The sequence below is a fragment of the Eptesicus fuscus genome, chromosome 4, assembly GCF_027574615.1.
Source record: "Eptesicus fuscus isolate TK198812 chromosome 4, DD_ASM_mEF_20220401, whole genome shotgun sequence".
NCBI classification, from domain to species: domain Eukaryota; kingdom Metazoa; phylum Chordata; class Mammalia; order Chiroptera; family Vespertilionidae; genus Eptesicus; species Eptesicus fuscus.
In genome coordinates, this window is record NC_072476.1 from 58,688,528 (window position 1) to 58,822,080 (window position 133,553).

Consider the following 133,553-nt stretch of genomic DNA (forward strand, 5'->3'; position numbering starts at 1 on the left):
CTTAGGCCCTAAGCCAGCCGGCGGGCATCCCCCGAGGGGTCCTGAACTGCAAGAGGGTACAGGCCGGGCTGAGGGACCCACTCCCCAACCCCCCACCGCCTTCCAGTGCATGAATTTCATGCACCAGGCCTCTAGTAACTCCATAAGACTGTGTTTTCTTATCATAACAGAGGCCATTGCCTTGTATTGAGACATTAGTACAAACTTTTTTATAAGTGGCTTTAAGAACTAACTCACAAAACTGTTAAGACCAGTATAAGACAGAATGACCTTTTGTACTGGAAATCACTAAAGTAAAGGTTGGAAACTAGAAAGTTGTGGGCTAACTAGGCCCAAAGACTTTTCATGCCCACAAAATGTTTATTGAAACTTTTAGTTATCCAACAAATAAGAATCAAATAAATCTGTAATTCCAAGCTTTTCTTGAAAAATGAGAAGATTGGACACACTGGACCCCTACATCTTCTTCTGGCAACAATCAGTTATACCTTAAAGCCACTCAGCCCTTCAAACATCTCCAGTTCACAGTCCAGCACCTTCTGTTCTTGAGACATTGTGTATGGCCTGCTTCAATCATTTTGGGTACCTACTGGCCTCTGAAGGCATCTGAATTGGTGACGTCAGCTCCAAAGGATAAGTGAGAAATGGTCAATAAGTATGTAGCAACCAGGAATGAGGGTGGCCCAGCATTTGAAGGCCAGCAAAGGCCTTGATGTTCACACATCCTCCTGCCTGCATTGTATACTAAACATCAGAGATGAAACAGGCCCTGCATCAGATTACTTGTTTTTTGCCTTTTCCTTGCATTGAATTACTTATTATGTAAGACATATTTTTCTCAGTTATTAAATCAAAACAGTAGCCACTCGGTTAATATAGTGACTAGAAGGACACTTAAACAGCTGATTTAGACTATCTCTCCTGGTTGTAATAAGTTATGTAGTATGAAAATGAATGGAGGAAACATTCAAATTGGAGTCAGGAAACTATGAAGGGAGAGCTCTGATGCACGGAAGCTTAAATAGCCAGCAAGATGAAAGATTTCTTCCCTGCATGCCTCAGCATCAGTAACTGCTCTCCACTTGCTGCTAATGAAAAACTGCCACGACCTTGAATTCTCCTTTTCCACCATTAGGCTCCTGTTCAAAACAACTCTCCCTAATTTGAAACCCAATAAAAGCTGACCTCCCTTATCTCTTTGTACTTGCCTATGGTTCGCCATAGTTTGTAGGTCCCAAATTGCAATTCCTCTGCTATTCTCAAATAAACTCACTCGATGCTTGAATAACCTTTGCTATTTAAATTTAAAGTTTGACAGCTAGTTGCTTTTAAATTAATGGTGTCTCAATTTCCTCATTCAAAAAATGAATGGGTTCACTTAGGATGATCATTAAGATCAATTTTAGTTGGCCTCTCCCCATCTACACCAACTCCACTTATCTAGAATCTACTCTGCACTTGAGAGATGTTTAAGTTTCACCACCTCCAAAAAAACCTCTCCAGACTTCTCCTTTCTTTGAATTTTTGAGCTTATCACCATTACCACCCATATTAGCATTTACTAATTCCCTACTTGCTTTGCTTTGAGTATTTTCATTCATTTGCTATATTAAACAGAAAATTCCTTTAAATAAAAGACTATATCATTTAAAAAAGACTATATCATTTAATTTTTAACCCCACAGCATTTTACAATTAATTGGCATTCAATAATTATTTGTTAATCATTTAAACTGAATAATAATACAGAAAATATCTACAACACGGCGAACTTCCCAAAGAGCAACTTTCATTAGCCCTCTCAAAAGGAATTATCCTTGTATCTCAACTTGACCATCTGATTCAGTCAGTTATAATGTGTACTACGCAACACTACTAGATTATCGTATTACTTTGTATATGGTCATTGCTTCCTTCCATAGTGGAAAAGCTCAAAAGAGGAAAACTACAAACAATAACCCACGACAATAATTTATTACCCAATGAAAGATTGTTACCCCCTAAAATAGGGAATGACATGAGAAAATTTCTTCTACTACAATTAAGAAAATAAAATCAATTACTAGAAAGTGACTGCAAGTCAGACATTTGAAAACTGCAGTGAAAACCACCCTTGCTCCTCCCCCACCCCGGATGTCATCAGAAGTTCTGAGAAAGAGAAGGCCATAGGAAGATGCCATGTGGGAGGGGACTTACCCACCCTCACAGGAAAAGCAGTGGGATACAGGTTTTACTTGTTCTGGTCAAACTCCTCCCCCTGACAAATAATTAAGGCTTTAGATTTGTCAAAGTAAATAGTTGCCTACCAAAGTAAAGCACACACAAGAAAAAAATTCGAGTATAAACTTATTTTTAAAATTTTTTTTCTGATTCCCTTAATTTCCCTATTCAATGAATTTAAGATCATTAACACTCTAGTAAACTAAATTAGCAAGTGCTAATCATGTCTTAACAGCTAGTGGTTTGAAATTAAGTCAACTTTTAAAATGCTCTCCTGTGATGGAACCAACACTTAATACAGGTGTTTCCACTTAACCCATACTTTATAAATGAAGAATTAGTTCTGTAATTCGTATTGTGCACATACAATGTTTGAGGTTCTGAATCAAGAGGTAGTGTACCTGTGGGCTGAGGAAGGAATTTATTCAGGTGCGGGGACGGGGAGAGGGGGGGCGGGGGACTGGGGCGGTAAATCATGAAAAATTCCCATTTGGACTTTTTTGGAACATCTAGCCCTATCCAATGTAAAAGGACGGGAAACGCTGTCTGTAATTTTTTCTGGGGAATCCCGGTAAAACGCACCAAGGTTTTACAATCTGAGAAGAAACAACAAGCGTCCCAATGTCTTTTTTTTTTTTTTCCAGAAGTAATCTTTAAAAACTGCTTTTCCACATTTCCAAGCCTTTCAATGGCTTGTTTTTTTTATCTGGTGTTTCTGATCACCCCGTTGATTCATCCTCTCTGACGCGAAGCCTGTCAGTCGATCCGCACACAGCCTCCAGAGGGCTCCTCGTTAGGTCCCCGCCCCTGGCCGCGCCCACACCCGGAGCGGCGAGAGGAATGGAAAATATGCCCGGCCTCCGCGCACCCTCACACCCCATCTTCCCTACCTCACTTCCCTAGCTCAACCCCCAGCTCGGTGTTCCCGCATCCCTGTCCGATGAGATGGACGGAACTCCAAAGCCAGATCACGGGAGGTGTCCAAGTTTCTTTTGATTTAGGTGGAGGCTAGTTCTCCTCTCCCGGGATCCTTTAAAAGGAGGGAACCACCCCAGCCAAGAACACCCCCCCATTCCCCCGGTGAAAAGGCACACACCACCCCGCCCCCACGGCGAGCTCCGGAGGAACGGAACATGTTCCTGTGGGATCCCAAGCGGGCACGGCGTGGGAAAGGCCCTGAAGTTCTCTCGGCTGTAACACCGTACCCACCACACCAAAGGCACTTAAGCCTTAGTCATGATATTGCACCTAAGCCGTTCCACACAATCCAACACAAACCCAAAGTCTAGGGTCGACTCTCGAATTTCAGGTTTAGGGTTAAAAGACCAAGAAGGCGTCCTCCCCAATGCCATCTGCTCCGCGGTGCTAAGCGGAGTTTGGAGGAGCAGCCCTCCAGTGACGCCGCCTGCTGCATCCTCCCTCAAACGTACACACACCCCCGCCCCCCCATCTCGGAAAGCTTCCCGTGGCCGTCGGGGGACTGAGAAGCCCTTACTCAGACACACTTTTGGGGTTTGAGGGTCCTCCTCTCTCAGGACTCTTGACTCCCAGTAAACAGACCAGGCTACTTGGACACCCGATTAGCAAGGGGACCCCCCTCCGCCCCCCCAATCCAGCCGGCCCCATCGTGGCCGAGGAGCCTAGACAACCAGACGTGACGTAAGATGTGATTAAGTTTGCGCGTCACCTCGACGTCAGCCTCTCACCTCTTGGAGGTCCCGTCCGGCGAGCAAAACTCCAGCGACTTTGGGCTCCGCCCCTGGGAGGGTGGCGGCCAATGAGGGCGGCTCTGCGGGGAGCCGGGCCAGTGAGACGAGCTGGGGGCGGGGCCCGGGGCAGGAGGTGGGGCGGCGGCGGCGGTGGCAGCCCGAGGTCTCGCTGCGCGCAGTCTATGACAGTACGTCAGCCGCGGGATGGCCGTAGCTGTGGCGGCGGCTGCAGAAGCCCGAGCAGCCGCGGCCGCAGTGGAGACTAGAGCCGGAGCGGCGTCGGCGGCGGCACCCCGGGGAGTTTAAGATGGCGGCGGGGGGGGCGGCGGGCCTGCGGGAAGAGCAGCGCTACGGACTGTCGTGCGGGCGGCTGGGGCAGGACAACATCACCGTACTGCATGTGAAGCTCACCGAGACGGCGATCCGGGCGCTCGAGACCTACCAGAGCCACAAGGTGAGCTGGCCGGGCTCGCGGAGGGAGAGGGCGCCCCTCACAGCCTGGCCGCGCCTTCCCCCGCCCCCGGCACCCGTCGCGGGACTGGGGGCGCCGGGACTCGCCGCCGCTGCCGTCAGCGCCCGTGGCGGCCGGGCCGGGCTGGGTCGCCGAAGACGCCGTCCTGGGCCGGCCGGGCGCTGGGGCGTGGAGAGGCGGGCGGGCGGGCGGCCCCTGGCGGCGGGGCCGAGGCCGCCGCTGCTCTACCTTGGCTGCGCCGCCGCCGCTGCGGGACTTTCCGACGGCGCCCGCGGGTTTCCTGGCTTTTTCGGTCCCAGGGAGGGAGAGAGGTACCAGGAGTCAAGTGAGGAAACCACATTGCTTACGGCCGGGGGTGGGGGTGGGGTTGGGGGTGGGGGTGGGGTGGACCCGCGGGCACAAGCCGTCTGCGTTTGGGGGTAACAGGCACCGTAGACCCGGAGAGACGGGACACAGGGGCTCCGCTTATGGAGATGGGACACACCTTGTACTCGCAGGGACTTGGGGACGGAGGCGCTTCGTGTCTGGCGGGGCACACCGCGTAGAGATGGGGGGACCGGCACTCCGCATATGCGGGCGGGGGGGGGGCGGGGGGCGGGGAGAGACACACATCCTGTACCCGCAAAGGCTGGGACACTGGCGCTCCGCGTACGAGTGGGGAGGGGGACACATTCGTGCCCTGCACTCCCAGGGACTTGGGGACAAGGCGCTTTGGGTTCCCGAGACGCACGAACACCGCGATCCAGGGAGCTTACACACCCAGCGCTCTCCCAGGAGCTAGGCATCGGTCACTGGGGCAGATTCGTGGAGGCTCCTCGTACCCGAAAGATGCCCCGCATCCCTGGGGGGGAGGAAGGGGTACAAGGACGTAGAGACCGAACGAGATTAAGGGTGGCGGGGAGGATATACCGCATCCAGTGTCTTACCCCGCACCGCGTTCCGTACACAACTCGAGTACAGCGAAGGCTCTCGTAGACACACACGCCGCAATTGGAGTACAAATCTCAAGGTAAAAAAAAAAAAAGAAGTGAGGGACAGAGAAGAGACACTGCAATCTGGGTGCATGGAGAAGCCGTTTATGGACATGTGTGGATGAGGGAGACCGGAGTGGACACATCGCATAAGGGGAGGTATCTACCATATGTGGACGGGTAACATTTACTCCCAAGAGGAGAGACAGTTGGAGGGAGATACAACTCCCAGGGCATCCTAACAAATAGCTCAGTCCATATCAAGGAACCACGCTCTAATTAACTGATGTCATAAAACAGGCACAGAAGGACACTCAGATGCAGACTCAGTTATTCAGATAAAAGTGGAAATTGAACATCTGTTGAGCTCCCACTAGTGCCAGGCACTTTAAATGCATACAAGGAAGACAGAGGTAGAGAGCCACAGGAGAGAGGTGCACCCTGGATCACGGGGAGCATGTGGACCTGAGCCAAGGGAGACTCACATTCAGAGAGGCCCCCCTCCATAAACATGCACACAGCGGGAGGTATTCAGTTGTGCACGGCCTGGGGAGTACATGAACTCACACGACAGGAGAGAGAGAGGTGAGCGTGGTCTCAGGAGGGCACGCACAGAACTGAGGGGACACATGGATGTACACATCAGGGCACATATGTTACCCTCCAGAGAGGCATAAAATGAGAAACACTCAGACTTGGGAGGGGAGGGAGGAGTGCATGCAGAGGGAGAAAGTTACCTTTACCATGAAATCCCAGGGAAAATGTCTCATGTGTGGCTGAGAGGTCAGTGTACACCCAGCAATAGGAATGCAATGAGAGACAGGAAATACAATACTGCATGTGTTAGTAGCTTCTGCCAGACAGGTGCACCTGCAGGGAAGAGACCAGCACCAGCATGGAGTGTGGAGGCCCATATGGGGGAAGCCAGATAGGCAGGCTGAGGGACAGAGGCAGACAGGAGAGAGAAACCCGGCCCTGCAAGATGGAGATAAGCTTGCCTGTTCAGAGGGGAGGACGTGGGAAGGAATGACAGTGGGAAGAAGGTAGGTCAGGGGATGTAAAGAGAAAATCACAAAGGCCGGAGACGAAGAAGCCGGCAGGAAGAGGCTAACCTCCAGTCAGAAACAGATCCAGGGAGCAAAGAAAGACCGACACACAGGGTGGAGAGGCATCTCTGGGGACAGTCGATCAACTTTGGGAGAACAACAGGTAAACTATACAGTCGATTACAGCAAGATTGACAAGACATTATACACTTGGCAAGGATGAGGCGCATGAGGAGGCCCATAGGGGAAAGGGATGGTACCCCAGGAGAGTGAGGTGACAGGCCCTCAATGCTCACTGACGTGTATGACCACTGGGGCTCAGGGAGGGGGTGAGAATGTTAATTCCTACTGGTTGAAAAGTAGGAAGAAACTGGAGAAAAAGAAATGAGGGACCCTTCAGGTGACTATCACCCTGTTGGTATTATTGCAGGGTCCTCTGGCACGTTCAGATAACAGTTGCCAGCATCAGGCTTCAGGCTGAGCTTTTATCATCCAGTAGAAGGATACTTATTTGGTATTTTACACCTTCCACCCTTATCAGAAGAAGGGCTCTTGACTTTAAATTGTAGCTGCTGTTTGGAAATATGTTGGCATGTGTTAGGTCAGTGGTCGGCAAACTCATTAGTCAACAGAGCCAAATATCAACAGTACAACGATTTAAATTTCTTTTGAGAGCCAAATTTTTTAAACTTAAACTTCTCCTAACGCCACTTCTTCAAAATAGACTTGCCCAGGCCGTGGTTTTTTTTGTGGAAGAGCCACACTCAAGGGGCCAAAGAGCCACATGTGGCTCGCGAGCCGCAGTTTGCCAACCACGGTGTTAGGTAATTGGGAAGAAGTTTCTGATGGTCAAGCCTATTCTCTCTGGGGGGAAAAATGATTTTAATTTCTTACATAAAACTGCCCTTATTATTTCTGTGTTTGGGAAGGTGCATAATGCTTGACAGGTGGCCTCCAAGTGGCTTTGGCCTGTACAAGATTATCACTATTCCTCCTCCTCTTCTAATGACTTTCTAAGAGCCAGAAATTTCAACAGGTTCATTTCCTAAATTAAGCACCAGAGAGTTATTTTTATCCAGATTATTTTTGTCCATTGGGTTTTGTATTCTAGATTAATCCACTGACCTAAGGTTTCAGGGAGGTAAATTCAGGAATTTTAAGAAGACTGTGTTTTAGACAAAATACAGTAGTTCTTTAGATATAATTGAACAAGTATATGAAATTATTAAGGTTCATGAAAACAATCTTTAATTGGAAACAAAACAAACAAACCTAATTGACCTTCATTATTTAAGTTTTCTATTTTTAGACAAGAAATGAAGAATGCTAACTTGAGAACCTTTTTAAGTAGTGATTGGGGTAGGGGAGAGAGACATTATGAGTGCAGGAATGGTAGCTACAGTTGGAGTAAATATCTCCTAAAGGTTGTTTCTCCACTCAGTTTGAATACAATAATAAGGGCAGTTTTATGTAAGAAATTAAAGTCATTTTTCCCCCCAGAGAGAATAGGCTTGACCATCAGAAACTTCTTCCCAATTACCTAACACCGTGGTTGGCAAACTGCGGCTCGCGAGCCACATGTGGCTCTTTGGCCCCTTGAGTGTGGCTCTTCCACAGAAATAGTTTCAAATTGATTTTATATAAAAAATGTTAACTGGAACATTATTTTCATAGTTTGCAGAATAAATTTAGACATACTGATACTGATGTGGATATATTGCAAAGTTACTTTCTCTTTTTATTATAGATTATTTTGGATGAGGGAACAAATTGCTATAAAAAAATAAATAAAATCACAAATTATAACTTTATAGTCATTCTAAATTGATATCTGTGATTGTGTGGTCTATATAATTTCTACATTTTTTAAAATGAGCATATATTACTGTAATTACATATTTCTCCAAAACGTATCCTAAAACTATATTTAAAATTAAAACCTAAAATTCTAAAATATATCTTAGTTAAATTTTTTCAGTAATGTAGCTGGCTTTATTTTGACATTTGAGTAACTTATTGGTAGTAATATAAATCTTATCAAGATAGTCTAAGAAGATTCTAACATCACTGAGCCTTCAATTTTTTTTAATGTTTACCTAAAGCTTCAAATGTGGTGGTTAAAATAATATTACCATGATTATCCAACTATTACATAAAAAGTCTTGCATAGATGCATTTGAGGCTAGGGGCTTGACCATTCATTCTCTATGTCTGAGTATCAGAAAGTAAATGCCTTTAAGAAGGATTCTGTTAACACATTCTCTTGTCAACTCTATTGGCTTAGTTTTCTTGCCTTGATTAGTGTCTTTTAGGAAAATAATCATGTTTTGAAAGTTTGTACAAATATACTTACATTTAATTTTGCATGAGGAACTCAATCTCTCTCAGTTGCCAGATACTATTATTTACTATCAAAGCAAAAAGTCTTATTTAAACCTCCATAGTAATGTCCTTCATAGTACCTCCCTTTAATGTGTTCCTTGATCTTTTAAAATCACTGATCTCACAGGTCATGGGGGGCAGGTGATTTCCTCTCTTTAGCCTTTCATTCTACCAGAATAACTTTCCAACATTTCATTAATTGTGGTTCAAGGCAGAGAAAAGACTCATACATTATTTTCCCCTTACCTGTTCCTTTTTTCGCTTGTCCTCAATTGTGTGTGTATGCGTGTTGTGTGTTCAATAATCTACCTTATAAATACTACAGAAGACCCTGTTCTCCCAAAGGCACCATTCTAGCATCCAGACCTGCCAGCACAGAGCTGCCACTGTCATCTGACATGTAATTAAGTAAAACAATGAGGCCTGCATTAGCACATTCCTTTTGTTGCATTTTTTAAATGTAGCCAGGTTTAATTTAAATAAGTTAATCTTACTGACTTTTAACTTAGACCTATCTTCAAGCTGAACTTGATCTTAAAATGCTTTTTATCAAGTAAAGTCAAGTTTGTGCCCCATGTTGCAGTATGATTGAAAAGTTTATTCAAATGATCAGGTGCTCAGGGCAAAGGCGGGGCCTCCTCCCAGTGAAAAGCAGTAGCCAGATTGACTAAAAAGATAGACTGGGGATTTTGGCACCAGAGTTGGGAGAAGAAAGAAAGAACATATGTGAAGGATTGGAACATGTTCAAGAAAAGAATTTAAAAGGAAAGGGGCGTAGAATTCTTGGAATGATTTACAGAAAAGCTTACTGGAGGACAGTCACCAGATCTGCCTTTCCATTTGCTTTATTTGCACTGTGGAAGTTGTGCTCAGAGCACGTATTAGGTAATTTGTGATAAAGCCAGCAGAGGGAGGAAAATGAGAATTTCAGCTAAACCAATGCTGGGTCATTTTTAATAATTGGCAGACCACATTGAGGCTCAGACCTGGCACCAGAGTTTAATCACACTTATTTGCCAGTTTGGGCCAAATATATTTGGAGTACTTGAGAAGATGTCCCTAAAATGTGCTTTTGGGGGCATTTATGCATATAAGATGAGCTAAGTTTTAGAATAAAGAAAACAACATGTATATAACCCCACATTTGACTCTCCTGCATACCTTTAACTCCATATGACATTTCCTATGACTTAAGCAAAAATCTAGAAAAATGGGTCTGGAATAGAATACAATAATTTAATGGCTGTGTCTCCATAGCCAAATTGAAGCTGAAATCAATACATGGCATAACTCAGGTTAAATTTACAAGAATTGCTCTGTTGTTTTTTTCTTTTCCTCCCTCCCTCCCTTCTAGTTTATTTACCTATCTATAAATATACTTGCTCAATTATATCTAAATTAATTAGGATATGCTCCTTAAAGATTCATGAATCAAATTACCGCCTTGAATAGTCTCTACAGTCAGAGCTTTTGGCTACTAGTTGCACAGAGCTAGATTGTTAGACAAATGCCATAGTTTGTTTCCTTTTGGGGGGCGGGGGGGAGTCCTGTATGTTATTGGTCTACAGATCATGCTGGGGTCTTAAAGGATTTTATTTTAGCAAGATTTGAGCAGGCAGAGACTAGATGGGGGACCACATTTCCAACAAAGGGAATGGCACAAGCATGGAAAAGCTGTAACAGGCTTCGAGAATTGTAAGGAAGACGCTGTTCCACTTAATCTGGAGAGAAGGAGAAAAATGTAATTGGATTTAAAGAGGAAAGGCAGATTGGAGCAGGTTAGATTTTATTTTGTCAAGACTGGGGAGACTGAGTAGAAATTTAAGGTGATTTGAGCTATGCTTTCAGATTATTCTAGCCTCAGTGTACATGATGAATATAAGGTAAATCTGGAAGGAAATAGACAAGTTACAAACACGTATGTGGTTCAGACCAGAGATAATTTTGGTCTAAAGTAGATGCTTGTGGGAGGCATTAGAGATAAATAGAATCTATAGAATTTAACAACAGGTTTTAAAGGAATAGGGTTGAATTGAGATTTCTAGCCATCGGCACTAGCAGGAGTTAGGTACCCTTAGTAGAAAAAAGAAAATCAGAAGCAGTTGGGAGAGTAGGGTGGGGTTGGAGATAAAAAGATGATGTGTACCAGGTTAATGAACATTCACTCTGTCTTTTGTTTGGTGATTAAGAGACAGGTTTGATTAGATGTTTTATATTTGAGAAGTGTATTTCGGCGTTTGAGGCTAGTCTAGAACAACACTATATTGTTTACATGTTTTATATAAACTTACATTTGGATAGAAATTTGAGGGAAAATTGGAATTATTATGTGGAAGAAATTTATGGTTTTAAGCAGGAATTTTTAAAGTTTTGTTTGTATTTTTATGGACTTCCTTTATTCAATAACCATCTCTATAAATTGCACTTAAAACCATCATAGAACACAGATAATATGAAAAGCAAATTTGATTTTAACATGAAGATGAGACCTGTGGTTTCTGTCCCTGTCGATTATTGAAATGTTAACTAACTCTCTATAATATACCTGGATGTACATTTCAAGCATCATTTTGAAATGATTTCTAAAGGTTTTGAAAGGGTCAATGTTTTCACTATTTCTACATTAACTCCATTTCTGTTTTAGTGTTTTCATTATCTTCTTTCTTTTTTGATTGACAGTTTCATTGTGAAAAACAAAATGAAAGATCATCATGAGTGCATAATGCTTTTGTCATACATACCCATTGTCATGGACTAGTTATGAGTGCTTAGTTCATGGTCCATGAGATAATCTTGGCTGGAAGACTTTTTCACTGAACAGTGAGCTTGTTCAAGGGTGAAGCCAGGCTTGTCCTTTCTAGTAAGATTCACTGAGATACATTAGAATCTAAATATGCTTACCTGGAAACTTAAGTGTTAGCATATTTTAGAATAACATTTACTTAGTATCATTGCTTTTGGTTTCAATTATTGGAAACCCTTTTGCCTCAGAGAACCAGAAAACATATCCATGTAATAAAAACTCAGGTGAATATTTCAAGATGTTTTTTCTTTAATAAAAGACTAAGAGGTGGGAGTCAGAATTATAATTACCAAATACTCATTGATTCATTTAAGCAAACATTTATTAATCTTCTGACATGTGCCAGGCATAGAACTAGGCACTGGAGATGTAAAGATTAATGTTATGGGCAGTCCCTGCCATCAAGAAAGTACAGACGTATGGAAAAAAAATTCAATAAACTCTTTCCTCAAAGGGGACATCTATAAAGAGAATAATTATGTTTGAGGATGTGCCTGAGAAGCAGTGTCTGCTTCTTCACTTCCCATCCTCTGCTCAGCCCACTCCAGTTGGGTTGTCTCCACCACACTCCTAAGACTGCAACTGACTAGGTCCCTTGTTACCAAGTCCAATGTCATCTTTCTGTGCCTGTCTTACCCAACCTCAGCAGCATTCCATCCTGTTGTCCAACCTCTCCACTTAGAAACTATCCTGATTTCCCTCTTACCTCCTAGCCCAATCTCTCTCACTCTGTTCTGCTGACTAGCCTCTGAATGCTAGAGGTTCCAGCCCCTTCTCTTTATTCCCTCTCCTTAGTAAGCTCATCTAGCCCTATGAATTTAAATGCATTTATGTTAATGATTTCCAAATATTATCTCTAACTGGGCATTTACTTCCAACACCTCATCTCCTTATTAAAGTTTAATAGGTACCCCAGTCTTAGCAGATCCAAACACAGTTCTTGATTTCACTGCTCAAACTTACATTTTCCTCAGTGTTTCGCATTTTTGTAAGTGGGATTAACTAGTAGTCCTTTATGTGTCTCTTTTTTGACTGATCTATCCGCAAGTCCTGTCAGTCTTCAGTCATCTAAAATCTAACTCCATCATCCCCATCACCAAGCAAATGAAGACCAACATCTTAGCCTAATACACCGCCCCTTATATTCAGGCTCCTGCCTTCTCAGACACAGCTCTCATTAAGTTCCTCAGAGCACATTGTACTCCAGTTCTAACCAATTATAACAATGTTGTTTTGTATTTCTGCCCTTTTTCAATGTGCTCTATACCAGAAATGTCTTTCTCCCAAACTAGCCCACACTCATATCTGACTGTTGTCTGCTTGAAAAATTCCTACTCATCTTTCAGATCTCACTCACTCCCCACAACGATTTGACTACCCCGTTCTTTTCTCATGACACTAAATCACTTCATTTTAATTGCTTGCTTGCATATCTGCCTCTTCCTTACCCAATTAAATTTTTTTTTTAATTTGTGATTGCACACCATCTGACATTTTGCCTGGCACATAGTATATATATTCAATAAATGTTTGTGGAATAAAAAAAAATAATAATAAAACCTAACTCCATCAATCACCACCACTCAAATCCCAGGCACCATCATTTCTCTTGAGGACCACTGCCATAGACTTCCAGCTAGTTTCCAAGTTTCCACTCTTCCTCCCATAATTTATTCTCCACGCAGGAACCAGAGTGATCTTTTTAAAACATTAAGTGTAATCATGTAGTTTTCTGATTTTTACCTTTCTAACAGCTCCCTTGTAAAAGTGTTTTTAATGCTTCATTTTAGAAACTTCTAGTATTTTAAAAATAATCTCCATCTTTGAATCCAAGCTTATTTTATTACTCCTCCTTACACTTCTGCTCTAGAGATTATGATCCCAGGGGATAAATCTTCATTTACATTTATAGTCAGATTTGACATGTAAGGTTATTATACCATTATTAGAGGCCCAGTGTACAAAATTTGTGCATGGCGGCGGGGGTGGGGGGGTGGGGGGAGCAGGGAACGTGCCTCAGCCTGGCCTGCATGCAATCCAGGACCCCTCAGGGGATATCGGGCCTAAACTGGCAGTCAGACATCCTTCTCTCAATCCAGGGCGATGCATGCACCAGTGACCATACTTTTCATACAGGTGAAAGGTATCTTACTGTTGTATGGGTAGCTACATATTTTTTCCCTGATTATAAAAAGTAGTGCATAACATGATCCTTCTGAGGCACCATTTTCCCCATCTTATGGGTGGAAAAACTGAAGCAGAGAGAAGTTAAGTAATTGGCTTTATCACACAGTTATAAGTGTCAGAATCAGGGCTGACCACAAAATGTGCAAGCCAGAGTCCATGCATGTCATCGCTGCATCATCCTGTTTTTTCAGTGTTAGAGTAGCCTTGCCAGGTTTTAATTTTTAAATCTAAGAGACTGTTCCCAATATATAGCGTAGGGTCCCTAGGCCTGGCTGGCGATCAGGGCCATCTGTTGGGCAACTGACGGGCGGGGTGATAGGGCGGTTCCCACTGGCACCCATGTTGGCTGGTGGCCTGGCGCTGCCCACTGTCCGGCCCCACCCCCCACCACCACTGCCTGTCATCGCCTTACTCTGCAGGGCAACTGGCAGGCGGGGCCATTCGGGGGGTGGGGGGGCCTGGCACTCGCTTTGGCTGGCGACCTGGTGGCCCCACTGTATGGCTCTGCCCCCCCCCCCCCCCCCCCCCGATTGCTGCCGCCGGTCACCTCCCTCTTGGAGGGCAGACACTCAATGCAGGAGCGTCTTGTAGTCAGTGCACGTCATAGCGACCGGTCATTCCGCCATTACGTTGCTTTGCATATTAGGGTTTTATTATATACTAGAGGCCCAATGCATGAAATTTATGTTTGGGGGGTGGTGTGTGTCCCTCAGCCCAGCCTGCACCCTCTCCAATCTAGTACCCCTCGAGGGATGTCTGACTGCCCGCTCACAATCTAGGACTGCTGGCTCCCAACCGCTTGCCTGCCTGCCTTCCTGATTGCCCCTAACCGCTTCTGCCTGCCAGCCTAGTCACCCCCTAACCACTCCCCTGCCAGCCTGATTGATGCCTAACTGCTCCCCTGCCAGCCCAATTGCCCCTAACTGCCCTCCCTGCCGGCCTGGTCACCCCTAACTGCCCTCCCCTGCCAGCCTGGTCGCCCCTAACTGTCCTCCCTGCAGGCCTGGTCCCCCGCAACTGCCCTCCCCTGCAGGCCTGGTTGCCCCCAACTGCCCTCCCCTGTAGGCCTGATCACCCCCAACTGCCCTCCCCTGCCGGTCCAGTCACCACTAACTGCCCTCCCCTGCAGGCCTGATCACCCCTAACTGCCCTCCCCTGCAGGCCTAGTCACCCCTAACTGCCCTCCCCTGCAGGCCTGGTCACCCCCAACTGCCCTCCTCTGCCGGCCCAGTCACCCCTAACTGCCCTCCCTTGCAGTCCTGGTCCCTCCCAACTGCCCTCCCCTGCTGGCCTGATCACCTACAACTGCCCTCCCCTGCTAGCCATCTTGTGTCCACATGGGGGCATCCATCTTTGACCACATTGGGGCGGCCATCTTATGTGTTTGAGTGATGGTCAATTTGCATATTACTCTTTTATTAGATAGGAGGATAAAGCCCACATTAAGCTCTGTTTTGGAAAAAAAGTGATAGGATGTTATACTTCAAGTATTATTGGTCTAAAGGCTGTTTCACAGTAACTAACTTTTTAGCTGGTTGTTCAGATTAGATTTTTGCCTTCTATGTTCCTTTAAGAGCTATTTGAAATAGAAAGATTTAAGACAACAGTAATGTTTGTAAAAATTTGGCCTGCATCAGCTACAGTTTGCCAGAAGCTATCTTTCGAAACAAGGATTGTGTTAACTATATTAAGTTTTTGACCTCTTCTCACTACTGTTTTGGTAAGCCTTTTTATATTTCACTCTTTTCAATGCTATGATGGCCAGAAAAAGTTTAGATTGACTCTCAAAGCAAAATACTAGATTTTGTGGAGCTTAATGACTCTTTTTTAGGGGGTGGGTATCTAATAAAAGATTGGGGGCACAGAAGGAGACAGCCTTTATTAAGGCAACTTTGGATTATCTCTAAATTTCACATTCATGCTATCATTCTAAACATATTACCAGTTTCTGACAAGAGCTGAGTATATTTGATTTCTTCATGAACAACAGTCTGATTTTCTGTGCTGTTTCCTGCTTTAGCTCCAATTTCCTTTCTCTTCTCTCCCTACCTAGATTATTTTTTGTTGTTGTTGTTATAGCAGTTAAAATATAATAGTTGTGTAGTTTTTGCTTTCTCTATTAGGAGATATTTTAAATAACAGAATAAAATAACTTTTTAAAGTAATAAGTCATAAGCACAAGTTATTAAAATGGTATTGTACCTCTTTTAGAAAAGAAATATAGTCTATCTTATACAAATTATATACCAGGGAAATAAATACTTTTTGCTGTTTACTTGCACAGGTGAAAACAAATTCAGGTGTCTGATATTTTCCTTAAGCTATAGTGCAAAACCAAAACAAGTGATTCCCTCAAAGGCTCTCAGTTCTCATCTATTATTAATATCCAGCTTTCAGACGTTTCACTTTTTATTTTTATTTTTTAAAATACATTTTTATTGGTTTCAGAGAGGAAGAGAGAGGGAGAGAAAGATAGAAACATCAGTGATGAGAAAGAATCATTGATTGGCTGCCACCTGTATGCCCTTTATGGAGCTGGAACCTGCAACCCAGGCATGTGCCCTGACCAGGAATCAAACTGAGACTTTCTGGTTCATAGGTTGATACTCAACCGCTGAGCTACAGTGGGTGGGTAGATCTTTCACATTTTATATAACTGCTAGTGGCCCAGTGCACGAATTCATGCACATTGAAAGGAAATTAATGAGAAGAAATATTTTAATATCGCTATTCGCCATTTCTCTATAATAGAAGTGTCAACCAAATTCACAATCGACAATGACAGATTGAAACACACGTGCGATTGGCACCAACAAGAGCTTTATGTGTATCACGCATGTGCAAGTCAACTTAGCCTTTTATATATATAGAATGAACTTGCTGAATTAGACCTGCTTTCTAATGGAGATAAACTTTTTCCAGCCCAGTGAAGCACCCCAACTTCTCTTTCAGGTAATTGTCAGCAACACAGCAGTAAATATCAACATGAAGCAAATTATTATTGTAGATCATGCAGGGAGAACAAAGGGTAAAATATTTAACTGCAGCAGTGTTTGACTATATTCTGCACAGTGAGAAAACCTGAAGTCATTTTCAAGGTACACCATTTCTTACTCTTTTCAGTTGGGTCAAGTTTCTAAGCTTTCTAAATCTCCATTTTCTGACTAATGAAAAGAAAATAGGATTCCATCGAATCTCCTATCTACCTACTCCAGGACTTCTGTGAGGATCAAATGAGATGAGGCATGGGAAAATGCTTCACAGACATTTAGTTAAAGTGTGAAATGTTTGCACCTGGCTATAAAGCAAGTCATGTTCCTGGGCTGAAGAAACTCCAAGGAGGCTAGTCACTAGGGAGAGGAAGCTGGGTGTTGCTACATGATGTCATTACCCGGCACCCACAGCTACTATTTTAGGGCTGGACTGGGCTGTGGGCCTCATTTTGCGCCATTAGGTTTTAGCAGCAGCAATTGCGATTTCATGGTGTGTCGCTCCGGGGTGGTGGTGGCGCCTGTGTCCCACTTGGTGGAAGCTGAGTGTTGCTTTGCGGGCGCCAGGTCCATGTTGCCGTTTCTCTGTAAATGGCCAGTGCACATCATGGCAGCTCCTGCATTGAGCATCTGCCTCCTGGTGGTCAGTGTGCATCATAGCGACCAGTTGGATGGACACTTAGCATATTAGCATTTTATATATATAGATATTAACTATTTTAAGGAGGGGGAAGAGAGGCTAGCTGTATAAAGTGTGGGTGGAACACAGTTCTTAAAGTGAGACAGGCCAGGGTTTAAATCTCAGATAACTTATTAGCTATGTAACCTTAGGTAATTCATAAGATTTACCCAAAAAGTGGAAATAATAGTACCTACCCCATAAGAGTGTTCTGAGAATTCCCAGAAGTGTTAATAAAAAATGATTGTAGTGCCTGACACATTTTAAGCACTCAATAAATATGACTAGGTAGCTATAATTGTTTCTTAAAACACCCCACTTAATGTACTCACCATTTATAGAGTTTTCTGGTTTTGGTAAAGTTCCAAAACTATTTTTGACTTTAGAATTTTTTTTAGCACTGTCTTTATCATAACTTATAAGGCAGCTTAAGTATTCAGGTAAATATTTGATATTTACTAGTAATAGATACTTGTTTGTTGATTTGAAATAATTTAAGAATTCTTAATTAGTTCAAGAATAATTCAAGAGTTAACTGAGTCAAGTCAAAGTTCCATGATGGGTTCAAAAGGGAAGCGGAAGGTATTTTGAGTACATCTCTAACCTTAGAGAATAAAGTTAGAAAAAGTCTCTATAATGATTTTCTTAGAGAAACATGCTTTCTTAGACCAAGAATGCCATTTCTTATGTTTGTATATTCACAAAAACAATGGTAGTTAATAGAGTAAAAGTAACCATAGGTTTAATTTGTCTACATGCATAAGTAATATATAAACAAACAAGAGATGGTTATAACAACTTTTATAGGATAACTTTCTTTTGTTCAACTCCAAAGAAACCTGAGCTTTGCTCCTACTCTTTCACCCTAAAAGAATTATGTCAGAAATTAGTATTCAGTAAAATTAAGATTACCTAGCAAATTACTTATTATTTTTATAGTCCCGATATATTTGAGGAATAGTCCCTGAAAATAAGTGGACATAGAACAATTTTTTGTTGCAGTGGAATTGGCTTGTAACAGCACATGTCAAGAGTATAATCAAACTTTTGAGCATTTTAGCATTGCCTACACCAAGCATGTCAAACTTGTGGCCTATGGACCGCATGTGGCCCACAACGAATATTTTTGCGGCCCAGCCAATATAAAGATATGTAAGAAACATTTTAATAAAGATTTCATAACTTAATTTTTACAATATCCTGTTATACATAATTATTAATAACGAACTACAACATTCGCTAATGACTGATTACTGTAATCGTGTTGCATTCTTTTCCCTTACATGCCTTACACTCAGGCGAACCATTTCTCTCTACTAATACCAGCAGCGAATATTTTAGCAACCGATTGCCACGCCATTAGTCTTGGACTGACTTGTTTGGTGTGTGCAACAGGAAATATTTCGCTTTCGGGGAACAAGAAAAATAGGTTTATTTGCATTACGCTTACTTGTGCAGTTATTCAGTGTCTGGTAAGCTAATGGTCAAGAAAAAATTAATTTTTATTAAAATGTTCTATTTCTGTTAATGATAACTCATTTATTTCAGCCCTTTGTACTCAGCATGTCTCTATCGAAATAAACCTACGTTTCTATGAAAATTGAAGCTTTTGTTTTTTTGCAGCCCACATAAACTTAAACCTTGTTTATTTGGCCCAAGTTAGCCTTTGGACTAAGAACTTAACAGATCTTTTGATTGCAAAACATCACCTTTATCAGGTTATTGAAGCATTTGTCAAAAAGAGTTTCCCTAGGTAGTTCCAGTTTTGCATTGTTTCTTGGCTGGATGAAGATACCTAATCACAATCTTACTTAGATTATAAGTTGACTACTCTAGTTAAACCATAGAGTTACTTGATTTTTAAAAGAGCTATTTGGTGTCAATATTTAATTAAAGCTGAAAAATCAAAAGTTGAAGCCCTGTTGAAATTTATTTGTAATGGTAATGTACTTAGTGAGTTAGACATTATTTTAAAACATGCCATATCATATTTGGCCACCTATATTTACATGATCATTTAAAAAATGTACAGTGAATTCAGTTGTGTTTGTGCAGTTAGGCTTAAAAACATTTAGATTAAAAATTAACTGCTTGAATCATTTGCTTTTTGACTTTTAGAACTTATTCCTGGTAGCTAGCCCATTAACACACTGGTCAGATGCATAAGTGGCTTAGAGTTCTAGCTGCCTTTTGCATTTTTTAAAATCTAAAATTGGGGTTAAAATCAATAAAGCATTTGAGATTATCTTATGTATTTTTCTTTTCTAGGTTGTCAGATATCTTAAGGGAGTTTTTTAGTAACAGTAATCTTAGTTTTTCCAGTTTGGATAAGCACACAACTATTTTTATTTTTTTTATAAATGAAAAATGCTAGCACAAATATTTATTATACATGGTCCTTATAGCAAAAAAACAAACAAACAAAGAACAAAAACCCTATTATTTTTCTTTGAATCCTCACTGGAGGATATTTTTTTCCATTAATTTTTAGATAGAGTGTGGAAGAGAGGGAGGAGGGAGGAAGAGAAAGAGGAGGAGGAGGAGAGAGAAACGTCCACGTGAGAGACTCATCGATTGGTTGCTTCCCCCATGCTCCCGTATCAGGGCCAGGAATTGAACTGAAACTGAGGTATGTGCCCTTGACTGGGAATTGAACCAGAGACCCTTCAGTCCTCTGGCTGATCCTCTAACCATTGAGCCAAACCGGCCAGGACCAAAACCCATTTTTTAATAAGAAACTGAACTTTAGAAATTGTAGTGGTTTCATGAAAATTCATTTTCTTTGGAAACAAAATGCCAGAATAACTGAATAAGCATATGGGCTTTTAAATACTCAGCACTATGCGATAACCGGCTGTAGAGGCAAGAAAAAGAAAGGGATCCAGGTGGCTGGATTTGAGGTCCAGCTCTGCTAATCCTTAGTTTGATGACCTTAAGCAACACACTTTACCTGCTGGACACTCATTTATCTCCTCCTCTGAAATGGGAATAATGATACCTTCTTACCACCCAGGTTTGGTTTTAGGGGGCTCATTTCAGACAATGGGTATAAAAATGCTCTGTCCATTACAAAACTATGTAAACAGAATTATCATTTTTGTTGAGGAATCAGCAATACAAATAGAACAATAAGCATATCAGGAGGTTAGGTTCTAAATTCAGTGATAAGGCAAAAAAAACCCACACTAGATAAAGTAAAAATTACTCTTAAAAGTTTCTAAATTGATGTAAAGCATAGTTGTATTGTTTTGTCTATACAACCTTGAATAGTAATCTGTAAGGTATACAAGTATATCATGTGTATCACATATATAAAGAGAACATGGCCAAATAATTTTATAATATTTTTTAGCTGAGCATAATGCAGAATGAATACTTGTAAGCTAAATATGTGTTGGATTCCTCTCTTTCATTATAACTAGGAGTAAGACAATCTATGAAAAAAATACACCCCAATGTAGTAGAATCGTAGACACAGGCACCTGAAAAAACAACAGCTAACAGGAGTTAATTCAAAGTGGGTATAGGTCAGAATGAGCAAAATGGTGGCAGCAGTGTTTTATTTGGCCTGAAAAAGGTTTAACTTTTAAAAATTTGAATCCTCTCTAGGTTAGGCATTTATTCTTCAGGTGCTTACTACTCCTTACTGCTTTACACCCTGTCTCACATTTACTGCCTTGTGTTATTAAACACATTAAGTCTTCCATTCCTGATGTATCCAAAGGAAGGCCTAGGTGAGGAAATTAATCTTAAACTTGAATGTTAAGTGAGTGATTAACATGGATTGGCAAAATGTGTTTGGGAAGGTATGCCAGGTTGAAGGAACAGGAATAAGGTAGGATAATAGAAAAGAAAATGTTCACAAAACAAACAAACTGACAAAAAGGTTAGCATGGCTGAATCACAGTTTAGAGGAAGTGTAGCATGAAATTGGTTGATTCTGTAGATGGCGGCGGGTCTGTTTTCTATGTGGAGAAGTTTGCTTTGCTTTGATGGAACCCATTGTAGGCTGTGAAACATACTGAGAGTGGTGTCTGAGATAGCTTCTGCTAGCTATTTGAATGATGAGCAGCATTTGGAAGGAATTGAAGGTAGGGAGGAAGGCCTTTATCTAGATCAGGGGTAGGGAACGTCCCCTTCCTCAAAATCATTTGGTCTGGTCCTACCTAGGCATTAGAGGTGAGTTAATTAAATGTTTGCCCAAATACAGCGGGCTAATTTTTAAGTTGGTAATTTTGCATGGCCTGCGAATGATGTTATAAGTATCCAAATGGCCCTTCACAGAAAAAAGGTTCAACACCCCTGATCTAGGTACTTGGTGATAGGGGCTTGAAATAGACAGAGGTTTTCAAAGGTGAGACTAAGAGCTTAATTTGAGGAAGTTTGGAGCTAACTGGCCAGAGATGATGATTGGGACCCCTGGAGCCACCTTCACTTCATTTTTCTTTGGTGCCTGGTAGTCAAGCTTTCAGCACATTTTCTCTTTCTTCCATTAGAATGCTTGCTCCAGATGAAGTAATACTAATTTAGGCCCTTATCACCAGAGTATCGCTAAAGTATCTCCTGGAGCTAATCCTTTATCCTAGCCCCAATCCATCCATCTCCATCTTTCTTACACATGACTGAAGGGACTACTTTCCCTGAAACACTTCTTTCAGCAACTCCCTCTCTTGTTCCAAAACTTAGATGAGTCTCCAATTAGTTATCAGGTCTAAGGCCCTGCCTGAGAGGGTCATGGAGAGGATTAGGGTGGGGTTATTTCACAGGGTGATAAATCTTTTGAAATCCCAGAGGTCTGAAATTTAAATTACTGTATGTCCTATTTATTCTGTAGTGGATAGAAGCAAAACTGAAGACAAATTTTGAGCCCAAGGAAAGATTAGACAGAGATTTCCAGGTCCAGTTCTTATCCTTTGTGTAGTGTTTCAAGTATGAAAGAACTCTACACAGAGACACACTTGTCCTCTGCCCACATAGTACTCATTCCTGTCTCCTCGCTTTTCTATTCAGGCAGAGCACTTCTCTCTGGAGTTAGTCTTTTCTAAATTGCTACCCAAGATCCACCCTTTCCACAAGATCTTTGGCTTTTCTAGTATATCTTATAACCCATAATCTTCCTTCCTTTTTGAGAGTCCTTATTACACCTCCTGGTAGTACTTAGCCTAGTATTTAATCTTTCTCTAATATTCCCTAACTAAAATGTGAACTGTCTGGCATGAAGGAATAGGCCCCCACACTCTTGAATCTCCCATAGCAGATGTGTGTGGAACACAACGTAGTAGAAGAAAAGCAGCATGACAAAATAGGAGGATTGAGTCCTGAGTTCTGGTCCCAGCTTCGTTAGTAATGGGACACATTGCCTAAGGGGAATGGGCATTAACTATATTATCCCTAGAATCAGAATTAGGTGATTCTAGTGGCCTGCAGTTGACTGATAGAATATGGTGGGGATGAGGAGAGAGAAGACTATAAATTTAAGGTTGTGATCCCGGACAACCAAACAGATAGAAGTACCCTTGATAAAAAAAGTAGGAAAGAGGTGCCAATTTGGGGGGTGAAGTGGGGTGGTTTAGTGTTTGCCAGTTTTGCTGTCATTGAGTAAAGGAGGAAAAGTGTAACCAGCTTCAGAGATGTTCAATGTTTGTGGTTTGAAAGGAGAGCCATGAGGTAGGACTGATGGAAATATTGTGAAAACTGGAGCCTAGATCTGTGTTACCCAAATTGTAGGGCAACTTCTATGGAAGAAAGGCTTCCTTAGGCTTCTGCAGGCTCACTGCTATTAGTTCAGGAAGAAGTTTAGCTCTGAAAGGTAGGTTTGGGTGGGGTTTTCTTTCTCTAAGGAAATTCTAGCATTAATCTATAATTTATATATTCATAAAAGACCATGACTTAGAATGAATCACTATTAAAAATTATTTTACAGTTTCAATCATTACCCCTTTATCTTCCCTTTAAAAAAAAACAAAACACCCACTTCTCACACACCAAAAAATGAATTTTTTTACAAGTAGTACTTTGAGCCTGCTGATAAGTCTGAAGTTTAGTGATCATTTTAGGGTAGTAAAACAACGATAATAGTATCTATTATAATGTTTTTTTCCACGATGTTTATCCATTTATATAAATAATAATAGAATGGTTAATGCTACCATGTGCTTTTATATTTAGATAATCTATCTTTTAAGAAATACTCATCATTTAATAAGACTACTCCCATTCCAGAGAGGCCATAAACTATGCCCCAGACAAAGCTGTCAGTGCTCGCACCAGGCCAGGCCTTGAGATATGGTCTCATGGCCCCTTCCAGCACGCAGGCCTTCTTTCTCAGAAGGCCCGGAAGTCTCATTACAAATTTGGGAGACAAAGAGCTAGAAAAAGTATAAATAGAAAAAGTTTCCTCCATGTTGGGGGGCTCAGTATTTGAAAGACACATTTTTCTCTAGGCCTGCGTATAATTATAATAAAATGTAACTCCCCTTTCTCTAAGCATTGCTTGGTTTTTCTCCGGTCTTCTATAACAGTAATACGGATTAATAAACCTTTAAATCTGCAGAGCAGTTTTCGAAAGTAACTGAAAGTTGTAGGTAATGTTCAGTGGCTGAAGGGAGGGGCACATGGGTGCCTGGCTCTATTTTTATTGGAGATCAAGAGGAGACCAGAAACTACTGTTTCTGTTTTTGTGTATTGTATTTGGATATAAGGATATAAGGAATAGTTTACAGGTTGATATGTTGTTATTAAATGTTACCCATATCTGATTTCCTTGTAAATTTCTGTTAAAAATTTAGAAAAGCATTCCCATATAAAAACATTCCGATAACTGTAGATATAGGATATCATGCCTGAGACTATGGTAGATATTTATAATTACAGCTTTTCTTAAAATATTAAAGCTATGAGAATTCATTATAAAACAAAATATTGTTGTAGAAATTATAGTATTCTCCTAGTGAGCATCTTGTGAGAAAATTGGTAACCTGTTTGACCCTTAATTAAAAACTGATCTCTGGTAAAATGTGAGAAAATAGAAACAATCATTCAATCTCAAATACTTTAATTTTATATTTTTTTAAATTTTTAAGTGTTTCTTTAATTTTATATTTCTAGTGTCCTATTAGGGTTTTGCAAAGTTCCTCCAATTATCTTTCCTATTACCACCTCTTTTAAAAACATATGAAGAGCCCTAGCCAGTTTGGCTGCATGGATAGAGCATTGGCCTGCAGACTGAAATGTTTCAGGTTCTATTCTGGTCAAGGGCACTTGCCCGGGGTTTCGGGCTTGATCCCCAGTAGGGAGCATGCAGAAGGCAGCCGATCAATGATCAATGATTCTTTCTCATCATTGATGTTTCTATTTCTCTCTCCCTCTCCCTTCCTCTCTGAAATCAATAAAAATGTATTTTAAAAAATATGAAGAAACTAAGCCAGATTATGATTTTTCTATGTACTAGTAAAATTGAATCTGTATACTAAGCATATTTTTACCAAATTGTATCAGTCATTTAAAAAAACCTGATCAACTATACTACCAAAAGATACCTTTGGTTGTATTATTCAGAGAAATGTCAGTAGTGTGCTTCTGTTCATCAAGGCTTCTTAATAAAATGACATGTAAACCTATGTACATAATGAAAAGGTATTTTCACAGACTATACCACTGACCAAATGCAGATTTAAAATTTAAACATTTAAATCTGTGTCACAGTAATCAAGTTTGACCTGTTTGTTTTTTATGTTTCTTTTAACAGAACTTAATTCCTTTTCGACCTTCAATTCAGTTCCAAGGGCTCCAAGGGGTGAGTACTCATTGATTTAGCAAAAAAATCTATTTTTCTCATACATTGTTTTACCTAAGTCTTAAAATTTGTTTTCACCTGTGCCTCTTAATGTACTGTCACTCATATTTTCTGAACTTTGTGACTAAATGTAAATTTCTGACACCTTTACAACACTTGAATTATCTTCTTCTTTTTAGTTAAAAAATAGTTAAGATATACTTATTGACAATAGATTTTTGCAAGTCATGGGTTATTGCATTTTTTAACTATTTTATTGCAGTATAACATATACAAAGTATTATGAGAATGTCTTATTTACCACAATTAAGTTATAAGGAGTTATTAATTTCAGGAAAATTCTGATTATGTGATATTGTTTTCATTAACTATTCTATTTCATTTCTTTGATTGTGCATACTAGGAAATTAAATATATAAATAGAAAATTGAGTTTTTCCAGTACACAGAATAAACAAAGGGTTCTATTTTATTGCACATTTAAAAACATAATAAATGATAACTCCTAATAAAATGCACCTATGAATTTTCTGTTCATAATAGATGATAGACTTTACAGTACTGTCAGTATTATTTATTACTATTAATATTTAATATTAAATAAATAGGCACAGTCATTCCTTCATCTAAATTAACATGCATTTCTGAATTTGTCTCTGTATAGGATAGTATGGAGAGTTGGAATATCTGTAAATAGAGTTTAGCCTATAGAGAAAAGGCAAGTTGGGAAGGCGGGGAGATTATATTTCTGCTTACTATAAATCTACATACTTATGACTTTCTATCATGTCACAAAATGCAAAATTCAATGTAAATAAATCCAATCTTTCTAAACTTTATAAATTTAAAACATTTCAAGAGTCAAGAGATTAATTATATCATTCAACACCAAGTAGGAGTACTTTTAAATTTTGTGTAATGCTGACTTGAAAGAGATGTTTGTGTGTAGATGTCAGAGCTTTACATGATAGCTTAATAAGAACATACTTTTTTTCTCCCAAGTTACCGAGTGATTGTAATTGGAACAAGGTTCTCCTGAATTTTGTTTTATAGCTTTTTAGGTAGTCTTTAGCGCATGCTGATTCTGGGTGTGTTTTTTTGTTTGTTGTTGTGTTGTTGTTTGTTGTTGTTGTTGTTTTAGTTGTTTACTTAAGGCTTCTTGAGTTTTCTGGAAATTTTTAATGGTATTAGTTATATCTGAAGAGATGTTCCAGAGGCAGGCCTGAGTCCATGAACGCTGGAGGGCTCCACAGAAACAGTAAAGGGTTATGTTGACACAAGAAACACCCAGACCTGTAAGAATTTTTATGCGTTTATTTGAGCCAAACTGAGGACAATTGCCAGGAAGCAAAATATCAATGGATTAAGAAAATGCTCCGAAAAAATGGCAGGTTTTTTGTTTTGTTTTGTTTTGTTTTGTGTGTTTTTTAGTGTGTGTTTATTAAACCTGGGAACAGTGAAGGGTTTAGGATAGAAGAAGCAACTGGTAAGAGCCTAAGTGGGGCTTCTTGGCTCACTGGGAAGTCAGAGGAAAGGGGGCCTTGGAGACAGGTTCAGTGGGTTAGCCCTGGACAAGCTGCCGCTGCCTTTTGCTCCCCTGATTGTAAGTCTCGTGGGTACCCTTAGAGTTTAGGAGATGCACACCTGGGAGGGAAGAAAGGCATGGGCATGCTCCCAGGAGGGAGAGCTCATCTAGTTTTAGCACTTATTGTATACATCGGAATCAAAGTGGGAGATGTAGATGGGTTACATGAAATTTGCTGGTGATTAGGGAGACTAGAGAAAACAAAGCAGGAAATCTCTGGGTTTGGATACAAAGTAAAAGGAATGGACATACACATCTTTTACATAGGTGGATGTAGGATAGTTAACAATTAACACAATAACAGTAACAGTGAGGGGCTCTGTAGTCTCCTGCTCTGGTGGGAAATAGTGCCCTACCAGTTGCCCTCAGGCTGTAGGAATCATTGCAAAGCAGGCAGTTTATATTTGAAACCTTGGACATCCTTTTCTGAATTCTGCCTACTTCCCCCAAGCTTTTCTGTCTCAGCTTCCCCAGTTTATCTGTGTAAGCCCCATTCTCTCTCCCCATTCCATCCTCACCTGAGTATAGTTCATGATAAAAGTACTTTGGATATAAATGACTGATAGGTTTAAATTTTAATAGGTGTTTTCATTTTAGCAGATAAGCTTTTTAACCCAAATGAATGGTTATTGGATTTCGTAGAGTAGAAGGTGGACGAGTGGAAGGGGAGGAATTTGCAGACTGACAACTGTGGGATATGTGGGCCATTCTTGCTTATTCTGAGTTCTGTCTCCTTGTCCCCTCCACCCCAACTGCTGTTCACTTTTTATTCTAACTGGGAACAAAATATATGGACTCAGCATTGTTTCAGAGCCTGCAGCTGCATTCCATCCACCCCTCCCCCCTTCTCTTTGCTTAGCTCTCACCAGCCTTTTGGGACTTAGTGGAAACAAAGAGTCATTAAGGGGGAGAGAGTGGGTTGGCACTGCCCACAGGGAATACACAGGGCCACAAGTGTGAGGGTCTCTGTACAGTGCTCCTCTGTTTGTCTAGAGAGGCATGATAATTTAACATTGCCTATGCTGATTGCTCCAGAAACTCTTGGATGTACACTTACAGTTTTCCTATGTGGAAAATGTTTAGGACTTTAAATGGAAGGTTTAAATTTAGGTTTCCCACAAAAGATACTTTTCCTTAATGAGAAATTTTAGTTCTCTTTTACTACAGCGTTTCAAAAACTTTGAAAATGTTTCTAGAAAGGATTTAGCAAATCTAACAAATTTAGTTTTTACATCAAACGTGATTGAAAATATACAACTATCATGATAATGTCATATGTAGGCATATTTGAAGCATAACTGAAGCATTGTTCAAATATCGTTTTAAAAGTGAACATTTACTGTTAAAAATATATCCTGATGCTGAGCACTGCATAGTTATATTGTGCCTTGTTACTAATATAGGATTTCCCCCCACTCAGTAGTGTCTTTAGAAGGTCAGAATTTGAGTTTTGGAAGGTTAGCTTTTAAGCATATTTACTTTTGTGCCTGAATATGTTCTCTTAGGTTGACATTTTCTTCTAAAAAAAAATGCAGAGTGTTAAAGTATAGCAATATACTGTTAAAGAGTAAAAATTCTGAGAATCATTGATTACCTGGATTTTTATAATCACAGCTGGGCAGCAACTTTTATAGCATAAAAAATGTAAATTGTATCTTTCACATTTCATCTCACCCCTTTCCTTTAACAGGGGTGAGGAACGTCGAGGTGGGGAAATCATTTGGTCTATCCCTGCCAAAGCATTAGGAGTGAGTTAATTAAATGTTTGACCAAATATAGCAGGTTACTTTTTAAGTTGATAATTTTGTATGGCCCTCGAATGATGTTATAAATATCCTTGGCAGAAAAAAGGTTCCCCACCCCTGCTCTAGAGGAAGAGGGTGCTCAGGAAATTGAATGGTCATTGAAGGCATTTTATGGATTCAGAAAGAGGAGGAAATATCTGTAGGAGCAGTTGATTGTGATTTCTAAACTCGTGATTATCAGGAGCTACATAAATCAGCCACAAAAGTCTTGTTGACTTCCCTGAAGAGTATGAGTCAACTAATTATCCTCACAGTTTTAATTCATACCTATGATGCTCACTAACTAAAGGTTTCCTAGGATTATACATCCTGTAGACCATTTCAATTAAACAGAAAAAGTATCTGGTAAGATTCACGTGGGCTACAGTATTGAGGTGTTCAGGTTACAACATTCAGAGGAAAATGCTACATCCTTATTGTCAGGTAAGCTTTATACACATCAGAATAGTTCTCTCTCTTATATTTTAACGGAAATATACTGAAATTGTGACAGGTGGAAATTTTCTCAAAAAGTGTCTCAGTGCAGTTTTAAGAACTAAACCCTGTATTTTTTTGTTTGTTGAACATTTCTTGACTAAAAGACACAGATATGGAGGCAGACCTGTAGCTGTACTGTAGGTCTCCACATCGCCAGGGGAAAGTTCTCCTCGCTATTACTGCAAAGTTTTAAAAGGAGAGGTACCAGAAGCAAATTAAGTCAGTGTTTTAAAGAAATAGCAGTTGTAACTGATGAAGTTATCTACTAACATAATTACTTTTCACAATAAACTGTCATCAGTGGATGTGCTAACAGTTGTATTGTTCTGCTTGTTTCTTATTTTAGGACACATTCTTTTAGCCCCTATAGTTCCACATACTCTGCTAAGTATTTAGTGTGCAAAGATACAGGGGTGGGTAAGACATGGGCTCCGCCCTTAGGGCACTCCTGACAAACATACAGACTAATACTCAGAAAAGAATAATAAGGTAGAGCATATCCAGAACCCTCCACTGGGTTCTGGATATAGAAATAGGGGACTGTCAGGAACGAGGCTTATGTGTATATTTCTGATTGGTATGAATCAGCATTTTAAACAAAGGTTTCAGTAGATGCAAAATACTATATCCTGGAGTAGGTATGTAAAATTCCAGAAGGCTTCTTAAAATCCATGTGCACACATACACAAAAAGGTAGATCTGTGGTATGTTTATAATTTAGACAAAACCTGAAATGGCAAGGTTTTTTGCAGAAAATAAAGGCCACATACTCTGGTGTGCGGCAGCCTTGCAGAGTGGACTTGCCTGCTGCCTCAGGGACTCAGGTGTGCCGGGAATGATTGCCACAGGGCAATGAGAAACAGTGTCAACTTTGTCATAGCAAATGGGATCCCAAACTCCTATACTAACTCAGTATTTGCTATGAGAATGTTGTTCCAAATTCTTTCAAATTTAAGCTTATTTCAGACTCAGCAATCCCAGAGGCTTTAAAAAACAGAATTTAGAAATTACTTGTAAGAAAAGGACTGAAAAATAGAAAATATTTTCTATAAGTACCATGTAGTGTCTCCTATAAAATATGGAGTCACGCACACTTTTCCAAGAATAAACAAGGAATAGCCAGCCAAACAAGTTTTAAATGTATGTCTTTCTAAAAGGCATAGTGACTTGAAGATTAATCAGCATTTAACTGTTAACTTTAAAGGCTTAAATAGTGCTATAAAATTCTTGAAGTAGAGTCATTGATGCTAAAGAACAGAGGTTGAATTTTTCTTCTCTCTCTTTTTTTTTTAACTTCCAAACTTAGCAAAGTGCTTCAAGTTTTGTTTTTTTAATTGTTTATTTTCCTTTGGCAGGCTGGGGAGAAGATTGGGTCTGAAAAAAAATAAATTACACAGTATTTGAAATTAGTAGGCAATTTCAGCCCACCTGCAAAGGCTTCCTGAACACTATCCTTCTCTAACCTACTTGATACCTGGGAAGCAAAGATAACTTTCCACTTGAAATAGCAACAGGGATAAAAATAAATCCCCAACACTGCCATTCGTTCTTAGATGATATGCCTGCACTCTGACTGCTTTCCCTGCTGACTTTGGTTTGGCTAGCCTACTAGTTTTGCCAACAGTTGTGTTTAGTCAGTCTGCTCAAAGGTTGTTGACTAACAGTTACCTTTATACACCCTGCTCTGAATGTAGTTAATACTAGAAGGATGCTAAAGTTATATCCTTTTGTAATGCTAGTTCTGTTTTATTTTTTTAATACTAACTGGCTGACGTGTAAATAACATTTTAATATTTGCATTGAATAATAACTCTTTAACCACATGTTAATTTACTAAGGTATTAATACAATAGAAAATTATCTAATTTGAAAGAGTTAACTTTGATATATATCAAAGGTTATATTATATAGTATATATTATAATTATATGTATAATATGTAATATAGCTATACTAATAAAAGGGTTATATGCTAATTAAGGTGGATGTCTTCCAGACATCCATCCGGACAAAGCCACAGCAGCTGTGAGGCCCAGGGCTCAGGCAGCCATGGATCAGGCAGCCGTGGCTCAGGCAGCCGTGAGCCCCGGCGGCTGCAAGGCCTAGAGCTCAGGCCTCACAGCCGCTGCAGCCAGCAGTGGCAGCAGCAGTGAGGTGATGGGAGCAGCACCTTCCCCTGATCAGCCTGGTCGCCTCCCACAGAGGGAGGTCAGACTGCAGCTTAGGCCCGCTCCCCACGGTAAGGCATCAGTAGGACATCCCCTGAGGGCTCCCGGACTGTGAGAGGGGACAGGGTGGGCTGAGGGACCCCCCACCCAGTGCACGAATTTTTCATGCACCAGGCCTCTAGTAAATGTATAATTATACATGTATATGTAGAATCTCATATTTGGCCAGGGGAATGGTCTGACATTCTGGAAACTCATATTACTTCAAACAATAATTAAATCATAGTTTGAAGTTATTGTAAATTGACCAACTTCTCTATTTTATGTTGCCATACTCCTCTGCCCTCTTCTTTCTGTATAAGAACTAGCCATAGGGTTTCTCAAGGAGAGTAGTGAGCTAAATTCACTGTCTATATCTTCACAACTCAGCCAAGTACCACTACAGGCACCAGTGGCATAAGGGGGACCTAGCCCACCTCCTGCCCTGGAAGAGTGCAGAATGGTGGAAGGTGGAAGGATAATTTTGTGTGTTTGTGGTACCTGGGGAAACTGTTTCAAAGTACTCATGGACCACAGCCTCACACAGGCTCCGTGTGGACTACAGCAGATCAAGCTTCCCAAAACATGATCAGGAACAGGAGTTGAAGGTGAAACCATCCTGCTCTGCCCTTCACCAAACTGTAGTCACTTTGGAAATCACCAACTAAAACTATTATTAAAATCTACATCTGCCACATATACCATAAATTACATTCTTAGCAGTGAGTTAAGCTTACTATCATTATTCAGTAAGCATTATGTATTCTCACTGTGTACCAGGCACCATGGTAGACAATGTATAGACAAAGGTAACTGGGACCCTGAAATACTAGCTCTTGTTTCTAATTGACATCACCTGTTTGTCAATAAAATCTGCCACGATGGCTTTGCTTTCTTGTTTCCCACCGAAAACTGAAACTTATGAAGTTGAGTCACCTATGATACAGACATTGTCACTTTAATATCACTAATTTAAGCTTGGAAAATAATCTTTTTATCATTCTACTAGAGGCCCGATGCACGAAGATTCCCCTGGCTACTGGCACCACCTTCTGCCTCTTGCCTTGTTGCGTCAATTTGCATATTCCATCCTTATTGGCTGTGGGTGCTGCCATCTTTTGTCATGGAGTTATGGTCAATTTGCATATTCCATCTTTATTAGATAGGATAACATCTATGGTTCTTACAGCTAACACACCCTTAAATTTAAACCATGAGCATTATTTAAATATCTTTTGACCTCTTACTATTTGTATGGTCCTATCCTAAGCACACAAGATGAGCTTATAAGAGCTTTCTTAAAAGGGAATCAAAATTTAAAGCAGGAAAAACAATTTAGCATAATATGTCCAAACCCAAGATCTTATTTCAAACAATATTTAACCCACACGCATACACACAAAATACTATATGCTATTGATTTCAAGGTGTGTTTTATTTTTAACATTGAATGTCTTTGGAATTGGAATGCTTCTCATTATCAGTGGCATCTTAGTATTGTGTCATAGTTTGTAAGCATTTTATACAGTGGTGCATAAAATCATGAATTGTTTTAAAATTGCTGGCATCTTAGATTTAATTAACTATAGTCATGCAGTGGAAGTAGAGTTCCTATGTTCTGCAATAAGAGTGTATCTAAATAGAGTATCTTCAATAGTTTTATTTCCTGACCTCCCCTACCCCCAACCCTCTTGACTAGCTTTCTTCTTAGCTCAATATGTTAAATAATCTGGACAATTTATAGGGAAGGTATATTTTTATAACCATTCTTGAATTGTGATGTAAACTGTAAGGAACAAAACTATAGAATTAAAATGTTCTCAAATTTGTGTTTTTGACTAAAAACCTTAACTTATAAAAGTTACTTGTTTTGAAAACAAGTTTAGAAGAAAAAGGTTATTGACTTAAAGACTTGAAAAGCCCACAGTCTTGCTTTGAGGCTAATGAATTTGCCCTTACTAGGCTAAGAATTTTCAAATCTCTCTAGTCTTATGATTAGTACCATATTTAGCATAAATGCATAATTATCCTATTCTATTATTTTGTATATAGATTCCAATTATTTTTCTTTCTTTAAAAAAATTTTTTTTATTGATTTCCAAGAGGAAGGGAGAGGGAGAGATAGAAACATCAAGGATAAGAGAGAATCATTGATCAGCTGCCTCCTGCATGCCCCCTACTGGGGATCAAGCTCACAACCTGACATGTGCCCTTGACTGGAATCAAACTTGGGACCCTTCAGTCCACAGGCTAATGCTCTATCCACTGAGGCGGACCAGCTAGGGCTCAATTATTTTTCAATAATTACAGCTAAAATTTATTAAATACTAGAAGCCCGGTGCACAAATTCATGCACAGTGGGGTTTCCGTGAGTCATGTGGTTAGATTTGCAATTTAACCTGCTTATTCAGTAGCTACTTTGACTTAATTATTCTTTATATATGGGAAGGAAGGAAAAGGAGGAGTTAAGGATGGCTCCATATATATATATATATATATATATATGACGAGCATTTGGTTAGATAGTGAGGCCATTATTCAAGATCTGAAATAGATGAAAGAACAGATTAAGGCAGGAGACATGGGGTGTGTTTGGTTTGGGACGTGCTGTACAGGTGTTCAGATAATACACCACACCTCATTTTATCAAGATAGAACTGTCCAGAAGGCATGGGGATTTAGAACAAAAAAGGTTTTCAAGAAGCAACCCCAAAAGGACATTTAATAGGATTTAATTATACTTGGAGGCCCAGTAATGAGAAGAAAAAAAGGTATATTTACAGATGGAATAAAATCATAGTTAAGGGTGTTGTTGTTTTCAACTGTCAAGAATACTGGCTTATTTGTGAACACTCTTAGGAATGTTGATACTTTAAATTACTGACACTTAGGGAATTTCCAGCTTCTGGAAATTTGTTCACACTAATTAAGAACAATGGCAAGCTAATAGAGATAAACTGTGATATATTGATGCAGTGGAAAAGTACACAATAGTGAAAGACAGTGATTTACTAGTAGACTTTAAATTTTAGAGTATACAACATGGCAGTGAAAGCCCTAAGTGGTCAGAAGACTACATTTGGTATGACACCATTTTTTTAAATATATATTTTTATTGATTTCAGAGAGGAAGAGAGAGGGAGAGAGAGATAGAAACATCAATGATGAGAGAGAATCATTGATCAGCTGTCACCTGCTCACCCCACAAGCCCACAACTGGGGCATGTGCCCTGACTGAGAATTGAACCGTGACCTCTTGGTTCACAGGTCGACGCTCAACCATTGAGCCACACTGGCTGGGCTGGTGTGACACCATTTTTATAAAGTTCAATAAGAGGCAAAAATCAAACAATATGTTGTATATGTATATGCACATGTGATAAAATTATTAAAAATAAAGGATGATAATCACAAAAGGTAGAAAAGTTATTACCTCTTGTAGAGAAAGGCAGGCAGAAAGGCCGGGAGAAGAGCAGATGGGTAGATATATTATTGCTAACTAGTGACCCGGTGCACGAAATTCATGCACAGGAGGGGGAATGTTCCCTCAGCCCAGCCTGCACCCTCTCCAATCGGGGACTCCTTGGGGGATGTCTGACCACAATCTGGGACCACTGGCTCCTAACTGCTCACCTGCCTGCCTGCCTGATCGCCCCTAAATGCCCTCCCCTGCTGGCCTGATCTTGCCCCAATGGCCCTCCCCTGCTGGCCTGATCTCACCCCCAACTGTCTCTGCCTGCCTGATCACCCCTAACTGCCCTCCCTTGCCAGCCTGATCCCACCCCCAACTGCCCTCCCCTGCCAGCCTGATCTCACCCCCAATGGCCCTCCCTTGTTGGCCTGATGTCGCCCTTAACTGCCCTTCTCTGCCAGCCTGATTTCACCCCAACTGCCCTCCCCTGCTGGCCTGATTTCACCCCAACTGCCCTCCCCTGCCAGCCTGGTTGCCCCCAACTGCCCTCCCCTGCCGGCCTGATTGCCCCTAATGGCCTCTGCCTTGGCCCCCACCACCATGGCTTTGTCCAGAAGGAAGTCAGACGTCTGGAAGATGGCTGGTTGACCTGGGTCTAATTAGCATATTACCCTTTTGGTAGTATAGATTATATAGGATAGGATTGCTTAAATGGGGGAGGGGGGCGAGCCTTTTTCATCAGGAGGAGATGCTCTTGGCAGATAAAAATACATAATCCCTGTATCTGGACTGATAGCCAGCCATATGCACTATACTGCCAAACTGGTCATTGAAAAATTGAACCGCTTTCTTACACCTTACACCAAACAGCTGTTGCCCTTAAAACCCCTCTCAGGCCCCACCTTAGGTTCTGCCTTCACAGTTCACCCAGATTACGTTCTGATTGGTCGGTTTCTATGCCAGTCAGCGACAAAAGTTCCACCTCCTAGGCAGCCATTGGCTCCTCGCACTTCACCCAGATTTGGTTCTGATTGGTCAGTTTCTATGCCAGTCAGCGTCTCCGGGCCTATCAACAGACCTGATCAGAGAGGTGGAGCTTATCAACAGCACCAGCGGAGGCCTGAGAGAGAGGCGTGGCTGCTGGCCAGGCCCTGAGAGAAAGAGAGAGGCAAGGGCTGATCAACAGCTGCCACGGAGGCTACAGATCAGACCCTGCTTCTATCTCCAGGCTTCTCTTTGGGCCTGATCTGCAGCCCCCTTGGCAGTCAGTGCTGGGTCACGGCACCCGCAGCAGCAGGCAGTCAGTACTGGGTCGTCACGGCAACCCAGCACTGACTTCCAGTCAGTTGAGCCTTCAGTCATTTTGGATGTTATGGACCCTGGGTTTTTATATGTTAGAATGTTCTGTTTCTTAAGTTGGGAGGTGAGTTCACAGGTGCTCATTATGTCATCAATCTCCTTAACTATCAAGCTATATTTGTTTTGTAGAAACAAATATTACATAAACTAGTTTGTTTTCATTATGATTAACTTTAAATATAATTTGTCATCTTCATGGATTAAATGAGGGGAAAAATTATTTCAATAGATGCCAAAAAGGCATTTGATAAAAAATTGGTATTAAATCTGGATTAAAACTTTAGGTAAGTAACAGAAAGAATAATTCTTCCTTAACATGATGAAAAATATCTTTGTCAAACTAATAGTTGGTTACCATACTTAGAGATAAGACAATATAAATAGTCTTATTAATGTTAGCAATAAAATACAAATGCCCACTATCATCTCTATAGTTTAACATTGTTCTGAGGATGATCAGTAATGTCATGGAAAGGAAATGAAATAAAAGCTATGGATAATAGATAAGTGGGAGCAAATTTGCCAGTATCTGCAGATAACCCAAGTAACCAGGTTAAAAACTTACAAGATTTTCTTCAGTAAGGTGGTCAGTTCAGAAATAACTGTTTGAAAAAAACTAGCAGCCTAATAGTGGGAGGGTAGAATGAAGAGAAGTCTCTTTTTAAAATGGGAGGAATATCAGAATGTTTGTAAATTGATGAGAATGATTTTGTATATATATATGTATTTAAATAAATATATTTTTATTTACTTCAGAGAGGAAGGAAGAGGAAGAGAGAGATAGAAACTTCAATGATGAGAAAGTATCATTAACTGGCTGCCTCCTGCATGCCCCCTACTGGGATCAAGCCTGCAACCCAGGCATGTGCCCTGACCAGGAATCAAACCATGACCTCCTGGTTCATAGGTCAATGCTCAACCACCGAGCCACACCAATTGGGCTAAATTATATACTTATATTCATTCCACATAAAAAGATATGATATTTATCTTTCTCTGTCTGATTTATTTCACTCAGTATAATGTCCTTGAGGTCCATTCATGATGTATGTGTACACACACACACATATACACACACATCACAATTCCTTTATCTACTCATTTACTAAAAGACACTTAGGTTGTTTTCATATCTTGGCTATTGTAAAAAATTCTGCAATCAATGTAGGGGTGCAGGTTCTTTTTGAATTAGTGTTTTCATTTCCTTTGGATAAATATCCAGAAGTGGAATTACTGGATCATATGTTAGTTCTATTTTTAATTTTTTTGAGGAACCTCCATCCTATTTTCTATAGAATGGGAATGTTTTATATAGTGGCTGCACCAATTTATTTTCTAACCAACAGTACACAAGAGTTCCCTTTTCTCCACATCCTCGTCAAAACATGTTATTTCTTATCTTTTTTGTAATAGCCATTTATTTAACAGGTGTGAAAGTGACATCTCATTGTGGTGTTGATTTTGATTTCCCTGATGATTTATAATGTAGAGCATCTTTTCATGTACCTATTGGCCATCTGTATATCTTTGGGAAAATGTCTATTCAGATCCCATGACCATTTTAAAATTAGATTGTTTGGTCTTTTGCTATAGCATTGTATGAGTTCTTTATATATCTTGGATATTAACCCATTATCAGATTCATGATTTGCAAATATTTTCTCACATTCAATAGGTTGCCTATTCATTTTGATGATGGTTTCCTTTTCTGTGAAGAAGATTTTTAGTTTGATGTAGTCCCACTTGCTTTTGCTTTTGGTATTAGATTTTAAAAATTACCAAGACCTATGTCAAGGAGCTTATCATTTATATTTTCTTCAAGGAATTTTATTGTTTTAGTTTTTCCATTCAAGTGTTTAATCCATTGAGTTCATTTTTATGTTTGGTATAAAATAGTGGTCCAGTTACATTCTTTTACATGTTACTCTCCAATCTTTCCATTATTTATTGAAGAGACTATCCTTTTCCCACTGTATCTTCTTGGCTCTTTTGTCATAAATTAATTGACCATATATTCATGAGTTTGTTTCTGTGCTCTCTATTCTGTTCCATTGACCTATGTATCTGTTTTATGCCAGTAACATGCTCTTTTAGTTATAGCTAGTATGTGATACAGTTTGCAACCAGGGAGCATGATGACTCCAGATTTGATTTTTTTTCTTTTGAATTGCTTTAGCTATTTGTTGTTGTTTTTTAATATTCCATACAAATTTTAGTATTTGCTTAATTTCTGTGGAAAATGCCATTGGAATTTTGATAGAGATACATTGAATCTGTATTGCTTTCAGTAGTATGTGCATTTTGACAATATTAATTCTTCCAGTCCTTGAGCATGGAATATCTTTTTATTTATTTGTGTCTTCTTCAATTTATTTCCTTAATTTCCTTTTCCTTAATGTCTTCTTCAATCAAAGACATAGAGTGGCTGAATGAATTAAAAACCAAGACCAATATGTATGCTGCCTACAGGAAACTCAGGTCAGATATAAGAACACACAGAGACTGAAAGTAAATGGATAGAAAAAGATATTCCATGCAAATGGAACCAAAAGAAAGCTGGAATAGCTATACTTAGAGAACACAGACTTTAAAACAAAGACTATAATTAAGAGACAAAGAAGAACATTATGTAATAACAAAGGGACGAATCCAATATGAAGATATAACATCCTATATAATAAAAGCCTAATGTGCTAAGTGTCCGGTCATCTGGTCGTCTGTTCAACCAATCAAAGCGTAATATGCTAATGATATGCTAAGTTCGCTCAACCGCTCACTATGACGTGCACTGACCACTGTGGGGCAGACAGTCGAACAGTTACTATGATACGCACTGACCACAAGGGGCAGACAGTTGACCAGTCACTATGATGTGCACTGACTACCAGGGGCCAGACGCTCCGACCAGTAGATGAACTTGCTGCTTGGGTCTGGCCAATTGGGACTGAGTGAGATGGTTCGGACATGCCCTGGAGCCTTCCCATGGTCCCTCCCCGGCTGGCCAAACTCCTGTGTCCCTCCTCGGCCCCAATCATGCACCAGTGGGGTCCCTTAGCCTTGCCTGCACTCTCTTGCAATCTGGGACGCTTCGGGGGATGTCAGAGAGTCAGTTTTGGCCTGATCCTGCAGGCCAGGCCAAGGGACACCCCCCCCCCCCCATGCACAAATTGGTGCACTGGGCCTCTAATTTGTAAATATTTACCCAACATAGGAACACCTAATATTAAAATAGATAAGGGAGCAATAGACAGCAATATAATAATAGTAAGGGGTCTTTAATATCCCATTTACATCAATGGATAGATCATCCATATGGAATTCAATTAAGAAACAGCAGCCTTAAAGAACACATTACCAGGGGTCCTCAAACTTTTTAAACAGGGGACCAGTTCACTGTCCCTCAGACCGTTAGAGGGCCGGACTATAGTTTAAAAAAAACTATGAACAAATTCCTATGCACACTGCACATATCTTATTTTGAAGTAAAAAAACAAAATGGCAAAAACACTTGCATGTGGCCCGCGGGCCGTAGTTTGAGGACGCCTGCATTTGACCAAGTTTACTTAACAGATGTTTACAGAACATTCAATCTCAAAGCAACAGAATACACATTCTTTTCAAGTGTACATGGAACATTTTCCAAAATAGATCACATGTTAGGCCACAAATAAGTCCTAATAAATTTAAGAAGATTGAAATCATGCAAAGCATCTTTTCCAATCATGATGGTATGAAACTAGAAATTAATTCATGGGGGGAAAAAAGGAAAATTCACTAATATGTGGAGGTTAAACAACATGCTACTGAACAACTAATTGGTCAAAGAAGGAATTAAAAGAGAAAAAAAATACCTGGAGACTAATGAAAATGTAAATACAACATAACAAAATTTATGTGATACAGTGGTTCTAAGAGGGAAGTTAATAGCGATAAATGCCTACCTCAAGAAACAAAAAAAATGTTTCTCATAAACAACCTAATTTTACACCTGAAGGAACTAAACAAACAAATAAAATCCCAAAATTAGTGGAAGAAAATAACAAAGCTTAGAGCAGAAATAAATGCAATAGAGACTAAAAAGATAATAGAAAAGATCAATGAAACTAAGAACTGGTATTTGAAATGATAAACAAGACAGACAAACCATTAGCTAGACTCACCAAGAAAAAAAAGAGAGAAGACTCAAATCAGAAATGAAATACACGTTACATTCAATATCACAGAAATACTAAAGATCATAAGAGACTACTGTGAACAACTGTATATTAACAAATTGGATAAGCTAGAAGAAAGGAATAAATTCCTAGAAATATACAACCTACCAAGATTGAATCAGTAACCAAAAACCTCCTGACAAACAAAAGTTCATAACCAGATGGCTTCACTGGTGAATTCTACCAAACATCCAATGAAGAATTAATACCAGTCTTTCTCATACTCTCCCCCAAAATACAAACTCATTTTGAGGCCAACATTACCTTGATACTAAAACTAGACAAGTAAGCCACAAGAAAAGAAAATTATAGGCCAATGTCCCTGATGAATAAAGATGCAAAAGTCTTCAACAAAATATTAGCAAACTGAATTCAACAATACAGTAGAAGGATCAAATATCATGATCAAGTGGAATTTATTCCAGGGAAGCAAGATGATTTTTAACATCTGCAAATTAGTCAGTGTGATATACCAGATTAACAAAATGAAGGATAAAAATCATATGATCATCTCAATAGATGCAGAAAAAGCATTTGACAAAATTCAACATCTATTTGTGATTTTAAAAAAAACTCTCAATAAGACATAGAGGGAATGTTCCTCAACATAATAAAGGCTATGTATATGCCAATCCACAGTTGACATCACACTTACAGTGAAAAGCTGAAAGCCTTTTCTCCAAGATCAGGAGCAAGACAAGGAGGCCCATTCTCACCACTTTTATTCAACATAGTTTTGGAAATCCTAGCCAGAACAATTGGCAAGAAAAAGAAATAAAAGACATCTAAATTGGAAAGAAAGAATTAAAACTGTCACTATTTGAAGATGACATGATATATACAGAAAACCCTAAAGATTCCATAAAAAAAAAAAACACACAAAAACTGTTAGAATTAATAAATGAATTCAGTAAAGTTGCAGGATACAAAGTCAATATACAAAAATCTGTTGTGTTTCTATACACTAATAGAAATTAAAAAATAATTCCATTTACAGTTGTATCAAAAATAATAAAATGCCTAGGAAATAAATTTAACCAAGGAGCTGTAAGGCCTGTATACCAAATGCTGTATACAAAATGTCATAGATGGTGATTTACAATACATATATCTATATTTACTATATATCTATATATTTCCTAATTGTTCTAATTACATAAAAGAAATTTTTTGAGATGTCAAGTTTAAATATGTCAAGAGTCCAGGAGAAAGCCTTAATGAAAATTCAAGGTTTAAAAACAAGGTTGACAAGGAAAATGGAAAAGGTAGGTCTTGAGAAGTTATCTATAGCTAGACACCAGCTAAATATTTTGCTAGTCAACTACTTGATAGAGTTGCTTTGTCATCTATCAGTGGAGAAAGAAAATGTTCTCCCCATCTGTGTTCTTTCTCCCAAGTAGAAGGGAAGTACAGGCAGGAGTGCTGGTATTATCAATGGCTTGGAAGAAGAAGCTACTTTCCTTTCTGAGTTAACAGTTGACATTTTGGAGCAGGAGTATTGTGAAGTCCCCTGAGATGGGTCAGATCTAGAAAGGTCAGATTGTAGGAATGAAAAGTAGTAGTCAGTTGGAATTTTAAAAGATAAGGTTTTTAAGGACCTTCGGGTAATAAAACTCAGAATGCAGTGGCGAGCTGATTGAGAATTAAGTTTGGGCCAACAATATTAGTTGAATTGATACCTAAAGCAGCCATAGTAAAAGGGCAGTCTTTTATGATACTTAGAGGATTTAATAATCAGTTATACAGGGGATATCTTATTTTAGAGTGAGAATATAAGGCATAGCCACATTGATTTATATATTAATATTCTATTAATACTAAGAAATTCTTTCTAATGACTAATCTGAATGCCTTTTAGTTTTCTCTTAATCTAATTGTTCTGGTAATTCATTAAAGTCAGTCTTTACAGATTAAGAAGGAGGGAAGATACTTGAGAGTGTTCCATTTCCACTAAACAATAAAGATGTTGCTGACATTTCCACAGATGTTTGAGAGTTTTGTATTTGACTAAAGAAAAACCTCCTACTAGGGATGTTTGTTGTTTGTTTTTGCTTTTTGTTTTTTAAGGAAGATAGTGTTCTGTTCCTTCTTCAGAGAACTTGAATAAGAATTATGAGTCAGGATTAATTTTGGATAGTCTTCTAGTATTTCACAATTTCTGAGTTTGTAAAAGTAATTTTTTCAAAAACATTTAAGGTGATTAAGTCATAAAGAGTAAATGTCATGTGAAAACTTAAATTCTAAGTATTTTTAAAGCAGAATTTATTGTTTTTCTGATAGAAAAACAAATGAATGCACACTTGAGAATTATAAAAGTACATATGAGGATAAAGATGAATAATAAATGTCTCTAACAGTGAAAAACATTTAGTGTTGGATTTCTTCTAGTTTTTAGGTTTTTTTTCACATTCACACATCCCTTTTAAAAAACTGCAGTGTACTTACTGCTTTTTTATATCCTGGTTTTTTCATTTAACATATGTCATGAGAATTTTCCTGACATTAAATAGTAAAAATTACTTTTAAATAGCTACCTAACATTTTATTTTATAGCTGCACTAGTATTTCTTTAGCCATTACCTATTACTTAATAGTTTCTATATAACAGTAAGAGTATGATGAACAAACAAAATCTTTACTTCCATTTCTAATTGTATCTTCAGGCTAGATTCCTAGATGTCGCATTACTAGGTCAGAAGGTATGAATGCTTTTAAAGTTATTTATAACTGTCTCCCAGTTGCCCACCCCACTGCCACCTCCACCTCAACCCCAGAAAGCTGCTGCTGCTATTTTCACCGCTGTTTTAAGTGCCTGTCAGGAAGTGTTTCCCCTGGCCAATATTGAATACCTGTTTTTTAAATTTCAAAAGTAATTATTTGATAATGTTTAAAAACTAATAGTATGATTTAATTGAAACTATCTGGCATGGGTAACATGAAGTATCATCAAATGTGTTGTCCTCATCTGATATTGTTAGGAGTGGTTTTGAGTTTTTAATTTCTTTCTTTGTTTCTCCCATTATAGTGGGGAGAAGTTTTTATTAATTCATGGACTTTCTTTGAAATAGTTACTCTATTTCTCTAAGTTTTTAAAATAGTTACTCTATTTCTCTAACTTTTTACATATTTTGCTGTTTTGTCATTCTATTTCTCTTTACATTGTTTATGGTCCTAATAATTTAATGCTTTTGAATTTCCACCCTTACCTTTAAATACCTTTCTTTCTTTTCCTTTAATTTTTTATTTGCTTGATTTTAGAGAGAGAGGAAGGGAGAGAGAGAGAAGAGAAACATCGATCTATTGTTCCACTTATTTATGCATTCATTGGTTGATTCTTGTATATGCCCTGACCAGGGATCGAACCCATAATTCTGGAGTATCAGGACACACACTAACCAATTGAGCTATCTGGCCAGGGCTGCCTGTCTTTCTTAACAGAACATCACAAACTTCTTATGAACCCATCTTTTTTATGGGGCAATGAAGTGATTTATTGGCAAGTGGATAAAATGTTTTGCTACCTCATATAGTTACGTTGTTCTAGAGCAGTGGTTCTCAACCTTTCTAATGCCGCGACCCTTTAATACAGTTCCTCATGTTGTGGTGACCCCCAACCATAAAATTATTTTCGTTGCTACTTCATAACTGTAATTTTGCTACTGTTATGAATCGTAATGTAAATATCTGTGTTTTCCGATGGTCTTAGGCGACCCTGCTAGAGGTTCTCAACCTGTGGGTCACGACCCACAGGTTGAGAACCTCTAGCTGGGTCGCCTAAGACCATCGGAAAACACAGATATTTACATTACGATTCATAACAGTAGCAAAATTAGTTATGAAGTAGCAACGAAAATAATTTTATGGTTGGGGGTCACCACAACATGAGGAACTGTATTAAAGGGTCGCGGCATTAGAAAGGTTGAGAACCACTGTTCTAGAGGAACATTGGTGTGTATGAATCTGCCTTCTAACAGAATTAAATAATTAAAAGATAATCAAGCAAATGCTTTACAATATGAATTATCCTAATACAGTAATTACCTTAGCTGTCTAAATGTAAACCATTGTCCTTTGTCAACATATTTCTTTCTCTATTTGAAGACATATCTTTGATGGGTTTACCAACAGCTTAAGCATACTATTCTTAAAAATGAATATTTTTAGTTCTGTATTTATTACAGTCATAAAGCAATTGATCTAAGAGACTTGACAGGCCCTCTTTTTTACATCAGAAGGACCAATTCTCTTAGAAATCAGAACTGCTGGGGTTTTTTTCCCTTTTCAGTTACCTAACCGTAACCCTAATACTGTATGTCCATCAATATTTGCTTTATAGTTGCTCCTATGTTGGGTGCATAAATGTTTACAAGAGTTATGTCCTCTTATCATTATGAAATGTCATTTTTTTCCTTATAGTTTTTGTTTTAAAGTCTAGTTTTGTCTGATATAAGTATTGTTACCCAGCTTTTTTTTTCCTACTCCTTTAATTTTAGTCAGTGTGTGTTATTTGATCTGATTTGTGTCTCTTATAGACAACACGAGAGTCCTGGGTAGGGTCCCTAGGCCTGGCCAGTGATCAGGTCCGATCTGTGGGGCAACTGGTGGGGTGACCGGTGGGGCGATCGGGGAGCCACCACTGGCACCCACCTTGGCCTACCTGGCACTGCCTATTTGCTGACCCCGCCCCTCACCGCTGCCAGTTGCCTCCCTCTTTGGCGCGACCAGCGGGGCGATCAGGGGGCCCCCCCACTGGCACCTGCCTTGGCTGGCCTGGCACCTGCGGGCTGGGGGCAGCTCCTGCATTGAGCATCTACCCCCTGATGGTCAGTGCACATCATAGCAACCAGATGTTCCACAGGTCGTTCCACCAGTCGGTCAATTTGCATATTAGGTTTTTATTATACTAGTGGCCCGGTGCACGAAATTCATGCACTTTAGAGGGGAATTAATTAGAGGAAATATTTTAATATTGCTATTTGCCCTTTCTCTATAATAGAAGTGTCAAGCCAGCTCCACCCCCATTGGGCGACACCAAGCCCTGGCTGGCCCCAACCCATCAAGCCCCACGAGGCGGGGAACGCAGCCTCACATCCCGGCACTGAGGCGGGGGCGCGCAGCATTAGGTCCCCCTGCCCCGGTGCCAGGGTGGGAGGCGTGGCCTCAGGGGGACCCCCGGCCTCGCCCCACAGAGCCAGAGGCACCAGGACCCACCACCAGGTCTCCACGCACATGCAGCCTCCTGGTGATGGACTGTGATGGCGTGAGGGCATCACGGTGTGAGGGTATGATGACCATTTGCATATTAGCTCTTTATTATATAGGATATATATGGGTCTTGTTTTCTTATCCATTCAGCTATTCTATATATATTTTATTGGGCATTTAATCCTTTTACATTTAAAGTGTTTATTGTTAAATATGTAGTTATTGTCATTTTATTATTTATATTTATGTTCCTTTGTTTCCCTTTTTCCTAAAGAAGTCCCTGTAACATTTCTTGTAGTATTGGTTTGGTGGTGATGAACTCCTTTAGCTTTTTCTGTCTGGGTCAGAACTGCAGTTTTTGTCTGGGTTGGAACTGTGTGTATCAATAGCTTTATACATGTAAAATCAGAAATAGTTTTACTTCTTTTATAGTCTTGAAGGATATTGGCACGTGAAAACTGACTAGAATTACATTTTATGAAATGAATCTTACCTAGGGAACATATTTCCAGGATAGATGTTTTGAAAGAGATTTATAAAATATAAAATACTGTAGGCTTTGACACGAGCAAAGAAACACAACCCTTAAAATACTGTTTGCATTTATGAATATTGAATGCTGTAGTCACAAAGTTGTGTTTCCCATGAGAATCCTTAATTCTATTTTCTTTGTTTCTTTGTTGTACTGTAGCTAGTATCTGGGGCTCTCTGGGGCTCTGAAGGCAGTGTTTTCTTTTTCTGGATAGGGCTCAGGGGAAGCAGTGTTTACTACCCTTTTAGAGTAGCAGCAGGCACCTGCAATTTTTCAGCCTTCCATAAACACCTGTTGTGATTTATTCATTCTTGTATCTTTTCTTTCTGAGTTTAGAACAATTAGAAATATTTCTAGTCTTCTGGTTTGTTTGCCCAGATAGCTTCTTCTGGCTTCTGTTTAAGCTAATCCTTAAGTTATGACCTTGAAGGTTTCCAGCCCCTTACTTTTGTAAATACCAAGGATTCAGAATAAGTGTTGTCAACTTTTGATTATCCATAAGGCACTTATTACCAGTCCTTTACTACTTGAAAGTTACTTTAAAAATCAAAAGCATCATTATGTTAAGGAAGGCATGTGTGTGCTTGAATCAAACAGGCTGAAATCAGAGTGTGAGCTCCCTAATACTGTCTTTACATCATCAGAGCAAAAAATTTTGGACACATACTATGTGCTAGATATTTTGCCAAGTACCTTAGATGGGTTATCTTTTTTCTTACCTATTCTTTTATTACTAAGCTATAATTGACATATAACATTACCTTAGTTTCAGGTATACAACATAATGATTTGATATTTGTATATATTACAAGTGATCACCGCAATAAGTCTAACATTTATCACCACACAGGATTAGTTCTGATTCAATCAGAGAATGGTGGTGAGATAGGTTTATCTTTTTAAACTTCACAACCATACAAGGTAATATCAATACAACCACATTGTACTGATGAGGAAACAGGATTAGAGAGGTTAAGTTACAGGTAACGAAGATAGGAGACTCTGGAGTCAGACTTGGAAACTGGGCAATTTGCTGCAGAGCTCATGACCTAGCACACTGGTTGTAGTCTATTTGCACTTCCCCCTTTCATGTGTGTGTAAAAGAGTTCTTACTTTTTTCTTCTCATAACATTGAGGGAAACCCACCTTTGAACTGGAAATACAAGCTGATCCAATAATAAAGAAAACATTTTTAAAAGCAAAGAGAACAAGGCAGTAGGACACCGTTTCCTATCTTTGGAATCTTTCAAGTATTTGGCACTAATTAGCATAAAAAAGGCAAAGAAGAGTTCATATTTTGTAAACAATCTGTCATGTTCATCATTTAAGATGTGACTAAAATTTAATTAATACAGTTATATCCCCTGGCTATGGTACATCTTATTGCTATTTCTTTTTCCTTAGTGTAGAGCCGTCATTTTGTGTCTTTGGTCCCGAGCCTGGAGATTTTGTGATGTTATCATTGAGGTTGCCTTAGCATTCCCAGTCACTCACTATTCCTTTCCTCACCCAGAGCAGCTCTGACTCTGTTTGAAATATGTGGTTGGTTTCCCCATAAGATTTTGGTTTTTTAATATATTTTATTGATTTCAGAGAGGAAGGGAGAGAGAGATAGAAACATCAATGATGGGAGAGAATCATTGATTGGCTGCTTCCTGCACGACCCATACTGGGGATCGAGCTGGCAACCTCGGCATGTGCCCTTGACTGGAATAAACCTGGGACCCTTCGGTCCGCAGGCTGACGCTCTATCCACTGAGCCAAACCAGCTAGGGCATCCCCATAAGATTTTTTAAAAATGTTATTCTATAGCTTTTAAAAAGGTTTGGCTATTATTGATGTTGAAAATGGAGAATTAAGAGTTAAATATACTTCCAAGTCTGTATAGAAATAGTCTTCAGACTTAAATATTATTTATGTTACTAAATTTACAAGTTTTCGTGTTAACGTTGATTGAGTTAGGGTGAAACCATGTGTATTGCAAAATCTAGGGCCTGGGTCTCTTTCAGCAACTTAATCTTGAGGGCTCACAACTGTCTCTGACTGCCATGCGTCAATTTTCTTCCCACCGATGTTTCTGTACCAGTTCCTCCTGGTATGACAGAAAAAGAGCTTTCCTCAAGACTCCAAGAGAGCAAGAAAAGGAGAAGATTGGCAATGAATTTAGAAATTGACAAACACACTTAAGATATTTTTCCTTATAGAATTCAGGTTTGGGTTTTGTTTTGAAGAAACAAATCATTTTTAAAACAAAATTCTGCTTCCTGCTTGACCAGGAGAATTACTAAATTGATAATTACTTACTGTGGTTTCCCTAAATCCTTTAAAATATAAAGTGGCTTAAAGATGCTGGATCATTATTTTCAAATGGAATTTGGGGAGGCCAGAGTATTTTGTGAGTATTTAATAAAGATACTTAAAAAAAATGAAACTTACAAATTTAAGTTCCACAAACCCAGGAAGCCACTTGGTCTAGGTTTTAGGGCTAAATATAGCACAAGAGAGGTCAGAAACACTCTCATCCTGATATTTGTACCACACAGTAGGCAACTGTGTGGGATTTTTTTTCTTCTCCTTTCATTTTGTTATTTATTTTTGCCTTCTCTGAAAGATCTGGTTTTCCACAGACTCTTAAGTGATCTATTTCAGCTACATCTCTACTTTTTTAGTGTCCTTATCATAAGGCTTCTTCTGAGTGAACTTAATCTAGACCCAAGTTTCTTCACATGAATCCAATATATTTTTATTAGGTATTTACTGTGTCCCAAATACATGTGAAAGTAAGACTATGGTCCTTGCCCCCAAAGAACTCGAAGTCTGGTGGGGAGGATGACACCTAAACAGATACTTGGCATGCAGCCTAGTGAAGGCAGCCATAGAGATGGACCCAGAGGGCTGTGGGAACCCTGACGGGGCTTCTAAACCTACCTCCCTGGCGAAGGAATTGCTCCCTGAGGGAAGGGTTTATGAAATGAGTCTTAAATAAAGGATAAGTTAGCACAAGCCAAGACAAGAAGTGGGGACATTAAATATAAGCTGAGAGTCAGGCCCTTTTTTTAAGAAGGAACCTCATATGTTCTATTAAGGAGCTTAGACTATATGGTATATATGTAGTAGGGAACCATGAAGAAATAAATTATTCTTGGTACTGACATGGGCATTTTATGAGACTAGTTTGGGCAGCTGAATGATTAGAGGAATGGGACCAAGAACAGGCAGAAGTGGAGATTGAAAGACAATTGTCCAAGCAAGAGGTGATATTGACCCAAAACAGAGGAAGGAGATGAGAACATACATTTGAGAGATCATTTAGGAAGTAAAAGCAGTAGGGCTATGGTTTTCTGGATGTTGAAGAGTGTTCAGTGGTGTGAGGGAAGAGTCCAGTTGACTCCCCAGGATGCCAGTAACCTCGGTCACTAGATAAATAGCAGTTTATGAACTGGAAGATGGATGATGTGGGAGGGTGGGCAGATTTAGGGATAAGATGGGAATTCTTTTCTATATATAAGCATGATTCTAAGGAATATACTTAAGTTTTAGAAGGGACTGATTAATAAAATGAAAATGAAAAGCAGTTTTATGATAGTTACAGAACTGAATGAGAGGTTTTAGTTTTTGCTATCAAAGGAAGACTTGTGGATTAATAGCCATGAAGTTTGAACAGACTTCAGTGGCTTTCTCATTTTCCTTCTAAAAACTACTTTGGTGTTTAAATCAGTTTTACAGTAATTTTCAAATACAGATTTTCTATTCTCTCATGCTTCATAATCCGTATACCTTTCCCCTGATACAGTATCTCTAGTATTTGCTATTTGCATATTTCCTCTGCCTATAACTGTCAAACACACACCCACCTTCTTCTTTATCTTTTTTTTTTTCCTGGAAATACCCCGCTACCAACCAAAAGACCCAGCCACCTGGTCTTTTCTAAATAATTTTTAGCCATGACACTACAAAATGAGTCATAACACAACTCACTTTGAAGCCCCCTTTTTAGCTGGTGAAACCAGCATTGGTCATTTGTATTTTAATGTACTTACCTATTATGGATTGATTTAGTTATATTAATACTTATTATCATATTCAAGATACTATATACACATATATAGACACATAAATATATTTGTACACACACACACACAACTCCATTCTTTTAAGGGAAAATACATTAGTGTTATCCTTGATTTCTCTCTTTCTTACATTCCTCACATTCAGTATGTCTAGGAATCTTGCAGATTGTATCCCAAATCCATCTACTTCTCCCCATTTCCTGGTCCAAGTCACCATCATCTCACTCCTGGATTCTATACATATGTGCCTCAATGCAGGGATCTTTGTCAGTTTTATTTATTAATGTATCACAGAAACTAGAATAGTGCCTGACATAGTGGGCACTCAGTTAATATTTATGGAATAAATGAATTAAATGAACAAAGCCATCAATCAATGTCATTTTATGAGACACATTTAGAAGGCTGATTTCATATTAACAGAGCCAAAAATTACTCAGGGGAGTTGTTGTTTTTGTGTGTGTTTTTGCTTTTTGTTTTTAGTTTTAATTATATAGTAACTTAGGTGTATTTGACTTTTAAAAATTAGCACTTTATTTCTATAAATGTTATTGCTTATTCATAACCAATTAAAATTAGTTTTGAAATATTGCCATCAGTGGTTTCTCCAAAATGGCCATGAATTTGAAAGAATATATTAGGGATGAAAATACAATTCTCAAGAAATGATTTTTCTAATAAGCCATATATCCTATAGAAGTAACATAACCAAGAAAGCTCAATATTAGCTTATTCTATCCTTTCATCAAGAACTTTGTAAGAAATTTTAATAACTGGATCTAAAGAAGTTATGTGAAGAATAATAGGGAAAGATATTGTACTTTACTTTTTTCTTTAATACACATCTTGCTAAAGACAAAGAATACAAGGAAATAAATGGACTTACTTTTTCCTGAATTATACATATTCATTGCTACATGACCTGAATTTTTTAATAACTGCCAGTATTTTCTTTTTGTGCTAGAAAATTTAGCATTTTGCACTAGTTGTCTCAGTAAAGTATGTGGAAATTTCAGGTATTTCTAGCATGTATGGGACCCTATCTACCCCTGCCATTCTCTGTCAGTGGGAATATTTATTTCTTATTGATTTCTGTAATGCTACTTAATGTTTTCTATTGCCAGTGAAAGATACCCTGCCTTTCTTGCTCTCCCAAACCCACCCCTTTGGTTTCCACATCTGGGCTGATCTGAGAGGCCTTTTTGTTTTCCTTCCTAAACCCATAATGTTAGGCCTTAAGTCATAACTACAGCTCTAGTTTGAAAAATAGGACTTGTGGCTTTCAGGTTGAGGTTTCTGTTTTCTGTTCCGATTCTAGATGTTTTATGCTGCCCCTAAACTCTGACACCTGAACAGTACATGCAAATGCACTCCTCTAGCTAAACTGACAGAATCATTAAAAGTGTGGAAAGGATTTGAGAACAATGAGGAATTGTAAAGTTTAAATGTTTATAGCAATCTTTATCTATATCCAAAGTAAGATATATAGTGTATATGTAGCAAAACAATAGATATCGTAGTCAATTAATACTAAGAGCCAAGTTGGCCTCGTGAGATATCAGAGGAGATGGGTTCTGAAGTCATACAAATTGGGAAATTACTAATTTGAAAGGATTTATAGCAAAGAAAGTTGTTTAGTTTAACCAGGCATTTCCCAAATTTATTTGAAGATAGAACCTTTTTTTTATATAAGGAAACTTTTCAACATGCTTTGGAAATACTGGTGGAAAGAGAGCAGACACGTTAGTTGTTCTAGAACTGGCTCAGGCATTAATCAGCATTTTCATTCATTCAACAAACATGTATGGAGTGACTACTTTGTACCACACATTGTTCAAGATGCTGGTGATATATACAGGGAAAAAAACAGACAAAAGTCTCCATTTTTCTAAGAACTATATTATAGTCAGGGGAAAAAGAGAAAAAACATACTTTGTGATTTCGTGCAGGTACTAAGTGCTCTAGACAAGCATGGGGGCAGGGTTAGGAGGTCAGGAGTAAGGAGTTGCAATTTTAAATAGAGTCATAACCCTTGAGCAAGTCACTGAACCTCTCTCTGTTCCTTTTCTATGAAATGAAGAAATTCAGTTAGATGATTTCTAAGGCCTGTCAGCACGATGAGTCTGCTTTAAAGACCAAGCATTATCATATCAAGCTGTGGTACTGCTAGGTCACAAGCATCTCATTGTGTGTTTATAGTCACCTTAGCAGGAAAGGCTCGATATTAAAACTCACAGAATTACTGTCCAAGAAAAGCTTCTGTAAGTTTAAATCATTTGTAATACCCACAAAAGAATAAAGCATTTATTTTAAATAAATGTTAAAGAAAAACCGGATGGTCTCATTTTTAATCTAGTGTGTTACCTCAATCTAATATTGAGTAGAAAGTATTTGACTTAAGGGTAAGTAACCCCTGCAAGTAAAGGTACCAATGGCTTTTAAGCAGAAGTTAGCACACCCATGTGAGAAATTTGCAGCAGTGTGCACATTGCATTTCTGCCCTACATCCTTATGTAAATAGGAGATCTGTGACTTGATGTTGAAATGACCTTTCAGACAGTATTCCATTGCCACATGCCTGAGCTTGTATCTCAGAATAATTAGAAGCCTTGACTTACAAATCTCAGTATACAGTGTTTATGTTAATTATAAATGTCTGAAAATTTCCTGAAACTTTTTCTTCAGAGCTTTTTATCAAAGACAGACTGGAGTTTGGGAGGAGGGTTGTGGAATGTGGTCCTAAGTCTTTGATTTTCAATCTTTCATTTTTGGAATGAAATTTAAAATCTACTTTTCCAGTTACCCAGAACATGGTGGTATATTTTTATATTCTTCATCTTGAATAAGAAGCTGTTTGGAATCATAGTCTTCGATACTTTTAAAATATTTCATTCTTAAGGCATTTAGCTAAAAATTTCAAGCTGACCATATTTAGAATATCTAAATATAAAGTTATTCCCACTTACCTATAGAAAAAGCTTAAAATACTATAATTAATTAAGAAGGTCCTATCACTTGGGATACTCTTCCAAGATGGCTTCTAAATCAGACTTTAGAATTTCTTTTCCCATGGTGGCTAGCCCAGTCCCTAGAAGTTGACCCTAGGCCTACCAATAACAGTAATTTCATTTTCATCTCCCTTTCATATTCCGTAAATTCAAAGGCCAGTTGATAAGAAAATGCTTTGTGACCATTCTGAAAGAAAGGACTGACTCCTATTTCACTGTGGAATAGGCTCCTATATGTCAGAGAGATGAGTGATGAGTATTCGCAAGTTTCCTCACGTCTAGTCTCTGAAATGTCTCATTTATTGCCCTTGATTAGACAAGCTCTCAAATCCTACCTTAGCTGTGGCCTTAACAGTTCCACAGTTCCCTCTGAGGTCCCCTTGGTTTGGTTCTGAAGTCTCCATTCCCCCCACCCTACCCCACCCCTGCCTGCCCAAATTGTCATGCATAACCTGCTCTTTCTACTAAGTCAGTCTCCTATTTTACTCCCCATGGGACCAAACTGTTATGCAGACTTACCAGCTATAAACATTAGTACTCCTTTGTATATCCATTTTATTTGTAAGAGTATATTTAGATATTGATACAAATAAAATTTGAATCTAATTTGTACCATCTTCAGGAAATTAGATACACTACAACTATAGACCATGTAATTTAAGCTTTAGAAATTTTGAAGATATAAAAATCACTTGATGACATCTTATTCAGATCTTTTCTAGCAAGTGCCTGAGATTAGGTCAGTCTGTACTATCTGCATTGCTGCAGCTCTAAAAACCACTGATGTAGAGGTCATACATACTTATACTTACTAGCACATTTATGAGTGTTTGTGTATGTGTATGTGTATGTGTATGTGTATGTGTATGTGTATGTGTGTGCATGCACACACACCCGGCAGCCAGTTAACTCTGAGTCTTAATCTTCCAATCATGGAAAGGACAGATCCGGGGAAGAAGAATGAGAATTATACAACACTTTCCCCTCCCAGTTTTGAACTAAATTACTAAGACTATGTGTATTTGGGGGCTGGACAGCAGGATGTCATATTTTACATTCGTGCCAACAAATCCTTTTTGTAATTGTCCCCATGATGGCCCCTGCAGACCCAAGGGAAGAAAGGTTTCAGAAGCTGGAAAGGGTGGAACAGTTGAAAGACAGTGAGAATGTTCCAGTTCATTTGTTCACAGATGTTTATGAAGCTTCTACCATGTTCCAGGAATATGATCCTGGTGCAGGGGCTCAGTTATCTAGAGCAGTCCTATCCCTTCCCTCATCTAGTAGAGAAACCAGACTTTGAGCAGGAGCATGGAAAACATACCCTGTTTCACAGTGTTGCCTGGGGCTCAGCCTCAGAGTGCCTTGCAAAATCATCTCAGTAGGCTGCTGACCCTGTTCTATGAGCATAAGGATGAATGAGGGGTTCGTTTTGCTAGGAATGTAATTATGGCATTCACCTTATGCTGCTAGATATTCTTCAAAAATATTACTCAAAGTAGCAAGATTTAAATTAAATATGTGTATATATTAAGAGAGCAAAAGATTGGGACATTGACTTTATATTAGAAAGCATTTAAATGTGTTTTTAAAAACTGATTTTAGAAGGAGAGGAAAGGAGAGGGAGAAACATCAATGTGAGAGAAACATTGATTGCATCCCAACCAGAGACTGAACCTGCAACCTGGGCATGTGGCCTGGCCAGTAATCGGACCAGCAACCTTTCAATGCATGGGATGACTCTCAACCAACTAAGCTGCACAGGCCACAGCTATCTTAGAGAGCATTTAAATATCTAGAAGCTATTCAGCAAGGGGTCATATCAGCCAAACAGATCCTGTGTAGCTCAAAAGAGGACGAACTTTTTAGCCAATTCACTAGTAACTCTTTCGTGTGAACTATAATTATTTGCTTATTTGCAATGAAAAGGGTTCCTCTCATAAACTAATTGCTGGGTAGAAGTGATTACTGGCACTTTAGGGTAAAGAGTGGACACGAGAATATGGTGAGTTATAGATATACTTGCCAGATTTCTTAGATGATTGGGTAACTTAAATGCAAAATAGGGCTCGGGTAAAAAGTGAATGTTACTTGAAAGACAGTCAGCCATCAGATCATTTTATAGAAAATTTATAATTTGAGGTGTTTTTCTCTTTTTCTCTCCTTTTAGCTTGTCAAAATTCCCAGAAATGATCCCATCAATGAAGTGCATACGTTTAACTTCTATTTGTCAAATGTGGGTAAAGACAACCCTCAGGGCAGCTTTGACTGCATTCAGCAGAGATTCTCCAGGTAAGTACATTTCAGGGTATGCTAAGGGGAAAATCATTTTTCTCTGAGGGTTTTTAAAAAATTAAACAATAAAATACATAGGAGTTATTTATAAATATTTATTGAATTGAATGGCAAAGCTCATTTATTTACAGTATTTGAGAAATATTGAGTACCTATTCTGTACTAGAAATTATATTTGTTACTGTGGGCAACGATCACAAAAATTTTAACATTCTTACTCTCGAGGGATTTTTAAAGTACAGATTTTTTTTAACCTATAAAACATGGTTTATTTGCTTGTTTTATTAAAGACAAGTTTGGGGATTTAAAAAACGTTTATATTCACTGCATTTAAATAAGAGTGCCTTTTATAGTACACTCAAGACTAGTATTTAAGGGTAAAGGAGGAAAAAATCCTATATACCTTGCATATTCTTTTTCTTCTTCCCTATACAAGCCTTATTTTAAAGTAGATTTTTTAAAATCTTTATTCTGCAGCAGAATGAAAACAAGAAATTAACCCCAGCATAGCAGTCATTTCTGATTTTTTAATTTTTTTTAAGAAAGAAGACAAGAATACACACCCACATCCCAGGGTACCATGGAACTCTTATCTACTTAGATTCTCTACACAATAAGCTACTTGTTTCACTCTTCTTTGCTGTGGTTGTTTCTGATTAAAGAATGGGCCCCTTGAGAAGGGGGAGTTGTTCCGCCTGTGGATAAAGACAAGGCCTTAGAGCCCCCAGCCTTCCAGGAGTCACTGATATTGGCCCAAAGTGCCCTGGGCCATCCATCCCTATCTTGTCTGCGCTGCACTTGAAGCTGTGTTTATGCTTGCTGTGCATGAGAGAAAGATGAAGGGAAAGGTGTGTTTCAAGTGAGCACAGTAGGCAGAGATATAAAATAAGACACATCACTGAAAGAGTTTAAATTTCTCCTCTCATTTAAGGTGACTACCTTTTAATCTGTCTTTCCCCCTGAGTATATGTTAATTTTGCTTTCTAAAAATTGCCCACCTCCAAACTTATATTTTTGGTATAAATTGCATGTTATAAATTTTACAGACCTGTCTGCACTATTCACTGGGATAGCTACTGAGCACATGTGGCTATTTACATCTCAATTGATAAAAGTGAAATAAAATTTAAAACTTTTACTTCTTCACTTAGACTAACCACACATTACAGGTTCAATAGCCAGGTGTCTGGTTGCTATCAGAGTGGAAAGCAAAGATATTCATCATTTTCACCATTGCAGAAAGTTCTATGGGACAGTATTAAAATCAATTATAGAATCACCAAGTATAAGGGTCCTTGGTAATTATTCAACCCCATCTTTTTACAGGTGACTTACCCACAGTTACATAACTGTTTAGTTAGTGACTGGGCTGAATGAGAACTGAGTTCTCCTAATTTCAGTCCAGTGTTTATTGCATACCACACTGCATACTGATTTCTAATTGTGGTGCATTCACCTGGAATGCTTGTCTTTAGAGAATTATTATATTACTAGGGGCCCAGTGCACGAATTCGTGCACCTTGAAAGGAACTGTAGGCTAAGAGGCTGCGGTGGGCACAGGGGTGGGTCTTGGCCCATCCTCTGCACCCTCACCCAGCCTCTCCCACCGTGGCCTGGGTCCCCTGTCTGCTTGCAGCCCCACTCCCATTGCCACCGCTCCCACGTGCTGACGGCACTGGCCCCACTTGTACCCCCTGATGGCGTGGTGTTTGGTGCTGGCGCCAGCAGTGGGTGCAAGCAGGGCTGGCACCATCAGGTGCGAGTGGTGGCTGCTGCCCTGATCGCCCCTCAGGAGCAGGGGGAGGTGGAGAAGCCCTCAGGGGTGATCAGGGCTGGCAGACACCGCTTGCACCCTCTGACGGTGCCAAGCAATCGGGGCCAGTGCTGGGCACCAGCAGCAGGTATGAGCAGTGGTTCTGGCACTGGCTGTGGGTGCGAGAGGGGCCATCGCTGGCAGCAGGCGCGAGAGGCAGCTGCCAGCCCCGATCACCCCTCAGGAGCAGGGGGAGGTTGAGAAGCCCTGAGGAGCGATCGGGGCTGGCAGCCGCCACTCACACCCGCTGATGGCACCGAGCAATCAGGGCCAGCGCTGGATGCTGGCAGCAGGTGTGAGTGGGGCTGGTGCCAGCAGCAAATGCGAGCACCGGGCATGACCGCAGCGCACGGGAGCAAAGAATTTTCAGTAACCACCAGAGGCTCTCCCTGATGACAGCGACCGGTGTCCCGCCTTGGTCTGGCGCCCCCTCTCACCTGCTCTACCATCCCACCGCAGCCGACACCTGCTATGTTCAGTGCTCTGCCGCCTACTGCCAACACCCGCCATGTTCCGCGTGTACCTCCTGGTGGTCAGCGCACGTCATAGCGACTGGTTGGTTGGTTGGTTGGTTGTTCTGCTGATCAGTCTATTTGCATATTAGCCTTTTATTATATAGGATAGGATAGGATAAGATAGTTATATCATTTTGACATCAAATTGAACTATGTCCCCTTAGGAATTTTATTAAAGAACTTAATTCCCTCTTCAATACCAGTCATATCATCATAGGTAATATGGTTTCTCCCTTACATCACAAATATCCTGTGTGCTTATTTCTACTTTGCTTCTTGGAGAAGGATTTAAGGTCACTTAAAACTATACATAATTGCAGCAAGAGAAAAGAAATAATTATTGTGAAAAAATTTGGGGCAAATGCAATGCTATGATCCAAGTGTGCTGTAAAAAAAGTGTGATCCAAGTATAAAAGTATGATTCAAAGTGCTTTATAAAGTGGTGTGGTTTGGTATAAATTGAAATTTGCCACTAAAAAATCAAACGTACTCAAACTTTCAGTTCTCAACCTGGCAAGCAAGCCTTTTTAATCTGTATCCACCTTTCTATTCGATTTAATTTTTATTTTTCCAATGGATCCTGTCTTTCATGCAATTGTGCAAGCTCCTCAAAGGCAGGGGCTTTCTTATACCCTTTTTCTAATCTTATAATGCTGGTGGAGCTCAAAATAAATATTTAATAAATAGATGGTCAAAAACTACAAATTAACTAGTCTCCTTTCTTATCTTTCTTTATAAATCTCCTTAAACCACACTCTCTCCTATGTAAAATGGAGGAAATCCCAAAGTCACATTTACTTTTCAAAAATTCCTTAAATTTGCTCATTCACAGACCTAGTGAAAATACATAGTTTGGGGCACTCAAGTATAGGAAACAGTGGATGTTTATATACATACTAAAGGCCCGGTGCATGAATTTGTGCACCAGTGGGGTCCCCCAGTCTGGCCTGTGGGATCGGGCCGAAACCAGCTCTCTGACATCCCCCGAAGGGTCCCAGTTTGCAAGAGGGCGCAGACCAGGCCGAGGGACCCCACCAGTGCACAATTGGGGCCAGAGAGGGACGCGGGAGGTTGGCCAGCCAAGGAGGAACCAGGGGAGGGCTCTAGGGTGTTCAGCCCATCTCGCTCAGTCCCAATCGGCCGGACACCAACAGCAAGCTAATCTACCAGTCAGAGCATGTGGCCCCTGGTGGTCAGTGCACATCATAGCGACTGGTTGACTGTCTGACTCCTGGTGGTCAGTGCACGTCAGAGCAAGTGGTTGAGTGGCCTTAGCATATCATTAGCATATTATTCTTTGATTGGTTGAACAGATGAGCGGACGACCAAACACTTAGCATATTAGGCTTTTATTATATAGGATAGGATGTCAGCATATTTGAACTTTTAAGGTACCTCAGTTGAAAAGGGATGAATGGAGAATTCTAGAGAGTACCTTCTTGCCTGCAGGGTTTAGTTTTCATGTAAAGATCTGTTTCTTTTCTTTTTTTTTTTAATATATTTTATTGATTTTTTACAGAGAGGAAGGGAGAGGGATAGAGAGCTAGAAACATCGATGAGAGAGAAACATCGACCAGCTGCCTCCTGCACACCCCCTACTGGGGATGTGCCCGCAACCAATGTACATGCCCTTGACCTGAATCGAACCTGGGACCCCTCAGTCCGCAGGCCGATGCTCTATCCACTGAGCCAAACCGGTTTCGGCAAGATCTGTTTCTTGATCTTGAATTGTGCAAATTGAGAAAGCTGTATTTCAAGTGAGCACAGCAGGCAGAGATATAAAATAAGACACATCACTGAAAGAGTTCTAACTTGATCTTGAATTGGGCAAACTAAAGCTTCATTGTGATTGGCAACACGTTCAGCTTATTCTCACTATGTAAATTACATAGTAAGTAGTGGGAGATCTTGGAATTCAAACTTCCTGCCACCTGTGGTCTTTTCTGTACCCTACTGCAATGTTCTATTCCTCTTTTTCTTCTCCATCCTGATTCCCCTGAGGCTTAAATCTCTCCCTCCCTCTCTCATTCCCCTCCTTTTTCAGTTTCTCAGCATTCATACATGCTCAGGTGAGTCTCATTAAAAAAGAACATAAAGACAACCTCATTTGCAGTCCCTTCTGGAGCCAAAGCCTGGCGTCAGTCTCCACCATTCCGCTGAAACTGCTCCGTCATGGGAGTCCTTGACCTCCTTGCCCTGAATGCAGTGAATGCTTATTAGTTTCTTATTACTCTAGACTTGTTGCCAGCATTTCACACTGTTGACCACTCTGATTCTTGAAGCATTCTGTATCAGTGGCTTCCATGACACACTGCTTTTCTGGTTTCCTTGGCTTACCTTTTTGGCTTACCTTTTCAGTCTCCTGTGGTCTTTTCATCTTCTTATTGCTTATTCTAAATATTAGTATTCTTCATAGTTGGTTCCCTCTTGAGATGTCTCCTCATTTTTTCAGTCACCATGTCCAACACAAAACTTATTTTCTCTCTTCCAGCCCCACCCCAGTATATCAATAAGTGTCAGCTCCACACTTGGTAACCTGGGCACGATCTTTAACTTCTATTCCCCACTCTCTTCCTTTATGGCCAATGACTGACTAAATCCTATCAATTCTGCCTCCTCGCTATCTCTGGAATCTGTTTACTATTTTGCATTCACACCACCCTACACCGGTTCAAGTCATCACTTCTTGCCTGTAGTTCTTCAGTAGCCTCCTAACTGCTCTCCTACCTTCTTCCTCCCAGTCTGTTCTTTATCCAAATTGATTTTTCTACAATACAAAGGAGATATTTTCAGCTTCTGTTATTCTTGGGATAAAGTCCAAAATACATACCAGGGCCTCAAAGCCCTGTGTATTGTACTTCTCATGCCCTCTTCAGCCTCATCTCTAATTGTCCTTTGTAACTCTATTTGGCTTAACTGAAAAACTCTTCCTTGTTCCCCTGGGTCTGCACAGGTTGCTTATCCTCCTAGAACATTTCTGTCCTTCTCCCCCTTTGTCTAGTCATCCCTCTAGGTCACTTGGGCGTCATCCCTCTAGGTCACTTGTGCATCACTTCTTCCAGGAAGACTTTGCCTCTCTCCTCTCCCACACATCCAGATGCAGCACTTCCTGGGAGTTCCCTACCCATGGCATTTATCACATTGTGTCATAATTTCCAGTTTGTTCATCCTTGTCACCCATTAGACAGAGAGCTCCTTGGAAGAGGGACCACATCTGTCTCAGTCCTTGTCATAGCCTGTGTACTCACACATTGCTGGCATGCAGTCCCTGCTCCATAAATATTTATGAGATGAATGAACTGATTTTTTTAAAGTATTGTACAGTTATTAGCAATTTACAAAATTTTTATTAACTTATTTTTTAGCATTATAGCAAAGCTATTTTCAAGTATGTTTGGAAATCGAGTATCAGAGCTGCAATGGCATTTTCCTTACTTTTATAGTCCAATCTGTTTTAAGGCCATGGTAATTATTTCTGACAAAATCTCTTATCCAGTATTTTCTTCAATATTTGCTATATAAATAGGTCAGCTTATATAGAGATTTAACAACACGTTAAATATAAATTCTACAAATGTTTAGAATCTTTGGGATAATACTAATAAAGTTTTAATGTGGCAGTATTTTAGCTTTAAAATTAATATCTTATTAATAATCAATCAAAAGAATTGTGATATGTTTGTTTCATTTGGTCTTTCTATCAACCATGTATATTATGGTTCCACTAAAAGTGAACTTTTAACATTTCTCATATCAGTGGTAGCTAATTCTTAAAAATATTTGACTGTTAAATGAAAAAACTATAGTGCCTATCAAGATTCTGGTATTCACTCCAAATGCTGATTTTCCCAAAAAATTTCATGGATTTGATCTCTGAGAGCTCACTTCATCCACTCTAGTCACAATAATAATAATAAAAAAAGTGACATGAAATGAAGAGAAACTCAAATATTTTAAATAATCTTTACAGTTAAAAATTACTAATATTAGTTATTTTAGGATTTCAGTTCTTATTTGGGCTACTGATTTTAGGATTGTACAATTCTTTCTTGTACTTTATTGTACAAAATGAGGCACGTCTAACAAAGCCATTGCCTTACTTGACAGCTCTGGAGCCTCCCAGCTCAATTGCCTGGGATTTATACAAGATAAAATTACAGTGTGCGCAACAAACGACTCGTATCAGATGACACGAGAAAGAATGACCCAGGCTGAGGAGGAATCCCGCAACCGAAGCACAAAAGTTATTAAACCTGGTGGACCATATGTAGGTTTGTATAGATATCTTTCTTCTTCTCGCTGATTGATGGGAATATTGCAAGATCACTGTAGGTAAATACTGGTAATATTAATTTCATGAAAACACAAAAATTAGTTTTCAGTACATTGTAGATAACATGGTAAAAATCATTTGTTCTCTTCAGACTACTGGTTAATTGAAGAACAGATTTAAAGCTTTTGTTTCTTTCATAAATCTGAATTCTATGTTGGCTATTGGTTACTATTTTATAATATTGGGATCTGGTCAAGTTATTTTACTATGTGAGTTTGTAAGAATGGTACCATTGTGTTTTCTTTGTCATTGGATGATGTAATTTCAATGGCGGATTATTTTGCACTTTTGTAGGATTATTTTTACAAAAATCTTTTGGTAGGATTTATGAATTGATAATCTTTTTGTTGTAGCTTTTGCTTCCATTTTCAGAGGATCTTTGCATAATAGTGAATTTTATTACAAAAGTATAAGATGTGCTTATAGCAAGCATTAGGGTTATGCCTCCTTCGTACCTCAATTGTGATGTCATTTATGGATCCTCATCCTCATTCATTAATTAAGAGCCTGCCCCACTTCCATTATGTTTATCATCAGTTCCCTCATATGCATCAGATTGAAGGGAAGGAAGACCAGACCAGCAAGATGAGTCTCTCCTTTATGAGCAGTGACCCTAACAATTTTAGGGTTCATTCACAGTGACGGTTAACAGTAATAAAGGGAATTGTCAAGAGTGAGAATGAACTCTTTGAGGCTTTGGTCAGTGTAGTAACATAAGTCACTGGATAATAAATGATGAAAGGATATTAATTTGGAAACATAAATGCTCACAAAAATAGTCTCTTGAAGAACCACATCTCTTAATCAATATATTTCCATAGTTTGTTAGAATCCTGCTTCTGTAATTTTCCCATTGCTGACCTAACTACAATACAATCAGCTTTGAGAAGCTCCACTAGTGTCTTTAATAAGTATTTCTTTGGAACAAAGCCAGTGCTCTTGGGACCTGGTGCTTAGCTTAGATACATTTAGTTTGGTTTAACAACAATTCATATCTATACCCATGGGGTCCATTTCCCTGCCCAGTAAGTTACCAGCAATGAGATTTTTCACCTTCCCTTTGTTGCTGAGTGAGGTAGCAACTTCCAACCCCCTTTCTTTCTCTTTTATCCTTACTTAACTTTCTGTATTAGTTGACTAAATCCAAAATTATTTTTAAAATGCACAAGATCTGCTGCATTTATATTTAAGTACAAACTATGAATTTGCTATCCCTGTCACTTTAAATATATATATATTTTTTACTCTCCACTACCACCATTTTAGAAATAGTGAGACAAATGGTGTGTTTGACAAAGGAATAGAAGACTCAAGCCATCAAAATCAGTTTTTCCCTCCCAGTATAACTAGCTGAAAACCCTTATGTTGAATTATTCCAAAGCTTGAAAGTCAGCAACGATTACTATACTTTTCCATTGAATGATCCTTGGGTGCCCCCTATGTCCATGTGTTTTTGTTTGTTTTGATAGGGTCAGGTACAGTTCATTTGCAGTTTACACAACAGACTTTTTAACACCCAGAATCCCATAGACCAGTGGTCGGCAAACCGTGGCTCACAAGCCACATGCGGCTCTTTGGCCTCTTGAGTGTGACTCGGCGTTAGAACCACTTCTTCAAAATAGACTCATCCAGGCCGAAACCGACTTCTGTGCATGGGCCATGAAGTTTCAGTCGCACTGTACGTGCGCACCCGCACGTGGTATTCTGTGGAAGAGTCACACTCAAGGGGCCAAAGAGCCGCATGTGGCTCGTGAGCCGCAGTTTGCCGACCACTGCCATAGACCATATACTCCATAATGGTATGGGGATTTTAGAATTTGCAAGGTTTCTTACAGGCACTACAAATGATTTATATTTTTGGGAGTGGCCCACATAAGATTTTAGGTTACTTAAGTTTTAATCTGAACCACATTACATCTACGCCATTCAAAGAAGAGCTGGCCCCCCTCTTTGCACACATGTTCCCACATCGGAGCCCTGCAATGGCCTCTGCCAGGCCGAGTGCTCTGTCGAGTCTTCTCCTCTGTGCTGTGTCCTCAGTGCCCCAGCCACTCACCATCACAGCACAGTATTTTTCTCTGGTCTTGAATCTTGTCATTAACCTTCTCAGCCTTTTATTCTCTAGGTCAAATAACCCCAGCTCCTTTTAACTTTTCTTAATATGGCCTGTATCCCAACCCTTTAATTATTTTTATTGCTTTCCTCTGTACTACCTCCAATTCTTCACCTCAAAGTTCAAAACTGGACAAGCTACTCTTAAGAAAAGTCTCATCAACTCTGAACTGAGGGGAGCAAAAGACTAGTATCCAGATGGGCTTTTCAGTTATTGTTGTTTTTTATATATTTTTTACTGTTCTTTGTTATCCCATGTTTTGATTTTTTTCTTTTAACTTTATCCATCATTAGTCCTTTACCATGTTTCTTTCCTTCTATGTATCTCAATGTATATCTTTCTGCTTTTTTCAGTATCTCAAAACTATCTGACTCATTCAGTTCTCTAAAATGCAATCAGTCACCCTTCACTATTAATATTACCCAGCCCTTATTGAGTACTTGTGATGCTTAAGGCACTGATTAGCATTTTACATGTCTCAACCACGCTATGAAGTAGATTATGATTACCTCTCCACCTCTCCTTTTATATATCAAGTTGTTGGTATCAGCAAGTAGCAAATGATATGAATTTGGGCTCACTAACATGTTATTTTCTTAAGACAATAGGAGATACCTCTTTAATTCATAATTGAATATATCATATAAAATGACACCAAAAGTTCACTTATGCCAACTTAGAGGTACCTGAAGAATAAGGTTTCTTTCAACAGTGTCAGCCTAGCTAGAGGATAAATGGGAATAATGCTTGTCCCACTGTAGGATTATGGTGGCATAATGCCAGGCCTGGCCTCTGTCGGTTGAATTAGGGCACAGGCCAAGTTTAAGGGAATGTATTCCTAGGGATCACCTGGCTTAGTCACCCAAGAATATGAGCTTTGGAAAGCCTCTTGAGGGCTGAAAAGAACCAAAACCTATTTTGCCTGGAGAAGTGCAGTAGAAAACATTATTTCTTCAGTCAATTTCTACTTCGAGTCATGGCATTTATATCAGTGGTAAGCACTGTTGTGTTATAATCCTTCTGTTTGTTAAAAAGGAAAGAAAAATCACTACCATTGCTTCAAGTGTACTAGTATCTTAAGTCTGCTCAGTGACTCCTACCAAAATTCTAGAATTGTACTGAATTACAAAATTTTATAATGCTAATATTTATTTAGGTATAGAAAACAACCCAACCAATCTAATTTCTCAGGTTCTGTTACCAACGTTCCTAACTTCTGCCCCCATCCTCCTCATTTCTTATGAGTTAATGCGTGTTTGAGTGACCTCGGACAAACCATTTCACCTCTGTGGACCTTAATTTTCTCAAATAATAATTATGGGGATTTGAACTACATAACTCTAGGTTCTTTGTAGTTCTAATAGTTTGTATCTGTTGTGTAAATGTATTTTGATAGTAAATCCTTTGAAAAGTGATCATAAATGCCACATGGTGGAGATGGATTCCACTGAAGTGAAGTATGTATTTAACCATGGCAGTCACATCATCATCAAAGTCCTACCAGTGTTTTTAAAGTCTTGGGTCTGTGTTGTCAGCGCTTCTGGTCAGATTCCACAGAACAGAAAAACAACTGCAGGAGATGGCTACAATCCCTGCTGTCTTTCTGATGTACTGTTTTAAGATTTACCTTCCGATTTACTCAGCCATTAGATGAAGGGATAGATACTTCTACCATCTCATTAAATGGAGAAGCTAGAAGTGGACCCCTTGTTATGAAACAACAGTTTAGATATAGTCCTAGATTACCCAACCCTATCAGGCCTACTACTGCTGTTTATGTAAGGAGCCCAGGGAATTGATTAGCGGTTGCATCTGGGAAGAGAATTAGGTTCTCCCATAGGCTTTATTAAAAGGGCTTTTCTGAGGCAAATGTAAGAAATAAAAATAAAGCTTTTCTTCTGTCCACTTTGACCCTGACATTTTCCAGCTTTATTTTTTATTTTTTCATTTTCTTTAGCATCTGAACTCTTTAACTACTTACAGCACTAATCTGTAGGCTCTCTAACCTTAACCAGAGGACTCCTTCCTAGTTGAATAGGCACAAATTGATCGCGAGTCAGTGAGCAAGTAATTTTTTGCATAAAACTAATTGGCCCAGTGTGGCTGGATTGTTCTTTCAGCATTTGAAAGAAATGGGTTACCTCATGACTGGCAATTTAAAAGAAAAGTGAAGAGATTCATGGACTGATTGATGACAGTCTCACATTAGGCCCTAGGTGACTCTAACACTGTCATATCCCTGTCCAGATTCTATTTTCTATTCAAACATCATACTTACACCCCTCTTAAGGGCAGAGTGAGCCTCATTTGTCTGCTCTATGTCTGCTTCAGGGAGGGGTGCGGGTAAACTCAGGAGACGTTGGGGTTCTCCTGAGACTGAGGATCAGACGTACAGAAGAGTAAGATAGCCCAGAACACAGAGGTAGTACTGTCACTTTGTGTTTTCAATTTTATTTGCCTGTCTTGTGGCTTGAATTAATTCTAAATGACCAGTCATAGTGTGTTGAGCTTAACTAAACATTCTCTGCCCACCTCCCTCCCTAGGAAATTGGGGTGGGGGTACTCCACAGTAATCTTGTTTGGGTCAGAGTAAGTTAAAAAGGTTTCAAGGGGAAGGGAGTTTGAAATTTATAGCATTTCCTAAACTTTTGTGACCCCAATTCTTTCTCTCCCCCCCCCCCTTCCAAATTTCTATTAAAAATTCAGGGAATAGTACTGTTTGTTAACACTATTGCAGCTGAGAAATGGTGGATTGGGAGGTTTGCATTTGCCATTTTAGAAATTTCAATGTCTTTCCATTCTTGCAGTCTGGCAGTGTGGGAACACACACCGTTTTGATTCTGGCTTCTCTACTATCTAATGGTTCTCTTGCTTTCTTCACTTTGACACTTTGCTAGTCTTTCACTTTGCTAGCCATTACATTCTGAATCAAGGTCTGCTGAGGGACAAAGCAGCCACAGCCCTGCCTGCATGGAGCTTGCAGCCTAACATGAAGCAACAGTGGACATTAGGCATTTGTCCATGAAACCTTTCTGCAAAGAAGTACAAGTAGGAAAACTTGGGTATTTATCATAGAATCCTCCAGATGCTAAGAGAGCACTTTACCATTGAGCTTATCCCATTGAAAGCAGTGCCCTCCCCAACACATAACTGGTGCATGATCCCAGTTTGTTCCCAGCCCATCTGACATTGATCTAGCTGTCTCTAAATTAAGAAAAATTCAGAAACCAGATATAAATCTAATTCCAAAACTCTAATTGCACCCTAATTTAACAGCTTTTCTTATTGTGGGACAATATCCCTTTAATGTTGAATTCCTTAGTTGTGCAGTATTTTGATCTGATATTTAAAATTAGTTAAGTCCAGATAGTAAAGAACAATAAGAGCTAGTGACATGTTCATCCTTTCCCCTTTACCTTCGGTAGGATGGTTTCAAACAGTCCCTCTGGCCAGGCCTCCGGAGCCTAGCAAGGACAGAATTATTCAGTAAATCTCCTGCCCCATTAAGCCAGCCATTTTCACCCTAGACCATAGCACTTAAATGACTTCTTTTACTTAGTCATTATTTCTAGTTGCTAAACTTGTACCTAAAGCAGTTGCCCCTCATTGTATGTCACTACCAGTTGTTTCCGTTCTTTAACCAGAGTGAGCAGTTAGGGGCTTAGAGTATATTAAATGAGTTATAAGATTACACCTCAGACATTATAAAATGAGGGTCTTATTCAGTTTCATTCTAATTTTCCTTTTCTAGGTGTAATTTTAGAAATAATATGTAAAATGTTTAAGTTCTGTAAATTTCCATTTAACATCAAATACCTACATCCTTAAAATTTCCACTTTGTTGCTATGATGTGTGTCACTAATTATTATCAATGCATAGCTAAGTGGCCCAAATACTTTTATAATAAATATTTATTTCAATAAATGATTTCATCAAAAAATTCCTAATTCATATTATTTCCCACAAATGTGTAACAAATGTCGTTTCCACTGGACTGTAGGGAAAAGAGTGCAGATTCGGAAAGCACCTCAAGCTCTATCAGATGCAGTGCCTGAGAGGAAACGGTCAACCCCCATGAACCCTGCAAATACGATTCGAAAGACACACGGCAGCAGCAGTGTTTCTCAGCGGCCATATAGGGACAGGGTGATTCACTTACTGGCACTGAAGGCCTACAAGAAACCTGAGCTGCTGGCTCGACTGCAGAAAGATGGTGTCAATCAAAAAGACAAGAACTCTCTCGGAGCAATTCTGCAACAGGTAAGAACAACAGTTCCTTCCACCTACCTTCTTATTGAGAAGTTCATTTAAGAAGGCTTTTTTTGCTGTAACCATTATTATTATTGAGGTAGAGAAAGTTCAGGATCATTTTTGCTACATGAAATATAACTCCTGAATATTATGTTAAAGCATTTGTTTAAACAATTAAAAAACTAATTGAAATGTAGGCATTTATACTAGGATTTATAAGTTAGAGGCTTCTGAGTTGTTAAACAATTTAAGTTTTGAGTCATTATCTTCATTTGGGTTAAATAAACTTTGCCTTGAAATTTCATTTTAAAAAAGTAAGCAAGACTCTCTCATTGTCTGTTTTTAATATTGAATCACCTAAATGATTGTCATAATTTTTATTGGTTTAGATAGGTGAAGTTGTACAATGTATTACCAGGCTTTAGTTGGTATAAACTAGAATATTTTTACCTACTACATAGTTTGTGTCTTGCCTGGTATACTACCATTGTGTAGGTTGAGATCACTTGTCTTCATTAAAGGATATGAGTGTATAAAGTACTAGTTCTGATCAGTTATCTTATAATCACAAGCTTAATTGTAAAAGTAGGTCATAAATTTAGTTAAAGTCAATGGTTTGGAACTTCCTATATTTTTTATACTGACTTTGGGTCATAAATGTTGATTAACATTCACATCTACCATAGATAGTAGTCCATATGTGATCTTTTTTTCTAAAGCAGAAACATTTCCAAAGTTGTTCTTAAATTTCATCATTAAAAAAAACACAAATAACCCTGCAGGTTTTCATCTATTATTCAAAGAATAACACTTTTAAGTCTATTTTTATCTATTCTCTTACATTAAAGGCATGATACTAACTCCTATGAGAGAGTAAAAGCATAATCTTTAGTTTTGGGGTATTATTAGCATGTGTAGTACCCTGGATAATAGGAACTCTAAGGATTGTTATATTATTTAACTTTGAGAAGTCTGATTGTATCTCATGTCAGTTTATTTGCAAATTTAAATTTTAAGATAAGCCTACCGTTATTTACTTTGTGACAATATTAACATATTAGTACTAGTGCCTCGGTGCACGAAATTTGTGCATGGGGTAGGGGGTTCCCTCAGCCCAGCCTGCACCCTCTCCAATCAGGGACCCTTTGGGGGATGTCTAACTGCCGGTTTAGGCCTGATTCCTGACATCCCTCTCGCAATCTGGGACTGCTGGCTCCTAACCCCTCACCTGCCTGCCTGCCTGATTGCCCCTAACCCCTCTGCCTGCCTGCCTGATTGCCCCTAACTGCCCTCCCCTGCCAGCCTGATCTTGCCCCCCAACTGCCTTCTCCTGCCAGCCAATTTGGTTCTGATTGGTCAATTTCTATGCCAGTCAGCGTCAAAAGCTTCCCCTCCTAGGCAGCCATTGGCTCCTCACAGTTCACCCAGATTTGGTTCTGATTGGTTGGTTTCTATGCCAGTAAGCATCTCTGGGCCTGTCTCCAGGCCTGATCAGAGAGACGGGGCTGATCACAGCCCCCGTGGAGGCCCAGAGAGAAACAGAGGTGCAGCTGCTGGTGAAGCCCGGAGAGAAAGAGAGAGGCAACGGCTAATCAACAGCTGCCACAGAGGCTGCAGATCAGACCCTGCTTCTCTCCTGGCCTCTCTTTGGGCCTGATCTGCAGCCCTGTCGGCAGTCAGTGCTAGGTCGCTATGCCCGCACCGGCAGCAGTCAGTGCTGGGTCGCCACGGCAACCCTGCACTGACTGCAGGACTGACTTCTGGTGTTCGGTCCAGCCTTCAGTCGGTCTTTACAGACCCTGGGTTTTTAGGATTCTGCCGAGCTGTGAGGAAAGCATATACTATCCTACTATATTTAATAGTACTTACACAGAAGTCAAGTTATTAAAAAGAAGGCCTTTCCAGTAGGAATTGACAAGAGGAATACTTTTCTGTCAGCCTTAAAAATGACTCTCAGTTTGATTCCTCAATCAGTACATTTGTGTTGTTAATAGAATCTAGGCCTGAACACTCTAGGAATTGTAGTTAGGGGATAAGAAAAGATTACGCTTGGGAATAAACTGGCAGACTAATAACTGTAATTGTATGTCATTTGAGGGTTATTTTGGTTTGTTTCCATTTTTTGGAATTTCAAAGACTGAATAAATGGTTCTTATTATCCAAGAAAATGACAAAGTTGTCAAAATTGATACTATTTATGGAGGTAATTTCTGTTGATTACTGAAGGGAAAGTTTGTAACCTAACATTTGGGCACTACTTGATTTCTACTTAATACAAGTGACTAAGGAATCAAAGTAGATAATAATGATAACAATGATGTTGATAATATAACTGTTTTTGGATTCCTTTGACTAGAAAAAATTTATTTTAAAAAATCTTCCTCTACTTTTTGCCTAATGTGGGCTTACTATTTGATTAGAAATATGACAAGTGCAGTGGCCATTTAGGGGGAAAATTTTTTTAGCTATTTACGTAAAGTTTTAATTCCCCAAATAAAGTTGAACAGCATTTATTGAGATCAGGTATATGCAAAATGAGCAGTCCCTCTGTGGCCAATTGATGCAGTTATTTTCAATATAACTCCAAAAGGTTACCTGTTTTAGGTTAGGAAAGAGCAAAAGAATCTAATGTTCTGTTCCATTTTCACACCATGTATCAGGTAGCTAATCTGAATCCTAAGGACCTCTCGTATACCTTAAAGGATTATGTTTTCAAAGAGCTTCAGAGAGACTGGCCTGGATACAATGAAACTGACAGACGTTCATTAGAGTTCGTGCTCTCAAAGTAAGTTTCTTTTCCTTTAAAAATGATGCATATAAGATTATTTTAGTCATTGTTATTTTAGTGTTGAGCTGGGAAAAGAGAAGCAAGGGTAAGCTTTCTATCATGAAAATTCTCTCCATAACTGGAACATGTGTGTCCTTTACAGAAAACTAAATCCATCTCAGAATTCTGCCAGCACCAGGCGTTCAGAATCTCCTGTATGTTCCAGTAGAGACATTGCGTCTTCTCCTCAGGTATTGCATAGAATTACAGTCATAGTCCTAAGCGGACCTTGGGGCATCTAGTTCAGTTCCTCTATTTATATGTGAGGGAAGTGAGGCCACAGAAGATGCTTAGCTTGTCTGCCCAAACTCACATCGCTAGTTTATGGCAGAACTCGGTCTGGAATTCAGGTACTAGCTCCCAGCCCAGAACTCTTCTCCACTGTACTACAGTTCTTGTCAAAGTACTTAATGTTTACCTTGCTTTTCCATTTTTAAAGCTTACATTTTGTTGTAAGATTATCTACTTTTCCATTTGGTCACTAACTTGAAGACCTATCCAAACCTATATATAGTCTCATATTATATAGAAAATTGAAAATATTTAATTTTACCTGAAACACGTTCCAGAAAAATATTCTTGGGGAAAAGTTTTTAAAATAAGCAAGCAAAAAATTCTTGCCATTTTTATTTTCTGAAAACAATTTCAATTAGATCCCAAGCAGAACGCTGCAATTAGAATTTAATTTGGCTTGGTTTCCCCTAAGCAATTCAATTTGTCTTAGAAAAAGGTACAGAGATCCTGGATAGTATTAGAGTTCAAGTCTGCTTGGTTCTCAGAGGGCCTGGCCAGCCTTGAACTCTGTTTCCCAGGTCTTTGGGACTGACAGTGGGACAGACCTCTTTATCCCAGTACTGCTGGCAGAGTGCTCCTCTCTCTTCGCTCCCCTCCCAAGGATTAGAGAGGCAGGACAGATGTGTGACAAGTCGTAAGCATGCTCTGGGTAAAGGCTATTCATGTCAGAAAATATTAGCAGCCTGTTGTGAGGAACAGAGGAGGAACAAAATAAAAGCATTTCTGACCTTGCATGTACATTATCTATAGAAGCCTCAATTGTAATGCCACTTACCACAAAGCTGCTGATATTTCTGATCTGATTATATACTGGGTGCCAAATCAATGGTGCTAAATTGAAAACAGATTAAATTAATGGGGTGATTAACTTATTTTATCTCAAGCTGCAGTTTAAGCCACAGTATTTCATTGGATGTATGCTTTATACTTTTCAACTGTCTGAATTTTCTTTTTAATTTAAATACTATTGCTGCTGAATTGGGCTAATCTTAGTGGGGTTTTTTTAAATGTTTGAAACAGTAATTCCATATCATTTTTATGGACCAGTTATTAAGACTTATTTTCTAATCCAGTGAAGGGGGAAAAAATGAATAATATTTCAACAATGAATAGTATTTCAGAGATACTTGGAGAAATTACTCTGAAGGTGCTGACTGTTCCCATCTTCAGACAGGTGAAATAATAAATGACAGTCAAAATATTCATAACTGGAGCATCTTACATTAGAGATTAAGTGTAGGCTTATTGTCTTTTACCAACCCTGTTCTGACAGAATGAGATGGTACAAACTGCGTCCTCCTCTCATTTATTATAAGTAGGTCAGGAGGCCACTTCTGTTTAGTACTCTCCTGAGTGGTGTAATTCACATAAATTGCAATAGTCTCTCAAAGAACTTCGGGTGGGGCTGTATGATAAAAAAGATAAGAACTCCAACAAACATATACAGGGGTGGGCAAAAGTAGGTTTAAAGTTGTTCATATGGAAAAAGACATGCAGCTTATGATTATTACAATAGCTTTATTAACTCAAGAATGTCACCATGGCACAGTAAACCTGTTTTTGCCCACCCCTGTATTTGCCAGATTCTACTTCTTTACATTAGACATAAGAATTTATGTCACTTGTGTTTTTGTGGCTTGTTTGTTTGTTCTTGCTTAAGTTTGGAGAAAGGTTTAACTCGACACCAGTGATAAACTTAAGTATGAATAAAATTATTCAGTTATTCTTATGGTAACCAATGATGCATATATTGAATTTTTGTGCAAACTGGCTCATATTTTTTTATGTTCCCCCCTCCAGAAACGACTTTTAGAGTCAGATTTCATTGATCCTTTAATGAATAAAAAAGCTCGAATATCTCACATGACAAATAGAGTGCCGCCAACATTAAATGGTCATTTGAATTCCACCAGTGAAAAATCTGCAGGCCTCCTGCCGCCCCCTGCAGCTGCTGCCATCCCCACCGCTCCACCACTGCCTTCAAACCACCTGCCCGCCTCCAACCCTCCTCAGACTGTAGATTCTAACTCCAATTCCCCTAGCACTCCAGAAGGCCGGGGGACTCAAGACCTACCTGTTGACAGTTTTAGTCAAAACAGTAGTAACTGTGAGGACCAGCAAGACAAATATACCTCTAGGACTTCTCTGGAAACCTTACCCTCTGATTCAGTTCTACTAAAGTGTCCAAAGCCTATGGAAGAAAACCATTCAATGTCTCACAAAAAGTCCAAAAAGAAGTCTAAAAAACACAAGGAAAAGGACCAAATAAAGACACACGACATTGAGATGAATGAGGAAAAGGAAGAGGACCTTAAAGGAGATGAGGAAATTGCCACGCTGAACAACTCCAGTCCAGATTCCAATGAAGGTATTTTATACTTGTAAAAACCAACTACACATGTAAATTAATGGCAAAGGGGACTGTCAGAAGTGTGAGGTTATGCTGTTTATAATAGTATCAAAGGAGCTTCCATTTAGTTATTAATCTTAGTATTGTGGTTTTGAGAAGGCTTTTTTTGGTCTTTTTTTATACACCTATTAAATATGGTTTCTATATCTATATCTATACTAATAAAAGGGTAATATGCTAATTAGAGTGGTTGTCTTCCGGACATCTTTCCAGACAAAGCCGCAGTGGCTACAAAGGCCAAGGCTCAGGCAGCCATAACCAGCTGCAGTGGCAGCAGCATTGAGGTTATGGGGGTGGTGCCTCCAGAGGGAGGCCAGACTGGGGGCCAAGGCACAGGCAGTTTGGGGTGATCAGGCTGATAGGGGAGGGCAAGGTAGGGGCAATCAGGCTGGCAGGAGATCAAGGTAGGGGCGATCAGGCAGGCAGGCAGTGGGGTTAGGGACAATCAGGCAGGCAGGCAGGTGAGTGGTTAGGAGCCATTGGTTCCGGATTGTGAGAGGGATGTCCGACTGCTGGAAGTTGGACATCCCCTGAGGGGTCCCAGATTGAAGAGGGTGCAGATTGGGCTGAGGGGCACACCCCCTCCCCCCTCCCCCCAGTGCACGAATTTCGTGCACCGGGCCTCTAGTATATATAAAAAGCCAGTGACTATAACAGCATCATGATCAGAATGACCAGAGACCAGAACACCGCGGCCCCTCGTCCAGGCCGGCCCGTCCCCCAGCAGGGACCCCCCACCCCAATCGGGAGTGTGGCAGGCCTGCAACCCCCCAGTGGCCCCTTGCCCTGGCTGGCCCTACCCCTCAGCAGGGACCCCCCACCCAGATCTGGGGCCCCAATTAGGGCAGGCCAGCCGGTCCCCACCCATGCACCAGGCCTCTATTCCTATATAATAAAAGCGTAATATGCAAGTTGACCCTAATGGCAGAACGATCAGAATGACCTTTGGCCCAGTCACTATGAGGCGCACTGACCATCTCTTGGTCTCTTTCCCCAGCCAGCAGGCTCTGATCGTCTAGTGGTGAACAGGGAACTGTGGGTGGGTGGCAGGGGATGCAGGCAGCACCAGGCCAAGGCCCTGCCCTGCCGGTCACCCCACACACAGAGGGTGACCTGCAGCAGGGGTGGGGCCAATGAGCAGACAGGAACAACCAACCTCTCAGTCCCTTCCCCCCACTGTCAGGCACCGATCACCTGATGGCGAAAGGGGAACCCAGGGTGGGTGGTGGGGGGGGCGGGGCCAGCCGTGGGTAGCCAGGGAAGATGGCCTTGATCACAGGCCAGGCCTAGGGACTGTACCCATGCACAAATTTCATGCGCTGGGCCTCTAGTCCTATCTAATAAGAGTAATATGCAAATTGACCGTCATTCCAACACACAAGATGGCCACCCCCATGTGGCCAAAGATGGCCACCCCCATGTGGACACAAGATGGCCACCACAAGATGGCCGGCAGGGGAGGGCAGTTGTGGGCGATCAGGCCAGCAGGGGAGGGCAGTTGGGGGGGACCAGGCATGCAAGGGAGGGCAGTTGGGGGAGATCAGGTCTGCAGGGAAGGACAGTTGGGGGGGACCCAGACCTGCAGGGGAGGGCAGTTGGGGGCAAACAGGCCTGCAGAGGAGGGTAGTTGAGGGGAACCCAGGCCTGCAGGGGAGGGCAGTTGGGGGGGACCAGGCCTGCAGGGGAGGGGTGGGGGGAACCAGGCCAGCAGGGGAGAGCAGTTAGGGCAACCAGGCTGGCAGGGGAGGGCAGTTTGGGGGGGACCAGGCCTGAAGGGGAGGGCAATTGGGGGCAACCAGGCCTGCAGGGGAGGGCAGTTAGGGGCAATTGGGCCAGCAGGGGAGCAGTTAGACATCAAGGCTGGCAGGGGAGTGGTTAGGGGGTGATCAGGCTGGCAGGCAGAAGCAGTTAGGGGCAATCAGGCAGGCAGGCAGGTGAGTGGTTGAGAGCCAGCAGTCTGGATTGTGAGAGGGATGTCCGACTGCCCATTTAAACGGGCAGTCGGACATCCCTTGAGGGATCCCAGATTGGAGACTAGGCTGAGGGACACACACCCTCTATGCACTAATTTCGTGCACCAGGCTTCTAGTATATATATAAAAAGCCAGCAACCAGAACACTGGAACAACTGGTAGCTATGATACCCACTGTGGCCAGCAAACCACCTGATCAGGGGGTGGGGCCAGCCAGCCAACCTCCCACAGCCCCTCCCCCTGGCCAGCCCGCCCCTGATCAGACTCTCCCACCCCGATCAACAACCGCCCCCTCCCCCACGGCCCTTCCCCCCAATTGGCCTGCCCCTGATCAGCCTGCCCCACCCTGATTGGCCCACAGCCCCTCCCTCTGGCTGGCCCCACCCCCAATGGGCCCCCACCACACTGATTGGCCCACAACCCCTCTCCCTGGCCAGCCCCGCCCCTGATGGACCCCCCCAACTCCAATAGGGGGCGGGGCCTGCCAGCCAACCTCCTGCAGCTCCTCCCCCCACCCATCCCCACCCCAGATCGGTCCCCCCACCCCAGTCGGGGGTGGGGCCCACTGGCCAATCACCTGCAGCCCCTCCCCTCAGCTGGCCCAGCCCTTATTGGGCCCCAATCAGGGCAGGCCAGCCAGCCAACCTCCCACCGTCTCCTCCTTCCAACAGGCCTGGCCCCGATCCACCCTGATTGGGGCCGGGCCAGCCAGACCCACCCATGCACGAATTCATGCAGAGCCTCTAGTTTGTTAATAAGATGGTGAATGACATTTGGAAAAGACCCTGTCATACTCAAGACCCCTTTAAAGAAGGGGGACTTTGCTGCCCTTTTCCATACTGTGATGGTGTTATGCAACCTCAACATGACCTATTATATGCCATTCTTGAACTGATTTAGCCAGGCACACGATTAGCAATAAAAATATTCATCTCCTTCTATGCCAAAGAAACAGGGTCACCCTTGCCTTAATTAATATTAGCACAGGGGAAATATCAAATTCTTTATAGAACAGACAAGGTAAAATTACATTTACAGATTCATAAAATCATCTTCATTCAGAGTAAAAGCAATTTGAGTATACTACCATCAGTTGTTATTAGTAAAATTAATCATTTCAAGATTTGGAGCTTTAAAAGCCAAATATCTACAGACCCAAAGAAGCTTAACATAATGCTTTACCTTTAAAGAAAAGCTAACCAATAGGATTGCTTACCTGGGATATAGTGATTTTTAAAACCTAATAACAAAATTGGATTCTTTTTTTTAAGAGTTGTCCTCTAAAGCATAATGTCGTACATGCCAGCACATAGAAAACCCCAAACACATCATTTAGCATTGCTGCTCATTTTAAACCCAACATAACTAAGGCAAAATTCCCCAGGAAAATACAACTTTAGAAAAATTATTTTAATGAATAGAGTTTAAGGAGTATTGTCTTTCTGAAACTTGCCCTCAATATTGAAAGTATATAATCCTTAGATTTAACTGCTGTTTTTACCATGTGAGAAGTTTGATTATAGAATAGTATGTTATAGTGCCTTTATTGACCTGGATTGAATATATTGCATGTCATGGTATATCTGTTGAAATATTGGCATCATTATCGTACTATATAGTGGGCTAAGAGATAGGTGTAAGCTTTTTTCCTCAAACATTGTCGTATGGACACAGGTCAGGAAAGGCAAGAGGTAATACAACCTCCTGTTCAGAGTTAGTACATCAGATCCCTGAGTATGCCCCACTCTCTACACTCCCCACCCTCAGGTGGTGATCCTGAGTCAGAGGTTAGTGCTGGGGGGACTGTGTCCCAGGATGTAGAAACCTTCTTAAACTTGGAGGCCTGGAGAAGCGGACTTGGTCTTTCTGAATCCTTCAATGAGGATGTGGCATCTTTCAAAGACAATTGAGATTATCCTACACTGAGGAAAGGTCAGACCCACATCCCCTGTACCTGTTTGTTGGAACTTGGTTGGTGTCTGTGTCGGGGAGAAGCCAGGTGACATGCACTTGCTGCCTTTTCCTTTAAGACGAAGGCTGTTGTAGAAACAAGCTCTTTTACCCTGTAAATCAAATATACAGTAGTCCCCTTTATCTCCAGTTTTGTTTTCTGTGGTTTCAGTTATCTATTATCAACCTTGATACAAAAAATATTAAATGCAAAATTGCAGAAATAAACAGTTCCTAAGTTTTAAATTGTGTGCCATTCTGAGTAGTGTGATAAAACCTCATACTGTCTCCCTTGTACCGACCAAGAGGCGAATCACCCCTTTGTCTAGTGTCCCCACCCTGTATACACTACCTGCCTGACAGTCACTTAGAGTTGGCTGGGTTATCAGATCGACTGTCTCTGTATTACAGGGCTTGTGTTCAAGTAACCCTTATTTTACTTAATAATGGCCCCACACACAGAAGTAGTGATGCTGGCAATTCAGATGTGCCAAAGTGAAGCTGTAAAGTGTGTGCGTGTACAGGAGAAACAGTATATGTGGGATTCGGTACTGTCAGGGGTTTTAGGCACCCACTGGGGGTCTTGGAACATATCACCTATGCTTAGTGGGGGGCTACTATATATATATCTGTATATGTACATGTACATGAACAATAAGTCCACAAAGTGTGCATAATTTGTTTAATATACTTTGTCCTTTAAAATATTAAACCAAAAAATTATCAAATATTCACTTTAGTTTTATATTGAACATGTATGTTTTGCCAGCAGGCAGGGTTACGGCTTGAGTTATTACTTTAATTCTACTTTGAATGATAAAAAATTACTCAAGTAAACAGTGTAAACATACCTTCTGGAAATGGTGCATTCAAACAAATGAAATACTGAGGGATTTTATACACTTCATAGCATAGTTCTGAGTGACTAGCACTTTATCTATTTACTTGTCCTTTTAAAAACAAATCTGTTATGAGGGTTAGTGATTAGAGGAGTGTAAGTCGGTGTTAAGTAATAACTTATTTTAAATTACTTTAAAGCGAGGGGAAATTTTCCTACCCAATTCCACTGTCTGCATACAAAAAGGGTAGCAGTAAAAATACAGTGACTGAAGCAGTCTGCTACCTGACTTCACTGTCTTATCTTCCTTGTTTGAATACTATGAAAAGTAGATGTTAATGTAAAATTTTATCTCCCATTGTCTGGCTGCATCTGCCACCACAGACTTTGAATTGCTGGGCAGATGCCACAACTGTTGCTGAAAGAATAGAAGATTGACCTTGGGTTAAGATGGAATTCCTTTATTGTGCAGACACTGCAGTAGCCAGGGTGCTTTCAATGCCTGGCGTCGGTTCTGCTGGCGCTGGTCATAGGCCTCCATTGTTCGTGTTCAATTGTATTCCTTGCTCACTGTTGCTTATTGAGATGGAAGAAGAGAATTTGAGGAAAAGTGTTCCAGATGTTTCTGATCTATTTTAGAAATATAGGCATTTTATAACCATACCGTTGGTGAACACTTGAATTTTTTTCTTCGTAGGAGTTAAAGAGGGTTGCACTGCCTCCATGGAGCCTTCTTCAACAATTGAACTCCCAGATTATTTGATGTAAGTTCAGATGTCTGCCATTGAGAGAGACCTGTTTAATTTTAGAAAGTTTGCAAATTCTTTTCCCATAATTTGCAAATCAGAAAAGTAAGAAGTTCCAGAAATAGTGTCCTGGAGCCACCCCTGCAATTGAAAGGCTGCCATTAAGCCTGCTTGTCCCAAATCCACCCAGTCGGCGTCAGCAGGTTGTGCCTCCCCCTGCTCAGAGCTCTGCTCGGGGCTTTAAGTATGGAGAAGCCTGTCCTTTGTTCCGGGCCAGGCCACGCTTTTGATTATGGAAGATTTCAGGGATCGGACTCTTCAAAGCTGACAGTCTATCAATGCACAGACCTTCTCTGCATGTGTTACTGATAAAGTGCTTAAACCTCTGCAGTTAATACAAAGTAGAGATAGATTGATTTTGTTTAAACAAAGCTATGCTATCAAATTAATTTTAAGAGAATAGTAAAATTTGACCATCTCACTTTACTACAGGTTACAATGTTTTTCTTGTTGTGGCAACAAGTTGCTAAACGCTGAGCTGGGGACATTTTTGTAACTGGCTATCACAGAAATTATAACTTGGACACATAATTCTAGCTTTTTTACAGACTCAAAGGCTTCATAAGAAGAAAATAATTAAGTTGCAAGAGCCTGGGAAAATGGAGAGTGAAAGAGCAAACAGGTCTGACTGTCGATAGCTTAAAAAATGAACAAACGTGCAAAATAGCTTGAATGTAGAATAGAAAATGGAATCTGGGCTGTATGAATAAGTTTCTCTCAATTTAGTACCATCTCATGATGGACAAAGTTGAATTATGCTATTTAACCCTCAATGTCCCATGAAATGTTCATTTTTGGAGTAGAGAATATTTTATACATAAATGTGTTACTTTTGCTTAACAGTAGTGTGAAAGCTATATTTATTGTCGAATGATACAGCAGAAAACCGTAAGACTGGTTATCATCTCTTCTTAACTAAAAAGAAGCCATATTTAGTACTCTCTCATCTGAATTAGTGTATGGTTTTGGATTCTGTGCAGGAGCTTTGAAAAGCAGGCACCACTGAGTTGGCCCAGGAAGGGTCGGTTGAGGGACAGCACCTGTCTCCACCAATGATGGGGGGTTCATTTCTCCAACTGCAAGCCCGTTTCTCCTTAAGAGTGCTATGGGAGTTGTCACCCCCCTCAAATAGCAACTGCAGTACTGTGCTCTCATTCTCTCGGGATGGATTTTGAATTTCTCTTTTTTGCCCTAGTGATATATACTTATTATATATGACAGATCATGTAGGGAGACTGAAAAATAATTCTGACCTTCACCCCAGGGAGCAAGGCTGTGTTTTTTCAACTTAATCAGTTAATTCTATATTTAAATTTTTTTTTTAACTTACTGATGATGTATCTGCCTCATCAGTGCATTTCTGTACCCTTATCATGTTTTTAGCTCTTTAAAAATTACAAAAATACATAAGCTATGTGATTGCTTGCTTTATTTAAGTAAAAGCAATTTATTTTAACAAAAAACTAAGTCTTGTATATATACCAAAAAAAATTCTAAAATGGTGAGAAACATGAATTTTCAGAAAAATTACCAAAACTATAAAAATTAAACTTAACTTGCTTTCATAAGAAATTGAAAGATCATACTATAAAACCTTAATGGTCAACTTCTAAATAATGCATACTTAATTACAGTATTCCTAATTTTTATATAATAAGAATACTTCTACTTCTGGTTGTGAATTGTCCAAACTGTTTAAAAATTTTATTCCATTTCTGCATTAAGAACCAACTGTAGAAATCATACTTTTTGATAAAAATAGTAAAATGCTTTTTGTTAAAATGCCAGTATAATCAAATAATCTTCTGTAATAGCAACACAGCTGTTGGTCGGTTTGTAATTTTCCTAAGGAATTTATTAAATGAAATATTGAGAGTGTGGTTTTGAGAAAGCAGAATGAGTATTTTGCATTACAGAATGAACCTGAGTTTCACAATCTGTTTAGCCATCTCCTCACATGCTGTCCCGGGAACTGTCTCCCTAGTGGGCTCCCTCTGCAGTGCGGTGAGCACATCCCCGTCTGGAAAGGATTGCTTCCTTGCAGGGCTGGCGGTGTTCCTTTTACAGCACAGACACCAGCAGGGCAGCTTTAAAACAGCATATTATCGTAGTCTCCATTACACTTAGAAAATTAAACCTCCGCCCTAACTCAGCATGAATAAAAATATTAATGAGGACATTAAGGTTGCTCACTGCATTACTTTTCTCACATTTCCAAGTAGGTATCTGTGCTATTGCATTTTAAATATAACTGGAAAGTTATCTGAAACTATTTTGGAGAGGATTGAACTCCAAGGTTGTCCCACAGTGAAGAATATTATGCACCCCCTGGGGCTACCTGTTTGAAATTGCTTTGAAATCTCAATTTTTATCTCAATAAAGTCAAGGGATTTTCATTCCACGACAGAAGCACAGAGTGCAAAGGACCCTGATGTGATCCCAGTCCCTGGATCCACAAACAAATAATATGAGTATTAAAATGCTGGTTTAATTTACTTACCACTGAGTAAACTGACACTCTGTGAAAATGGTCTTCATTCACCAGGTCCCTAGAAGTGTTCATACCCCAAAGTAAAACAGCTTTATGGCATTTTTATTAAGAAAGTAAATTAGACTAATAGCACAACACTGCCTTTCTGTTACACAGGTTATACTGTGTCATTTTTTTAAACGACAATTTCCCTTTTGTATTTTAAATATTTGCCTAATCAGAAAGGGAAAAAGGGGAGGAAGCCTGAGGCACCTTGGTGGCAGCAGGTGTGAAAGGCCTACAGACAGATTCCCGCATAATTCCCTCTGTCTTTTTAAACTAATTCTCCTTCATGGAAGCTCTTAAGCTCTTCCGTGGGAGAATTTCGCCTGGAAGGTCTTGGAAGGAGTGACATGGCTATGTTTTATACTGTTTTCCTTATTAGAAAATATATTGCTATCGTCTCCTATGAACAACGCCAGAATTACAAGGCTGACTTCAATGCGGAGTATGATGAATACAGGGCCTTGCATGCCAGAATGGAGACCGTAGCTAGAAGATTTATCAAACTGGATGCACAACGAAAGCGCCTTTCTCCAGGCTCAAAAGAGTATCAGGTAAATGCATTTGTTCATAGACGGCTGACTTTCATGTTTTACTTTTATCTCTGTCTGGCCCAACCCCCAGGAATCCTGTGAGCCTTCAGAGTAGGTCTTCTTGCTGACCAGCTTCTCTGCAGCTTTTAGCTTCCATTTAAAGTTAGCTGGTAACTAAATATTTGAACTAGTGCTTCAACCTGTATTTCTGTCAGTGGAAAAAAATAACCTTCTATTTAACATAATATGTATAAAACATGTAATATATGCTTAATACATACAGTGCTGCAGCAATACATGTGTAGTGTATTGCGAAGAATACCAAACACAAATAAATAGGAAAACAAGTTGGATTTTGGATTCATCAAAGCATTTTATTGCATTGTCAACTCAACTCAGGCTATAGCTCTAGATCTGGCACTGTTCCCCAAAACTGCAATTCCAAGTCAATACTTTAAGTAATTTTTAAATAACCTCCATCTGGCATAGAATATGGAAGATGTAGACATAAAATATAACAAGGGGCTTAATACCACAGAAGTTTGAGGTTTAAGTGGAGAAAAACATGGTGCTTCCAGCTATTCCAGAGACAGACATTTGTTAGCAGGTAGTGATCACTTTTCACTTTCCTACTTTAAGTGGTAATAATTACTACAGCTCAAAGAGCAGCAGAAGCCTGACCTGAGCATTCTCATGGTTCTTAGCAAAAGGATTAATATAAACGAGTGTTTCCTTGCTTGCATAGACCAGATAACTTCGTCGCACTTCACAGTCATAGATGGTGCCGCCATCCCGGCCCACTGCCATTGTTCTGACAGGAACCGAGCGAGAGAATGGATGAGTTTTCCCACAGGGGAGCGCCTGTGCCCTAGATATCCATTATGACTTCTATTAGGAGGCCTTACTCTCTTAAACAAGCCGCCTAGAATTATATATTTTGCCAGAGGAGTTGGTGTTTGAGGATTCGAGAAGACGGTGATGTGTGTTTCAGGTTTGTTGTTTTCTATGTAGTTATTTACCAGCGTAGCATGATTATATTCCAAGGATTGTTTGGTGATTAGGAGTAGCTCCAGAGCCAGATGCTAGGTTTGGTTCCAAGCTCCTACCATTTAATACTTTTGTGACTTTGGGCAAGTTATTTAACTTGCCTCAAAATCCCCATCCATAAAATGAGGTGACTATAGATTTGTGCAGAATAAATGTCAGCATTTGGAATCTGCTTAGATCCATCGCACATCAGGTTACATGATACTTAAGGGTTAGCCATTTTCCCCAGTCACCCAGGTTTCCCCCCTAGAGATAATCAGTAGTGCTGGTTTCCAGTGTATTCTTTCAGAGGCACGTATGTGTGTGTGTGTGTGTAAGAGGTATATACACAAGCAAATTCACACAGATACCATATATAATTAAATCTAAAAGGTGTAATGATAAGATACACTATTGTGTTATGTTCAAGTAAGTTAAACTATGATACATTTTTACCTGATTTCATTAAGATGAGAAGAAATATGCATCTTGGAATTAATGAAATTCTTAGAATATAATATTCTGTTTCCTTCTTTTAAACAAATGATGTCAGTTGTATAAATTGTTCTGCACTTTGCTTTTTTAACTGAACAATACAATGCATCTTAGAGAATTTTTAAATATAAGTACATAAACACTTCTTCCTTGTTTAATGCTCTCCTTAGTATTCCTTTGCATGGATTAATGGACACTTAGATGTTGTTTACTATCTTTTGCTTTACAAGCAGTGCTGCAGCAAGTGACCTTCCACACACATCATTTCACTCAGACACCAGTAAATCGGAAAGGAAGTCTAAGTGCCAAGCCAGTTTTGCATTTGCTGTATTGATAACAGTTGCCAAATTACCTTCCTTAGTAATTGTACTGATTTACATTCCCATCATCAATATTTCCCCACATCCTTTCAAATGTGTATTAACTGTATATATTGACAACAAAAAAAGTTCTCTTCTGATTTCTAATTTTTAATTTTGTAGAATGTTCATGAAGAAGTCTTACAAGAATATCAAAAGATCAAGCAGGTAGGTATCATCACTGTTGGTTTTCTGACATGAAGTTGGGAAGTAATTACAAATTATTTAACCTGATTCCTCCTGTTCTTTTCCATCCACAGTCTAGTCCCAATTACCATGAAGAAAAATACAGATGCGAGTATCTTCATAACAAGCTGGCTCATATCAAAAGACTGATAGGTGAATTTGACCAACAGCAAGCAGAGGCATGGCACTAGAGCTCTGCTTGGACCAGAAGATGTGAATAAACTTAAGCTTATTTATTTAAAATTCCAAATGAGTTGCTCTAAGATTCTAAAAAAGGAAACTTTGCCTGTCGAAAGTTTCAGTATTTGTCAACTTGAGTTAACTATTTTTTTCTTTCTGTCCCCCTCCCCACAACCCTCAATTTCTTTACTTCCCTGCAATTTTGAAGCTGCTTTTTCTGGTCCTTTTTTCCCCCTCAAGACTTGTGTTTGTCAATAGAAGTAAATTTTTTTTAGATATTGGGGATCCAGTATCTATACTTTAAATCAGTTTGTTTTTTTCTTATAAACTTGTTTGTAATTAGCAATGATTTTTTTTAGATATTGGGGATCCAGTGTCCACACTTCAAAGTTATGTGTGTTAAAAAACAAACCAGTAATGTGCAAGGTGAAATGCGTTTGGATAAACATAAGCCTATTTTCTGACCTTTCTTAATGCAAACTCTTTGCCTTAAATGGTAGAATATTTAGAAATTTGCACAAAATACAAAAAAATTAAAACATTGTATTGGAGGGTTAAGAAATAAAAAGGTCTATGAGTATGTATATGTGTGTAGCTACACATACACACACATATGTGTCTGTGTGTGTGTGTGTGTGTGTGTGTGTACACACACAGGCTGACTTGATCTAGAACGGTAAAGTGCCCTGCAAGTTAACCCCCCATTGCAATGGTTGCCTTAAGGTGTTTGCTAGTTATGTATATAGTGTGGTTAATCATTAGCTACACTGCTTCCCACCTGATTGGAGCAACGGGAAGCACACTGTGGCCTACCAGCGTCTGAAAGCGTGTGCGCGACCTGTGTGTGTGCGGAGGTGGTGTGGATGTGAGCGTGCGTGAAGGAAAACAAGCTGCTACTCTTAGTAGGCCAAACGCTCAGGTTAAACAACTGACGAGTGTTACTGTAGGTTTTTGTTTTTGTTGTTTTTTGTGTGTCTTTTTTTCAAATTGCTACTTCTATTGTGAAAGACAAAAGCATTTCCATTTCAACTGTTTGTCAGCTTTGTCGTTGGGCAAAATTGGTATGTTATGAAAATGAAACGAATCTATAGTTTTGGGGCAAAATTATAAAATTAAATATGTAGGTAACCTATTTATATACTGCTATAAAGTATTTTTTGAGGAGAGATGTGCAAAGAAGTTATTACCTACATGAAATGTATATTTAAAGATTTTTTTCTTCATCCTGGGTGCCAGGAATATAAAAAAGAGTGGATATATTTAACAATAGCATACTGTGATTCATCAAACAGCACAAACTTTCAGTTCATGGAGTTTATCTGTTGACGTTGATTTAAACTATCACTTGTTTTATCATGTGGGAACATAAGTTATGTCAAAATGTAAGGATTTTGAACTAATGTTGATTCAAGTTGTGTTGTCTTACCGTATTGTCTTTTCAAAGTGCTGCCAGTTAAAAAGGGAAGCATTATGTTTACAAATCTGTTTTGAAATGTTTGCCAAATTTTGGTAGTATCTTTAATAAAGATGTTTGTCTCCAGCATCCAAAAAGAAATAAATAACTTCGTTGTGTATCACTATAAACCAGAAAAATGTTATTTTCTAGAAAACCTGAGAGAACATGTAGATGAACTTTCTCTTTGGAGTTCTTCTAAAACATTAACTGGAAAGAGTAGATAATGTAGTAAAAGTACACAAACTATACCAAGACTAAAACAAGACCCTCTACACTATACCTCTATAACATTATTGCAGAAACTTAATTTCTATGTAGCATGGACCTCCTAGGGAATTCGATTTCTTTTAGCATCGAGATCCCTGGTGCTCTTCCTTTTTCCTAAGAATTGGTACAATCATTAGTAAATGTTCATTGATTTCAAACTTTCAGTTGCAAAAAAGATAGGAAAGGAAACTTAATTGGGGGTAAATTTGGTCCTCATATTATTGTGGTGGAGTCTGCTGAGGGACTTGTCTGTAGATAATGACCTCAGTGGTGTTTAATCAAAGATTGTGTGCTGCTATTGCTATGAGTGGTGTTTCTCAAAAACAAGGTGCTTGGACCACTTACATCACCCAAATTAGAATCTCTGGGTGTAGGGCCCAGGAGGTCATCCACATTTTCCTAAGTATCCTCCAGGTGACTTGCAAGCTAAAGTATGAGAACCATTGGCTTGGATGTAGTGCTAAACCTTAGGTCTCAAAATCTCAGTCTTGAAATGAAGTTCAACTGTTGCCGTTGTGTTTTGTTGTTTTGTGTGTTTGTTTGTTTTTAACCATCTATCAGCAGGCACACATCACTTTTTTCCTCTACAAGATGAGAGGCACCTTCTCAATTGTTTCACTGCCAACTCTTATTTCAGAACTTGTTTACAGACAAGTCTTCTAGTTGGTTAATTGTTAGCCCTTAGAGTACTTACCCACCTACATCAGCACGTCTTCGGGTTTACAAATTGGGTAATAGAAGCTGGAGATGCTTCACAAAAATCCAGCACTGTATACCCATAGACTTGACCACCAACCTATAAAAGCCTTAAATTAGACATTTGTTGTGTACCATGGGCAGATCCTTATAAAATGTGTATCTATCAGTTATAAATCTCTGACTCTGCTGCTACCTGAGGCTGCATCTCTTTTGAAGGTGGGCATAAGTCTATTAAAATATTTATATCATTTTTCATGTCCTACTGTTAGATTTTTAGATACTTTCGAGTAATACCTGCAGGAATGTGTGGTCACTTCGTTACTTTGGTCGAAGAATCTATTTAGTTTTTTTGAAAGACACAATGTAAAAGAGCATTGTCAAGATGAGAGAGTGAGTTATGTTTTATCACATTTCATCTAAAATAATTTGAAGCATTCTTGAAGATTTTTACCAACACTCATAAATTGATTCTAAATTGAATGAGCAGCTAATTTAATATAAACCAAAAAGAACATTAATTAGATGTGGTTTTGTTTTTTATGTGGGGATTTCATTTTCTATCTTGTTGGGTTTTATTTCTCATGGAGTAATTTAGAGGGTTAACTTTCACCTCTAGTGGTAGATGTTAGGACTGGCTCTCTCAAAAGTAATTGGTGTGGTCAGTTTCTATCATTGCTCCATTCATTGATTCAAAAAATTCAGTATTAATTTGCGTTCATCTCTGATGGATCTTTTAACTGTTAGAGGAGTTTTCTTTTCCCTTAAAGTATTTCACTTTATTATGAAAATAAATGCATACTTGCATGTTGAAAGCAAGATGTTGAAATGAGGTTTAGCCACAAATGGTCCATTAGTTCCAACACTGCTTGGTTGCCTTACCTCTTACATTACTTTATTCTTTGCTTCTGGAACTTGCCTGAAACGCTTTAGCAGTTCATTGTCTTTCTGGCAGGGTGAGTGTTGTCATGTGTGCTTGGTATATGCCTTTACTACTTCTGAAGTTCTTACAGTTTATTACTTCCCCAAGTGTTACTAAATCCTTTTATTACATGTACCAGATTGGGGGAAACTTATAACCAGCACTTTGAGAGAAACATTTTGGGAAAGGGTATTTAATGGACACTATTAAATGAAGGCAACAGGAGATATTATTCACTTTCTATGTAACCTAAAAAACTGAACAAGGCTGTGAGGCTCATTTCAAAATATTTTGAAGTGTTAAAAACTACATATATACTATATACGCTGTTTCTCAGTTCCATCCAAACCATGTTAGGACTCTGGAAGGTAAAATGTCACAGGGACCTTTCAGTTGTTACTGAGCTCAGCAGCTATGGTGGCCCCTGTTGTTCTACACCAATTTCAGTTCAATAAAAATGTTAACATTGCACTTCTGGTATTTGTTTTGCCTTTGTCTCATTTCAAGCCCTTAACTCTGTCTTAAAAAACAACAACAAAAAAAAATTCCCCACACCAAAGTGCTCTCTGATGCCCTAATGTAAATGATCTTCCTAGGACAGATATTATTTATTGGTGACTCTAGAAAGTGGGAGCAGGGTGTCCGTCTGCTCCGGGACCCTGCCTGTTTATAAGTTTAGGACATACCCTCAACAGGCAACACTAGGGGAACAGCCATCATAGTTAGCATTTGTTGAGGGTTTTCCTGTGGGATACATACCCTTTTGCATCCATTGTCCCATTTCTCCTCACCACAGCCCTGTTATACTCATTTTGTTGGTGAGTAAAGTAAGGTTTAGAGAAGTTAAGAAACTTGCCCATCACGCAGCTAATAAACAGTGAAGCCTAAGAAACCTGATCCCCACATCTGTGTTCTTAACCACTTCTCCATGCTAGCCCTCAAATGTTGGTACCGGTTTAGAGGTAGAATAATCTTCACAAAGTAATCATTCTAGTAACATCGGACGGGCTAGAAAAATGTTTTGATTCAAAGGAGACTAGAATGTGAGTGTGATGGCTACTGGATTATTCCCAGTAGGTTGATTTTATCAGAATTGATAAATTTGAAGGAAGGCCAAAATACTTTTTAAGAAAAGAGATGATTCTTTTCTTCATGGCTGTGTGTAGTCTTAACGAGGCTGTTGGAAGGAGACTAGGCAGTGAAGATAGAGACAGGAGGCAGGGGTATGGCCTTGGAATCACACCATTTTCTCTTCATATGAAAAGGCTGTCTCCCTAACAACAGACCAGCTCTAGGATCCCCGTCTGAATTAGTCATGAGGACCTTCTCCTGGCTGGATCCTTATCCCCCCAGTTTCTGTAAGTTTTCTGTAGGAATAATGGAAGATGAAAGGAAGAAAGTCTCAATGAAGCATTGGTGTTAAAAACCTAGAATGTTTAGTGCCAGCAGTGGTTCTGGTTAGGCTTACAAGGAGCCTCACAGATTAATGAGATTCCTAATGTAACTGTGGCAGCAGCCCTCTCCCACCAGACATTTAACATGTGCTTGTCTTTTGATTCCTTCCCTCAGCTGTAAAGTGGAAATACGCCTTCTTACTGGGTATGAAAGAAGCTTAATTACTGTTTATAAAGCACTTGGGTGTTCCATGAAAACAGCTATCTAAATTATATATTGTCTGCTGAATGCATAGGGAGACTTGGGAGCATTCTTTTCCAGGTGACAATGGGTCCATTTTGACTGATGGCAAAGGGGACAGAGGCAGAGAGAAGAGAGAGGCTTGAGGTTTCTAGGTGAGTGCTTGGGGTTTGTTTCACTGAATGCCAGGCCTTCACGTACCTGCTCCACTGGTTTTACCTTTCTGACACGGACAGGAGGCTAGCAGTGGCAAGAGATGGCTCTGATATTTTATGATTGCTTAATTGTCATGTTGGGGTCAGATGATTCTGCCGTGTGTGACTGGAGATGCGTCATTCACAACTCCCGCCTGCTTAATTCAACGGGCCAGCCAGGCTGGTTTGTCTTACTGTAATTAGATACTTGGTACAATGTGGGCATTTGTAGATGGACGATAAAAATTCCATATCTGGGTCTGTGAAATGTAGGAGAACGCTTCCTAAAGATAAGCTCACAGAATGAGCCACCAAGTCTGAGTTCTAAAGCTGGGGCGTGTAGGGGAATGGCTGGCTGCCTTTCTATGCTCAGGACCCCAGTGGGCTCACAGAATTCTAGACAGGCAGTGGGAGCCGATTTGCCAGTCTCGTCTCCTGCTACACTCACCCTCTGCCACCAGTCACACAGGCCTGCCCACAGGTTTTCCTATCTCAGGCCCTTACGGTCACTTGCTGTTTCTTCTGCACCACCAGCCTTACCTTCCAGCCCTTCCTCACTTAGCTCATTCCTCCTTACCCTGAAGATCTCTGTTTGAACATCACTTCTTTCCAGAAAGCCTCCTCTGACCCCTCAGACAAACTCAGGTCACCATCGTATATGCTCTCATTTTATACTTCTCCTTGAGGGCATTTATTACAAGTGTAACTAAATGCTAATTTTATTATTACTAGTTAAGTAAGTTTCGTGGAAGTAGAGACTGTCTTGCTCACGAGGGTATCCCCAGCTCCCGGCCTAGTGCCTGGCATGCAGAAGGTACTCGGTAATAATGGGTTGAAAGAATGAATAAGCAGGCTATTCGTATACGTCACACAAAGTTAACGTTGCAGAGGACTTGGACCACTGCGAGAGTCTGCTGTGTCATTGGCTGTGCCTGCCACCTCTTGCCCTGAAGTCAGGATTGAGGAAAGGCTCACTGACCTGACTTCGGGAATCCCTTTGCCATGGTTAACGAACTGGACACCTTCAAAGGTGACACGTCTTTCCAACATTGGATTCACCCCTCCAGTCACCTTTGGAATATGAGCATCTGCATTCGTCTGTCATGGTTTGGACTGTAAAATAAAATGGTTTCTAAAAGTTACTTTTATTATAACTGACATATTCTGATTCACTTCCTAATTACTTTTTTCAATAGTTTTTCTCTCACTTCTCAACGATGTGGGAGAGGACAGGCGTCTTAAGATAGTGTTGCATATCATTTTTCCATCTTCGTTAAAGCATGCCCAGCCTGATGTTTCTTTAAAGTCAACATGTGCTTTTATTGAAAATTATTTTATGCCCAACACTTCTGGAACCTCCCAAGCGGTATGCATATAAAGGATTATCCAAGGGTTTTGGGATTCCTGTAATGACAGAGCTAACAGAGCCCATCAACAGTATGAGGCATGACTGCCTTCCCTTCACAGATGATGAGATGGAGGTGTTTGAATGACAGCCCCTGGCAGAGCCAGGTGACCCCAGCAGCTTACACTCTTCCTAGAGAGAGGCTGGCAAAGTGCCCAACAAGATGGGCCACTCACGCAGTTCAGAAAATCAAGCCAGAAAGCCTGACTCGGAGTCCAGGGTCTGCCTCTCCCAAACTACACACATGGGCAAGCTTATACAGCTCTCCAGCCTCAGTTTCCCACCCATGAATGGGACAGTGCCCACCTCAGAGGGTTGTTGTGATAACATGTAGAATGGTACATGGCACCTAATAAGTTTCCTATACATACTTTTATGGTTTATTTTCTAATGATTTCTTTCCTTTTATTTTGATTTGGACAGTTTTTAGCAATATACCTGATTAATAAGCAGCCAGCCAGAACTGGAAACCCTATTGGGCTAATTAAGATTTTTGCATAACAGTGATGGAGCCCGTTTGTTAGATCAACACATCCCAGATCATTTTAAGAGTCTCTGCTCCCAATTACTCTATGAAATAAGTTTTCTCTGTGAATCTTTACAAGTGCCACATTAGTGGCCCTAAACAGCATGGATACCAGTAACTTGGTTATAGTGCCGATGCATTTGTTCCAAACTTGAACATACTCTCTATTTATCCTTTTTCCAGTTGTCTTCATAGGGGAGAGTTTGTAAAAGAGCCTTGTTTTCTGTGAGTTTAAGTGCTTCTTGGCCCCTCGTTACTAGAGGGGGGTGACACGGTTCATTTCAGGTAAGATGTGTTGTGAAAACGTCTGCCGTGAACATGACCCTGTCCTACACCACTAAGCTTTTCCTTCTCTCAAGGATAGAGTTCATTTAAGTCAACTTTGCCAACGGAGTGCCAAGAGGGTCTCCAGGGGTCTCAGGCCACCTGAGCTACAGAACTCTGCAGCTGAGAGCAGCTATAAAAGGACCCTGGGGACTGGTGCGAAGCCACCTCCTATCTACCCTCATCCTCCCTGCCTCTCTCTCTGCCCCAGCTGACACGTTTTTATTGCTGTGGTAGCCAATTACTACCACCCCACCTGCTCCTCCCTTCTCAACTCACTATTCTCACCTGAATGAACTATGATGGCTCCTCCCTTCCGTTAATGTGCACATCTTATCATTTTTCCCTCTGTCTTTGGTTACAGATGACTTGGCTTATAAATAGTGAGAAAGAAGGCCAGTTCAGAACCAGGGACCTACAAGCAAGACACAAAAAGTTTGGGAATTAAAGTTGAAAATGCTTTGCGATGGAGAGGGCAAAGAATGGAACATGCAGTCCTACACCTGGGTCTCAGTCCTAGTTCTGAGATTTACCAAATTGGGACGCAGGGCAATTTGTCTAAACCCCTGAATCTTCCTTCCACCATCTCTTATAAACTTGGATAATACCTACATACCGTGGCTAAGTGAAGATTAGATTGTTGCATTCAACTAAAGGGACTGGGTAGGGCACTCATAAAGCAACACTGTTTATTCTCACATATGTCCCTAAAAACCCACGTTGGTGGCTGTTTCTCTACCCCCAGCAATAAAATCTAGGCCAGGTCTTATAATTTCTCCAGGACAACTCTTAATATGATAAGTCCTGTGGTCAATTTTAGCATAGGTCTCATTTCAGTAACTAATAAAACTAGTCTTATATCGAAGCCAAAACTCTGAAATGCAATTAAAATGAAAGCTGTTCCACTCTTTCAGCTTAGGCCTGCTTTAGGCGGGAAGCCAAGTGCTTCTTGCCATCCTCCCACCACGCAGTGCCCCCAGGTTGAAGGAGCAGAAGGTAGGGCGAAGAGATAAGGGGCAGGGAGTCTGGTCTTGGCTTCCTGTAGGCATTGTCAGAGCCTGTCCTGACACTTGTACCCTTTGACCATCACCTCCCCATCTCCCCCACTCCTCTAGCCCCTACTGATCCCCTTCTACTCTGCTTCTATGAGTTTAACTATTTTATATTCCACACATAAGTGAGAAAAAAACAGTATTTGTCTTTCCCTGGTCTATTTTATTTAGCATAACATGCTCCAGTTTCATTTATATTGTTGCAAATGGTAGGATTTCTTTTTTTAGGCTGAATATTAGTCCTGTGTGTGTGTGTGTGTGTGTGTGTGTGTGTGTGTCAAATTTTCTTTATTCATCCATCAGTGGACATTTAGGTTGCTTCCGTATTTTGACAATTATGAATATATTGCAATAAACATGGGAGTGCAGGTATCTCTTTGAGGGCTTAATTTCAATTCCTTTGGATAAATATTCATAAGTGGAATTTTTGGATCATATAGTAGTCCTATTTTTAATCTTTTAAGTAATTTCCATACTGTTTCCCATTGTGGCTGCCCCAGTATACATTCCCACCAACAGTGCACAAGGGCTTCCTTTTCTCCACATCCTCACTGACATCTAAGTGGTCTTCAGAAAGTCGCTCTCATCAGCCTGTGGTAAGGGCAAGCACACTCCCTGCTCTATAGAAACCCTCTGATTTCCCACATCAGTGACTTCTCAACTTCAATCCCTTATGCCGGTGAGGAGCCAGAAGCTAAAGGGAGCAAACCTGGTTTTTCTTCACAACCTCCTACGGAAGCCCTGCATGTGTGGTCCCGCACCTTGCTTTATATTGTGTGGGTGGGGGGGGGGGGGCGGTAGGTGGCATTCATTGTCTGTGACTTCAACCAAAGCTGTCAGAGTCCTGGTTAAACCCTGTTAATTGCATTGTGAATTTTAAGGTATAGCATTTGTACATTCAGCCGACAAATATTTATGTGTTCCTAGGCATTGTGCTCTTTGGTGGGAATACAGCAAGACGAATGTGAATGACGTGGTAAATGCTGCAAAATAAAAGGGCAGCCATGCGAATGGATGATAACAGGACACAGGACAGGGAGGGAATGGGGCAAGGCCTCCCTGGGGAAATGGCATGAAACTAATCCTTGAGGATGAATAGGAGGTGGCTGAGAGGAGCGTGTACCCGAATGAGAGAACGTGTTGGGAAGGCCTTGAGAAGAAGGCCTTTAGCACTCACCAAACACGTGTTTCTCCAAATCACTTCTCATTTACAAAAACCACTTAGGGTCTTGCTTTTGTGTTGAACTTGTTCCCTCCGTTGCTGCTTTGCCCTTAGAAGCATTTCTGGAGGCATGAAGCCTAGACACGATTTCCGCTTGAGATCCAGGCACGTGGGTTATTGCTTATCAGAGACATCTTGGTACTTAGGGTTCTTATCTGGTGGCCAACTGATGTTGCTAATAAGTTCTGAGGAAAGTTTCCAAAATAGATGGACGTCAATTTAGTGGCATACTGACCTCAAACCAATCTGTGAACTTTCACATGGAGAAGAACTAGGGAGAAACAGTGACTGCCTTTCCCAGGAATTGGTGAGCCCATCATCTCCCCGTTGGAGGCTGGTGCAGAATGAGCACAGAGAGCCAAGATGGGCAGGTGCCCTCCATTGGTGGGGGTATCTAGGGTTATAGTAAGAAATCTTAGCCACATTGATAGAGCCCTATCAGCCAGAGACAGTTTCTCTGAGAAAAAACAATCAAAAGCATCTTTTCTATTAAAATTATCAACCAGTTCTCTGTCGTCAGCAGCCAGGCAAATCTGTGTGGTGAGGCTCTCACAAGGTAATTGGTGGGCAAGCAGCAAACCAAGACAAGAGTGGTGAGAGAAAGATGCCAGAGGGTCCAAGAAGCTGCAAAAGAGCACTTCTGGGAATAAAAATGAGCAAAAGTAGGGGAGTGAGGTGGATACTTTCTTATATACCACTTTACAATATACAATGTTTTATGCTGTTTTCAAGCATTTTCACAGATGTTCTCAATTGATCCTCCCTTTAATCCCTTTACAACAGGGGTGGGGAACCTTTTCTCTGCCAAGAGCCATTTGGATATTTATAAAATCATACACATGCCATACAAAATTATGAACTTAAAAATTAGCCTGCTAGTCCTAAGAGGGAAGTTTATAGCTCTACAGGCCTACCTCAAAATACAAGAAAAACTGGTAATAAATTATCTAACTCTACAACTTAAAGAATTAGAATGAAAGCAACAAGAAAATCCCAGAGTGAGCAGAAGGAAGGAGATAACAAAGATAAGATATGAAATAAATGACTTAGAGACCAAAAAAAACAAAAACAAAAACAATACAAAAGATAAATGAAACCAAGAGCTGGTTCTTTGAAAGGATAAACAAGATTGATGAACCTCTAGCCAGGCTCACCAAGAAGCAAAGAGAGAGGAACCAAATAAACAAAATCAGAAAAGAAAGAGGTGAAATAACAACAGACCCCACAGAAATACAAAGGATTGTAAAAAAAAATACTATGAACAACTCTATTCCAACAAACTAGACAACCTAGAGGAAATGGACATATTCCTAGAAAAATACAACCTTCCAAAACTCAATCAGGAAGAATCTGAAAATCTCCATAGGCTGATAACTATGAAGGAAATTGAAGCAGTCATCAAAAAACTTCCAGCAAACAAAAGCCTGGGGCCAGATGGCTTCACAGGGGAGTTTTACCAAACATTCAAAGAAGAACTAAAACCTATTTTCCTCAGACTATTCCAAAAAGTTCAAGAGAAAGGAACACTTCCAAGCTCGTTCTATGAAGCCATCATTACCCTAATCCCAAAACCAGATAAAGACACCACAAAAAAAGAGAACTACAGGCCAATATCCCTCATGAAGATAGATGCCAAAATCCTCAACAAAATTCTAGCAAATCAGATCCAGCATTGCATCAGTAAGATCATCCACCATGACTAAGTAGGATTTATCCTGAGGATGCAAGGATGGTACAATATCCGCAAATCAATAAACGTGATACATCACATAAACAAATTGAAAGATAAAAATCCATAGTCATATCAATTGATGCAGAAAAAGCATTTGACAAAATCCAACACCTTTTCTTGATAAAAGCCCTCAGCAAAGTGGGAATAGAAGGATCATACCTCAACATAATAAAAGCCTTATATGACAAACTTACAGGCAACATCATATTCAATGGGCAAAAACTGAAACCATTTCACCTAAGAACAGGTACAAGACAGGAATGCCCACTTTCACCATTCCTGTTCAACATAGTACTGGAAGTGCTAGCCATAGCAATTAGGCAAGAAGAAGAAATAAAAGATATCCAAATTGGAAAAGAAGAAGTAAAACAGTCATTATTCGCAGATGATTATACATAGGAAACGCTAAAGACTCCATCAAAAAATTGATCGACTGCCTCCTGCACGCCCCACACTGAGAATAGAGCCTGCAACCCAAGTATGTGACCTGACTGGGAATCGAACCATGACCTCCTGGGTCATAGGTCGATGCTCAATCACTGAGCCATGCCAGCCAGGCTACAGTTTTCTCTTTTGTTCAAAAAGGTATCAAAGTAAATCTGCAGCTTAATTTTTTATTTAACAACACTACTTGAACATCATCCCATCTTAGTCCCTGTTGACTTAGTTCATTCCTCTTACCAGCTGCATGGTATTTCATTGTTTATAACATAATTTCCTACTTTAATCACTCTGATTGAGATTCAGAGTATTCCTAATACTGAAAAACTGAAATCATCACCAACATGGCCAGATACATTCTCTTAACCAAGTGGTTTAACATTTTCATCATTGTCCCTACTGACAATCCCTGCCTTTCCAAGCCCTCTTAATGAACAAGAAAACCATAAAAATATAAAGACTGTTTAGAGGATGTTCAGAAATCATTTACAAATCCAAAACTTTTAAATACTGTACATCAATTTCTGTAAGTTACCAAGTACATTTTGTTTCTTGAATTCAGAAAACTTGGATCGTAGCTATGGCTCCATGCTATGAATGAGGAGAGAAGAAAAAAAGCTAATTTCCTTACTGATGATTTTGGATTATTATATGTTTATGTTATTTTTTATGTTTAGGATTTATAATAGTTGCACTCTATTCTTTAACTGTAACTTTTCATGCATTTGGTTTATTTCTATAAGTAAATGGACTCAAGGCTCCAACTCAGTCCTGTGACACTAAGCCTTTCACCTTTCTTCAGACTTTATTTTGATTCATCTCATAGTTAAGTAGTTGTCTCCTTTTTTTCTCTCATTGAATTTCTTTATTGAGAAATCTGAAGTCAGCCTGCTCTTTTCCCTCTCAGGAAATATGCTTTTTCTGCCTACAGGCCCATGGGATTCTTCTATTGGCCTTCAAGTTACTTGACCTACTATGTGTCTTCATGTTGATTCTTCTGTTATCAGGTTTCTTTCCTCTGGAATCTCTTTCAATCTGCAGATCTATTTTATTTTAGTGGAGTTTAATTTTATTTTTGACATTTTTATTTCATGCCCTATTTGTTCTGTTCTCTATTTCGAGGATATAATTATTCCATACACTGACTGGCTGTTGGCTGTTTTTAATAGCAGACATATTCTCCCTACTTAATTTTTATTTATTTGGGTTTTTCCCCTGTAAATGCTATTTTGTTCTCTTTAGTCTGACTTCTACATCATGACTATGTTTTCAATAATATCTGTCCTAATGTGATTTTCATTTCTAGGATGGTTTTATCCACAATTTTTTTTATCACTTTTATCTTACTTTATCTTCTTTGGCCTATTCTGGTTTGATCTCTTATATTTCATTTATACATTATTCTACAAAGACATGTATTTTTAAAATTCCTTTGGGAGTGGAGCTAAATTTGCATCTTCAGATATTTCTTTGTTTGCAGGAATTATTCTTTTTAAGAATATTATTCTTGCCCTAACTGGTTTGGCTCAGTGGATAGAGCATCGGCCTACGGACTGAAGGGTCCCAGGTTCAATTCCAGTCAAGGGCATGTACCTTGATTGCGGGCACATCCCCAGTAGGGGGTGTGCAGGAGGCAGCTGATCAATGTTTCTCTCTCATCAATGTTTCTGACTCTCTATCTCTCTCCCTTCCTCTCTGTAAAAAATCAATAAAATATATTTTTTTAAAAAGAATGTTATTCTTCTTCTGCGTTCTGATTGTTGGATTTCTTCCCTCCTTTGTTTTTGTCTTTGGTTTTACTTGCTTTTGGTGTTATTAATATGCCTAGATGCTTATGAAAATATAGATTCTGTTCTGAAGGGAAAGTGGTTCTCTCCTGGAGTGGAGAGAATTGTGGAGAGGAGTCGAGGAGTAAGCCGGGCAGCTGCAGGCTTCAGGTGGGATCTGATTGCTCACAGTAGCTCCAACCACATTTGCCACAGTCTCTGACCTTTCGAGAGAGTGGATCACCCAGGCACGATGTCAGTAAGGGTCATGGTGGTGATGCCCACTCTCCAATCGCTTGTTTGTTATTTGTGCTTATTTGTAGCTGCTTGTTTGAATCTGATCAACTCCTGCAAAGCTGGTTGCCACTGCTACTTATTCATCCTCCCTGCCTTGCCTCGTAAGTAGGAATTCTACTTTGAGGGAAAATAAGTATATTTTGCCCAATAACTTCCTTCCATCTGTCTGACCATCCTCTCTTCTACACAATGTAGAACAATCCTCCAGAGGGAGGTTCTGTATTTCTCATGTCCCACCCACACCTTTAGTCCTTGCTCTAAGTAAAAGATCCTAACTTAGGCCCCTTATAGCAACTACTTTTAGAGATACCAGTGTTGTAGTTGGAACCCAGAAAGTGTGTTTCAGCTCTCTGTAGCCTCCCTTGAGTCAGTCCAGATTTGCCATATTTGGCAGGTAATGTAATTTGAGATTTTAGCTATTTCCTAGTTTCATTGCAGATGGACTTTTCCTATCAAAATTTCATCCTTTTCAATTTTTTTCCATCCTTTTTAATTTTATCCACTTAGTAGGTTTTATGAAAGAGGGTAAAGAAAACATGACTTTATTATTTTTTTCAATATATTTTTATTTATTTCAGAGGGAGAAATAGAAATATCAATGATGAGAGAGAATCCTTGATTGGCTGCCTCCTGAACGTCTCCCCTCTGCCCCCCACCACCACTGGGGATTGAGCCAGTGACCCAGGCATATGCCCTTGACCAGAATTGAACCCAGGACCCTGCAGTCCACAGGCCGACACTCCATCCACTGAGCCAAACCAGCTAGGCATACATAACTTTACACCACCATCTTTTAGCTAGATTATAACATTAGTTGGATTATAAACATTTTGCTCCACATAGTTTCATTCAAAAGTTTTACTGAGCAGACTAGTAGCTGATGCACAAAGATTCGTGCTAGAATGGGCTTTCCTTTACCTGGCTGCCAGCACCACCTTTCCATTCCAGCCCAGCCCCTTTCCACTGTGCCCTGACTTCCCACGCTGAGGCCCGGAGCCACCTCTTTCCACTGTGGCCCTGACTTCCCACGCTGCCCAGAGGCCCTGAGAGACCGGGGATGGGGCAGAACACCTGCATCGTCGCCATGGCAATGACACAAGTGTCCCACCCGCCCCCATCACTCGGTGCCTGTGTATGCAAATTAACCGACATCTTTGTTGGGTTAATTTGCATATCACTCCTGATTGGCTGGTGGCGTAGCAGAGGTACGGTCAATTTACATGTTTGTCTATTATTAGGTAAGATATTAGATACAGTACAGTATGTAAAATATTGCTTAAGATATAAAAACGAGTAAGACTTGAGACCTACTTTCAAGGAACATGTGGCATAGCATAGGTAAGAGGGGGAATCTAAGAGTAAGATGTATTAAGTGGGGTCTATGAATCATCACCATAATGGTGGTAATGATGACAGGAGCTATGGAGAGTGTGATCACCTCCAATCAAAGGAATGATGAAAGTTAAAAGGAAAAAGAAGAAATGGAAGGCAATATTCATGCTGAGTAACTTGAGGTACGGTGGTTTGAGGGCAAGACAATGGGCTTTGAAGCTGTACTATATGCCCTCAGTGAAACTAGGCCTCTCTGACTGTCAATTCTTTTCTTTGGTAAAATATCTAGTACTGCCAACCTGTTGTAAGGCTCAAGTGGAATAATGCATGTCAATATCCTTGCATAGTGCCTGGCTCTTAGTAGGTATTTCATAAATGTTTATTTTCTTTCTGAATTAAATGTACTTGTTTATCATACGTTAGCCCTTATTTGCCATATCTGTTGTATTAACTATTTAAACACATAGGAAGTTTGTTTTTTTTCTTTAAGATGAGTGTTCTTACCCCTTATTGATTAAATACTAGAGGCCCAGTGCACTAAAATTCGTGCGCTGGGGGACAGGAGGGGGGGGTCCCTCAGCCTGGCCTGCACCTTCTTGCAGTCTGGGAGCCCTTGGGGGATGTCCGACTGTGGCTTAGGCCCACTCCCTGGGGAGCCGCAGTCGGACATCCTTAGCGCTGCACTCGCCAGCCTTCATCCCGGCTTGTGGCTGAGCGGTGCTCCCCCTGTGGGAGCGCACTGACCACCAAGAGGCAGCTCTGGCCCCAGCCCCCATCGCCCCGCCACCGCCACTGGTCACCACCACCACCCCGATTGCCGTCCCCTCCCTCTGCCCACTAGCACCTGCCTTGGCTGGCCTGGTGCCGCCCGCTCGCTGGCCCTGCCCCATGCTAACCTGTCATTCTGCTGTTTGGTTGATTTGCATATTAGGCTTTTATTATATAATTGTATAACTTGACTATATCATTGCTCTATTACGCTTATCTCTAAAAAATCAAATGAGACGATCATGAAAGTGCTCCTCAAACTGTCAGTTAATAGGTGGTGTGAGGAAATGGTATTATCATTATGAATGCCTTATGTCCTATCCTTTAAAAAGAAATCTCAGCACCTCCTTTGAACGGAAGACACCTTTCACAGGTTTTAACTGGCTTTTACCCTGGTGTGTACTTAGGCAATTTCTCTACTGATTGAAGGCCATTTATCTGAGACTCTTTAGCGTCTGCTTGAGGCTGGCTTGTGACCTTGCCAGTGTTTTCCAGAGAGGTGCAATATTATACACACAGAAGGAAAATAGGTCAGAATCTCCTGTAGTGTGCTGCCTGGCTCCTGAGCTAAAGGTCATTCTTAATCCTCCCACAGGTCCCAGAGCTTGTTTTGTTTGCAATGTTCCAGGAAGGAAATGGCGTCTATAAAGAAAAGCGGGGAATAACATTTTCTTGGGAGCAAGGGACCCCAAATGTTTCACAATTGTACTTAAGACAAAAAGATGAATTCTAGAGAAACTTCATGGTGGTGCTTTTCCTGTAGTTAAGTTTTGAAGCTGCACCCCTGGATAGAACCATGGCTGGGACTTGCACCACAAACCTGCTGTGGACGGGAATGGGTAGATGAGAGGATTCCGGGAGCCAGTGTCAGCACACATGTGTGCAGAAGACGGTGTTAGCCCAGCCGCAGACTGTCCACTAAGCCTAGTGACCGCTGAGCCGAGGCCAAAGCAAGACCATACTGCTTTCGGAAACGTCAAATCAAAAGGTAGCAAAAGAAACCGTGAGAATGGCTTGGGGCACGCTCAGGTTGCTGTGAAAATCAAGGCACTGAACAGAGCGCACAGGTAACAAGGAGACCACCTGGAAAGCTGCCTCCTGCCCCCTCGCATTGTCACTCCACAGGGAGCAGCAGCCGCTCCCAATCTCTGCTGTCAGCCAAGCAAGGTCACTTTCCTGGGACACTGGCAGTTCCCCCATTTTGGAAAAGTGCTTATTTTAAAAGTAAATTTGAACCCGTGGTCCATCTACGCAATGGAATACTACGCTGCTGTAAAAAAGAAAGAACTCTTACCATTTGCAACAGCATGGAAGGACCTGGAGAGTATAATGCTAAGCGAAATAAGCCAGTCAGAGAAAGAAAAATATCACATGATCTCACTCATTTGTGGAATATAATGAACAACAGAAACTGATGAACAAAAATAGATTCAGAGACATAGAAGCATCAAACAGTCCATCAATCTTCAGAGGGAAGGCAGGGGAGAGTGAGGGTGGAGGGTAAGAGATCAACCAAAGGACTTGTATGCATGCATATAAGCATAACCAATGGACACAGATACTAAGGGGGTGGGGGCATGTGCTGGGGGTTGGGGGTGGTCAATGGGGGGAAAAGGAGACATATGTTGTTCTCTCTAAATGATCTCATTTCCACATTTCCTAAAACTATCACACAACTTAAATTCCCTTTTTTCTATTCATAGCCGTTTCCTCATCCAGTTTCGACTCAACCTTTAACAAAGCATGTGTCACTCCCTTAGACATTTGTCTGGAAATACTGTGTGCGTGACTGACTCAGGAGCAACCAAGTAAGTAGACGTGAGCACTTCTGGGTCATCCCTTTGGTTTTCTATCCTTTATTTTCTAAAAGTGCTGCTTTATCCAGGTATTAGCCAATACCACATATGAAAAACTATACATATACACATACAGATGCACATGTTTACATACATATATAATGCATATTTTATAAATATGCATGTATATAAAATTTGGCTGATGCCAACATAATGCACTGCAAACATTATATACATTAAAAGAAAAATATTATAGCAACATCTCCTTTAAAAATATCCAATTTATTGATATAACATGAGGGAAAGGGATAATTTTCTTTTTTCTTTTTTAAAGTCTCTATTGTTGAAAATATTACATTTGTCCCCTTTTTTCTCCCATTGACGCCTTCTAGCCTGCCCTCGCCCAGCCCGCCCCCCCCCGCCCCCGCCCCAGGCCTCTACCACCCTATTGTCTGTGTCCATGGGATATGCATATATGCATACAAGTTCTTCGGTTGATCCCTTCCCACCTGCCCACCCTATCCCACCTTCCTTGTTTTATACTTTTAAGAACATCATTCTGAGAAATGGTCCATAGGCTCTACCCAAATTCCAAAGGGAGTTATGGCTTAAAATCAAAGTTTGAAACTCTGCACTAGGGTCTCAGGGATGAATTTGACTATGTATAAACATATTAATTACAATAGGAGCATGGCCTATGATAATGATGAATGCTTAAGGAATATGATCTAGGCATCTGTTTCTAACAGGTGTTCAACCCTGCTGGGTCAAGAAACTTCAATGAAAGGGTTGGGAGAAAGAGAAACTATTGTCAGCAAGCTCTCAGAACTGCAAGGCCAGCCATTGCATAACTACAGGCTTGATTCACTGGCTGGCCTCCTTTAGTCAGCTTGCTGAGGCTAGGATATTCTTGTCTTCAAGGATGATTATTGGTTACTGGGCCTGCAGGTTTAAAACTGCCCTCTGCAGCTATTTGTAAATTTTTCTGACTCTCTTGCCTATTGAGTTCCCTGGTTCTTTGCCCTAGAAGTTCAAGCTGTTTACTTTGAGAGTTTTGTTTACAACTTTACAATGCAAAGAAGGTTCTTTGTCTTCAACAGAAGTTGACTCCATCGAGTCAGGTCCTACTGGACTTGAGATGATTCTTCCCTTTCAGCTGATTCATATTCTCAATGGCTGACTCAGAATCATGACTCAGTGATGACATTATTTTATACTTACAAAATTTGAAGAGAACCATGGACAGAAATAGAAGAGGGAAATGTAAAATGGATGATAGGATAAAAGAAATACCAAATTAATGACTACCTTTGTCTTGGAATAAAATAGAAATTTTACTAATAATAGCACATAATTTAAATTTGAGTAATGCTTTCAGCATCATTATTTTGTTTGGTGTTCAAAACTACTCTGTAAACAGTTACAAAAGCTTATCTCATAAATATCACATGATCTCACTCATTTGTGGAATATAATGAACAACATAAACTGATGAACAAAAACAGATCCAGAGACAGAGAAGCATCGATCAGATCATCAAACCTCAGAGGGAAGGTAGGGAAGGGTGGGGGTAAGGGGAGAGAGATCAACCAAAGGACTTGTATGCATGTATATAAGCCTAACCAATGGACACAGACACCAGGGGAGTGAGGGCATGAGTGGGGTGGGGGGCAGATAGGGGGCAATGGGGGGGATAAGGACACATATGTAATACTTTAATCAATAAAGAAAATTAAAAAATATTTTAAAAAGCTTATCTCAGAGAACCTAAAGGACCAGCCATAGGCCCAAGACTAGAAGTGGGGCACCAGCCAGAGTAGAGGGCTAGGCTTCCTGCTCTCAGGACATGGGCTTCTTCTCACAACAAAATCTGAAGAGTCCAGAGCCCCTGCAAGTGCTGCTTGAGGAAAACTAATAAAGCAAACAAGAACTATGCGCTGATTGAAACCTAAATGAGATTCAGGAGCAAAGCAGTAAACAGAGGTACAATTCACATGTTTTCTGAGAGACAATTTGTAATGTTTGTAACACCCTCTGAAGATAGAAAAGAATAGAGAGGCATTATTAGCCATTCTAAGACAGAAAGAAAGAAGAGAGAGAGAAAGAAAGAAAGAAAGAAAGAAAGAAAGAGAGAAAGAAAGAAAGAAAGGAAGGAAGGAAGGAAGGAAGGAAGGAAGGAAGGAAGAGAGAGAGGGAGGATAATATACACAGAAGATAGGATCCAGCAAAAGAAACTGAAGGTCAAAAACAATTGAGAATCTACTTTAAGTTATATTTCTAATTTTTAAGAAAGTTATTGCTGATCTACTCATAGATTTGGTATATATATATATATATATATATATATATATATATATCATTACCCAATAGGTAGCATGATCTATGATACAAATCATGTCTTGAATGGCTTTTAAATATATTTACTATACAGTTTTCTGAATAGTAATGTCCAACAAAAAAATATTATGTAATGTTTTTTATTATTATTCAAAAATAAATAACTTCAGCTTTTGCTTATTCTTGTTTTATTTGTTTTTAAATGATCTCTTTCCCACTTCCAGGGAAACCTTAGTGCTCATAAAAGAAAGAAAAAAAGAAAGAGGATGAAGGGACTTGGCTGGTCTCTAAGCATTGTGCATGCAAGCGGTTGCTACACAAGCTTCCAGATCCTGAATTGAATCTCAGGGGCCAGAGCTGTGTGAGTTCCACAAAAGGCCCTTTGAAACTCCTTTCCCTTCCTGGGCTGACAAAGCCCGAGATGGCTGACCTTGAGGGACAGACACACTGGTTTGGCTTGGCCTCTGATCTCCCATGAAGGACGGTGAGCTATGCTCATCTGTCTAGAGTCTGCTGCCTACTTCCTCCATTATATTTAGCTCTTTGGTTGTTTTCCTAGTGAGCTGTCTGTTTGCTTCCAGCCTTCCAGCCAGAAAATGAATGTGTGCAAATCATCAGCTAAGTACTCAGTGCTTGGGACCTACAAGGAGTTGTTTTATACATTTTGAAACCCACCCACTCTAGAGCTCGGGCTCGGTCTGTCTCTTCACACCAGTTGCCCCGTGGCTGGACAGGTGCGACTCTAGCTAGAGCTATCTACGGCCTCGCACCTCCATGCTCTCCAACGACCACCCTCATAACTGCCCTTCTCCACCTTGCTAAGTTTGCTAAGGTAGCTAACAAGCAGATGAAGCATGTTCTTAGGGCAGCAGCAATTCAGAGAGAAAGTAAAAATATAAAATTAACCAGGTAGCTACCCTGTGAGAATATGAATTAAAAATATGAATTAACCAGGTAGCTACCCTGTGAGAATTTTTGCATGTATATTGTGGCTTCCAGTAGTCTTTATTTTGAATTACACATGGTGGTGTGGGGACACATGAATCTTAATATTTCTGACTCATGGGGACTCTAATGTCATCGTCAGGCCCTGCTCTCTAGTGTCCTACAGCTTGGATTTTGCCATTCCCCGCTCCCCAGTGAAACATCCACCCAGAGTCAATGTAACTCTGAGAGGCCAATTCTGCTAGAATCTGGGACACATTGAGCCTCCATTTGCATGAATATGAACCATTTAGCTCCTATCCTTCAACCCTGCAGGGCCCCAATTACCTTAGGAAATTGTTTAAAAGTCAGTACTTTCAGCCTTTAGAGCCAAATGATAAAACCAAATGATAATTTGGTGATGGTTTGGAATAAGTCTTTTCATAGAGTTAATGAACCCCAAAATATATATGGTTATCTTTTCACACATGTAAATACTGCAGGACTCCTACCTCTCATATCTTCTAAAGAACTTACGTGCATATTTTAATTAGGTCCCACAAGACCCACTCTATTAAAAGGACATTGATTACTTGTTATTTTAAGACCTAGGAGGTGCTATGTAGCCAAGCTCTCCCTGAACTATGAAGAGCAGTTTGCACAGCCAGGTGGGGAAGCCCACCATCTACACGTCCCTGGGCGTGGACGTGGATGGGCAGCCGCTGTGTGTGTGGTTTTCTGTTCGAGGCAGCACCAAAGGGTGAAAAACCCTTGAAAAGGTCTGGGGTTGGTTTGGCTGCCGGTAGATATCGTCAAATACTGCATGAGTGCTTGATTTTTAAATACCTTTGACATATCAAACATATATAAATTGGCACACACAAAAATAAACCAGGTGGAGAGTGTACATCTTTTAGAGGATTCGCAACAACACTCCTTTAAAGAAAAAAAACCATACATTGCCTAGAGCATTTAAAATATAGTTTAGGTTTTATGTTTTAATTTATATGTGGCTTTTATGAATAATTTTTTGGGGAAAAAAATAAAACTATATGCAGAAGACCTAATGATTTGGTTTGCAGTGAGAATTTTAAAATGGTATTTTCAGGGTTCAGACAACCAGTCCATGCCCTCACCCCCAGCACCCCACCCTTACATATGCTTTCCCCGTCGACTTGGTGCTGGGCAGGCACGAAGGGACAGGAGTCGCAAGGTCTACTGACATTCTGTGCCTCCTCCTCCCCCCGCCCTGGCAGGAAGAAATCATGGGGCCTGGAATTCTGTAAACAGGAGGTTCTTGCTCAATGCCCTCGGGAAGGTAAACCCGAGCCCTGGCCGAGGGAAGACTCCTCCCAGTTTCCAAAACTGGACAGTCAGGCCTAGTTTGAACCACAGGATCCAGCTGCCCCAGCGTAAGCCTGGGTGGCCACACTGTGGCCACATCAAAGCAAAACACACAAGCAGTTTGGGGACATTTCTCCTGCAAGTGTCGGATGGAAATGGGAGTGGGAGGAAAGGCTGTGATGGCCCCAACCCTTACCCTCCAGGTTCCTGGTCACCTTAGGGTTCCAGGATAAACCGCCCCCCCCACCCCCACCCCCACCCCTCTCTGTGGTTTCAAATTCGCTTTGGGAGACAAAGGGTGTGCTCAGCTTTCCTGCACGAATGAAGAGCATACGGAGAAGCAAGCCTCACGGACCGCTGGGAGCCTCATTCCCCAAGCGACTTCTCTCCCACGGCCCTCACAGAGAGCCCTCCACCGAAAAATCAATCTCCCGACTTCTCTCCCACGGCCCTCACAGAGAGCCCTCCACCGAAAAATCCATCTCCCGGTCTTTCAATCAGAGGTTGCCAAGCGTGAGGCATGACGGGGGCTCCAGTCAGCAAACAGGGCCCGAGCAGCCGGAAGGAGAGAGCTGCTCTTTAAAAGCTTTTAAATGCTGTTATATTTTTAAAACCACTTACTGAAGAGGTGAGTTATTTCCTACTCCTCCTTCCCCAGAAGCACAGCCATTAAGGTTACCTGGAAACCTGTCCAGGAAGCATGTGGCAAACAGCAGCCAGGCAAACAGAAACATCCCCTTAACAGGAGATGCTATCGGCAAGGTCACCTGTGGGGAGAGGTGGGACAGGACCGTCCATCAGCGCGCCTGGCCTGGCTCTCCGGGCTGTCTGGCTACTTGTGCATTTGGGAGGGGGCTTGGTTCCTAGCCCGTCGGGGGGCACCTGGTTGGTCTGAGTTGGAAATGAGAGAGAGAGCTGAGACTCATTCGGGGCCTCTCACAGGGAAGACCACCCCGTGGGAGAAGGCACTGCCCCTGCTCTGGGGGAGCCTCTGGTCTGGCGGGCACGTGGTGTACTCGGACAATAACCCCACAACCATTTTTGTTTGTTTTTTTAAGTTTCAGAAGCACAATAATGTACCATGAGGAAGTGTGTAGTAGGGGGACAAAAAGATTTCACAGTGAAGGTAATTTTGAATAAGGTCTTGAGAGACCACGAGAACAGCAAAGAGGACATGAAACAAAATAACCAGAAGATACGTGTCGGTAGGGTGGGACATTTAGTGTTGTTTACTTTGATATTTTAATTTGAATGACTGTACGAGTGGGAAGAGGAGATGACTTCTCTGTTCTCTTCATAACCTTAGCTCCAGACTTTTGAAAAAAAAAAAAAAAAAAAACCCTGCATGTTATGAAAGCATTTTCTGCTGGGTTTGCTTTTTTTTTTTTCTGTTTCTAATGTGTATTTCCAACCAACACCCTTTCTATGTCAGATGAGGTGATAAACTTTGTAATTATAGAGGAGATGCAAAGCTGTGACTCAGCTGTTTCACCGGCAGCTCTGCCACAGACGCAGGGCTCCGGGGCTCCAGCTGGCATGAGAAAGCAGCCGGGAGAGAAAACGGTGCGTGAATATTTGCTGCGCCCATTCCCTTTTGCTTTACCCCAGAATACATCCTTTTTCCGATTCAGCACGAAGAAAGGTAACTAATGAAACACCTGTGATTCTGGAAGATAAGCTATCTGCAAAACTTGGGAAAATCAGCTGCAGCCAATAAGACACTCTGGGACAATTCCCGGGCTTTCCACGCCAGCTGCTTCCCACTCGACAGTCATCAGTCCTATCGGGGGCATCGGGGAGTCTGCGTGAGTCAGTGAAACATGGTCACAGATACTTAAGCAAACATGGAGAATTAGACGCTAAAAATATAGACAGGAAATTGCCACAGTGCAAACAACCCCCAGGAAGGGAAGAGGGGTGTGTGATAAAACCTGGCTGACATGCCAGACTCCTCTCAAATTACGTAAAACCAACGCTGTCAACTGAGAATATTGAGCAATATTCTAGCCAGTCTCCCTGCCTGCGCGTTTCACAATTGCTGGATTCATCAGGCACCATCACCCCGGAAGCACACTCACTCACCTGAGCATTGGGGATCGTGCCGTGGTCTTGGCAAGCCTTCTCCAACTGGAGGAGGTACTCGACCTGAGCATCTCTGAAAATGGAAAAGGGCATTTATCAGACCTGCACCCGATCTTTCCCAGTCACCTCATCAAGGATAAGAGGCAGGAGTTTCAAGACATGAATTGGAAGTCAAAAAGTCTTAGTATGCACCCCTGACATACTATGGTCTCAAAATTTACCAAAGTCCTCTCTGAGTCTCAGTTTCCCCATCTCCAAAATGATGTAAATCTGCCTTAACTATTCTACAAAGTCAGATATTAAAAGTGCCACACCAAAGCAAGTTTCCTCGTGTACTAGTGTCATGTATAGATAACAGTTCGGGGGTGGAGGGGGGCGGGTGTTCTTTCTGGGGGTTTGGCCTCACTGTCCCCTACCACCCTGAAGCACTGGTTTCAGCCAGGGTCCGTTACTTAGCAGAGTTTCCGTTTGCATTTGTTTCCTCTCTCACCTAAAACATATTACACACAAAAACATACACGCTCATAAAGAAGCAGAATTGTTTTCTGTAATCCCTGTGTTTCTCCGAGCGAGGAAGAAGAGGATAGAATTTACATCACAAGCCAAGAATTACTCATAACATTTCATACATCCACGAGGATATATCGCACATATGAGCACCATTCTGCCTGCGTGACCTGAGGGGTGGGGATGGGGATGGGGACGGGGATGAGTTTAGCGGGACAAAGCTAAACTCTGCTAGACGTGGTTTTCCAAGTGTTTGGGGTTTTTTGTGTTTGTTTGTTTGTTTGTTTGTGTACTTGCTCAGTCGCCTGAAACGTCCCTATCCTTGTGTCTGAAAGGTGCTCCGTGCACGTACGCACGTCCGTCCTGCTGGCCCTCATCCAATTCCACCAAAAGCAAGAGGTCAGCGGGGCCGCTGGAGACCAAGCCCCACCCCGGGGCCTGGAAGGAAAAGAGGCCACAAACAGTTTCCTCCCGTCCCTTCTTCAGGACCAAAACCGAAAAAAAGAAATGAAAGCACAAAACATTCAAGCAGGCGTTGGGATTTCTGTGGGAGAACTTGGAGGGGACAAGATGTGAGACTGGCTACCCGTGGAGAGGAATCCTGGGGACGCAATGAGCTGAAACTCGGAGCGGGGAGGCGGGGAGCAGCGCGGGGAGCGGCTCGGGGACCGGGTTCCCCGGAACCGCGGCGGAGCAGAGCCAGGGCAGCGCACCGGGCCGAGGAGGAAGACAATCACCTCGTCCTGCAGGCCAGCCGCCCTTCCCCTCCCTCTCTCCGAGGGACCAAGAGCTTCCCCAGCCCACACCCCCCTCCTCCCGGGGGAGCTCTCCAGGGGCGCCAGCTGGTGTGAACCCAGGTGTGTTCGGGCCCCTCTGGCTCACTCGCTCAGACCCTCCCAGACCCTCCTAGGACCGTTGTTTCTTTCCAATGCTAACTCCACCGCATCTTCTCCCCCGCCTCCAGTATCAAAAATTTGACCTAATTCTCAGAACAGATCGACTCCGGTCACCTACAATTTTTTTTTTTTTTTTTTTCCTTTTCTGTGACTAGAAAACTCTGGGCCTGGGCCGGTCTCCGTTCACTTCCTCCTCGCCTTCGTTTCTTGCTCCCATGGCTGGTCCAGTCATCCTTTCCATGAATAATCCCCTCCGAGGCTTCCCGCCAGAAAAGTATTTTTGCAAGTTTCACTTGTTAAAAAATAAAAATTAAAAATGTTTCTACGCGGCCTAGGTTTAAACGTGTAAATAACGCATACGGTTAACCGGTGTGGATAGCCAAGCGTGGCGAACACCTCAGAGGATGAATCAATGCGTCCCAAAGTGCTTAGGAGATGCTCCGGGCCCTCCCGCTGGCGCACACGCACGGGGTGGCCTGAAAGCGGGAGTCACGGCCCACGGGGAGGGCAAGTGTCCGCTTTACAGAAAGTGGATCTGAGTCACGGCAAAGTCCTGACATTTCCCATGAACTCACTCTGCCTGTAAAAGCCCCAGAATCCGGGGTGAGGAAACGCGGGCTCCCCAGGCAGGCAGAAGCACTCCGCTTTCCATGGCGCGGTGACGCCAGAGCCCCGCCGCTTCCGACAAAGGCGCCCGGCGAGCAGCTGCTGTGTCACCGCGGGCGCTCGCCGGGGGCCCGGCTCCGCGGGGGGTGCGCGCAGACCCACTTCCCGGCTTCCCAGCAACCGGCCTCCGCGGGGACCAAGACCGAGCGGCCCGGCCCGCGTGGGGGCGCAGCGCCACCTGCTGGACGCCGCGCGATCCAGCAGCCGCCTGGAGTCGCCCTCGGAGACCAGAAGTCCCAACAGTGAGTGCCCTGTTTGCTCTCAGGCAGCACCCAGGCCTGACTGGAAGAACAAAAAACACTCGCGGAAATGTGCATCCTCTATCCAAACCCATCCTCCGCGCCCACACGCCACCGTTTCCTCCCCACAGAACGCGGCGTGGTGTGTGCGCGCGTGCAGGTGGGTGGAGGGGGTTGTGCATCTGGGTGTGTCTGTGCGTAACCGCTCAAAGGCAGGAAAAGGGATGCCCTTGTCATCCTCCTTGTTGGATGGGCAAGGAATTCGACAGTTGGCAGACTTGTGCATCAATGATGCCACTGAGTTCAACCCCCACTACTCTGCCCAAGGAGAGAAAACAGCCTCAACCAAATGAACTGGCAGCACCTTAGCCCTCCCAGGAGAATTACTCATAACCTACCCGCCTTTGAGAACGACAGCTAACTAAGGAACTTCCTCCCTTTTCAAGAGACTTCACCCACATGGAAACAGAGACGGGCACACCCCCAGCCAGGCAGACGGGCCATCGGTGTGGAGACCAAGGCTGTGTCTGAGAGGAGGACAACGCCAGCCAGCTGTGGGAAGAGAAGTCTGAAATCAAACCTCAGGGGCTTCCAAGCAGCTGGTAGTGGGCGTGTCAGAGAGCACACGAGCAGGCACGTGTCAGTGTGTGCCAGGACCTCCTTGGCTCTTTCGAGAGGAGCTCACGTACGTCACAATCGCGAGGTGACGTGCCCTGCCTGAGAGGCTACTAACCTACCAGCAGGGACATTGCTGAGGCAGGAGGCCCGGGAGATGAGGCACGGGGCTTCGGTGAGAGGCACCACCGCTTCGTCCACGGGGAAGTGTTTGCTGACAGTTCTAGGAACACCGTTGACCAACAGAGGGATGCTTTCGGATTTTCCTGACGATTGAATAATAAAAACTACTGTAGGGTGAGGGCTTACTGTGCCAGGCAGTAGGCTAAGTGCTTTACCTTTTTCTTTCTTTCATGTAATCCTCACAGCTGCTCTATAAGATATGCAGTGTGATCAGCCTTCTTTACAGATGAGGAAACTGTAGCCCAGAGAGGTTAAGTGGCCTGCCTAAGGACACACAGCTCAGAGGAATACAACTAGGACTCAAGCCCAGGTCTCTTTGGCCCAAAGGCTGTGCTCCTAATGTTTACTGCCTCCCAGTTGTTTGTCCCCTGCGAGGCCCTGAACGATATTTTACTGTTTATTTCAGGGCCAAAGTGACTCATCAGCCACATGACACCAGTTATTTTCACTGACACACCGCCCCCCCCTCAAGTATGAAAGCAAGGCTTAAGGACAGAGCTTTCGTTCACTTTGTTTTGAGCTCGGACAACAGACTGGGGAGTGGTTGGAACAAATAGTTCTGGGTCAGAGGTCAGGGGACAGCCTGGACAATGACAGCAAAAACAAACAAGACCTGTCACAGTAGCTCTCCGTGCCGCGTGGGGACCCGCAGGCTGAGGCTGGTGCACGTGCCTCTGAGTGGGACGGCTAGGTCTGGGGGCGGCCTGGCCCGTCCGGGGGCAGCTGGGGAGGATGAGGAAAGCACTGTGCTGGACTCAGCTTCCGGTTCTGCCACATGCCAGCTGTGGAACCGTGGGCAGACGCAGGGAGCAGCCGACAGCAGCGTCATCTCTGAGACGGCAGGGCTTCTCCCTGCAACGTGGCAACAATGACACCTGCTGCGCTCAACTGTTGTGGGAGAAAGCGCTGCCATGGTCCGGGGCTCTGAAGAGAGCGAGCTTCGTGGAGATCAGTCCCACGGAGAATCAAGGTGCTGTTATCCTCTTTAATTCTGTGCTGCACTCACATGAGACACGGCACGGGGAGGCGATCCTGGCAGTCTTGCCTCTCGTGAACGCTTTCTCGACGGATTTGCATAGTTTGAAGTCTCCACGGGGCAGTTGACCTGAGCGGGTGGTCCGTGACACGCTCATCACAGCTGTCCTGCCGGCCCAAAGCCACGGTCACCTACACCAGCCCTCTTCTCCCCCTAAGCCAGCCGTCCTGAGGGCAAAGGAAACTCCAGGAGCGCCCGTGGTCCCCGGGGGATAGGTTCCCAGTGGACCCCTGAAACCACAGATAGTGCTGGACCCTGTACAGGGGAGGGCACAAGTGGGCTTACAGTTGTATGTGAAACACAGAGTTTATTCTTATATACTTATTGATTAATTATTGTATTATTTCCATATGAACAACTGTAAACCTAGTTTCGCCCCCCCCCCCCGCTGTAGATACTGTTTTTCCCATACATACGTATCTTCGATAAAGTTTAATATGTGAGGCACAGTAAAAGATGAACAGCAATAACTAATAATAAGATAGAACAATTACAACAGTATGCTGCAATAAAAATGATGAGAGAGGTCTCTGTCTCTCTCAAAATGTCTTACTTTACTACATTCATCCTTGTGATGTGAGCTGACCGAGTGCCCCTGTGATGACACGCAGCGAGGCGAATGCCGGAGGGTTGTGACCTAGCGTTAGGCGACTGTGGGGGTGACTTGACCAAGCACCGCAACGACACCTGACCGTCTCCTAACCAGGGTGGCCCCCACGCGACTAACGGGTCGGGAGCACACGCAGCATGGACACGCCAACACAGGGGTGACTCAGGTCATGGGCAGGAGGCAGCAGATGCCGCAAGATTTCATCAGGCTACGGTGACCAGCACACAACTTAAAACTCACAAACTGTGCATTTCTGGAATTCTTTTTCGTTTACTAATTTTCAGACCACGGTTGGCCGAGGGTAACGGAAACCTCAGAACATGAAACTGCAGAGCAGGGGGACTGCTGTCGTGCCAGGTTTACCTCGAGGCTCTGAGGGGCACTGGATGGATGCGCCTCAGCAGGAGTCTCCCTGTGGGAGCAGAGAAGCTGCAGCCCAGCCAGCCTCTCCGCTCCCTGGCTGCGCCGCCCCCCCCCCCCCACACACACACCCCGGGAGAACCCAGCCTGTGCTTTGGGGGCAGCCCCAGGGAAACTATCACTTGCTGGGTGGCACAGGCCTCAGCCTTCAGACAAAGACTTTTGTCTGGGAGGTGCTGGGGACACCACACCTGCTTCTTCCTAAACTGGTTTTTTCCTTAATGCCATCTACATCCTGGAAAGCTATTTCAGCTGATTTTAAAATATCCTATGTGACAAGTGAAAAAAACAGCCAGTAGTATGAATGTCCATCATTAGGGCAATGGTCAAGTATAGGCTAGTGTATCTATGATGCTCCTGAGTTTACCAGCACGTGCAGGAGGGGAGCAGTAACGTAAAGGAAGGCTTGTGTGAGGCTTTGGCATGAAAAATAGAGATGAAAGCTGCATGCTGAAGTGTGTAATGGTAGGATCTGACAATATAAAGGATAAATGGTAACCCTAATCGGTATGACACTGTAATGGTGGATGCATGGTCTTATTTATGCATTTGTCAAAACCTACAGAACTATACCACACAAAGAGTGAATCTTAATATAAATGATGAACTTCAGTTAATAATAGTGTTTCGATATTGATTCCTTGATTGTAACAACTGTACCAACAAATGCAGGATCTTAATAACAGGTGAAACTGTGTGCAGGAAATGAGGATATATGACTAATATATTTGTACAGTCTGCTCAATTTCTCTATAAACCCAAAACTGTTCTAAAATATGAAGTCTATTACTTTTGTTAACTAAAAATAAATAAACGAACAGGAGGAAATAAATCAAAGTGTTAATAGTACTATTTTTGGATGATGAGATTATGGCTAATTTTTTTTCACTCTTTCAATTTTCTACATTTTAAATTTGTTTATATTTATGTGTCACTTGATCAATCATATTAAACAAATGTACAGTTTATATATTTTTAAATAATTAAAAAATATATTTTTATTGATTTCAGAGAGGAAGGGAGAGGGAAAGAGATATAGAAACATCAATGAGAGAGAACATTGATCAGCTGCCTCCTGCACACCCCTACTGGGGATTGAGCCTGCAACCCAGCCATGTGCCCTGAACAGGAATTAAACCGATGACATTTTGGTTCATGGGTTGATGTTCAACCATTGAGCCACACCAGCTGGGCAAATGTACAGTTTTGAAATCTTGTCTGGGTGACTATTCTCCAAGGCAAAAACTGTATATGCTCAAAGTGGTCAGCTGTCTAGTCCTTTACATACAGTAGGAACTTAATAAACTTGGGGAAGAAAACATTAGCACCTTTAAATGTCTTCAACTCCTAGCCTGAAAATTAATTGCCTCATGGCTCAGTTGAAAGCAGCAGATTCAAGTAATAATTGTGAAAGGAAGGAAATGGAGCCTTCGAGGAATAGCTGGGTGCATCATTGTAAATTGAAAAATCTCTTCTTAAGTAGAGGCCTATGTGAGCACATTGACAAGCATCTATTCAATGGCATCGATAGGCAGAGGGTGATGGGTGCTGATATAAAATAAAAAGCATTGATTCTACTGTGTTCTATTGTGAAGTAGTTGCAGCAGTAGAGTTGGTTTGAGAATTGGGGATGATTATGCCAGAAAAACTTTTAGCTGCATTCTCGATTATTGGTAAACCAGTCAATAAATGAATTCCGATATTTGAGAGCATTAGAAGATGTTGGTATATACTAGTTTTAGTGTTAATCCTTCATATTATGGTTGTTTTGCATTTCACAATGCATCTTCGCATTGATTTCATGTACTGCTTTCATTTGTTTGCTGGTCGTGTAACCTATGTGACTATGAGCATCTTGAAGATAAGGCCTTATTTATTTTTTTATGTCCTGCTTCTGTGTATGCCTGGCCCATAGTTGATTCTGCTGGTGGATAATTTGCCTGGCTGCAAATTCTTTGACACTTCCCATCAAGAGGTGGAGTCTCTTTCCCCTCCTTTGGAATCTGGACTGGCCTGTGGCTGCTTTGACCAACTGAGTACGGGGGGAAGTCATATTATGCCAGCTCCAAGTTCAGCCTTAAGGTTCTGAGAGCCCTGAGCTTTCATGTAAGAAGTCCAGGGGCCCTGCTGGAGAGTCCATGTGAGGAGGTCTGAGACCCCATGAGAAAGATGGGCCCAGCTGAACCCAGCCTTCTAGTCATCCCCACCAAAAACAGGCAAATGAACCCTCCAGGTCAGATAAGCCACCATCTAAATGTCCCAAAGGACTCCAGTAGACTCCACATGGGGCAGAAGAGTCACTCAGCTAAGCCCTTCCTAAATTATTGAGTTATAAAATCATGAGATATAATAAAATGGTTGTTTCAGCCACTAAGCTTTGGGGTGGTTTGTTATGAAACAATAGATAAGTAGAACAGCTCTCAATAAATGTTTGGGGATGGTTGGATGGATGACTTAGAAGGGTCACTGTCTTTCCTGGAGGAATGATGCCCAGAGAGATAAAGCAACTCGCCAAAGCTACCTTAGCAGACATTTGTCATTCTCCTCCTCCCCCAGCATCTGAACCTCCTCCTTCTGGAAAATCCCCTACATCAGTGGTTGGCAAACTCATTAGTCAACAGAGCCAAATATCAACAGTACAACGATTGAAATTTCTTTTGAGAGCCAAATTTTTTAAACTTAAACTTCTTCTAATGCCACTTCTTCAAAATAGACTCACCCAGGCCGTCGTATTTTGTGGAAGAGCCACACTCAAGGGGCCAAAGAGCCACATGTGGCTCGCAAGCCGCAGTTTGCCGACCACGGCCCTACATCATACATATATCTACCCCACATTATAGAGGCTGGAAATGCCAAGTGCCCACTTCCCCAGTCTTCCTCCAAGCTAAGGTGCACACGACACAAGATCCTGCAATCAGACACCCCTGCCCCAGACTGTGAATCAGAAATGGGTGGAATAAAGAAGGACTTCTCAGGCTTCCTCCCAGTGAGATGGGGGTGGTGGCCCAAGAACCTCAACAACACGGATTCTTCCAAAGCCTCGTGGCCCCAGCTCCAGCAGCAGGGTCCCAAGTCCAGGCTCCGTGGTGGCCGTGGGGTGAACCGTGGTTTGGGGCCCAGCCACAGCAGTATCTTCACTGTGTTGTGATTTGGGGGCCAATGTTCCTGCCTGCAAATCTGGCCGCTCTTCCTCCCAGAGGTGTCGTGAGCTACCTTCTCTGTGTTAATAAATTCCTTTTCTGCCTGTAGCAAGGAGCCCTGACTGAGTCACACAGTCAGGTTTCTCATTCTAGATCCTACACTCGACCTGCATACTCTTCACATGGTGTCTCCAGAGAGCAGGGCTCTGCGGGGAGCTGGAGGAGGAGAGAGAGTGCAGGGCTCTCATCCCCCAGACTCTTCGGCCAAAAGAGTTCCACTTTGATATTTTTAATACTGTGATCCTCTTTACTTTTTTTTTTTTAAATAGTTCTGCTCCTAAAAATTAACTTTGAAAATGACCACAAATACATAAAATGATATTCCACATAATGGATTGTTTGGTGAAGAAAAAAAAAATGAACAAGAGAAATGGCCACCAATGTGCCCTTGAAAAAGACGATCTTTGTTCCAGAGCAGCTATTTCCAGGTTCCTCCTGCTGAAGATTGGATGTAACACGGGCTGAAACAGGACCGGGGAGGGAAGTCATGAGGGCTGCCCAGGAGCACACATCTAGACCTGGTTATCCAGCAGGTGTGCAGACGGAGTCCCTGGCCCCTTCCCTTTGGAGGTTCAATGTTATTAAAATATCTCAGTGGGTAGCAGCAGCCTCACAGGAGACCACCAGGCTAGCAGCAACATCAGGGGAAAGGCTGGTGAGGGATGATGGAGTCTGGACTGGTGACCAGGCCGAAGCCCTAGGACAGGGCCTTCTCAGGGAGGGCTTGTCTCAGTGTCAGGACTAGAACTAGTCCCCTGGACTATGGGGATACCTTGGGGGCAATGGCTGTGTGTGTGTGTGTGTGTGTGTGTGTGTGTGTGTGTGTGTGTGTGATAGAGAGAGAATGAGAGAGGGAGAGGTTAACAAAAAGGTGTAACACTAGCAAGAGGTCTGCACACCTCGGGACTAATTGTCCCTCTGTGCCTCAGCCCCGCAGCAAGGAGCAGGGCCTGTGTCCCACTCCTGGAGCCACCCACAGGCCCCGGAGCAGCACAGATGGAGGCACTGGAAATTGACTAGACCAGTGGCCTTGGGTTCCTTAGACTCATCAGAGGAGGGAGAGACTCTGAGCCGAAAGACCACTCAAACATTCTCGTGGCAGCGATGTGAGCGTTCAAGCCATTAACCTGAAGGAGAAGCACAATGGGGGGAGGGGGAGTTGTAGTTAATTTTTAGGATCCGTGTTTCCCTCTTGATTCTCTAGTTTCTTCAGTGTTGGTTTGGGGAAGGAGCTGCAGCCATGCCAGCTGGACAGTTGGCAAGAAGTAGAGATTCCAAGTGAATAATTAATTTCAACTAAAAGTATAGTTGGCGAAGGAATAAGTCGCATGGGAAGCAGAGCTGGTCCCCAGCTTGTGCTGGCCTGGACGCTGGCTCTATCTGAGTGACCCGCCCACCACCTTTGTCGTGCAGTGCCCGGCGGTCTCTCACCCGACCTGCAGGAGCAGGTGCTCTGGCCACGGGGCGGTGGCCGCTAGGGTCCCGAGCTCACCGACCCCATCTATGTCTGTTTACAGTTTCTGCGGCACCTGGCGGCTAATTCAAAATTGCCCAGGACCTTTCTGAACTGCTCAGTTGGAACATGTACTATGATTTCCCGGGCAAGTAGAGAGAGTGAATATCAGCTGTGGGCTCAGCTCACCCAGGAAAGCCTGGAGCGGCCGCTGCCAGTGTAGCCCTGGGTGACCAGGTGAGCAGGCAAAGGGCCAGCGCTTCAGGTTACACCCAGCAGCAGGTCTAGGAAACAAAAGGGCCTTGTTCTGTATCACCTACTGCGAAGTGTCCTCAATATGGCTGGGAACAAGGGACCACTCTGTGTGCTGTGCTGGGAGTTTTCAGTGCGAGACCAAGGCCGTAAGCTTTTGAAACAGGCCTCGCAGACACTCGTAGACCAACAAACGACTTTTTAACCCTGTTTGCTTAGAGACTTATAATCTTCAAAAGACCATAAATTAGAGAGAATCAAAATGAATAGTCTTTCAAACCTCAAAGTGTCTGATCCTGAACTTGGACTTGAATATATCAACCTCTTTCCCACTGGAAGGCTCAGAATCCTCCCAGCCATTCCTCTACGTGCCAGATGAGGTGTTCCTAACCACCACACCACTCTGACAAGCTGGGGTTAGAAACTCTATCATCTGAAGTCCATATACTGCCATGGATGTATACTTTTATAGAGATATAATTTAAAAATTTCAGTGACATGTTGTTCTTATAATGCACACAAGATACCAGTGAGTGAATAAGATAATAATAGCTATCACATATCAGTGCTTTACATATACTCATTTATTTATGCCTGTCAACAAATAAAACAAAGACCACCAGAGCTAGTAAGTGAAGAGATGGATGGATGATGGATAATTGGGTGGATGAGTGGGTGGATGGATAGATAGATAGTTAGATAGAAATAAAAAGCTATTGATTTGCCAGATATAGGAACATCAGCTGGTTAAGAAATTCACTAAGTAGAAGTTCACTGACAGGGAAGAGTCGGAGTTTTTAAAGTGCTAGCTTGGGGGGTAGTGTTTTCTGCACTCAGCTTTTCTAGAAAGAAGATAAAAATGAAAATATTATGACTATTGTGACTACTGCTACTACAAATAATAATAATAATGGCTCCTACTCATTGATAAGTAATTAAGAACTTTATCTATATTTATAATTTTTATTTTTTGAATAGATAACACATTCCTTGTCAGAACCCAAAGGGTATAAAAGCAACACAGAAGTAATAAATTTCATGTGTATGTACATATATATGTATTTATGTATGTATGTGTGTATGTGTGTATGTATATGGTAGTTTTCTTTCCCTAGGCCCTTGGTTTTCCCCAAACGCCACCATAATTATTAGCTTATTAGGTACTCATCCAAAGTAACAAAACAAGCATGTAGTTTTGGTAGATAACTACATAGGTAGATAGATATATAATCACAGATAGATATTTTCTAATGTTTTTCTCACATAAATTATAGCATTCTATAATACTATTCTATATCTTATTTCTTTCAGCCAGTTATATAACTAAGCCTCTTTCTTCTTAATGTTACATGATATATATTTCTGGATGTACCAAATTTTTAAAAAATGGGATAGAAAGTTTCTTACAGATTTTTTTCCAATCTCCTATATTTGTAGCACCCTGTAATAATAACTAGTGTTCATTATGATGACACTGACATGCCTTTCGAATCATTAAGAAGGGACTAAAAATTATGCTTAGTATAATTTTGCTTTATTTTCAATGGAATTGCTTTTGGAGATTGAAGATTCCTGAGTGCTTTTTATCTTACTAGCCACCCTTTGGAAAGATTCCTGACATTCATCACACGCACTCTTCTTTGCTGCCACTAGGTGGTGCTCCAACCATGATATCGATACCTGAACCTTAGGAGCCTGCTTGTAGCATAGCATCCTAGGTCAGGCCCCACTGGATCAAGGCCAGCCTTGAATAAAATCTCACCACAAGAAGTATGTCTCTAAAACCACCAAAGTTTACACAGAACCCTGCCGTGAGCGTGACAGTGGCAAAGCACTCTATTCAGGAAAGTAGAACTCTACCTACAGAGGTAAGAAAATGACCAACACAGACCCCTGTCCCTGGGGTCTACGGACAGGCCCAGTCTTTTCCTCTTGGTGAGGCTTTTAATAGTAACTTAATCTCCGAACCCAGGGGCTGGCCCAGTGATGCTGAGAGATGAGGTCATGACCCAGTTCACACAGATATCTTCCATGACTGTCCAGTCACCACGGCCTGGCAACATGTGCACTAGGAAAAGGTCTGCGGGGAAGGACCAGAGTGGGACAGAGGTCTGAGCCGGCCCTGCCTGGTCTGTGCTCTGGGGAGCAGCTCAGCCTTCGTCAGCACGGGCGACTTGCTGCCAGATGCAGAGATGCAGACTTCCCCAGTCTCCGAACCAAGTTTCTCTCCCATTTCCTCCAGTCCTTTTAATTACTTTAAGTTTCCCGAGTAAGTTTGGAGCCACTTCCCCAAAGAAACACATGGATGTGCCAGCTTCAGAGGAAGACAAATGCATATCTCAGTCAGTTTGCAAACATGGTGGGGCGTGTGATATGCTCACAAATGCTACCACGTACAGAAAAAGACGCAATCCATGTGGGCCAGGGTAGTAGACAGGTTTCATGAAAGAGGTGGCACTTAGAATAACAGAACTGTAACATCTGGAGCTGGAAAGGGCCTTGGGGAACATCTGGGCAGGATGTTTAAAATGGTCCCTCGGAGTCCTAGGGGTTTGGGGAGCTACCTCAGGAGCCACCCTGGAGGCTGAGCAGGGAGGAGGCCAGCCTGCCACCCCGACTTCAGCCCCAATAACTCCAGTTTGGTGGGTTTCTGCACAAGCTATGTGTGAACAAGGAATCCTGATGCTTTGCTTTTTTTTTTTTTTTTTAAGTTGGAACCACTGATCTAGTCCAAACTGCTCATTTTACAGATGAGAACACAGAAGCACACTAGGGACCTTCCCAAAGCCACACTCCGTGGGGGGCCGTCTGGATATGCTGAAGAAGGGAGAGCAGGTGCCCACACGGGAACAGGAAAGAACCACATCTCACTGCACCCCCCGGGTTAGCACAGCATGCTTGTCAAACCACATGAAACTAAAGAGTTGATGTTTGCCTCCCAGGTTCAATTAAGAAAGACATTTTCTCTCACCAGAGACACAGACATGGGTCCTCACACCTGTTTAACACTTACTAAATCCCAAACCCATACCCACAGAACTTGGCCCCAAATCCATTCTCATTGTACAACATTTATACTCGTTCTCGCCAACGTCTGTTTCCTCCTTATTTGACACAAGGTGGAATTACTTTCCGACTAGCTTCAGGAGCTCAAGTCAGATGAGTTGGGAAAAACCAAGCATCAGCAAGAAGAGATGGACTCTTAAAAAGCAGCAGGAGATGTATAAACCCAGCCACGCGGGAAAGGACCCTGCTGCTTTTCTCCTCTGCCGGTGAGAAGGAAACAGGGTGTCCCCTCGGTGGCGTGCTGTGTGGGGGTGAAAGAAGCTCACCTCTTGAACAAACAGGAGAATTCAGCAGCCCCGGCAGCGGCAGCGGAGAAGTGCAGGCTGTCTCCGCTCAGTCAGAGGCAGGTGTTGCATATGGTGTCAGCAGGCCTCTCTCCCTCCCTCTCTTGCCTCCACTTCATTCTGATTGACCACATCCTCACTGAGTCCTCCTGAAAGGAAAGCAAAACTCCAACAGTTGCAGGCAAACCAACTCAACGCCCTCCAGGAAGAGAGCCTCTGGGTCCCTGTAGCGCCAGGTGTTGGGAGCAGCAGCTCATTGAACTGGGATGTAGCATGTGCTCCTCCTTGAATAGATGGATTTGGTTCTGATTGCTCAGCCTGTGCCACATGCCCGCCCCTGGCACTGGGAGTTGAGAACTTACCAGAGGTCACATCCTGCTAGAACTGAGCCTTCGAAGATGGAACCCAAACCAAGGGCTAAGAGTAGGGAGGAGTGGCTCCCAACAGGAAAAGATCGGTTCTGTTGCTCGAAGAAGGGCTGTTGAGACAGCAAAAACCACCGCTGTGGAATCCCCTTGTCTGCCCAGCAATGCCTCTCTCTGTGCTGATCAGATAAGGCACACCTGACGTCTTCGGTGGGCTGGAGAGCAGCTAAGTTACAGGAACCACTAGTGAGCTGGCCTGCCCATTCAGCCGTGTGTTCATTAAACTAATGTTTATTTGCAATAAGCCACACACTTGGACGGAGCCCATGGCGGGGGGTGGGGGGGAGGTGGGGGGGGGGTGGTTACTGGGTAAACTGGCTTCCAGGAGCCACTGTGTCAGGAAGTACCACAGGCGTGGGGCTGGTCACGCCCTCAGGGCCATATTATGAGCTTTGCCTGGGTGCAGGCCCCAAGGTACCAGCATTTTTTTGTTTCCTGGGAGCTCCTCTTTTCCTAACTGGCCAGGCCTAGGGCATGTCTTCCCAGCTACATTTGAAACTCTTGAAAACAAGGGAGGAAGATTTTCCTTCTAATTAAAACTGGAGATACACTAAGGATTGGAAAAATTTCAAAGATTTGGAAATCTTATAGTTCTCTTATGGTCATTATTCCTGATCATTTCCCTTTTCAGGTTCCTAAACATAGGGGTTCCTGGACCCATGACATTTCCATCTCCTCTCAGGCATGAGGTGAGACTCGCTGAACCTCGATCCACCATTGTGAATGGGCAGCACCAGCCACCAGTCACGGAGCGCCCACGTGGGGCCAGGCACCATGGGAAATGCCTCGGTGTGTCAGCTCATGTCCTCCCCACCTCTCCTCGGAGGGAGGTTCCAATACCAAATACCACCCACCAAAGAGGAAACTGGGCCTGGAGAGATGAAGTCACTGGCTGATGTCACACAGCCAGTCACCAGTAGCCGGAGACGAGGACCAGGCCTGCCTGACACCGAAGCCGAGCTTTGAACTGCTTACTACCCAGCATCCTCCGCGGCCTCTGCTTCCAGCGTGGAAGCCTGGAGGCACAGAATGATAGCAGCACACAAGGTGCACCCGACACGGGCCCCCAAAGACACAGGCAGGCCATGGGCACCCCTGACGACCACAGAGCGGAGGGATTTCGCAATGTCTGGCAACGCACGTCTCCAACCAACATACCCAGAAGGGGCTACCATGGGGTTTTCTTCATGTGTTAGCCCCAGTGGTACCTAACCGGAAACACCTCTGTGTTAGGTAGTGAGTGTTTCTCAACCTTATTTCATCCACGTGCCCTCTGATAAGAGCAAAATTCTTACCACCACCATCCGAACCCTGGTTTGGTCCCAGTGGTTTCTTCTCTCCCATTCTGCCTTTCTGGGTGGGCAGATATTCTACTGTTTAAACAAAAAGTTTCTCCATTTTGCCGAGCTTCACTTCCTGTAGTTTGAATTACCAAAGAAACTCCTTTTTATTTTCCATATATAAAATGATGGTGTAATATTGACTATGATTTGTAGAATACACCCAAACATATTTAAAACATCCAACACCTCAGATGGCATGGACCCCGGCCAATCAGAACAATGCTAGTCCTTACAGCCTGATGCGAATACCAGCAGAACATCAGCCCTGCACGTACCTCCTGAGGCCCCTCCCACCCTCACCCCACTGACCCTCCACCTTCGTCTCAGCTGAGAATGAATGAAATAAGTCTTAGGGTTCCTGCTGTTACTACAGAACTCCACTGGGGAAGGAAGAAACAAAGATAGGAACTATATAATTCTCTTTCTCCTTTCTTTTGCATAAGCCTTCCTTCCTAACCAATTTATTCTTGTACAAGGGATGACATTATCAAAGGTGAGTAACAACAGCCAGGTGCGTTGCTGTGTGTCGGAATGAGGTCCTACACTCCATCAAGTTGCTATCAGGTGGCATTGCCCTACTGCTGAGTTTCTTAATAATACTCAACTATTAGGCAACTCAGCAGAAATCTATACATCAGTCACCCACGCATTCCTCCCAAAGGAATTTCCATTTGCTTTTCAGGTCATGAGGAAATGATGAGCTTGGTTTCATAATCCCTGAACATCCACCCAATCCTGGACGAAGGAGCCAACACCCACACTTGAACGTTTCTGCTCTTGCCTGGGTGAGGAGCACGGGGACATGGCAGGAAACCAGCCCCGCTCTCGTGGAACAGGGCACACAGCACAGAGCTCAGGGGGGGTTAAAGGTGAGGTGCACCGCTCAGCCCGGCAAAACAGCAGCAGGGCCCCAAAGAGATGGAGCCAGAGTGAGGAGGAAGGTGAGAGTGTCAGGGACCGCGTGCAGTCTCTGAAAGGACCATGAAGTTCGTGCAAAACACCCTCTGGTTATTCCCAGAAATAACCGGAAGGTCTTTGCAAGGCCTGCAGTTCTGCACTGGAAGATGCAGAAAGAAAACAACAACAGAGAAACAGATGCCACATTTTTGTTCACAAAGAATAAGATATGTCCCACCAAAGTTTATGGAAGGCCAAGAACAGTGAGCTCCCTCCCAGGAGGCACTGCTGCAAGCTCATTAGGGGAGGCTGGCCGGGTATTCCTGGGATGCTGAGGAGGGAGAAGCTGGACCGTCAGCACCAGAGATCGCTAGGATTGTCCCGGATCTCCACTTCCTGGGCCCCAGCGGTAACAATTCCTTGGGAGTTTATATGTGTCAGTCTCTGACCTCAAGTTCCTGAGTCCCCTCCAGCTGGCTCTGCCGCCGCCCCCATGGCTCCCGGGGCAAGAGCACGCTCACACCACAAGGACATGCCTGGTAGCAGTGCTGCCAGACAGAAACGACCCAGACTCCAACAAGAGGACACTGGTTCAACATGCCACGGACACGCATAACATGGAACACGAAGTGGCGTCGGCAAAGATGAGTTGGAGCTACAGGCACTCCAGGCCAATTGTTACCCGAGCAGGCGAGGGCAGGAGAGTGGGCAGATATTCTACTGTTTAGGGAAAAAATACATAAACAACCATCGCCATAAATAAGAACCAGGTAACCATGGTTGCATGTGGAGAGAGGAACTTGAGGGGTCAGGAGTAAGAGGAAGCACATCTTTGTAGTACATATGTCATCTTTTGTAACAATGACCCAGAGTCACTCCGAAACATTTCTAATGAGGAAGCAGGGGAGGAGAAGCCACCCACACCACAGCAATCGGGAACAAGTGAGCGCACTGAGGATGTCCGCGGGAGGCCGGGGAGGGCTCCCATCCTCACCCGCAGAAAGCCCAGGGATTTCTGGTCCCCAAATCCCTTCTTAACATCTGCTTCTAGAAGCTCCGCTGCTGGCCTTCCCCCCTCACACCTTCAGCTCTGCTGTCTCTTTCCATGTGTTCTCCTTTCTCCACACAATCCCACCCCCACCCTTAAAGCCATCAGATGGACACTCCCTCCCTCAGTGTCCACCAACAAGTCTCGGTGCGTGGTGGGAATCACTCCACTACCCGAGAGCAGAGGAACGACCACACTTCTCAGTGTCTCCAAAGAAAATGCAATCTGGCCCCGTCCCCAGCCACCGGCCCCAGTGCCTCCTTCGGGGGCATGAAGAATTCTGCAGATTCCAGGATCCAGGCACACTGGGCAGGCCCGTGGATGCATCCCAGTCATCATCCCATCTCCCCGCTCACGGCTGGGGCCTGGCTTCCCCTGCAGGCTCCTCTGGGAGCCTCCATGTCTGACCGGCTAGCCAGGCCCAGGGCTCCCCGGTCCTCAGTGCTCATCCCCAGGTCCCCCTTGCCTCCTTCACTCACTTCACCCGAGGTGTGGCCCAGCTTGGGGTGCTGGGTAATGAGAGGCACACAGAACCCCGCTACTCAAGATCTGTCACCCTTGCTCTGCCATTGGAACCTGGCCATTCCCTTCTTCCCCTCAAAACTCACTTCCCACCCCCTCCTCTCTCCAGCTCCTCCTTACATTTCAATTAATGTTTTCATTCTAAAGTGCAAAATAGCACAACGCTGGCCGCTTCCCCATCCTGGACAAGGGCATTCAGAACTCAGAACACAAAGGCCTGTCCTCTTTCCTGTGTGGGGGGAAGTTTCCGGCACCACAATCAACTCCACACAGGAGCTAGCAACCCCTCAACAAATCTTTGTCCTTTATAAGGGGAAATACGTTCCATAAATAAATAGGGAGGCTTTCAAAGAGAGGCAAGGTCCCTAGCTGGTTTGGCTCAGTGGATAGAGCATTGACCTGTGGACTGAAAGGTCGCAGGTTCGATTCCAGTCAAGGGCACATGCCTAGGATGGGGCTCGATCCCCAGTAGGGGGCGTGCAGGAAGCAGCCTATCAATGAGGCTCTCTCATCATTGATGTTTCTGTCTGTCTCTCTCTCTCTCTTCCTCTCTGAAATCAATAAAAATATATTTTAAAAAGAGAGAGAGAGAGAGACACACACACACACACACAAAAAAACAAAGAGAGGCAAGGGCCCTGCTTACCCTGGGACCTGAGCCCGTTTTGTGGGCTTAATGTCACTGTGAAAAGGCACCTCTCAGGATCAGTGAGCTTCCCCGGGTTTGGCAGGTGAGTCTGAGCACAAAGGGAATGTCCTGCTCTGGGCAAGAACAGAGAGAACATCTTGGGTGGGGCTTCCTAAGGTCTTCGGCGGGAGCGCGCATCCCAGAGGCTCCGATTCAGTGGGTCCAGGGTGAGGCCCAGGCAGGTATTTTTAAAAAATATGTTTTTACAAGGAGGCATGGATCAGACTGTCGGGCCTCAGAGGGAGGGGAGGGGAGGGTGGGGGTAAAAGGGAGAGATCAACCAAAGGACTTGTGTGCAAGCATATGAGCCTAACCAGCGGTTAAGGACAACAGGGGGGTGGGGGCATGTGTGGGGAGGGGTGTGGGATGGGACTGGGGGGATGAGGACAAATATGTGATACCTTAATCAATAAAGAAATTTTAAAAAATAATAAAATAAAAATAAAAAAAAAAATGTTTTTATTGATTTCAGAAAGAGGAAGGGAGAGGGAAAGAGAAAAAGAAAGAGAGAGAGAGAGAGAGAGAGAGAGAGAGAGAGAGAGACATCACTGATGAGAAACATTGATTGGCTGCGTCCTGCACGTCCCCTACTGGGGACTGAGCCTGCAGCTGGGGCATGTGCCCTGACGGGGAATCAGGGAATCGAGCCGGGACCTCCTGGTTCATGGGTTGATGCTCAACCACTGAGCCATGCTGGCTGGGCATACACATCTTTTTGTTTTTTAGACCCTAGAAAACTCAGCACATTCTTCTCTCTCTAGTTATCATTAACAACTACATCCTCTTTCATCCTTTGGATATCCAAAATTTATTAACCAGAAGCCCACTGAAGAAGATTTTTGTTACAAGTACACTTCGCACCTATAATTGAACCTCATATTCTGAAGGAATCATGGAGCCTGAGAGCTGTTATGCAGGTAAAGGATGCTGTTCACAAAGAAATGGAGGGAAAATTCACAGGCTAAGAGCGTGGTATCTCCTCTTGATTCATCCCTTAACCCTGCTGGTGATGGTGCTCAGTTGTTACTGTCAGCTCAGGTCTTTATTTCCCAGTTTTAGCTGCTTCCCGTTTTACCTCAAGCACTTTGGGCAAGTCATTCCAAATGCCAGCTGCATACACACGTGCCCAGGGGCTGTCTCTGGGTGGGACGAGCTGTCCTTTCCCATTAAAGCCGTTCGGTCCCCGAGTGAATCACTTCTTTCGAGCATCTCAGCTCACGTGTGAGGAATTTTTTTTCACAACCAGCTGTGCATACATGGGGCCCCACTTCGGCATGAGGCACGCTACATGCCCGGCGATCCAGAAGGGTTAGTGTCATGTTCCGACGCGCGGTAGCTCATTGGCCCGGGTGGGTGGCTGTCCTCCAGCACCGCCTCCCTGGCCACACACTCCTTGCTTAGCTGCAGGGTCATTGTAGCTAAAGTTGCGTTTCCCAAGAAAGGCCTGAGGCGGCTTTATGTTTTCTAACCGTGGGTGCTCTCTTCAGCGCCCTGACCCTGCTGCTCATGTGTAGTCTTGCAGCCAAGCAGCCACCAAGGGCTTGCTTAAGAGCCTGCACTGCTGTTCATCGAGCGTAACTGTTTTCATTATCCTTTTTTTAGTACCAACCACTGAGCCAGTTTTCACCTTAGTTTTGACAGGAACCTCTCCCCCTTCTCTTTCATCTTCCGCTGCTTCACCTGCCTCCTCTCCAGCCTGGCGCCCACGTGTGGCTGTTAGAGCCACGAGTCAGAGTCTAGAGTCCCCTGTCTCCTGGCTTGTCCTCCTCAGCACCAGAAGCCCTCTCCACGTGTCCCCGCCACCCCGACCCTCCCTCTGAAGATGTTCGCCCCCTACTCGCCAAGGTCCACACCATACCGGACCCGCTCTCTGTCCCCCACCCTCGGCTCTCCGTGACCTCGCTCCATCAAGCATCCTCGCTCCCACTCGTGTTTTCCTCCTTCAAATGGTTGCTACCCTTGCAAATAAAAAGGGCTCAAGCTCCCTCATACCACAGACTCTTTTTCTCAGCCTACCGCGGCCCCTTCTCCTGCCAAAGTCCTTTAGAGGCTACTCTGCACTGGTTTTCTCCACCTCCTTGCGGCCCAATCACTACTTCAAATAAGTAAACAATTAAATGTAAAACGCATACATGTGCATGATAAAAATGCACTAAAGAACGGGAAATTGAAACCTCTTCCTGGGAGGGAGAGATGAGTAAGTAGAGCACAGAGGATTTTGCGGGCAGCCACTGTGTAGTGTGGTACATGCCATCACACATTAGTTCAAACCCATAGAATGGTCTCCATCGAGACAGAACCCTAAAGTACACTGGACTTTGGGTGATGGTGTGTCAGTGCAGGTTCACCAATGATAACAAGTGTGCTGTCTCGTCTTGCTGGTCCAGAGAACCCAGGGATCCAGCACACATCCATATGCTTCGGGAAGGGAGGCCCTGACCTCGGGGTGAGCAGGTGAACCAGGTGCAGCCCAGGAACTATCAGGGAAGTCTGCCGGGGGAAAGCATGGGAGAAGGAACTCCCTGCTTGTGCCAGCCCCTGCCCGCTTACTACCTTACAACACAGTGTGTGAGGACGGATGCTCAGAGCAGTTGCAGCCAGCCTGCAATCCCGAGGGAAGACAGCGAGAATCTCAGAGACACTCGCCCCGAGCCTGAGCCACTGAGCCTCTTCCCACCTTCAGCCTCCCGAAAGCCAGGAAAAGCAAACCCCCTAATCACAGCCAGTTACTTTCTACCTAAGATATTTGAGTCAGTAAGTATGGTTAGAGGCTGGAGCGACAAAAACGGGTATTATATGATGCTTGTTCACACGATGCTCTGACATGTAGGTCTATGTGCTTTCTCTCGAAACACCCCAGGACCCCGCCGAGGAAATCCAATCGCAGCCTCAGGGGAATCCTTAACCCTCCACCTCCCCCAACCACGCCATCCCAAAGGAGACTGGTCTGATGCCCTGTGAGATGTTCTACCTTGGCACCGAGGGTTGGGAAAGAGAACACATGCCACTTTCTTTTTGATGCCCCCAATAAAGAGATTCCTAATAAATTCAAACTAAATAAAGGGCTTAGTTTGGTTTGCCTGGTGTGATTAGGTGAAGGAGAGAAGAGGAATAGGGGTTATTCCCTCCCATGAGCCAATAGCAAGAATAAGATCTGCGTGTGAAACACCTAGAGAGCTCAAGGACACAGTCTCAAACTTAAGTGACAGCAAGAAACCTCAGAGGGTCCTGGGGCCTCTTAGGTCACCAGCATTAGTGGGTGACACACCACATCAAAACTGAGTCTGGACCCTAGGAAAGGAGGCAACAAGAAAGACCTTCCAGATATATGGTGGAGCTCACTGGAAAGCAGCCTCCACCCCTGACCTTGGTTGAACTTCGGGTCCTTCAAGTCAGGGACCCTCTCTCCTTATTCCTCTAGTCAGTTTGGGGCCTAAAGTATCTGCCATTCAAAGATGCGGCGAGGCGGGGAGAGGATGTGTGTAAGGCTCCTGGCACTGGCCTGGCACTCGGTGCGTGCAGAGTAAATGGTAGCTGTCAGTGTCAATGCGTTCAGCATCGAGCTCTCCCACCTAGAGGAGGGAGGTGAGGAAACAGTCTGACCAGAGTTACTACACCTGGAGTCACAGTCAGAAGTCCTCTGTGGTCCAATCCAGAGTTAGAATCTACAGTTAGAGTTGGGTTCATTGTCCTGGTCAAATCTAGAGAGAGAGCCCTAAACAAGACCAGACTGAAAATAGACACAGCACCAGCCAGCATCTTCATGCGTCTGAATTCTGCCGGCAATGCGGCTCATTCACTTATAGCAGCCTACCTAACAGGAAGAAATGGCCGCGATCACGCTAGAAAATCCTTAATTCACCTAATGTTTAGCTGCAAATCTACTCGTGCTTTAAATATACCTGCGATGGCTCCTCACTCCTATGTGTAAAGTCCCCACCCTTTAGCTTGGTAAAGGACACCCATCCTCTCCTGCTCTCCAGCTGTCTCTCCCCACCTCAACCCCCCATGCTCTATCCACACACAGCTACACTCAACACCACTGCTGTCATTCCTGCTGTTCCTGCGCCTCTGCCTGCAGGGCCCCCCCACCTGCCTTGTAGACTCACAAACATGTCACCGCTCAAGATTCAGTCTAGCTCGCCTTTGTCCCCCTTTCCCTAACCACCCTCAGACAGAAGCAACTGCCCTCTTTTGGTTGCCCTAGTGCCCATACATACTTCTGTTATACCACCTAGAATACTCCATACCACTGTGTCCACTGACCATGTCTATGCCCCCCACTAGGCTCTAATTTCCTAATGACTGGACTGCGTGTGATTGATTGATTGATCTTTGTGTCTGGTCCAGAATGGTGGATTAGTAAGTGTGTGGGGGATGGATGCATGGGTGGATGGATAAGGACCAGTGTGTATCTGGCCTCTGGTAATACAGGGATGAAAGCCCTTTCCCTGCCCTCAAGGAGCTTTGTGTAGGTGAAAGAAAAGGAATAAAAAAGAGCAATGGCATGGAAGGAGTCGGGCACAGCATGCTGTGTGAGCTCAGCTGAGGGGCACCCCATCCAACGAGGAAAAGACATGTATTCAGGGGTCCTTCCTAGAGGAGTCAGCACGTGGCCTGGATCCTGGTGCACCAGCACGTCTTTGATGGGCCACAGCCATCAACCCTCGCTATGCCAATACAGCAGGGCAGCCTACGCTCTAAGTTCTCACTCAGCGGAAGCCACAGCATTTTCTCAGAAACGGAGCAGACACCTCGTCTTTGCCATCTGTTTGTGTTCCACGTCTCACAGAGTCCCTCAAGAAAAGGCCTTCTTCAGCGGTGTCCTGTGGCCCTCCACACCCCAGCCTCTGTCCCAGGTACCCAAACCCTCAGGGAACCCTGTGCAAACACTCTGGAGGTTCACTCTGCCAGTTTACCCAAAACTCCACACCTACCTACACTTCTGAGTTCGTCTGAGTCAGCACACTTGACTACAAGGTGATTTAGCATGATGGATGCTGGCCAAAGGGATCTCAGCAGGAAGGATGAAAAGGATGTCAGATTGCACTGAGGTGAGGAGCGAGCGGGAAGCGAGGAAAGGCCAGAAAGCAAACACAATAGCCAAATTTATGAAACGTGTCTGTTAAGAAAAAAGAATGGAGGCAGGAACGCAGGGCCAAATGAGATAGAAGGTGGTGTTTGTGGTTTTTACAAAGGGAGAGACTTGAGTAGTCACATACTGAGGAATAGGATTCAACAGAGAGGGAGAAGTGAACTCAGACACTGAGGAGAGCAAGGCTGGGAGGCGCAGCCAGCTACAAGGTGTGCTGATGACCGTGGCCGGGCGAGCAGGAGGCGGCAGCTCCGAGGGTCCTGAAGAGACCCTGGCCTCGGGGAGGGATTGGCCACAGGAGTCCACGCTCAAGGAAGAAAAAGAAGAGAGATGACCCAGACTCTCCCAAGAGCTTACGCAGGAGGGAGATGAAGCTAAGGGTTGAGAAGTCCCAAGCCCTGGCCAACAAGTGCCCTGGGCCTGCTCGCCCCACACCTTCGTTTTGTTGGCAGAGATCTCACTTCTTAGCGCCCTCTCTGTGACTCGGAACGGGCGTTTCCCATTTTGCCAGTTAATTTCAGTAATAATTAGAGCAGCTTGCAGGGGTCCCCTTTCTTCCCTTGAGAAATCACACTAGGCTTGGGACTCCACAGACAGGGCAGTCCGTGGAGAAGTCCAGGTCTGACCCGCCACACCTCTCTGACGATACTCCAGGTTTCAGTGTAAAACTGGTACTGGATGGGGACTGGGCCAGCCTGCAGGGAAGATTCCACAACACGAGTCCAGGTGGATTTAA

The 133,553-nt window shown here is 42.0% G+C and overlaps 1 protein-coding gene across 2 annotated transcripts; it reads left to right on the forward strand.

Annotated features, from left to right (window-relative positions):
- The first annotated feature begins 4,096 nt into the window (after window positions 1-4,096).
- On the forward strand, window positions 4,097-88,666 carry ELL2 (elongation factor for RNA polymerase II 2). Of its 2 annotated transcripts, XM_054715052.1 has the most exons (12): window positions 4,100-4,383; window positions 25,207-25,254; window positions 55,294-55,415; window positions 61,854-62,017; window positions 68,194-68,453; window positions 71,105-71,229; window positions 71,375-71,462; window positions 73,366-73,933; window positions 79,434-79,500; window positions 82,458-82,629; window positions 84,612-84,656; window positions 84,749-88,666. In XM_054715052.1, the coding sequence occupies exons 1-12, from the start codon at window positions 4,237-4,239 to the stop codon at window positions 84,863-84,865; spliced, it is 1,923 nt and encodes a 640-aa protein (XP_054571027.1). In that variant the 5' UTR covers window positions 4,100-4,236; the 3' UTR covers window positions 84,866-88,666. The 2 variants fall into 2 exon arrangements, 1 of the variants encoding a protein (XP_054571027.1); XR_008555846.1 differs by lacking the exons at window positions 79,434-79,500; window positions 84,749-88,666 and having other exon boundaries at window positions 4,097-4,383.
- Window positions 88,667-133,553: the final 44,887 nt, after the last annotated feature.

Bases quoted from the DNA above. Each gene is read 5' to 3' on its own strand.
- ELL2 (XM_054715052.1), top strand. From the start codon at position 4,237: ATGGCGGCGGGGGGGGCGGCGGGCCTGCGGGAAGAGCAGCGCTACGGA. The intron at 4,384-25,206 runs GTGAGCTGGCCG...TTCTTTTAACAG, and splicing joins AGACCTACCAGAGCCACAAG to AACTTAATTCCTTTTCGACC. The intron at 62,018-68,193 runs GTTTGTATAGAT...ACTGGACTGTAG, and splicing joins ACCTGGTGGACCATATGTAG to GGAAAAGAGTGCAGATTCGG.